Source organism: Salvelinus namaycush, chromosome 12 (assembly GCF_016432855.1).
Source record: "Salvelinus namaycush isolate Seneca chromosome 12, SaNama_1.0, whole genome shotgun sequence".
Classification (NCBI taxonomy): domain Eukaryota; kingdom Metazoa; phylum Chordata; class Actinopteri; order Salmoniformes; family Salmonidae; genus Salvelinus; species Salvelinus namaycush.
In genome coordinates, this window is record NC_052318.1 from 42,133,952 (window position 1) to 42,256,929 (window position 122,978).

Consider the following 122,978-nt stretch of genomic DNA (forward strand, 5'->3'; position numbering starts at 1 on the left):
TTTAGTCCTTATCATTACTTATCATCACTTAGTTACTACACTGATACTCATCTTTAGTCATTATCGTTACTTATCATCACTTAGTTACTACACTGATCCTCTCCTTTAGTCATTATCATTACTTATCATCACTTAGTTACTACATTGATACTCATCTTTAGTCATTATCGTTACTTATCATCACTTAGTTACTACACTGATCCTCTCCTTTAGTCATTATCATTACTTATCATCACTTAGTTACTACACTGATACTCTCCTTTAGTTAGTCATTATCATTACTTATCATCACTTAGTTACTACACCGATACTCTCCTTTAGTTAGTCATTATCATTACTTATCACCACTTAGTTACTACACTGATCCTCTCCTTTAGTTAGTCATTATCATTACTTATCATCACTTAGTTACTACACTGATACTCTCCTTTAGTTAGTCATTATCATTACTTATCATCACATAGTTACGACACTGATCCTCTCCTTTAGTCATTATCATTACTTATCATCACTTAGTTTCTACACTGATCCTCTCCTTTAGTCATTATCATTACTTATCATCACTTAGTTACTACACTGATCCTCTCCTTTAGTCATTATCATTACTTATCATCACTTGGTTAACTACACCAATACTCTCCTTTAGTCCTTATCATTACTTATCATCACTTAGTTACTACACTGATACTCATCTTTAGTCATTATCGTTACTTATCATCACTTAGTTACTACACTGATCCTCTCCTTTAGTTAGTCATTATCATTAATTAACATCACTTAGTTACTACACTGATCCTCTCCTTTAGTCATTATCATTACTTATCATCACTTAGTTACTACATTGATACTCATCTTTAGTCATTATCATTACTTATCATCACTTAGTTTCTACACTGATCCTCTCCTTTAGTCATTATCATTACTTATCATCACTTGGTTAACTACACCAATACTCTCCTTTAGTCATTATCATTACTTATCCTCACTTGGTTAACTACACCAATACTCTCCTTTAGTCCTTATCATTACTTATCATCACTTAGTTACTACACTGATACTCATCTTTAGTCATTATCGTTACTTATCATCACTTAGTTACTACACTGATCCTCTCCTTTAGTCATTATCATTACTTATCATCACTTAGTTACTACATTGATACTCATCTTTAGTCATTATCGTTACTTATCATCACTTAGTTACTACACTGATCCTCTCCTTTAGTCATTATCATTACTTATCATCACTTAGTTACTACACTGATACTCTCCTTTAGTTAGTCATTATCATTACTTATCATCACTTAGTTACTACACCGATACTCTCCTTTAGTTAGTCATTATCATTACTTATCACCACTTAGTTACTACACTGATCCTCTCCTTTAGTTAGTCATTATCATTACTTATCATCACTTAGTTACTACACTGATACTCTCCTTTAGTTAGTCATTATCATTACTTATCATCACATAGTTACGACACTGATCCTCTCCTTTAGTCATTATCATTACTTATCATCACTTAGTTTCTACACTGATCCTCTCCTTTAGTCATTATCATTACTTATCATCACTTAGTTACTACACTGATCCTCTCCTTTAGTCATTATCATTACTTATCATCACTTGGTTAACTACACCAATACTCTCCTTTAGTCCTTATCATTACTTATCATCACTTAGTTACTACACTGATACTCATCTTTAGTCATTATCGTTACTTATCATCACTTAGTTACTACACTGATCCTCTCCTTTAGTTAGTCATTATCATTACTTATCATCACTTAGTTACTACACTGATCCTCTCCTTTAGTCATTATCATTACTTATCATCACTTAGTTACTACATTGATACTCATCTTTAGTCATTATCATTACTTATCATCACTTAGTTTCTACACTGATCCTCTCCTTTAGTCATTATTATTACTTATCATCACTTAGTTACTACACTGATCCTCTCCTTTAGTCATTATCATTACTTATCATCACTTGGTTAACTACACCAATACTCTCCTTTAGTCCTTATCATTACTTATCATCACTTAGTTACTACACTGATACTCATCTTTAGTCATTATCGTTACTTATCATCACTTAGTTACTACACTGATCCTCTCCTTTAGTCATTATCATTACTTATCATCACTTAGTTACTACATTGATACTCATCTTTAGTCATTATCGTTACTTATCATCACTTAGTTACTACACTGATCCTCTCCTTTAGTCATTATCATTACTTATCATCACTTAGTTAGTACACTGATCCTCTCCTTTAGTCATTATCATTACTTATCATCACTTGGTTAACTACACCAATACTCTCCTTTAGTCCTTATCATTACTTATCATCACTTAGTTACTACACTGATACTCATCTTTAGTCATTATCGTTACTTATCATCACTTAGTTACTACACTGATCCTCTCCTTTAGTTAGTCATTATCATTAATTAACATCACTTAGTTACTACACTGATCCTCTCCTTTAGTCATTATCATTACTTATCATCACTTAGTTACTACATTGATACTCATCTTTAGTCATTATCATTACTTATCATCACTTAGTTTCTACACTGATCCTCTCCTTTAGTCATTATCATTACTTATCATCACTTGGTTAACTACACCAATACTCTCCTTTAGTCATTATCATTACTTATCATCACTTGGTTAACTACACCAATACTCTCCTTTAGTCCTTATCATTACTTATCATCACTTAGTTACTACACTGATACTCATCTTTAGTCATTATCGTTACTTATCATCACTTAGTTACTACACTGATCCTCTCCTTTAGTCATTATCATTACTTATCATCACTTAGTTACTACATTGATACTCATCTTTAGTCATTATCGTTACTTATCATCACTTAGTTACTACACTGATCCTCTCCTTTAGTCATTATCATTACTTATCATCACTTAGTTACTACACTGATACTCTCCTTTAGTTAGTCATTATCATTACTTATCATCACTTAGTTACTACACCGATACTCTCCTTTAGTTAGTCATTATCATTACTTATCACCACTTAGTTACTACACTGATCCTCTCCTTTAGTTAGTCATTATCATTACTTATCATCACTTAGTTACTACACTGATACTCTCCTTTAGTTAGTCATTATCATTACTTATCATCACATAGTTACGACACTGATCCTCTCCTTTAGTCATTATCATTACTTATCACCACTTAGTTACTACACTGATACTCTCCTTTAGTTAGTCATTATCATTACTTATCATCACTTAGTTACTACACTGATACTCTCCTTTAGTTAGTCATTATCATTACTTATCATCACTTAGTTACTACACTGATCCTCTCCTTTAGTCATTATCATTACTTATCATCACTTAGTTACTACATTGATACTCATCTTTAGTCATTATCGTTACTTAGCATCACTTAGTTACGACACTGATCCTCTCCTTTAGTCATTATCATTACTTATCACCACTTAGTTACTACACTGATACTCTCCTTTAGTTAGTCATTATCATTACTTATCATCACTTAGTTACTACACTGATACTCTCCTTTAGTTAGTCATTATCATTACTTAACATCACTTAGTTACTACACTGATCCTCTCCTTTAGTCATTATCATTACATATCATCACTTAGTTACTGCATTGATACTCATCTTTAGTCATTATCATTACTTATCATCACTTAGTTAATACACTGATACTCATCTCCAGTTCCACTCCCAATATTATTCCAAATCCAACCAGACAGTAGCTTCTGTGTCTGTTTACTTTATTATCATACCTTACAAAAGCTCTTGCCATTGATTTCAACTAAATCAATGTGCTTGGGTTACAGTCTCTTTCTCGCTCTCCACTCCCTTTAAGAGGCATTAATGGTTTGGTGACACTCTGATGGTTGAACTATGAAGCATGACACACACAAACAGATGTAGCCTGCACATGGAAAAGAGCAAAATTAGCTTGTGTCATCAGGCACAGTTAGCATATTGGCATGTAGTTCCAGGGCAATGTAAAGAGTACATAGGGGAGACAGAGCCATACGTTGATGTTGAGGCTAGAGAGAGCAGCAGGATGGCTTGTCTGATGCCAGGTATCTACCTATGAGGTGGAAGACAGGCAACCGTAACCACTGTCCTTTCAGTCAGTCACCAGGGTAGCTGTTTAGGCCCCTTGCTTTTCTCAATCTTTACTAATGACATGCCACTGGCATTGAGTGTGTCTATGTATGCAGATGACTCAACACTATACACGTCAGCTACTACAGCGACTGAAATGACTGCAGCACTTAACAAAGAGCTGCAGTTAGTTTCGGAATGGGTGGCAGGGAATAAGTTAGTCCTAAATATTTCCAAAACTAAAATAATTGTATTTGGGACAAATCATTCACTAAACCCTAAACCTCAACTACATCTCGTAATGAATAATGTGGAAAGTGAGCAAGTTGAGGTGACTAAACTGCTCTGAGTAACCCTGGTTTGTTAACTGTCGTGGTCTAACATGTTGATAATACAGTAGCTAAGATGGGGAGAAGTCTGTCCATAATAAAGCCCTGCTCTGCCTGCCTTTTTAACAACACTATCAACAAGGCAGGTCCTACAGGCCCTAGTTTTGTCGCATCTAGACTCCTGTTCAGTAGTGTGGTCAGGTGCCACAAAGAGGGACTTGGGAAAATTACAGTTGGCTCAGAACAGGGCAGCACGGCTGGCCCTTAAATGTACACGGAGAGCTCACATTAATGACATGCATGTCAATATCTCATGGCTCAAAGTGGATGAAAGATTGACTTCATCACTACTTGTTTTTGTAAGAATTGTTGACATGCTGAATGCACCCAGCTGTCTGTTTAAACTACTGGCACACAGCTCGGACACTCATGTATACCCCACAAGACGTACCACCAGAGGTCTCTTCACAGTCCCCAAGTCCAGAACAGACTATGGGAGGCTCACAGTACTACATAGAACCATGACTACATAGAACTCTATTCCACATCAGGTAACTGATGCAAGCAGTAGAATCAGATTTAAAAAGCAGGTACAAATACACCTTATGGAACAACGGGGACTGTGAAGAAACACACACAAAGGTACAGACACATGCATACGCACACATTGTGATATTGTTGTATGGCGGTATTGTTGTATGGTGAACCTGTGTTGTGGATATGTGGTGGTGTAGAGATGTTACATGATGTACTGTTTTATCTTTAGCTCATTCAGTACAAACATAGTTCACTGTTTTATATGTAATGTGGGTGCTTTGGTGTGTTTGGACCCCAGGAAGAGTAGCTTCTGCCTTGGATCCCTAATATACACAAATACAATGTCATGCAGAACATTGGTTACAAGAGGACAGACCCTGATGCAGCTGGTGTTGTTTTAGGGACAAAACACAAGTTAAATTATAACCAATCAACATTAGGTCTCATAGGGGTTGTTAGAGTAGAGATTCATAATTAAAGAATTTGGGGTCATACGCAGAGCTTAGCTGGGTAGGTGTGTGTGTGTGTGTGTGCGTGTGGGTGGGTGGGTGTGTGTGTGAGAGAGAGAGAGAGAGAGAGAGAGAGAGAGAGAGAGAGAGAGAGAGTGTAGGCGGTGCAGCCGTTTCAGGAGGACCAGGCTTAATTTCGAAGCACAATAGCGGGGATAGTGAGGAAGTGAGGGAGGCCAGTGTCTCTTCCTCTCTGAGAGGACAGGGTAGGGGTGACAGTTCAGACTGCTAGAAATGCTATTGGTGGACAGTCTCTCGGCCTCAGAGCCAGCTGCACAGATAGGAGAGGAAGAACAGTGTGCAGTTCAGCTTCACATAATAGCAGCAGTGATGAAGTGAGGGTCAGTTCCCCTCTCATTTTTGTCACACACATACACCCCCACACACACGCCTGCACACACAAGTGCACACCCCCACACACACGCACAGAGATAGAAAGTCACAGGCAGAATCACACAGTGCAGTTGTAGAGGGACAGCTGTTCTTCCTGCCACTGTGGCGTTTACGCTCTTTCATAGAGTCAGCAAAGGCACACAAAGAACGACACAGACACATTCACTCCGACCAACTCTTGCACGCATGCCATGCACTCCCATATACCCACACAATAAAGTCCTTTGAGCATGCGAATTACCAATACCATAGTGAAAATGTTCAAATGCTTTATCACAGTGATGATTGATGGACGTACTAATGTAAGATGGCATAGAGCGAGAGAGACAAAGATGTATCATCCCCAAGGGCGTAGGAGCCGGGGGGGGACAGGGGGGACATGTCTCCCCCACCCCCCACTGTTAGAAGCAGGTAAAACACACTAGAGAGTCACCACATTCATTGAGTGATTTTTATTTTTAAATGGCCTCCGCTGCTGGAACGTGAGTTTCCCCGCCCCCACTGACTGCTTCATTCTCACTCTTGGTTGTTACAAGCAGTGTGGCAGTGTGTGAGTGATAGAAATAGCACTGTGCAGCACCACCATCATTATTCACTGCACCGGGTAAAGTAACTTTGAAATCTACTTTGAAACAAAAGTATATACCTCACACACATGGTCATGGGCTTAAGAAACCTGTACCATGTTGTAAGGCCTGGGTGTCGGAGTGTGAAGTCAAAGCGCAGGAAACAGCAGGTGCAAATACAAATGTTCTTTAATGAACACGGACAAACTAGGCCACCCTACTAACACACTGGGTGTACTTCTTAACCAACCCCAGACACGGGGGAAACGAACACAGTCCAGTAAACACGTAGCACAAAACCAACACCACTACTTACAAACAAACAATCCCGTACAAAGAAACGTGCGGGCCGGCTGACTAATAAGCCCAACTAATTAACCCTAATACAAAACAGTTGAACCCAATAAACACATAGGGAGGGGGAGAAAAGGATCAGTGGCAGCTAATAGGCCGGTGACGACGACCGCCGAACGCCACCCGAACGGGAAGGAGAGCCTGCCTCGGTCGAAGTCGTGACACATGTCACCTGTACCATGTCAGATATAGAGTTGAAATGTATTACATTTTGTGTTTGCATCCCAATATTAAACGTTATATACAACAAAATTGTTTGACATAGATACACCAGATTTTCAGTTTTTTAAATTTTTTATGATGAGGCAACTAGGTCATTTTACTGCAGGAAAGGGCTACGATTTGTCTGTATCCTTTTCTCAAAAGTGACTAGAAATTAGCATTTAACTTCTCTAGGGTAGGGTGCAGTATTCGGAACTTTGGATGAAAAGCATGCCCAAATTAAACTGCCTGCTTCTCGGGCCCAGAAGATATGATATGCATATAACTGGTAGATTTGGATAGAAAACACTCTAAAGTTTCCAAAACTGTTAAAATAGGTCTGTGAGTATAACAGAACTGATTTGGCAGGTGAAAACCTGAGAAAAATCCATTCGGGAAGTAGTTTTTTGGGGGGTTTTGTAGTTTTCTATTCAATGCCATTACAGTATCCATTGACTTAGGACTCAAATTGCAGTTCCTATGCCTTCCACTAGATGTCAACAGTCTTTAGAAATTGTTTCAGGCTTGTATTCTGAAAAATTAGGAAGTAAGAGCAGTCTGAATGAGTGGACCCTAAAGTGTCACAGAGCTTTTTCATGCGCGTGACCGAGAGAGTGCCTTTCTTGTTTACCTTTTATATTGACGACGTTATTGTCCGGTTGAAATATGATCGATTATTTAGGCTAAAAACAACCTGAGGATTGAATATAAACATCGTTTGACATGTTTCTATGAACTTTACGGATTCAATTTAGATTTTTTGTCTGCCTGTTTTGACTGCGTTTGAGCCTGTGGATTACTGAAGAAAACGCGTGAACAAAACAGAGGTGTTTGGATATAAAGAGACTTTATCGAACAAAAGGAACATTTATTGAGTAAATTAATGTCTGCTGAGTGCAACCATATGAAGATCATCAAATGTAAGGGATTCATTTTATCTCTATTTCTGACTTGTGTAACTCTTCTACTTGGCTGGTTACTGTTTGTAATGATTTGTCTCCTGGGCTATGTTCTCAAATAATCGTAAGGTATGCTTTCGCCGTAAAGCATTTTTAAAATCTGACACCGTGGTTGGATTCACAAGAAGTTAATCTTTAAACCTATGTAAAATATGTTTTGTTTTCTGAATTTTTATAATGAGTATTTCTGTATTTGAATTTGGCGCCCAGCAGTTTCACTGGCTGTTGAAGAGGTGGGACACTAACGTCTCACGTACCCAAGAGAGGTTAAAACCTTTTTATTTAATTTTTTATTTATATCCTGGAGCCTGCCCCTTTTTAAGCCCATAACCATGTGTGTGAGGTGTGAACTTATGTTTAGCTAAATGTGTCCCCATGTCAGAGTCGCTCCTACGCCCCTGATCATAACTCTTTTAGTTGGTAGTTTCAGTAAAAGAGGAAGTCAGGGTTAGATGCACAGACAATGTTATAGAAAGAGCCATTTCTGAATCAACTTCCTCTTTCTGCCTTTCACTGAAATAGGAGGTAACATCAGATTTAAACATGCTTAGTTCATGACATATTGTACATTTATATGTTTCAATAAGCATGGTAAAACACAGATGCAATATGTTTTATCAATGATCAGAATAACAGTAAAACTGGCAAATACTTTTGTTTCCACACACACACACACACACACACACCACACACACACACACACACACACACACACACACACAAACGCTTCTTTGGTATCAGAGATTTCCAAAGAGGAAGGGACTCATAAGAACTGAGACTGTTTTACAGTATCGAATCCAAAACTTCAGACTTCAACTGTGAGATGACTAAATTGGAGCTTTCTCACACACTTATTTATAGAAGTCACACAGACACACACGATATGGCAGTACACAATTCCATGTACAGTTCTTTGTGATAACAAAGCTAAAGGTATGGCTGATGTTTTGGACGGCCCAGGTCCAAGTCCCATGGTCAGAGAGTGGGCTTGGGGGGCTGCCTCATGAATTATTCAACACCGTCTAACTCTAGCCCCCTCTTTTCCCCCTCATTAATAATTGATAGCACGACAGACATATGTTCCATTTCTGAAGGACAGATTTGCGGGAGGACAGCCTCCTCCCAAAATGAACCTGTTTTTAGTTGTCTTCAGCAGATGCTAACATCAGCACAGCCTAAAGGTGGGCTTGACCTCCACAGACCAACAGCAGAAACAGATGCCCAGTACACTTTGTCACAAGGTCCCCCGCTGGAGGACACACAGGCAGAGAGCAGCCAAACACACTCTGCAAGGTGACATTAAAGGCTTAGCAAAATGACATTGGAAATGAGAGGTGACAATCATTTTTTTTTGTGTGTCCAGTGTGACATATACTTTAAACCCACGAGGGTAGGAAGGTAGAAAGTTGGGAAGTGATAAGAAGCATGTATGGAAGGCAGGGAGGGTCGTGTATTTGCACTCCCACTGACTGCTGTGACTCAGCCTGGAGACATGCCAGAAGCAGTCAGGGAGACTACCTGTTGTCCTCATTACCATCATGCTATCATCTGTCAATTGCCACTCCTCAGATCAACATCTGACCTCTGGGACGCGATCATGTGATCCTGTACAGGGTGGTCCTAAGAACCTTTCCACTTCCCTCCTTCCCCTCTGCCACCATGACAGCTAACCTCTACTCTAAGTCAATCTATTGAGTAGAGGAACGATGGGTTTTTGGAGACCAACAACTCAGACAGACATCTGCTAACTCTATGAAATAAATAAAAACCGAGATAGAATGTGGGACAAAAGGAGTGTGCCAGAACCAATCACTTAGCAGTCTCTGGACCTGGCCCAGACCCTACTCAGCGGGCAGAAGCAGAGGGGAAGGATGAAGGGTGATTGGAGGAAGTGTGAGGGAGTAGCAGCATTGGGATTACTTTATTTCCTGAAACCAATTTTGTGTGCAATAACACACCCACTGGCTGTTTTTAGTCTTTGAAACCCGTTTTGTGTTTCCAATGACATGGTAGTTATGCAGTGTGAATCCAAATGTATCAGGCAGAGCTGGGATCAATAACAGGCCCTGGGATTGGCTGCTGGGCACAGTGAGAACACGGTTAATTAGCTCAATTTTCCTAAATCAATCATCCCTAATAGTCGATTTAGGCACTAACGTATCGTAATCACCAATCACTGTGATTTGGAGGTCAGAGGTTGCGTAGCTGGTGGCAGTACTGTGTTTTGGAGGTCAGAGGTTGCAGAGCTGGTGGCAGTACTGTGATTTGGAGGTCAGAGGTTGCAGAGCTGGTGGCAGTACTGTGTTTTGGAGGTCAGAGGTTGCAGAGCTGGTGGCAGTACTGTGTTTTGGAGGACAGAGGTTGCAGAGCTGGTGGCAGTACTGTGTTTTGGAGGACAGAGGTTGCAGAGCTGGTGGCAGTACTGTGATTTGGAGGACAGAGGTTGCAGAGCTGGTGGCAGTACTGTGTTTTGGAGGACAGAGGTTGCAGAGCTGGTGGCAGTACTGTGTTTTGGAGGACAGAGGTTGCGTAGCTGGTGGCAGTACTGTGTTTTGGAGGACAGAGGTTGCAGAGCTGGTGGCAGTACTGTGTTTTGGAGGACAGAGGTTGCAGAGCTGGTGGCAGTACTGTGTTTTGGAGGACAGAGGTTGCAGAGCTGGTGGCAGTACTGTGTTTTGGAGGACAGAGGTTGCAGAGCTGGTGGCAGTACTGTGATTTGGAGGACAGAGGTTGCAGAGCTGGTGGCAGTACTGTGATTTGGAGGACAGAGGTTGCAGAGCTGGTGGCAGTACTGTGTTTTGGAGGACAGAGGTTGCAGAGCTGGTGGCAGTACTGTGATTTGGAGGACAGAGGTTGCGTAGCTGGTGGTAGTACTGTGATTTGGAGGACAGAGGTTGCAGAGCTGGTGGCAGTACTGTGATTTGGAGGACAGAGGTTGCGTAGCTGGTGGTAGTACTGTGATTTGGAGGACAGAGGTTGCGTAGCAGTCAGTACTGTGATTTGGAGGACAGAGGTTGCAGAGCTGATGGCAGTACTGTGATTTGGAGGACAGAGGTTGCAGAGCTGGTGGCAGTACTGTGATTTGGCGGACAGAGGTTGCAGAGCTGGTGGCAGTACTGTGTTTTGGAGGACAGAGGTTGCAGAGCTGGTGGCAGTACTGTGTTTTGGAGGACAGAGGTTGCAGAGCTGGTGGCAGTACTGTGTTTTGGAGGACAGAGGTTGCAGAGCTGGTGGCAGTACTGTGTTTTGGAGGACAGAGGTTGCAGAGCTGGTGGCAGTACTGTGTTTTGGAGGACAGAGGTTGCGTAGCTGGTGGCAGTACTGTGTTTTGGAGGACAGAGGTTGCGTAGCTGGTGGCAGTACTGTGTTTTGGAGGACAGAGGTTGCAGAGCTGATGGCAGTACTGTGATTCAGCATAGAATACTAGTATGCAATGAGGAAAATTGTATAACACACGATGTTGCTCTGAGGTCTAGTGACACGTATGCTTGGAATCCTTGTTATCGTATCGCACTTCTCTGCAGTTCTAATGAGGGTTTTTGAAATCCTTCCAGAAGTACAGAAATACATACTCTTGATGGCCTTTGGTTTGAGTTATCATAGTAATCTGTCCTGCTCCCAATTTCAAGAGATCATTTTAATCCCACATGTGCGTGGAGAACCATGAGCCAAAAACAGAAACAGATCAGGGGAGCCAGATATTTTCAACGGCAGATTGCGTCGTCAGTAACGGCATATAGCTGTTTAATAACACAGGAACCAGTTTCTATCTTCAACAGAGATAGTAACATACAATAGAATCTATGAGCCCATCAAGGATCTGTAAACCTAGACGCCTACTGAAACCTTCCATAAGGAACCAGTTTCTATCTTCAACAGAGATAGTAACATACAATAGAATCTATGAGCCCATCAAGGATCTGTAAACCTAGACGCCTACTGAAACCTTCCATAAAGAAACAGTTTAGCACCTGATAGGTCTGATATGGCCATGGGGCGGATACCAATCCTGGTCATTGATCACATTGAATGACTGCCTATGGCGAGCTTTTTTCCCCAGAGCTGGGCCTGAAGGAAATACATTTCAAGCATGTACCCTACTGTAGGCTACACCAAATACAATATATAATTTCATTTATTCATAAATGCTTTTGTTGTTGCTGTTTTTCCCCCTCAAAACGATTTGCTGATGAGAAGGAGCTTAAAAACGCATCAGATGTAATCTTCATGTGAGATGTAGGTCAGGAGTTGAACAGAGACTTATGGTTGGTAGGCTGAAGGCTGCCTGGTCTCTCTCTGATACAACAGTCCAGTTAGCCATGATGGGAGGGGGAGATATGATGATGACACCCTTCCTCTGAGGGTTAATAAGGTCAGGATGCATGTGACATCACTTCCTGCTGTACAGGACGCAGTCTCGAAAGGGAGGAGGGGTCAGAGATGGTGCAAAAAGAAAAGTGTCCAGGAAACATGGCGGCCCTATGACTCCCTTTTCATAGTAACATCCGGACAGCACACACCCTGGAGCCTTGTCCTGGGTCTAGCATGTACACCAAACAGGATGGGAACCCCACTGCGCTGAACACTCATGCCTCCGAAGCACTGAGGTCAGAGCAGAGCTTGTGAAAGACACTAGAAAACATGAGCCCAACAGACCTGTGTTCAAATAAATTATTTCAAATACCATTTTAAATACCTGGGTTAAATGAATGGGAGTGTATTTGAGTCTGCTAAAGTACCAAGGGGCTGACCGCACAGTCCTGATAGAATGACTGGTTCAACACAGGTCACACAGAGAGCCAAGATACTCGGGATAGAGGCTGAGATCTGAGATCATTAGCTGCCACTCACAGCTAGCAGTGTTTTATCAGCATGGTTAGACACTGCATCAAACACCAGTGTCCTAGCTTAATGATGTAGTGAGGCAGTGCATGCCTGGTTTGGCTTCCGAGGCACTGAGACTGCTCTGCTCTCTGGTTTCATGAGAGGATGTGTGGACTGTGAAGTGGGCCCGCTGAACTGTCACGATGAACGTTCCCAATCTTCAGAAAGTCCTGGAGAGCCCTTTAATCCCCTGGCTGCATGTTTTGGGTAATCCCTCTTTGCTTAATCTTTTGATAGAAGAGGAAAAATACTATAATTTGTCGGTTATTGTGATTTACTGTAATATGAACTTTATACGTACAATATAGTGAAGTATGCGTATTGATCTCTTAAAGGGACATTTCACAATTTTTCAACTTCAAATTCATCATCTCCAGCACCACCCCAACATCAACATTTGTGAAATGTGCACGTTTCTAGGTTTTGTAATAAAAAATATAGAGGAAGATAAGTGTTGTTGGGGTGGTGCTGGAAATTATGAATATGAAGTAGATTTTTTAATTTTTTTTAAATGTCCCTTTAGGTGTTTCAAATGAAAAACATTAACCAATTTTCTATAAAGTTGCAAAACTTACATCCTGTGCTCTACCTTTTGTTTGAACGAAAGCACAAATGCAGATCTAACAATAATATAGGAAGTGAGAGATGTGACCGCAGAACTATGTTAGTTCACATGGCCTTTAGGGTGGGGGACCATTCTCGCTATAACTAATACAGTCAACAGAGTCACTCGTTACCCTGTTAGACACAGAAACCACCAGACATGTTGGATAGTAGTCTGTGGAGGATGGAGAAGTGAACCTCTGCAGCTATGCACAGAAGTGACATGAGGAGGAAGCTGTGGTCACCGTAGACCCCTATTGCGTAGTTGAACCAGAAGTCTCACTGGGCAGTTAGAGAACAGCACATACAGTACTGGACTAGTTAAAGCTTCCCTTTATCAGTCTGACTCCTTACTTTAGTATACCGTATGTCCCGCCTAGGGCCCCCAAAAGGCTAGGGTAGGCCCTGATCTTTGTCGACCCACAGAACATGGGAGTAGAAGGATTTGACTGCAGGGCAGGTTCCTCTGCAGGCATTTATATGGTTTTGACTAAACCACTGCATTTCCAGCTTTACTGTAAGCTGGCAATCAATTTATAATGCATGAGACTGAAAACAGAGACTGGATTGATCAAATATTTAGCATGTGTTATTGTGTTGTTAAAAGAGATGAATTAAATGAATGGCCACTTGTTGTGGATGCATGCAGCTTTTGATATTGTTGATTGCGTGCTTACAATCAATCTGTCATTGGTTCACTAAAAGCACCAGGGAACTATCGAGTGGCTCCAGGGGGAACGCATGGCTATACAGTGGATGTACAGCCACTCCATACATGCTCAGTGTGTATTCAAAGAACACACAAATGCTGTAGTCCTTTTTCTAATTTCAGACAAAATACAGTATTTCAAAGAATTCTATCCTAAACTATTTTGCATACCCAGCTATCACCTTCAGAGTACACATTGTTTCATCTTGATTCCCACAAGTCCGGACACTATGCTGAGAAATTCAGAGACCTTGGATGGAAAGTAAGTGGCTGGGCTTGGTACCAGCAGAGAGATGGAAGCTGCTGCCTGTCATCGAACACGTCTCTTAACCTGATTTGCTTCAGTAAAAAAAAACTTTCAAAGAACTGAAGAAATTGATATTATCCAGAAAATATATCAGAGTGAGTTGCTGTGGTTAAGGACATCCAGTACATAGCTTGAGAAATGTCAGAAAGCATGTCCAAACATGTTGTCATGTTTACATGCCACCATGGTCTAAAATATTGTATCTTTGCAACCAGGCACAAGGGGATTGTTCCGTTATGGGGACAGAAGGTAAATTGCAATTCTCCAATATTCAGTCAATATCTGGAGTAACTGTTTACATTCAATTGTGCAGAGGCAGAGAGAGCAAGAGAGAGAGAGAGAGAGAGAGAGAGAGAGAGAGAGAGAGAGAGAGAGAGAGAGAGAGAGAGAGAGAGAGAGAGAGAGAGAGAGAGAGAGAGAGAGAGAGAGAGAGAGAGAGAGAGAGAGAGAGAGAGAGAGAGAGAGAGAGAGAGAGAGAGAGAGAGAGAGAGAGAGAGAGAGAGAGAGAGAGAGAGAGAGAGAGAGAGAGAGATTACTCCCTCACTCACCAGTCACCTCAACATCTCTGCAGCATTCTGTGCTAACGCGCACCGGGAAACATGCGTGTGAGCTGCGTCGCTGCACCTGCTCTCGAGGCTGCAAATCATCTCGAGACAGGAGATGCATGAGAAATAGCGAGACAGGAAGCTGCCTTTAGAATGAAGAAGAATCTAATATTTGTATTAAAGACCAACTGGTTTCCGATATCGTATGATTGACGTCAATTTTACCAGAGAGAAGGGAACAAAGAAAGGGGATGCCAGGAACCGAGGCAATTCATTTGAAAACAACCTATTTTCGCCTGTGAGTTAACCTGAAACAAATTGTCTGTAATGAGAAAGAATTAGGATGTTTAGAATAAGTGTAGATAATGAAATGCCACCTATGAATAGTGGCCCTCGTTTAAGCAATAGACTGGCCTGTCACTTATTGACGGAAGTCTTACTCTATCATTTCCTGTAGGGTACCTTGGTTAATTTCGAGACAGAAAAAAATGTAGATATTTACGTACTGGCTATCCTACAATTGTTTTGTTATATTATTCAATAAAAAAGCCTCCCTCTATGGGACTAAATGGCCCCTGAATATTAGTATGTTAAAATCCACTTTATACGTTTAATTTTGGCATTTTTATTTAATTGACTCGTACAAGCTAAAGTCTAGATGTCATATTTTAATTAAATAAATCAAATATCGGAACAAAATGACATTGGACATCTCACTATTAATATCCTCACTAAATTGAGGTTTTGATGTACAGACCCTCTTTTTATTTTTGCCCTTCTGGTCCAAATCATCCTAAAGTATCTCAACATTGATTGTGTAACTCAAAGGAGTTGCTTATAGATGATTTGGACATGATTTTGAAAATGCTAATATAGGTACCATTGACTTGCATTGACTTGCATTGATTGAGAGAGAGAGAGAGAGAGAGAGTTGGTGGGATATGACAATTTATGAGCAAATGTGACCATAAAATAAAATAAACAAGCAAGGCTGTGTTACAGTTGGGATGTCAGATAATGTGTGGGGTTGTATGGATTTACAAGTCCGGTGGCGTTGAATGTTTCTGCTTTCTCTGGGGATTGTATATGATAGGAGAGGATGAACTTTAATGTCTCAGAGGGGAATATTGTCTTAGACACACAGCAGGCTACTGTATTCAAAATAGACACTGTATGAGACAGATAGAGGGAGTCTTATTCTGTTGGCAGGCTGGCTAGCATTGTTATGTTTATTACTATTTTATTCTTAACTTGTTTTAGGACAGGAAGGCCACCTCCCCCTTCCTGCAGTGTTCTATTGTGACTGTCCGTAGAGGGGATGTGCTGGGCCACATACGACTGCTTGGCAGCTATTTTTGCAAAGGGAAAAAAATCATAATGCAAGTATTGAGAGGTAAAACAATACAGAACAAAACAACACACGTCAGAGCTGCTTGTTTGCCTATTTCGATTTCTATGCGTCATTGTTGAAAAGAAATGCATTCGAATTTCAGGATAATGTTTTGACAAAGTGGCTTAAAAAACACTGGTGTATAGTTTGATTTGCAACCACTGAACAAAACCTCAGTGATTGAATGAAATCTGAGGTGTCAGGAAGGATAATAGCAGTATGGGTGGGAGATGGGTGTCTGAGGTTAATGACCGTCGTTTTGTCTCTGTGCACAGGTGACCAGTGCCTCCCTGTCACCCAAAGAGAATGGATGACAGGGGATAAAGAGCTGGGCTCTTCTCATGGTTAACTCTCCTCTCCTCTGTACATTCTACCAGCAGGACCAAACCAAAACTGGACCAAACCAAAACTGGACCAAACCAAAACTGGGACACACCAGAATCGTAGTCATCTGCAGAGCTGGAGAACATCCTAAAATAACTTGGAATGGGTGTACGCTTTCCAGACTTAAAACATATAATTGTATCTGACTGTGGGACATAACTGTCATCTAATAGTCCTCTGCATTTTGTTATTTACTCATCCGGTTTGGGAAAGTGAGGAGAGATAGTTGGAGGATTGGAGTCAGAGTCTGAGGCACCATGCAGTCTGACGACCTCTTCCTCCGCAAGTTCTGCCGGCAAAGGCCGCGACCCCCTCTGGCAACGGTCAACTTTGACTCTAAGCGGGACGGTGGGGTACGGGCGAGGGTGCTGGCAGGGGAGTGGCCCCCGAGGAGGGACGGGGAGGGGGCAGATGGGGAGAGCCTTACTACCCCGAACCGTGTGAGTCTGAACCTGAGGTCAGTGGGCCGAGGACACATCATGCAGAGAAGCAACAGTGACGTGACGCTGGGTGACCTGGACTCTTCTGGTAAGGTGGGAGGGAAGGCCACACGGGTGGTGGGGGAGAAGGCAGGTGCCGGGGCTCAGGGGGACTCAGGGGTGGTACTGCACAGGGAGTATGGCAGCCTCTCCTCACTGGAGAGACAGACAGGTCTGTCAGGAACACAGGAGCTCAGTGCAGACGACCAGGGAGCTCTGAGCCCCAACGCCCTCCGCTTCAAAGACCCCTTCCTGCTGCTGGGTCTGCATGCAACACCCCCAGAACCAGACGGCTTCTTCAGGGCTCTTTCCGCCCCCACAGGAGAAACCCCAAAACCAGCCAAGCCCCCCAAGCCTGAGGGGCTGAGCAAGAAGGCCAAGCCTTCACCCCCACAGATCCCCCAACCAGGTCCTTATGACAACCTGGGAGGCGGAGCCTGGGTCAGGAACTTTGCTCACTATGATGTTCAGAGCATTCTGTTTGACCTCTTGGAAGCAGCCAGCAATCGAGACAGCATCGGCCGCAAAAAGAACATCACCTCAGGGGCGTCGGCCGCCTCAACGATGCGCCCCCTCACCCAGGCCACACCCTCCTCCCCCTCGCAGGGTGGGGGTAGTGGTGGTGGGGCTGTGGAGGACCCTGACCAGTGTCTGCTGGACGAGGGAGATGGGAACGACAACGAGCTGCTGCTCAGCTGCCCCCACTTCCGTAACGAGATGGGGGGTGAGGAGCGGGCGGGCCTGGGGCATACGCAGGGAAGAGGGTGCCTGTGGCTGAGCCTGAGGAACCCCAACGATGCAGTGTCAGTACTGGAGGAACCCAGAGAGAGCCACGTCCAACAGCAGGGCAAGAGCAACTACTTCATAGAACACGCAGACCTGGGAGCCCACTACTACCGCAAATACTTCTACATGAAAGGTGAGTGCTGCATCGGTGTGTGTGAAAGATCATGTTTGCTTTACCTCAATAAATGATTGAGGCTGTTTGTGTTCGTCAACAACGGTGTTACAGGGATATTTCTTTCCACTCCTCAGATCATCAGAACTTCTTTGGTATAGATGACCGACTGGGTCCAGTGGCCATCAGCTTCCGTAGAGAGGAGAAGGAGGGGTCCAGTGGAGCTCAGTATAACTACAGAATCATCTTCAGAACCACTGAGGTCAGTCTACACTACACATTCAAGGTCAATATGAGTATACAGTATTGACAGACTTCTAGATCCTTTTCTGAATACATACCGCCATTCACACATACCCATACTTACTATTATCGCACACATTTGTCCATCTACTCACACCCCTCGGGACTGTCCCTGCCTCCCAGCTGAAGACTCTGCGAGGCTCCATCCTGGAGGAGTCCGTGCCGTCAGCGGCCCGCCACACCACCCCGCGCGGCCTGTCTCCTAAGAGGCTCCTGGAGTTCATCATCCCTGAGCTCAACCTCCACTGCCTGCGTCTGGCCTCCACCTCGCCCAAGGTCCGAGACACCCTGCTCAAGCTGGACGAACAGGGGGTGAGTAGGACCCACCCTGGGTTGACCCCTCTCAGTGTCCTGCGCAGGTCCAATAAGATTTCAGATCCATCAGGATACTCTTTTAGATGGTTCACGTTAACCTCTTATGGAGCAGTCTACAGAGAAATGTGTCTGATCTGTCCATTCTGATACTATCACTTGAACTTGAACAGGCATTCAGAGAGGTACAGTGCATCTATTCTAAAAGTTTTTGGCTGCCATGGTTATTAGCAAAAACACAATAGTTGATGAAAATCTCTCTCTCTCTCTCTCTCCAGCTGAACTTCCAGAGGAAGGTGGGGGTGATGTACTGCCGTGCAGGCCAGAGCTCTGAGGAGGACATGTACAACAACGAGAGCTCCGGGCCGGCTTTCGAGGAGTTCCTGGACCTGCTGGGGGAGCGAGTGAAGCTGAAAGGCTGGGAGAAGTACCGCGCTCAGCTGGACACCAAGAGTGAGCACTGCACATACATACTATCTACACGTTATCTACAGGCAGGATATATACTGAACAAAAATATAAATGCAACATGGAAAGTGTTGGTCCCAATATCCCCCAAATTGTTCATACGCACAAAAAGCGTATTTCTCTCAAATGTTGTGTACAAATTTGTTTACATCCCTGTTAGTGAGCATTTCTCCTTTGCCAAGATAATCCATCCAGCTGACGGTGTGGCATATCAAGAAGCTGATTAAACAGCATGATCATTACCCAGGTGCACCTTGTGTTGGGACAATATAAGGCAACTCTAAAATGTGCAGTTTTGTCACACAACACAATGCCACAGATGTCTCAAGTTTTGAGGGAGTGTGCAATTGGCATGCTGACTGCAGGAATGTCCACCAGAGTTGTTGCCAGAGAATGTCATGTTAATTTCTCTACCATAAGCCGCCTTCAACGTTTTTTTAGAGAATTTGGCAGTATGTCCAACCGGCCTCACAACCGCAGACCACGTGTAACCACACCAGCCCCAGGACTTCCACATCTGTCTTTTTCACCTGCGGGATGGTCTGAGACCAGCCACCTGGACACCCGATGAAACTGTGGGTTTGCACAAGCAAATAATTTCTGCACAAACTACCAGAAACTGTCTCAGGGAAGCTCATCTGCGTGCTTGTCGTTCTCCCCAGGGTCTTGACCTGGCTGCAGTTCGGCTTCTTAACCGACTTCAGTGAGCAAATGCTCACCTTCGATGGCCACTGGCACTCTGGAGAAGTGTGCTATTTACAGATGAATCCTGGTTTCAACTGTTCCGGGCAGATGGCAGACAGCGTAGCGTGTATGGCGTTGTGTGGGCAAACGGTTTGCTGATGTCAACGTTGTGAACAGAGTGCCCCATGGTGGCGGTGGGGTTATGGTATGGGCAGGCATAAGCGACGGACAACGAACACAATTGCATTTCATCGATAGCAATTTGAATGCACAGCGATACCGTGACGAGATCCAGAGGCCCATTGTCGTGTCATTCATCCTCCGTCATCATCTCATGTTTCAGCAGGATAATGCACAACCCCCCCATGTCACAAGGACCTGTACACAATTCCTAGAAGCTGAAAATGTCCCAGTTCTTCCAAATCAAATCAAATGTTATTCCATGACCTGCATACTCACCAGGCATGTCACCCATTGATCGTGTTTGGAATGCTCTGGATCGACGTGTACGACAGCGTGTTCCAGTTCCCGCCAATATCCAGCAATTTCGCTCAGCCATTGAAGAGGAGTGGGACAACATTCCACAGGCCATAATCAACAACCTGATCAACTCTCTGCGAAGGAGATGTGTCACGCAAATGGTGGACACACTAGATACTGACTGGTTTTCTGATTCATGTCCCTACCTTTTTTAAGGTGTCTGTGACCAACAGTTGCATATCTGTATTCCCAGTCGTGAATTCCATAGATTAGGGCCTCAATTATTTATTTCAATTGACTGATTTCCTTATGTGAACTGTAACTCAGTAAAATCGTTGAAATTGTTGCATGTTGCATTACATTCTTTGTTCATTGTATATATTGAGTCACAGGGCATCAGGGGTTAGTAAGCACATAAGATTAACACTATCTAACACTGTGTAATTGTAGCAGTATTGGGAGAAGCTGTATAGTCACTGTGTGTGTCCTCTATCTTAATACTGTCTATCACTGTGTAATCTCAGCACCTAAAGTCAGACTGATAGTGTAAACACAGACTAAAAAAACAATCTGGAGACTGTCTCTCACTCTGTTAGCTACGAGGCTGATAGCGACGTGTGTAAACCTTTCTGTGCGCGTGCGCGCGTGTGTGTGCATACAGCGGACTCCACGGGGATCCAGTCCCTCTACACGCGCTACCAGGACTATGAGGTGATGTTCCATGTGTCCACCATGCTGCCCTACACGGCCAACAACACACAACAGGTAACAAACAACACACAACACATACACACTACACACTGCTTTACAGGACACTAAGGAAACCCAGTCAGACAACTTGAAGCCCTTGTAATGATAATGTGATAACATGGTTGTTTAGAAAGTCCTTTTTCATCGAAAATGATCAGAAACGGAGTTTCTTAGGCATAGTTAGGTATTTTTTGGGCAAATATTGAAGAGAATAAGCAGCATCCCTCGCGAAAATGTATGAAAAATAATCTTCTTGATTCTGTGTTTATGGTAACATTATTCTTTGGTTTTAAAACCTACACATTTCCCCATATTCAAATGAAGGCCTCCCCGCTTGAGGAATGTCGCACAACAAGCACGGCAGGCAAATGACTTGTTCCTCTGCGTCTCTATGTCCAACTCACACTCTAAAAGCATGCTGTGTCTGCCCATACACTATAGATAGTGAGCTACTGCCACTCTGTCTGTTTGGCTGGCAGTCAGGCTGGGGAGACGCTCACATCTGTCAGCTCTTCTGGTGGAGTAGCTAACTGCACATGATCATTAGTGGATCAAATAACCAAATGTATTAACAGCTCTCTTGACTACCTCTAACCCCCCCCCCCCCCCCCCCCCCCCCTCTCTCTCTCTGGTACTGTAGTTGCTGAGGAAGAGGCACATTGGGAATGACATAGTGACCATAGTGTTCCAGGAGCCAGGGGCTTTGCCCTTCACTCCTAAGGCCATTCGCTCCCATTTCCAACATGTCTTCATCATCATCCAGGTGGAAAAGTCCTGCTCTGACCACACCTACTACAGGTGAGATAAGAGCCTTCTCTCCTGCTGTACCGCTGTCCCTGGCTGCTCCACAACTGTCTCTGTTTGTCTCCTGCTGTACCGCTGTCCCTGGCTGCTCCACAACTGTCTCTGTTTGTCTCCTGCTGTACCGCTGTCCCTGGCTGCTCCACAACTGTCTCTGTTTGTCTCGAGCTGTACCGCTGTCCCTGGCTGCTCCACAACTGTCTCTGTTTGTCTCGAGCTGTACCGCTGTCCCTGGCTGCTCCACAACTGTCTCTGTTTGTCTCGAGCTGTACCGCTGTCCCTGGCTGCTCCACAACTGTCTCTGTTTGTCTCCTGCTGCACCGCTGTCCCTGGCTGCTCCACAACTGTCTCTGTTTGTCTCGAGCTGTACCGCTGTCCCTGGCTGCTCCACAACTGTCTCTGTTTGTCTCGAGCTGTACCGCTGTCCCTGGCTGCTCCACAACTGTCTCTGTTTGTCTCGAGCTGTACCGCTGTCCCTGGCTGCTCCACAACTGTCTCTGTTTGTCTCGAGCTGTACCGCTGTCCCTGGCTGCTCCACAACTGTCTCTGTTTGTCTCGAGCTGTACCGCTGTCCCTGGCTGCTCCACAACTGTCTCTGTATGTTTATCTGCTTTCAGCATTATCAATCAGAAATGACAGGTGTAACAACATGTTTACTGTTGTCACATTGTATTTACAAGGGTATCAAAACTAGGACTGTGCTGCACGACTATGATTATGGGGTTGGATGTGTGATTTTTTTACCCTCTCCCTCCCCCAGGGTGGCGGTAACACGCTCCAAAGACATCCCGTTATTCGGGCCTCTGTTCCCTAAGGGTGCTCGATTCCCCCGTTCCCCTGCCTTCAGAGACTTCCTGCTGGCCAAGGCGGTGAACGCTGAGAATGCTGCCGAGAAGGCGGAGAAGTTCCGCTCCATGGCCACGCGTACACGACAGGAGTACCTGAAGGACCTGGCAGAGAACTACGTGACCACCACGCCAATCGACTCCTCCACCAAGTTCCCCCTGCTGTCCCTGGGGGGCAAACGCAAAGACAAACTGAAGGGGGCCAAGGGGGCAGAGCTGCACAGTGCTGGGGCGCTAGTCTGGGCTGTGAGGGCCACCAGTGGGAATGAGGAGGAGATAGGAGGACAAAAGCTGCCCTGTCTACTGGGGGTTTCAGCTGAATCAGTGGTGCTGATCGAGAGATACACACGGAGGGTGGTGTTCAACTGCTGCTGCCGCGACGTGATTGGCTGGAAGGCGTTGACAGACAGCAGGGCCTGCCTGGATATCTTCTATGAGAGGGGGGAGGCAGTGTCAATCAGTGTGATGGACAGCCAGGCAGAGGAGATACGGGAGATGGTGCAGAGACTAGAGGTGAGTGGGAAGGCTTTCAAACACCACTGCTCAATATTGTGTTATCGCATCATGGTTTCTCTTCCGATGTTACATAACTGTATTCAACTCACTGTGTCCTGTTGTTGTCTTCAGCTGGTGACGCGGGGCTGCGAGGCGCGGGAGGTGACCCCGCTGCGTGATGGGGTGGGCCAGCCAGGCTTCCTGATGAGCGAGGAGGGCTTTGTGACGGACCTGCAGCGGTTTGGCTATGCAGAGAGTGGGGGTCTGCAGCTGGGGGCGCGGGTGGTGAGGCTGTGTGGTCACGCCCTGGTGCACCTGGGGCCGGAGGAGAGGGCCAGACTGCTCCGCACTGCCCACAAGATCCACATCACCGTCATCCCTCCAGACGAGAACGGCAAGCCCCGCAGGTCAGAGAGGGGGGTGAGGGGGAGTGAGAGATGGATGGGGATAGAGGACAGTGGGGAGGGGAGGGGAGGGTAACATTTCAAGGATTAGGGGAGAGGCAGATATGGAGAGAGGGATGGGGGTCAGGGTTGTAAAGAGTTTTAGTAGTGTGGTAGGTGAAGAGTAATGTTGATGAGGGGATGAGGGGTTAAAGGAGGAGGAGGAGGGAGGGCTGAGGGGAACAGATTCATTCAGGAGGCCAGGGAGGCACCATGCCAGGGTTACAGCTGTTGTTTATGGCGTGCTGTAGTCAGTATCCCACCAACTGGCTAACCACCAATCAATGGCTCTAATGGCCTCTAATGATAGTGGCCCAGGTAGTGGCCGTTAGCTGAACCCTCTACATCCTTTTAATGTCAGCCAGTGTCAGCCAGTGTTCCAGTGTTACTGCAGCCTGGTGAAGGAGGAACTGCTCAGATAGAGGAAAGGGAACACTTAACAGGATATTAGCTTCACAACTTTGCTTACCACATACCTGTCAAACTGGCTAGTGGAAATATCTAGAGAGATAGTGGATGCTGCTTTGACAGTCCTGTTCAACATCAGCCCCAAAAAGTGTGGCGGCTGTTACAATGTTGTCACATCTTGTGATAGGGAATGACACTTCTTGGATTTCAAAGAGATTCCATGTTTCTTCATAAGTTTTTTTTTTTATCCTCCTCATCCGTCTGGCTCGGAGGTACTGCTCTAGAATACTCCCACTAAGCACGAACCGACGCAGACGTGTTTTTACATTTTTTAAACTTTTTTTGGTGTGGTCCGGACCGGCATTGATTTCAACATCCACAGACTACAGTATAGCACAGTAGAGTATAGTACAGTATAATGTATATAATGTATAGTACAATATAACTTAACTGTACTCTACTGAATTAAACTTTACTCTGCTATACTCTACTGAGTTAAACTCTACTGTCCTGTACCATACCGTGCCGTACTCTACTCTACTGTACTCTACTTTGCTCTACAGCAGTGCTTCCCAAACTGTGGGAAACACTGTCATTCAGCAGACGCTCTTATCCAGAATGACTTACAGTTAGTGCATTCTACTAAGGTATATAAATAACAACATATCACAGTCATAACAAGAAAAAAACATTTCTGTAACCGTTACTGAGAATGATATTTTAGTTGAAGTGGTCTGTTGGTTTATTATATGCAGTAGGTTGGACTACATTAAACATCATCTTTGCCAGATTTAAAGTTTTTGAAAAAGCTAACATAAGTGTATGTGACAGGAAAAAAAAGTATATTCTTGTGATATAACGCTTACTTCCTTTAGAATGTATGTGCAGTTGAAATTTGGCCAATCATATTTTCAACATTTGTAAATTACGCGTTTTCTACGTTCATTCAGAACAGAAAATGAACCTGATTTCAACGTCTGGGAAAAGTTGTATTTTCAACGTCCGGAAAATATGTATTTTCACCTTTCATTCAGCACCTAAAATGAACCTAACTTCAACGTCTGGCAAAGACGTCTTTTCAATGTAATTATGCTTACTGGATTGTATCATTCCTGAACAAACTGAATGCTTAAAAAGGGAAGTATGAATATTTCCTCAGTAATAACATGTTGTCGGTGTATATTCTGTCTCTGATGGCTCCAGGAGTTTCTCAGAGTTGTACCAGAAAGCCATCCAGGATGCAGAGCGTAAGCCTGGGGAGGGCCAGTCTGGAGAGGCCTGGGTACTGGACGAGAGGGAGGAGGAGGAGGAGATGGAGGAAGAGGAGCGTGAACAGGGAGAGGGAAAGGAGGCGGAGACTATGGAGGGACCAGCTGAGGGAGGAGAGGCTGAGGACAGGCCGTCAGAGATGGGACAGGGTGAGGAGGACAAGGGGGACCAGGGCTCCCTTTTCTCCACACCCAGCCTGCCTATTTTACGGGCCACCTCCCTGCATGACCACCCACCCAACCAGACCATGGAGGCGATCAGCCACTCCCAGCTAACACGCAGCTACTCCTTAGAGTACTCCCGGGACATATGTGGCGGGTACGTGACCTCCACCCTCAGTCTCATCATGGTCCTATTTTGGCTAGGTTACTTTGAAACAAGGTAAGACATGCTTCATAAAATGACATAAAACGTCCAGGTTTAAAACAATTACGTTTATGGTTAAATAGTTTCAAAATGCTGACCCCTCCGCTCAGGTTATCTCTGCTTTACTCAGAGGATTTTCTGACATCCGGGGGCTCGACATTAACGCGTGTCCTCTCATAAAAAAAATTGTTGGACTGAGTGTTCAAAACATTAGGAACACCAATCTTCCCATGACACAGACTGACCAGGTGAATCCAGGTGAAAGCAATGATCCCTTATTGATGTCAACTGTTAAATCCACTTCAATCAGTGTAGATGAAGGGGAGGAGACAGGTTGAAGAAAGATTTTTAAGCCTTGAGACAATTGAGACATGGATTGTGTATGTGTGCCATTCAGAGGGTGAATGGGCAAGACAAAAGATTTAAGTGCCTTTGAACGGTGTATGGTAGTAGGTGCCAGGCACACCGGTTTGAGTGTGTCAAGAACTGCAACACTGCAACACAGCCAACTTGACAACTGTGGGAAGCATTGGAGTCAACATGGGCCAGCAGCATCCCTGTGGAACGCTTTTTACACCTTGTAGTCCATTCCCCGACGATTTGAGGCTGTTCTGAGAGCAAAGGGCGTGCAACTAAATATTAGGAAGGTGTTCCTAATGTTTATACACTCAGTGTAGATATAAGTTGTCCGAATGAACTAGTAAAAAAAATACATAAAAATCACAATATCAAACAATTACTTCGATCAGAGAGACCAATAATATTCAAATCTATTTTTCATGTACATAAATAACAAAGCCTACAGGTCAAAGTGTAGGTGATATGCATATTGGCTACAGCCTCATGTCCTAATTCCATAAATATGGGCTAAACACCAGTCATGTTTGACAAATATAATGAAGGATAATTAACATTAACCTTTAAGGGCTTGATTCTGTACTTGAGGCATGGTTTGTTTTCAGATCAAACGGTCCGGAGAGTAAAGGACAGTGCCTGTTGTGCACCGCACATCACCCACCTTGAATCTGAGCGGAGGGGTCAGCATTTTGAAACTATTTAACCATAAACGTAATTGTTTTAAACCTGGACGTTTTATGTCATTTTATGAAGCATGTCTTACCATGTTTCAAAGTAGCCTAGCCAAAATAGGACCATAGAAATTTTGAGGGAATTATTTTATAAACACTTAATATGACATTGAAACCAGCATTTTTGTCATGTTCTATTGGTTTTCAAATCCACATGATTTTATTGTCAGGCAGCCAAAGGCATTATCCTAGTCATATTAGTAACTCATGCTAGTTGATTCATCTTTAGATCGCCCCTCTTACTTTCTAACAGATATTTCATCTCTGTCACATAGAACCACTTGTGCATGTGGTGTGCTGTTGAGAAAGGTGTTTTACATTTTGGAACATTCGCACGTAGCCTACAGCCATGTGTGCATTGTTGAGCTTATAATATGAAGAAATAAAATAGAAACTTTATCGAAATGTTAAGATTAATGGTCTGGTCTGTTGCATCAGCCTCTTTGCTTTTAAAATGTTTTATAAATATTTATACACATTTTTGGGGGCTGTATAAATTCGGGGTCTCTCGCCCCAGAACTGTCCCAGAGTTTTGAACTTTCAACATATTGTTTGTCGTCTCAGGGACAATGGGACGACATAAATTTAGAGCCGTGGAGGGAATTTATTTTATGAAGACATAAAAAGTATTTGGTTGTAAATGTAATGTTTCAATATTTTATAGGCTACCAAGGGTGGTCAACCATCCTCCAGGAGAGTGTTGTATTTTGAAACAGACTTGAATATGCAAAGAGTGTAGCCTTCATTTTTGTCTGATTCTCTATTGTAAAAAAATATAGGAATGCATTTTATTTTGTAAAGGGGTTCCTTGCATCATACAATTATGTAAAAATGATGTTACAGACCTTTTTTTTGGGGGGGGGGGGGGGGGGGGGGACAAATGACTTCAGCTTTTGGACAAGTAAAAAATCTGTTCTACTTGTCACAGGGATAAGTTGCAAAAAAAGTTACTGTCAAGCCCTGCATCCTAGTCATCCTGCGTTAAGACATAATGGTTTTACGAGGTATTATTTTGTGCGTGTGTATTTGTGGTTTCACAGTAAGCAGAAGCAGACTGCTAAACTCAAATCTTAGCCCAAATTTGAGCTATCCTGAAGATGACTAGATGAACTAGTTTGCCCTCCAGATTGGATTGGAAAGTCATTAGTATAAACAGCGGATTTATAATGTATGTCTCAATCTCCCCGTGTCTCTCTGTGACAGGCATGTGTATGACAACGTGGGTGTGAAGATGGAACGTCACATCTATGACAACCCAGAGGAGCTGAGAGATGCCACGCCTGACCTCATCCTGGCTGTTAGATCCAAGGTGCCCCTGGATGAGGAACAGGTACAGAGACACACATGGATAAAAATCTGGTGAGTGATCTGATGAAGGTTCCCTATTCGATAAACCTCTAACCCTCGTCTCTCTGTCTCTCTCTTTCACTCTCTCTCCATCTCTCTCTCTCTCTCTCTCTCTAGTTTGTAGGGGCTGAGTTGGGTGAGGAGAGGACGTTAGCGAGTGACCCCTCCCTATCCTCCACCCGGTTGTCGTGTCTGGACAGAACAGAGAGAAACTCCCGAGCTCTGAGCCTACACAACTCCATCACCAAGAGTGGGTATTCCGTCACACCGCTCACTCTATCCTCCATAACAATCCCATTTCTCTCAAATGTCCTCGCACACCTCTATACCATCAACACATCCTCAAATATCAACTTCTCCTAGATAGACTTCCTCTTTCTAGATGAGGTTGGGGATGTGTTATGAATCCCACTTCCTATGTATTTCTCCTGTATAAAACGGCATGCATGGACGATAGCGAAGAGGGATCTCCTCAATGATCTTGATAAATCAAATCAAATCAAGTTTATTTTATATAGCCCTTCGTACATCAGCTAATATCTCGAAGTGCTGTACAGAAACCCAGCCTAAAACCCCAAACAGCAAGCAATGCAGGTGTAGAAGCACGATAACACTCATAATCGATAACACTCATAATCGATAACAAACAGACCGTTGTTCCTCTGCCACAGCAGCCAACAGCTTGAGAGGGAGAGCAGTCAAACAAAAGAAAGAAGCTGTAAAGAGTGAGAGATGAGTAGCTGTGATAAGAGGAGGAGTGTGAAGGCACGGCTAGGAGGCTGATCGGACGGACAGGCAGCTGTCTGAAACAAAAGTCCTCTGTGCAGACCCTGTACCCTGTACCAGCTGATAAGGCCAGGCGGAATGGTGCTGAAATTGAACAATTACAACTGTTAAAAAATGCTCTCCGCTTTAATTGAGCCTCAAATCCGTTTTTTAGCCTCCAGACCCTTTCTCCCCTAAACCCCTCTCCTCATTATCCTCCTTTAGCCCTGCCTTCCATCCCCTTTGTCCCTCTTCTTTCATCTTGGCTGCCCCCTATCCCCCTAACCCAATATGCCCCCCGCCCCTTTACCACCCCCTACCAGCTCCAGTCTAAAGGAGGGACAGATGGAGGGTGGGAGGGGTGGGCTTTAGGCTGCCTCAAATCAGGGATCCCTTTTGGACCATCTGCTCTCTCTCTCTCTCTCTCTGCCGTGAGGCTATGCAACTCATATTTCTATAAGAGCACACACACTCATCCTCTCAGCAAATACTTTGTTTTTTTCGGAGGAGATTGTCTCTGTTTCCCTCCCCACACTCCAGAAGCCAGTCACACACAGAGATGGAAAGAACCCACTTCTCCCTCTCGCGCTGCAGCTAGTCGGCCAGTGCCACCGAGGCGGCAAAGCATCATGATACCACCCCCTGGTGGTGGCTCTTTGTCATTGTTAAACCAGAGAATTTGCCTGCTCATAAATCCCACAATTCTATTGTGTTGTCATACTGTATTGTCCTACATACACTCATGGTCTGCTGCTCCCCTCAGAGATATGCTTTTGTGAAGAAAGCACATTGAAACTCTTGTTTTCTCTTTCAGTCCTGTCCGAGAACACAGATTCCTCAGAGGAGGAGTGGCAGTCTATAGCTGATCTAGCCACCGCCTGTCGCAGCATCCTAGAGGCCTTGTCGCAGGAAGGTAAGAAAACATCTGCATGGGATTACAACAGATTATTTTTTATTTTTTTACTAAATACATCTACTTCTGTTATATTTTACACATTATCACTGGAAATGGCAAACGTGGCAGTGTTGAAAATAAAACACTGTACATATTCTATTCAGTCTATATGACTGTGTGGTTGAGCTCAGTGACTAACACGGTTGAGTGATGTGTCATGTTTCAGATCGTAAAGCAGGAGATGGGACCCAAGGAGCAGACTCCCTGACAGATGGCAAGCTAAAGGACATGAAGGACAGGTGGGTTTGAGTCTCCAGCTATACACACACACACACACACACACACACACACACACACACACACACACACGCACGCACGCACGCACACACACACACTGAGAGTGGGTCACTGTAGACCTCTGTATATTTCTCTCTGTATGTGAACTCCAAATGGTGTCTGACTCATTGTGTGGTTCTGTGGCTGTGGGAGTTTCTGATTCAGAGATGGACTGTTGAACAGTTCTCATAGTTCAGCCTCTGTTGCTCATCATGATACTGACTCATTGGCATGTTGCCTGTCCTTATCTCTCTCCTCATCGTCTCTCACGCTTTTTTCTCTTTCTTGAAGAACTGACTAACACTCGTTCTCTGTTCTGTCATGTATTTTCTTTCTGATTTAGTCAGTGCATCAGCCTCCCTCCTTGATTCAGTGTGGTGGCATTTCTCTGGCAGCCCATTCCCTCCTTATTGTCTCTCCCATTCTGACTCCATGTCTCTCTTGCTCACATACATACATGTATTTACTCACTGTCTTCTCATACACACACCAAACCAAAAGAAAGGGTCCCTACTGGTAACAGATACAGACACTACCTAAATACAGGTAACTGCCAAAATCAAAATAATGGAAACACCTGAGTAAATGAGGGATACAAAGTGGGGGTGGTTTTAGAGTTAATTAAGCAATAAACATCCCATCATGCTTAGGGTCATGTATACAAATGAACAGTTGCCCATTATTTTGGCTACCATGGCAAGAAGAGATCTCAGTGACTTTAAAAGAGGGGACTCACAGGGGCATGTGGGGTTTAAAGTGTGTGTGTGTGTGTGTGTGTGTCTCAGTCACCAGATCTCAACCACTAATGGGAGATTCTGGAGTAGATCTTGAGACTGCGTTATCCACCGCCATCAACAAAACACCAAATTAGGGGAATTTCTTGTGGAAGAATGGTGTCACATCCCTCCAATAGATTTCCAGACACTTTAGAATCTATTCCAAGGCGCATTGAAGCTCTTCTGGCAGCTCAGGGTAGCCCAACGCCCTATTAAGACACTTTATGTTGGTGTTTCCTGTATTTTGGCAGTTACCTGTCTGTGCATTATGCTGAGTGTGTGTCTCTCTCCCATGTCCCTGTAGTGACTCCCCGGGCCCCCTGGAGGAGAAGGTTTCCCAGCTGGAGGACATGCTGAAGAGGCTGCAGGACGACCTGCAAAAGGTACTCCCCATTCAGATGGCCAACCACAGCCCCTCCCCAGACCTCCCTCACAGCATCCTGCCCACACAGTGACCCCCACCCAGACACACCCCCCCCCCCCCTCCCTGCGCCTCCCCCAACCCCCTGACTCCTACTGCAAACACACAAACACACAGAGGGAATGTAGAGGTAGGGCGGGCAGCAGGCGGGACAAGCAAAAGAAACCTGTCTTGTCATTGGGCAGGGTGAACAGAGGAGATGAGAAGATTGGCTGGAGTGACTTTGGGCAACCATGCTCACTCTCTCAACACTAAGCGACCAAATGGCAGTAGAGGCAAGTAAAGCATGATATTTTTCCTCTGTTGTTGTGTTAAGACAACAGAACAATAACAATTGGAAATAGAACTACTAAAAAACAGGCACCGAGCTCATTAACCCAATAACCCAAATCCACCTCTGGGGTCCTTCATGGATGTGAAAAATTGGAAGTGAAGTTCCTCCTCACAACCCTGAAAGTCTGACAGGCTGTCAGTCATCCCTGTGTGCAGCCTCTGGGTCTCTTAGCACCATTTTCCTCACCCCATTTACCGGCTCTTCTCTGGGAAACACGGGGACTTGGGGATGTCTTTTGAAGTCCTCACAACTGCTGAATGACTAGTTACTCTTGCAATGTAAAAGGAAGAAGCACATTGGAGAAAGGGAGAGAGAGAAAGAGCGAAAGAAGGGGAGAGAGAGAGAGAGAGAGTTTGGAAGCCTACCGAGCGTCCTGAAACACATTCTCAATTGGGTGAAACATGATTCCCGTGTTACAGTAACGAGAGTGTTTAATCTCGAAGGTCAAATGAAACCCTATGGTATGCAATGTGCTATATCCCCTCCAACCAAGTCCTTTTCGACACTCATATATCCAAGAGACGCCACACTGCCAGAGTTTAAAGCTGGCATCCGACTAAGTGAATGACATTCCAAGGATTTTTAGTGCAAATGCTATTCGCTCAACTTGGTTCTTGAAACATGTGAGACATAAAGCACACAAAAGAATCAAACTCAAAAGAATCAAACTCAAAAGAATCAAACTCTGCAGACTTTCTGGTCACAAACCCTGTGGCTATAACACCAACATAACCAAAGTCTTACCCTCTGTTTTTGTCTGTAGCTCCCTCGCTTCCTCGGAAAACTCACCATTAACACAGTATTATCATCAATTTAAACAACACAGAGACATTGACAGTCAGGAACAATGAACCAAGGAGGACGACCTAACAGGGAACTGCCACATCAGATGACCCCTTCCCACTTTTCTCTGTTGTTTACCCTCTGCCCTGGGAGAGTGAGTGAGCATGGTTGGTTCTGGGCTGTCCCAGTCCCATAGTATGGCCAGTAGAAATAGGAGTCACCGAAGACTGTGGGAGGAGCTGGTTGGGTTCCATTCAGAAGTGTGCTGTGTCACCTAGACTACTTTTGGTTAGTCTTTGGTTTCTGTCCATGACTGCCAGGAAGGGGAGGGTTTACAGCTGAGCTAGTACAGTTTGAGCAATCATCTGATGTGGCGATGAGAATGTGTTCCTTTGCTTTCTGTGTGAGTTACATCTCATCAGTTTATTTTCCAATTATAAAGCTGAGTACTGGTTTTTTTTCAGGTTAATTGATTTGCTTTAGGGCACAGTTGCACTATGGCCCACTAGGGAGTTGAACCAGCAAGGCCATACAGTACTGCTGCTACCAAAGAGAATTCCTATTGACCCAGATTGATGATAATAACTAACTGGTTTCAACTATCATTCATTGTTATTGTCAATGTGTTGTGAGTCCCACGACTCACAACACAGCAGACAGACAGACAGAACTGGAGTCAGTCAGGATAGAACCCACTCTCTGTATAGACAATCAAATAAATCAACACCATTACACAAGGCAATGGTGTGTGGAGGCAATATTACATTGCATTCATTCCATTTTTTTTTTTTTTTGAGATTGAGTTTGAATAAATCCAATCACCAAGCTAATTGGCCAAGCTAAGTATAGCTCGCTCGCTCATGGCACGCTGTACTTATCGAAGATTACGTTACAATGAGCTTACATTTCATACCATTGCTCAAACCCCTTATCCACTGCGGCGAATCCCTTACAGAAAAACCACATGATTTCACAAAATCACGTGATTGGAACATTTCACATGTGATCACATTTTCACATGTGTAGTTTCATGTTATCACATGTCGCTTTACATGTTGTCACGTTGTCACATTAACTTCACATAAGAGCACGTGGTCACATGAGAACATGTGATTTTGTAACACTTCACGTGAAATTCATGTGTTTTTCCCGTAAAGGGATCTGGCATATTACTCTGCACTCAGTGTTGCCAACTTTCTGCAATGAAGCAATCTTTCTTTATTGATCAATGACTTTGTTCTGCAAGTGAACAGAAGATGTGGCAATGCACATGACTTTTGGAGGGTTACAAAAAGTCAGTTAAAGGTAGTGTGAAAGGAATACAGTTGGCAAAACTGGTTGTAGTGGTAGTTGCCCCTGTCTGTTTGTCTACCCTGAGTCTCTGGTTTCCTGTCTCTGTTGCTACCGTGTATGACATAGCAAACAGGAAGCATTTACTATGGCAAATCACTGCTCTGAAAGTTGCAATAACTGATTTCAAACTCAGTTCCAAGTAGTAAGGGATTAGGGTGACCCCTGCTGTTTGCTCGATTAGGAATGCAAGTCATTTTGGAGTTTGACTCTTTAGAGAAATTTCACTTGTATAACAATCAGCTACATTAAAAATGTTATGGCAATTCCTCTGCTCTCGTTTAAAGGTCCAATGTAGCTGTTTTTGTTTCAATATCAAATCCTTTCGGGGCAACAATTATGTACCTTACTGTGATTGATTTCAATTAAAAGGGTCAAAAAGGGGCCTCCCGAGTGGCGCAGTGGTCTAAGGCTCTGCAGTGCTAGCTGTGCCACTAGAGATTCTGGTTCGAGTCCAGGCTCTGTCGCAGCCGGCCACGACTGGGAGACCCATGGGGCGGTGCACAATTGGCCCAGAGTTGTCCGGGTTAGAGGAGGGTTTGGCCAGCAGGGATGCTCCTGTCCCATCGCGCCCTAGCAACTCCTGTGGCAGGACAGACGCAATGCACACTGACACGGTCACCAGGTGTACAGTGCTTCCTCTGACACATTGGTGTGGCTGGCTGGCTTCTGGGCTAAGTGGGCATTGTGTCAAGAAGAAGCAGCTGGGATGTGTTTTGGAGGACGCACAGCTCTCAACCTTCGCCTCTCCCAAGTCCGTACGGGAGTTGCAACGATGGGACAGGACTGTAACTACCAATTGGATACCATGAAAAAGGGGTAAAATAATAAAATAAAAAATAATGGTCATAAAGAAATAAAAATTGCTTCTTGGCAAAGAGCAATTCCTCAAGCAAGAATTTTGCTATGACTGTCTCGGGGGCGTGGTCTGGGAGTGGGGAGAACTAAAAACTAGCTGTTATTGGCAGAGAGGTTTGGAACTCTCTTTCTTATTGGTCTATTAACTGTGATGTCACCGGGCAGGCCAAAACTCCATCCCACCAAAACAGGCTGACATTTCAGGCAGTCTTTTCAAACAGCTCTTACACTAAAAGGGCATTATCATACTTTTCACAGTATTATTCCAACCTCATAGTGTGGAAATATATATAAAACACAGGAAAGTCTAGTTGTTGTCTTTAATAAGAGATTGATTTATTCATTGGTGTATGGTCTCAAACAAGTGGTTGCCATAGTAAATCTGTCTGAGCATTTCCTCCATACTCCACCTCTCCCCATGGAGTGCTTTTATGGAAGGTAATTGGTTTGTATTTGCGTGTGTGTGCGTGCAAGCACCTGGTATGTGTGTGTGCTTCTCCAGTACCCAATCTTGCACTGCCTCCACCACTATAAGGCTTGTATGTTTGTGAACCCCTCTGTCTGTGTGTGCCTGCAGTCTTGTCCACTCAATGCAGCCACCCCTCACCCACCTCCACCCATACCCAGCCCCCTCTCACCCCTCCATCCATCCCAGCCATGGTGGTCTGACAGACGGGTGTTGTTGTGTGCCGCTCCCTGGCAGGAGAAGGAGGACAAGGCGGTGCTGCAGGCCGAGGTGCAGAGCCTCAGGCAGAATAACCAGCGGCTGCAGGAGGAATCCCAGAGCACCGTGTCCCGCCTCATCAAAGTCACCGAACTGCTGTGCAATGTCAACAAGCCCTGTTAGCTCCACCACAGTACACACTGTGTACACACACACACAGATCACACACACAGATCCCACACAAACAAACACACACAGATGATCGCACACAAAAAAACACACACACACCCACACACACAGGCGATCACACACAGATCACACACAGATAAACACACGGCGCATTCAATATTGTAAAAAACCACACCAGCATAGTACATCAACCTGCTCTACACCACGTATATAGACACATGCATAATACTCCGCATTCTGTAGGATGACATTTTACCTCTGGGCAAGCCCATGAGGGCAGAACCAACTCAAAAAAACAACATTTCTCACCATCTGATAGTCCTCTCAATAGATTGACTAATGGTTGTGCTTGAGTGTGTTTTGTACCTTGAGTGTGCGCAAGTGAGTGTGTGTGTGTGTGTGCCGTCACTATGGTTCTTTTATCTTGCTTCACATACTTGACAAGTTGGGCAGAATAGCAATTGCTTAAAACAACCCAGTTGATTTAGATGAAGAGGCACGTGTGCAGCTTGGTGCCTGTTCGTTTCAATAGACACAAAGCGTGTGTGTATGTCTCATGATGTACGTATGTAAACAGTAGTCTCCCTCCCCTCTCTGCTCAACCCACGCCATGGTATGCAGCGTCTCGGACCGAGAACAGTTCAGCTGGGCACCCTTAGAGTGGAGGGCCTTGGAGCTACATATTACACAGGAAAAAGGGAAAACGACAATTGCATGCCTGCAGGCAGCCTGCTGGAAAAGATGGAATGATGCATACTGACCCTGCCTCTCTCTGCCAAAATTCTCACGAAATGGTTAATTCATTGTGTAGAGACACCATTCTCTCCTCTCCATACCTACTCAGCTTAATTTCAAGGGTTGTGGACTTGAGTATTCCACGTCTGCTTCCAGTGAATGAGACACAATTTATTTATAAGGGAATTGACTCACCGAATTAATTCTGATTGAGTTGAAACAGATATTCAAGTGGATAATACCTCTGCTGAGGATGAAACAATGGGAGAGATCCTCATTATCCCTGAAAGACTGGCTGTAGAAGCTATGCTGTAGAAAGTGCACCTCCTGCTGGACTGAACCATGCATTGCCATAAGGCAGCTCTCCTTTTAGATTTAATGTGAATGGGATTTAATGTGAACTGCACAGGATTCCTTTAGTGAACACAGCCTTCTGTGTTCCAATATATTTTGTGTTTGATGGCCACAATGACAATTCAGTGTATTTGAAATGAATTCAGAATGGAGTGGTTGCCTGTGGGTGAGGGATTCCCCCATTTCACCCTAATGTTGTTGTCTGTGTACCTACTGTATGTGTGTTTCTGCGTTGTTCTTGCACTTTTAGCATCACCTATATCGGCATGGGACAGGGCACATATTTAACCTCCTGCCCAGGTTCATGCCTTGCTTGAAACATTTAAGTGGATTTGATCTCACCACTTCACCTCACCCCACCTCACCTTCAGGTCCACTGCTGATGACGCCAATAACAATGTGAGATCAGAGGAGAACGGGATTATTCCTCCTCCAAGACTGTTCTGCCAAAAGATGCCAAGGCAGCTCTCCTACACCCAACTCAAACCACTGGACCCAGCAGTGTTGTACAGCTCTGTAAGGGATGCCAAACAATTGTCACTCAAAGCTCTTGTTTGTTGTATATACTATTTTACTTCCTCTTGTAATTTTATTTTAGAGTCACTGTGATTACCCGGTACCAGCAGATAATGATATATTCAAATTAAATTATAAATCTAAACTTTATCTATATGTGAAGACAACATGTACAGCTGAACTGCTCAGTGCTACTTAGTACATTTGGTTGTGTATGCCCTCAATTGTAGGATGGTTTAATATGGAGACTAGTGTAAATGTGCCCAAACAGGCTGTTTGAGCCAGGCTGTTTAAAATGGTGATGCCTTGTTGTTGGAAATGATTAGCAGAGTGGAGAAGTGTAAGAATATCTGCTGTTTTACTGTGTTCTTCTGTATAGTTATGTAGATTGTAGGAGGTTGATGAAGCATGATAATGCACCAGGTAACTTCCTAGCTCCCCTCTCTGTGTGTGTATGTATGTAAAAAAAAATGTAATAACTTATTAATCTTGCAAATGTGGAATTCCCTGTTAGATGTGTTAATACAAGGGGAGGGAGGCAGCAATTAGATGTGCTATAAAGTTAAAATGGTATGATAGGGGTTGGTTTTAAGGAAGAATCTGTTTTTATATATACATTCAAATACAAGAAGGCAAGAGGTCAAATATTTCTGCAATGTTCTAGTATTTCTTGGGGAAATGATAATGGCTATCGTTATCATTCTAGTATTGAGCTATTCATTCAGAGCTCCTACGTTCACGTTCAATAAGGTCTCTAATGCCACTAGGTACGCCTTAAAGAGTGACTCTGGGACTCTCCAGAGAGGACAGGACAGACAACATGGTCAGACTGGTTCATGTGAAGGCTTCTTTCTCAGACATTGTGCCTACCTGAAATTGTAATGTACGGTAACTCAGCTTGGTGTCTTCATTTCAGTTCTTCATGGTCATTGTTTGCAGACAGTGTCAGGTTGTCCGTGTATCCTGCAGGATAGACAGGTGCGTCTGCCACCTCCCAGAGGATCTGTGGCCATTAAATCAAAAAGATGGGTTTAGGGACGCCAGGAAAGTGTCATAAAGGTTATATGAAGACGATATGAAGTTTGTGTTTGCTTTTGTTAGGTTAAAGGAAATGATCCGTATAGAGCTGGTTTAAGAGCAGTATCTCCAACCTTATTGAATCACAATCATTCCATGCATAAAAACATAATTTTCCACAATCATTTGAACCCCCATTTATGTATCACAAAAAGTATCCCTGAGTGACCCCTAACAACACCTTGTATCCCTGAGTGACTCCTAACAACACCTTGTATGCCTGAGTGACCCCTAACAACACCTTGTATCCCTGAGTGACCCCTAACAACACCTTGTATGCCTGAGTGACACCTAACAACACCTTGTATGCCTGAGTGACCCCTAACAACACCTTGTATGCCTGAGTGACCCCTAACAACACATTGCAGATGGTAACAATGCAGTAGTCCTTTCACTCACCTGCTCTAGGCTACATCAGCTGGCAAACGATCTCCACCCAGCCAATAGTAAACCTGTGAGAATGATCCCTGGTAGAGACATTGTGGTTGTTGCCTCCTCCCATCCATGCTGTAGGAGAGGAAACCAATGACCAGTTGTTTTTCTTTTATCCTCTTATTTGTTTGCCTTATATGTCATTGCATCATCCTTACAGGAAACCAATGCTCTCCGTACAGTGTGTGCCCTACTTCCACCTTGTCATCTCTTTGCTGCTGTTGTAGAAGGGGATGTATTCATGTGGCCATACAGTAAGGATGATAGAATACAGTACATTAGTACCAGTGGAACCACACATAACATCACATCCCCAGTGTAGGTTTTATGGGAGGTCTGGCCACACATCGCTCATGTCACACCGGTAGCACGCATTATGCACTCTGCTCAGCCAGTGAAAGAGCTGACGTTACCATAGCCAGGCAGTGGAACACTGAGGGAATGTACTGTAACAAAACATGGTTTCAGTATGATGCCACCTTCAAACCTGTCATTTCATCCATGAGAAAAGTAAAGTGACTAAATGTTGTTCATGTCGTGTGAACTGGAGGGCTCATGGCAATAAAGAATCCTCTGTACCTTTCGAAGTGGTTGGTGTGTCAATGCTATGATTGTCAATGTCTCTTTCTTTGTGAGGCCTGAGAAATGGCAGTGTTGGGAAGCTCATATCCCTTTATCGAATGTCCAACTGAGGATTGTTCTTTTGATGCGATTTAGACTAATAAAAAGCCACCTGTTGATAATAATGTGACAACAACATGATAACTCCTGATTAGTCCTGACACCTTACTGCAGTGTCTAACAGAGGCTGTTAGAATGTCTAACAGAGGCTGTAACCGTCGGGTTACTCAAATACAACACAACCCCGACTGCAGTCATCCAATAACTGGACCGTTCACAGTTGAATAGCCTACATTACATTTGCATGTGATCAGCATCATTCATGCAACTGATCCATTCAGAAGTAGATATAGGACTTGCTATACGTGACTGTACAGACTAGGCATGGAGAGCATTACCATCGGTCTGAGCAGTTTTACTGCATGTGAAACACAAGTCACAAAGTGTGTAATGACAACATGACTAAATAAAGAAAGGGAAGTGTTTATTTAATGGAACTCCTCTGGAATGTACTATATAGTGCATGCACACTCTCCTCGTGCATATGCATACACATACACACGCAGTAAACACTACAGAACACTGAGCCCTGTGTTGGACTATGTTAAATGTCTTCCTGAGTGCATGCAGTATACAGAAAGGCAAATACATGTTTCAAGTCTCGTTCCACATGGTCCATAACAAGTCAAGACAACATAACACAAACACTTCCCTGAACTGTGTCCTCTGGAAAGCTTTCCTAAACACCAGCCGCGGTGAAGCTCTTTATCTTCCCTGGCCTGACACCTGGAGAAGGGCTGATGACAACAATACCGTGGCTTATGTCTTTATTTGGGGTTGGAGCAATCTTCACTAGGGGCCAGAGCAAAACGTGTGCCAGACATACCGTAGCTCAAGGACTTAATGCAGGTTGTACTCGTCGATGTTCTGTAAACATAGACAGCATGCACTGGTGTCTGTCTCTGTATGCTCGCGTGTGTGTTGAGAGGGGGAAGAAACGGCTTCTCTCCTGTTCAGATATAATGTCTGTGAAATTTTTTAACCCGTCCAATTTTACACTTCGCCAACCACATCACTTTTGTTGTTTGACTACAGTAGTACATTAGTAGGCCTATTAGTGTCTATTATAAATCCAGAGGTGATGAAAAATTTCTTCCACTATATTCAGATGTCAAATTGTCACACTTGGTTGCTTGAGGAAATAGACTATCTTTGAAAATCGTCTGAGCACTGTTTTCTATGTTGTTTTGTTGCTCTATGTATTGCATGTCGCCGCCTAGTGGTTCCCACTTTTAACGGAGCGCACAACACGACGACGGACACGACTTCAGAGCCAGTCGTTTGCCACCGCCTCAACTCTTTGGTTTAAACCTGCTTCTGCTGTCACCGACCTTTCAATCTATCTACCGATCTGAATGCTGTAAGTGCTGTCGTTACTTCTACACCCACCCACTCCTCATTTGTAATCTTGTGTGATCTCAAGGCATGGATGTCACGGTGCGCCTTGGCATAATACAATATTGTAATCCGAATTGAGCACAGTCTGCGAGGATTTAGCCCTGGTTTACACAATCAGCTAACTTGACATTCAAGTTGTTGTAGGGGAAAGTGTAGCCTAGTGCAAGCTGCTTGTAGCGAAAGTGGAAACCGACCTGATCGCAAACAGATATGTTTTGACCGGTGAGGGACCGACTCCGGAATGAAGACGGCAGTACAGACTGGGAGACCGCGGCCGTTCCAGCGGTTCTGCTGCTGTGGAGTTGGGTTTCTCGCGGTCATTTGGCTCTCACAGTTCGCGCACGTGATAGGTGAGTTGTTCACAAGGATTAATGATGGGGGCAATTTTGCAGAATGTCAATTTATTAATATTCCTTGTGTGTTTGGGGTGTTTTTAGTATCATATATTTTAAACTAATCGTTTTAGAATTTTAGCACATGTTCATGTCATATATTTAATTATAATAGACTACCTAAGGGGGGAAAGGCATATGTCAATCAGCTCATTCTGTGTCACATTCTTCATTCATTAAATACTCAATTAAATACTGCCCTCACTAAATATGCCTGATTACCTCATTTCCTGGAGGAGATCATTATGTAACCATATTGATAAAAGGCTGTATGGGATGAAAGAGAGAAATTTGTAACCAACAGATTGGAGGATCCCCTCCCCTGTCCCCTCCCCCAATAGTATGCACCTTGAGTGTGACACCTGCTTCACATTGGGAGCGTACTTTCAGCATCACCTCTCTGATTCAGAGGGGTTGGGTTAATTGCGGAAGACAACATTTCAGTTGAATGCATTCAGTTGTACAACTGACTAGGCATCTCCCTTTCCCTGCTCCAACCTGGCATACTCTCAGCCAGTAACCTGCACAGAACCCCAGAGAATCACCCGAGGGAACTCAGAAAATACGTCTCCATCAAGCACTGCATTAAGTAACACTGAAGACAGATGATTGAAATTGCACTGCAGTCAGAAAAGGGATACGCACGTGAACTGTGTGCAAAAGGATGCGTGTATGAACAAAAGAGGACATTGGGATGCAGTTATTCATATCCTTTGTATGAACATCATATGGTCAATATTTACCCTATATGGGGCCTTATTCTCTACAGAGCTGGGTCTACGGTTTCCTCTTGAAAGATGGATTCACATATTCAGCTAGGAAGCAACAGATGATTAGGCTAAAACATTCAATCATGAGGTGTGTGTGCATGCGTGTGTACGTGTGTGAGATTGTGTGGGCCAGTCCCGTGATTTTGAGGTTGAGAGAGTATGAGTTAAAGTAATGATTTTCATAGCTATGTCCCACGCTCCACGCTCTTCTCAATTTACATCGATAACATAGCTCAAGCAGTACGAAGCTCTCTCATCCAGTTATATGCAGATGATACAGTCTTATACTCAGCTGTCCCCTCCCTGGATTTTGTGTTAAAAGCTCTACAACAAAGCTTTCTTAGTGTCCAACAAGCTTTCTCTGCCCTTAACATGATTCTGAACACCTCCTAAACAAAGGTCATGTGGTTTGGTAAGAAGAATGCCCCTCTCCCCACTGGTGTGATTACTACCTCTGAGGGTTTAGAGCTTGAGGTAGTCACCTCATACAAGTACTTGGGACTATGGCTAGACGGTACACTGTCCTTCTCTCAGCACATATCAAAGTTGCAGGCTAAGGTTAAATCTAGACTTGGTTTCCTCTATCGTAATCGCTCCTCTTTCACCCCAGCTGCCAAACTAACCCTGATTCAGATGACCATCCTACCCATGCTAGACTACGGAGACGTAATTTATAGATCGGCAGGTAAGGGTGCTCTCGAGCGGCTAGATGTTCTTTACCATTCGGCCGTCAGATTTGCCACCAATGCTCCTTGTAGGACACATCACTGCACTCTATACTCGTCTGTAAACTGGTCATCTCTGTAAACCCGTCGCAAGACTCACTGGTTGTTGATTATTTATAAAACCCTCTTAGCCCTCACTCCCTCCTATCTGAGATATCTACTGCACACCTCATCCTCCACATAAAACACCTGTTCTGCCAGTCACATTCTGTTAAAGGTCCCCAAAGCACACACATCCCTGGGTCGCTCCTGTTTTCAGTTCGCTGCAGCTTGCGACTGGAACGAGCTGCAAAAAACACTCAAACTGGACCGTTTTATCTCCATCTCTTCATTCAAAGACTCAATCATGGACACTCTTACTGACGATTGTGGCTTCTTTGTGTGATGTATTATTGTTTCTACCTTCTTGCCCTTTGTGCTGTTGTCTGTGTCCAATAATGTTTGTACCATGTTTTGTGTTGCTACCATGTTGTTGTCATGTTGTGTTGCTACCATGTTGTTGTCATGTTGTGTTGCTACCATGCTGTGTTGTCATGTGTTGCTGCCTTGCTATGTTGTTGTCTTAGGTCTCTCTTACTGTAGTGTTGTGGTGTCTCTCTTGTCGTGATGTGTGTTTTGTCCTATATATATATATTTTTTTTTACTCCCAACCTCCGTCCCCGCAGGAGGCCTTTTGCCTTTTGGTAGGCCGTCATTGTAAATAAGAATTTGTTCTTAACTGACTTGCATAGTTAAATAAAAAATGACACCAAGGTTCTGACAACCAGTGTTCTGATACTGTTAATATTCTGCTTTAATAGCTGTCATATCTGTTTAAGTATTCTTCAGTTTTCCCCACTATTTATACCTTCACTATCTTATAACTGCCATCATGTTATTTACCCCATAGCTTCATAAATAAGTCTAATCTGGGGAAATACAATGAGTAATTACTTAATGTATCTTTCTAATGGCAACATATTTGTATTACTCTATAAATGCATTCATATGGCATATTCATCATACAGTATCATTCTAGTGGTAGGGCATTGGAAAATATTCAAATGCCCCAGGGCAGTGATTGGGGATATTGCCCTGTGAAGGGTGCTGTCTTTCGGATAGGACAATAAATGGGTGTCCTGACCCTCTGTGGTCACTGAAGATCCCATGGTACTTATAGTAAGAGTAGGGGTGTTAACCCCGTGTCCTGGACTTCATACCAATCTGGCCCTCATACCACTATGGCCCTCATACCAATCTGGCCCTCATACCACCATGGCCCTCATACCAATCTGGCCCTCATACCACCATGGCCCTCATACCAATCTGGTCCTCATACCACCATGGCCCTCATACCAATCTGGTCCTCATACCACCATGGCCCTCATACCAATCTGGCCCTCATACCACCATGGCCTTCATACCAATCTAGGCCTCATACCACCATGGCCCTCATACCACCATGGCCCTCATACCAATCTGGCCCTCATACCACCATGGCCTTCATACCAATCTAGGCCTCATACCACCATGGCCCTCATACCACCATGGCCCTCATACCAATCTGGCCCTCATACCACCATGGCCCTCATACCACCATGGCCTTCATACCAATCTAGGCCTCATACCACCATGGCCCTCATACCACCATGGCCCTCATACCAATCTGGCCCTCATACCACCATGGCCCTCATACCAATCTAGCCCTCATACCACCATGGCCTTCATACCAATCTGGCCCTCATACCAATCTGGCCCTCATACCACCATGGCCCTCATACCAATCTGGCCCTCATACCACCATGGACCTCATACCAATCTGGCCCTCATACCACCATGGCCCTCATACCAATCTGGCCCTCATACCACCATGGCCTTCATACCAATCTGGCCTTCATACAATCTGGACTTCATACCACCATGGCCCTCATACCAATCTAGCCCTCATACCACCATGGCCTTCATACCAATCTGGCCCTCATACCACCATGGCCTTCATACCAATCTGGCCCTCATACCACCATGGCCTTCATACCAATCTGGCCTTCATACAATCTGGACTTCATACCACCATGGCCCTCATACCAATCTAGCCCTCATACCACCATGGCCTTCATACCAATCTAGGCCTCATACCACCATGGCCCTCACACCAATCTGGTCCTCATACCACCATGGCCCTCATACCAATCTGGCCCTCATACCACCATGGCCTTCATACCAATCTAGGCCTCATACCACCATGGCCCTCATACCACCATGGCCCTCATACCACCATGGCCTTCATACCAATCTGGCCCTCACACCACCATGGCCTTCATACCAATCTGGCCGTCATACCACCATGGCCTTCATACCAATCTGGCCCTCATACCACCATGGCCTTCATACCAATCTGGCCCTCATACCACCATGGCCCTCATACCAATCTGGCCCTCATACCACCATGACCTTCATACCAATCTGGCCCTCATACCACCATGGCCTTCATACCAATCTGGCCCTCATACCACCATGGCCTTCATACCAATCTGGCCCTCATACCACCATGGCCTTCATACCAATCTGGCCTTCATACGATCTGGACTTCATACCTCCATGGCCCTCATACCAATCTAGACCTCATACCACCATGGCCTTCATACCAATCTGGCCCTCATACCAATCTGGCCCTCATACCACCATGGCCCTCACACCAATCTGGCCCTCATACCACCATGGCCCTCACACCAATCTGGCCCTCATACCACCATGGCCCTCATACCAATCTGGCCCTCATACCACCATGGCCTTCATACCAATCTGGCCCTCACACCACCATGGCCTTCATACCAATCTGGCCTTCATACAATCTGGACTTCATACCACCATGGCCCTCATACCAATCTAGCCCTCATACCACCATGGCCTTCATACCAATCTGGCCCTCATACCAATCTGGCCCTCATACCACCATGGCCCTCACACCAATCTGGCCCTCATACCACCATGGCCCTCACACCAATCTGGCCCTCATACCACCATGGCCCTCATACCAATCTGGCCCTCATACCACCATGGGCTTCATACCAATCTGGCCCTCACACCACCATGGCCTTCATACCAATCTGGCCCTCACACCACCATGGCCTTCATACCAATCTGGCCCTCATACCACCATGGCCTTCATACCAATCTGGCCCTCATACCACCATGGCCTTCATACCAATCTGGCCCTCATACCACCATGGCCCTCATACCAATCTGGCCCTCATACCACCATGGCCCTCATACCAATCTAGCCCTCATACCACCATGGCCTTCATACCAATCTGGCCCTCATACCAATCTGGCCCTCATACCACCATGGCCCTCATACCAATCTGGCCCTCATACCACCATGGCCCTCATACCAATCTGGCCCTCATACCACCATGGCCCTCATACCAATCTGGCCCTCATACCACCATGGCCTTCATACCAATCTGGCCTTCATACAATCTGGACTTCATACCACCATGGCCCTCATACCAATCTAGCCCTCATACCACCATGGCCTTCATACCAATCTGGCCCTCATACCACCATGGCCTTCATACCAATCTGGCCCTCATACCACCATGGCCTTCATACCAATCTGGCCTTCATACAATCTGGACTTCATACCACCATGGCCCTCATACCAATCTAGCCCTCATACCACCATGGCCTTCATACCAATCTAGGCCTCATACCACCATGGCCCTCACACCAATCTGGTCCTCATACCACCATGGCCCTCATACCAATCTGGCCCTCATACCACCATGGCCTTCATACCAATCTAGGCCTCATACCACCATGGCCCTCATACCAATCTGGCCCTCATACCACCATGGCCCTCATACCACCATGGCCTTCATACCAATCTGGCCCTCACACCACCATGGCCTTCATACCAATCTGGCCCTCATACCACCATGGCCTTCATACCAATCTGGCCCTCATACCACCATGGCCTTCATACCAATCTGGCCCTCATACCACCATGGCCCTCATACCAATCTGGCCCTCATACCACCATGACCTTCATACCAATCTGGCCCTCATACCACCATGGCCTTCATACCAATCTGGCCCTCATACCACCATGGCCTTCATACCAATCTGGCCCTCATACCACCATGGCCTTCATACCAATCTGGCCTTCATACGATCTGGACTTCATACCTCCATGGCCCTCATACCAATCTAGACCTCATACCACCATGGCCTTCATACCAATCTGGCCCTCATACCAATCTGGCCCTCATACCACCATGGCCCTCACACCAATCTGGCCCTCATACCACCATGGCCCTCACACCAATCTGGCCCTCATACCACCATGGCCCTCATACCAATCTGGCCCTCATACCACCATGGCCTTCATACCAATCTGGCCCTCACACCACCATGGCCTTCATACCAATCTGGCCTTCATACAATCTGGACTTCATACCACCATGGCCCTCATACCAATCTAGCCCTCATACCACCATGGCCTTCATACCAATCTGGCCCTCATACCAATCTGGCCCTCATACCACCATGGCCCTCACACCAATCTGGCCCTCATACCACCATGGCCCTCACACCAATCTGGCCCCCATACCACCATGGCCCTCATACCAATCTGGCCCTCATACCACCATGGGCTTCATACCAATCTGGCCCTCACACCACCATGGCCTTCATACCAATCTGGCCCTCACACCACCATGGCCTTCATACCAATCTGGCCCTCATACCACCATGGCCTTCATACCAATCTGGCCCTCATACCACCATGGCCTTCATACCAATCTGGCCCTCATACCACCATGGCCCTCATACCAATCTGGCCCTCATACCACCATGGCCTTCATACCAATCTGGCCCTCACACCACCATGGCCCTCATACCAATCTGGCCCTCATACCACCATGGCCCTCATACCAATCTGGCCCTCATACCACCATGGCCTTCATACCAATCTGGCCCTCATACCACCATGGCCTTCATACCAATCTGGCCCTCATACCACCATGGCCTTCATACCACCATGGCCCTCATACCACCATGGCCCTCACACCAATCTGGCCCTCACACCACCATGGCCTTCATACCAATCTGGCCCTCATACCAACATGGCCTTCATACCAATCTGGCCCTCATACCACCATGGCCTTCATACCAATCTGGCCCTCATACCACCATGGCCCTCACACCAATCTGGCCCTCATACCACCATGGCCTTCATACCAATCTGGCCCTCATACCACCATGGCCCTCACACCAATCTGGCCCTCATACCAATCTGGCCCTCATACCACCATGGCCCTCACACCAATCTGGCCCTCATACCACCATGGCCTTCATACCAATCTGGCCCTCATACCACCATGGCCTTCATACCAATCTGGCCCTCATACCACCATGGCCCTCACACCAATCTGGCCCTCATACCACCATGGCCTTCATACCAATCTGGCCCTCATACCACCATGGCCTTCATACCAATCTGGCCCTCATACCAATCTGGCCCTCATACCAATCTGGCCCTCATACCACCATGGCCTTCATACCAATCTGGCCCTCATACCACCATGGCCTTCATACCAATCTGGCCCTCATACCAATCTGGCCATCATACCAATCTGGCCCTCATACCACCATGGCCTTCATACCAATCTGGCCCTCATACCAATCTGGCCCTCATACCACCATGGCCTTTATACCAATCTGGCCCTCATACCACCATGACCCTCACACCAATCTGGCCCTCACACCACCATGGCCCTCATACCAATCTGGCCCTCACACCACCATGGCCTTCATACCAATCTGGCCCTCATACCACCATGGCCCTCACACCAATCTGGCCCTCATACCACCATGGCCCTCATACCAATCTGGCCCTCATACCACCATGGCCACAATCATCCCAAGCTTCCAATTGGCTCATTCATTCCCCCTCCTCTCCCCTGTAACTATTACCCAGGTCGTTGCTGTAAATAACAATGTGTTTTCAGTCAACTTACCTGGTAAAATAAGGGTAAAATAAAAAATCATAGTCACTATAGGGTGGCAGGTAGCCTAGCGATTAAGAGCTTTGGGCCAGTAACCGAAAGGTTGCAGGTTCAAATCCCTGAGCTGGCAAGGTGGAAAAATCTGCCCCATCAACAACTGGGTGCTGTGGATGTTGATTAAGGCAGCCCCCTGCACCTCTCTGATTTAGAGGGGTTGGGTTAAATGCAGAAGACACATTTTGGTTGAATGCATTCAGTTGTGGAACTGACTAGGTTTTCCCTTCCCAGTTGTTTTTGAAGGCTGTTTAATTTATTGCTGATTCCAGTCTAGTTCGAGGCGGACCATAGCACCAATGCCTACAATGCAGCAGACAGCTCATCCCAAGGAGTGAGGGAAGGATGTACCCATATCTGAACCCCACATCTTTGATTCTTCCCTCCTCAAAAGGACATGACCTGACGTGACGAAGTGTCTCAAAGAGACTCGACTTAGATCAGAGTGTGGTCTCAGTCTGGGTTAAAGCCCTGTGTTCTGTGATGTGTGATCTCAGTCTGGGTTAAAGCCCTGTGTTCTGTGATGTGTGGTCTCAGTCTGGGTTAAAGCCCTGTGTTTTGTGATGTGTAGTCTCAGTCTGGGTTAAAGCCCTGTGTTCTGTTGTCTCAGTCTGAGTTTGGGTTAAAGCCCTGTGTTCTGTGATATGTAGTCTCAGTCTGGGTTAAAGCCCTGTGTTTTGTGATGTGTAGTCTCAGTCTGGGTTAAAGCCCTGTGTTCTGTTGTCTCAGTCTGAGTTTGGGTTAAAGCCCTGGTTTCTGTGATATGTAGTCTCAGTCTGGGTTAAAGCCCTGTGTTTTGTGATGTGTAGTCTCAGTCTGGGTTAAAGCCCTGTGTTCTGTTGTCTCAGTCTGAGTTTGGGTTAAAGCCCTGTGTTCTGTGATATGTAGTCTCAGTCTGGGTTAAAGCCCTGTGTTCTGTTGTCTCAGTCTGAGTTTGGGTTAAAGCCCTGTGTTCTGTGATATGTAGTCTCAGTCTGGGTTAAAGCCCTGTGTTCTGTGATGTGTAGTCTCAGTCTAGGATTGGGTTAAAGCCCTGTGTTCTGTGATGTGTGGTCTCAGTCTGGGTTAAAGCCCTGTGTTCTGTTGTCTCGGTCTGAGTTTGGGTTAAAGCCCTGTGTTCTGTGATGTGTAGTCTCAGTCTGGGATTGGGTTAAAGCCCTGTGTTCTGTGATGTGTAGTCTCAGTCTGGGATTGGGTTAAAGCCCTGTGTTCTGTGATGTGTGGTCTCAGTTTGGGTTAAAGCCCTGTGTTCTGTGATGTGTAGTCTCAGTCTAGGATTGGGTTAAAGCCCTGTGTTCTGTGATGTGTGGTCTCAGTCTGGGTTAAAGCCCTGTGTTCTGTTGTCTCAGGCTGGGTATGGGTTAAAGCCCTGTGTTTTGTGGTCTCAGTCTGGGTCTGGGTTAAAGCCCTGTGTTCTGTGATATGTGGTCGTGCTGTGAGAGTGTAATAATGATGGCGGTAGCGGCGCCATCTGTGACGGGCCCATTTTAGAATTTCACATTACCCAGGCTCCTCTTGACGCCTCCACATGAAAGCTGCCACACCCCCATGCTCAGGCCTAGAGCAAAGCGCCTGTGAAACACGTTGATTGGACTGTAATGTAAAACAAAGCGGACAGTGATCATGAAACAGACTGGACACAGAGAGAGAACAAGCAGTCTCATAACAACCGAGGGTAATGGCCCCCATTGGCTGGCTCTGCTCTGCTCTGCTCTGGACAGATATTTCTCAGTGGTTGGTAGTGGTTACCTCTATGTGTTTCCATAGGAGACAATCACTTAGATATACACTATATATTTTTTTTAAGTATGTGGACACCCTTTCAAATGAGTGGATTCGGCTATTTCAGCCATAGCCATTGCTGACAGGTGTATAAAATCTAGCACACAGCTCCATAGACAAACATTGGCAGTAGAATGGCCTGTTCCTGAACAGCTCAGTGACTTTCAACGTGGCACCGTTATAAACTCAGCAAAAAAAGAAACGTCCCTTTTTCAGGACCCTGTCTTTCAAAGATAATTCATAAAAATCCAAATAACTTCACAGATCTTCATTGTAAAGAGTTTTAACACTGTTTCCCATGTTTGTTCAATGAACCATAAATAATGAATGAACATGCACCTGTGGAACGGTCGTTAAGACACTAACGGCTTACAGACGGTAGGGAATTAAGGTCACAGTTATGAAAACTTAGGACACTGAAGAGGCCTTTCTACTGACTCTGAAAAACACCAAAAGAAAGATGCCCAGAGTCCCTGCTCATCTGTGTGAACGTGCCTTTGGCATGCTGCAAGGAGGCATGAGGACTGCAGATGTGGCCAGGGAAATAAATTGCAATGTCCGTACTGCGAGACGCCTAAGACAGCGCTTCAGGGAGACAGGACGGACAGCTGATCGTCATCGCAGTGGCAGACCATGTGTAACAACACCTGCACAGGATTGGTACATCCGAACATCACACCTGCGGGACAGGTACAGGATGGCAACAACAACTGCCCGAGTTACACCAGGAACACACAATCCCTCCATCAGTGCTCAGACTGTTCGCAATAAGCTGAGAGAGGCTGGACTGAGGGCTTGTATGCCTGTTGTAAGGCAGGTCCTAACCAGACATCACCGGCAACAACGTCGCCTATGGGCGCAAACCCACCATCGCTTGACCAGACGGACTGGCAAAAAGTGCTCTTCTCTGACGAGTCGTGGTTTTGTCTCACCAGAGGTGATGGTCGGATTCGCGTTTATCGTCGAAGGAATGAGCATTACACCGAGGCCTGTACTCTGGAGCGGGAGCGATTTGGAGGTAGAGGGTCCGTCACGGTCTGGGGCTGTGTGTCACAGCATTATCGGACTGAGCTTGTTGTCATTGCAGGCAATTTCAACGCTGTGCGTTACAGGGAAGACATCCTCCTCCCTCATGTGGTACCCTTCCTGCAGGCTCATCCTGACATGACCCTCCAGCATGACAATGCCACCAGCCATACTGCTCCTACTGTGAGTGATTTCCTGCAAGACAGGAATGTCAGTGTTCTGCCATGGCCAGCGAAGAGCCCGGATCTCAATCCCATTGATTACGTCTGGGACCTGTTGGATCGGAGGGTGAGGGCTAGGGCTATTCCCCCCAGAAATGTTCGGGAACTTGCAGGTGCCTTGGTGGAAGAGTGGGGTAACATCTCACAGCAAGAACTGGCAAATCTGGTGCAGTCCATGAGGAGGAGATGTACTGCAGTACTTAATGCAGCAGATGACCAAACCAGATACTGACTGTTACTTTTGATTTTGAACCCCCCCCTTTGTTCAGGGACACATTATTCCATTTCTGTTAGTCATATGTCTGTGGAACTTGTTGAGTTTATGTCTCAGTTGTTGAATCTTGTTATGTTCATACAAATATTTACACATGTTAAGTTTGCTGAAAATAAACGCAGTTGACAGTGAGAGGACGTTTCTTTTTTTGCTGAGTTTAGGATGCCAACAAGTCAGTTCGTCAAATTTCTGCCCTGCTAGAGCTTCCCCGGTCAACTGTAAGTGGTGTTATTGGTGTTCAACCCCATCGAACACCTTTTGGATGAATTGGAATACCAACTGCGAACTAGGCCTAATCGCCCAACATCAGTGCCCTCTAGCTCTTGTGGCTGAATGGAAGCAAGTCCCCGCAGCAATGTTCCAACATCTAGTGGAAAGCCTTCCAGAAGATTGGAGGCTGTTACAGCAGCAAAGGGGGGACCAACTCCATTTTAATGCCCATGATTTTGGAATGAGATGTTTGACGAGCAGGTGTCCACATAAAGTTAAATAAAGGTTCAATCAAATAGATCATGTAGTGTAGCAGTGGAGGTCCTCACTGTTGATGCTGTCCTTCCTTATATAGTGGTGCAAAGCTGAAGCCCAAATAAAGAGATTGGCTATCAGCAGAGGGATATAGAACAGGGATTTACACCGTGAAGAGATTAGAGATGAATGGTTTATGAGCGTTCGCTCATAAAAGATTACATGATCTCCTCTGCTGACCCGCTCCGGTTTCTTTCTCCAGCCTCCATAATAAGGTGTCCAAATTTCTCTTCATCTTCTGTCGGATCTGCGTTAGAACACAAGCCTTTGAATGTTGTGTCCAATAGTGTCTTTTGACCAGTCTTTTGAGGAGCCTCAGTGCAATACAATACTCAAATTACAAGCCAAATGTCTTATATTTCAACAGAGCCGGAGTCATCCGGGTCTCATTCTGGAGAGGATGGCGTTCCAGTCCGTTCCAGACGCAGGCTGATGCAGGAAGAGTGGACAGAAGACAACCAGACCCTGGACCTTTCTAGACCAGGTGAGTCAGCCTCCCAGTCCCAAATCTTTCTCACTTCCACCTTGCCGCTGATGCTAACTGATCTCCCTGCTAGCCAAAAGTTTATGTTCCCAACCATGTCCTCTGGCACACAGATTTAGCTTTCCTCAGAGAATTACAACTGATGCGGACCACCTTCAAACTCAATAGTCTCTCTGTACTAATTTTACATTACATTTTAGTCATTTAGCAGATGCTCTTATACAGAGCAACTTAATAGTGTTCCACTATGCGTTAAATTATTAATGAGATTCCATAGGAGCCCTACAATTCCTGAAGACACACGTGATGCACAAACTGTCTCTTGACTAAAGATTTATTTTCCAAACTTTGTGGGACACTTGAGGGGGCTCCAAGTGTGTCTTAGCTGTGTAGATGTGACTGAGTGTGTGTTTATGTGGGTTTGGGGTAGGCAGTTGAGTCTGTGTGTGTGCTGGTGAACCCTGGCTCTCCTTCTCCCCTGCGGGTTAACTGAAAAGGTCATGTGGGCCGAGACTGCAGTGCAGTGGTTGTCAGGAATCTCTGCTCTGTAAACTGTGTCTCAAACTTGGCTGCCGGGCCAGAGGAAAGGTTCTGTCTGGAGAGGTTAGAGCAGCATGCCAGACTTGTGCAATGGAAGAATCAAGGCAATAGATAAACAGTTAGTAAACACAGTGGAGGACATGGGGGGGAGAAGACAGCTAGGGAGGAGAGCTCTGCAGCAGGACAACAGGACTGAGCAACACACAGTGCTTTGACTTCAATCTGCAGCATGAGAAATAATGAACTGCATTGGATACCACTATCTCCCTGAGGACACCTGCCAGGCTGCCACAATCATTATATTTTTTACGCTTGGCAGAGGAGAGCCATTAATGCAAGATGTGTACCTACTACACCAGTATATCAAGCACCATATGTGTTGTCTTTCTGTTACAAACAGACCTCGGTATCTTTGACAACGACACATCTCCCATATAGATGGGGTGATAAAGTCAGGGACGCAGCTTTAGTTTTAGAAGTGGGCGGGACATAATTATTATTATTCTACTTTTTTTTGTCAGATAAACACTCCGAACAGCCTACCAAACCGCTCGGAGTCTTCCGCATGGTCCTAAAGCACACCATTGCCTTGTTTGTATCACATTCCAATGATAAAACTGGGGGGGACAAAAATGCAATTTCAGAATGTGGGCGGGGCATGTGGGGGGACATGAAAGTTGCACCCCTGTATAAAGTAAATACAGGTTGTAAAACAGGAGGCTGATGGATCTGCCCTTAAGAAAAAAGATTGCAGTCAGAGTGCAACATAACTGCAGTACACTGCAGTATAACTGCATTTAGAGTGCAGTATAACTGCATTATGCTGCAAATACTGTGTCCAAAATAACTGTTTTTTCCCCTACAGTACTTTCAGTTCAATTGCAGTCACTGTGCAGTATACCACAGTCGACTGTAGTTACTGCACTTTTACAACAGTTTCAAAACTCATTTTTTTGTAAGGGTGTGGGCAAGTATGAGATAAACTGATGGGCTGCACTAGGCTACTCCTTTATAATACAGGCTCAGGGCAGGCTACTCCTCTTTATCTGCAGGTCAGCCCCTGTTTACTGTAACTGGTAATAATTACATAATCCATAGTGGGATCAAACGGCCAGCTCGGAACTCAAGGAATATTATCTTTGGGATAGCGTAAGGGAGGTCTCGCTCTCCATCCCCCTGCTTAACAAGACGGAGACGGCAACGTCTGCCTTCAGTCGTCAACCCTTTGAGGCCAGCGTTGCTAAGCAACTGAATGCTAAATGTTGAAACCCAGAAAATTCTGTCTTTCAAGCATTCAAAGTGACGAGACAGAATTAACAACCACAACGAGCTAAAAATAAACCAGCAGGAGAAGATAAGCTAATGCGTTTTTATAAGTGTCAATAACGATCGCTCATGTGTTTTTTTATGCATACGTTTGTTGGTTTTGGCAAACAACAGAGCCAGACGTTTGAGGATGATTTTTCCACAGATATATTTTAGTGGTTGACTGAAAAAGAGAATCTGGCACGAAGAGAATCTGAGTTTTGTCAGGGGAGTAATTTATTATGGCTGTCAAATAAAGCAAATGGCTATTAATGCAACCATTAAACATGGGAGTAGTTTTCTTTTTGTCTGAAGTCTTTGGGAATTGGGGGAAATATTCTTAGCTTTCCATCACTCCCTCCCGTCTCTCTAGAACCCTTGTCCTCTCTGCGTTCACATTGGTTCCTGATGGTAATTTAAAGATCAGAGGTTTAGGATGGAGGTCAGACTTCACTCACAGACAGCTCTTTGTGTGTTTGAACATAAAACAAGTTTTCAGTATATGGCTCACATATACCGTCTAAATTGATATAGAATGGTGCTGCAATGGATATCTGCTGTTTTATGGGTTCCTGACCAATTCTGCTATTTTGATAGCTTTTTTGAGCTGATCATAATTTGTTTTGTACATAAAGTTTCAGCCATCTCTTCATTTGACCAAAAAAAGCTTCTGTACATCAGAACAGCGGTCACTAACCTCCCTTTAAATGAAGATTTCTACTTCAGCGAGTCGACATACTGCTCACCCCGGGCCAGGCCCTGATCCCCGAGCCACGGAAAAGACGCCGACGGCGAGCACCCTGACAAAACTATGTTCGCAAATAAATAATCCACCTCTGCCCTCTGTTCTGTTGGTCAAACGTGAAAATCACTGGAGAACAAACTGGATGAGCTCCGTTCGAGACTATCCTATCAACGGCACCTGAAGAACTGTAATATCCTATGTCATGGCTGAACAAGGACATGGATAATATACATCTAGCTGTTTTTTCTATGCATCGGCAGGATGAACGGCAGCATCAGAAAACTCAAGGAGGGAGGTGTGTGTCTCTTTGTTAAGAACAGCTGGTGAACGATCTCTAATACTAAGGAAGTCTCGAGGTTCTGCTCGCCTGAGTTAAATTGTCTCATGACTATTGTTGACTATACTATTTACCAAGATAATTGTCATCTATTTTTTGTGGCTGTCTATTTACCACCACAAACCAATGTTGACACTAAGACCGTACAAAACGACCTGTATAGGGCCATAAGCAAATAGGAAATGCTGATCCAGAGGCGGCGCTCCTAGTGGCCGGTGATTTAAATGGAGGGAAACTGAAATGTGTCTTACCTACTTTCTACCAGCATGTCACATGTGCAGCTAGAGGAGCCAAAAATCGAGATCACCTTTACACACAGAAATGCATAGAAAGCTCTCCCTCAACCTCCATTTGGCAAATCTGACCAAAACTATACTCCTGATTCCTGCTTACAAGCAAAAACTCAAACAGGAAGTACCAGTGACACGCTTAATACGGAAGTGGTCCGATGAAGCGGATGCTAAGCGACTGGACTGTTTCGCTAGCACAGACTGGAATATGTTCCAGGATTCATCTGATGACGTTGAGGAGTTTATGGTAGTATGCATTTTGAGAAACACCCATTGTGTATTTATTATTACTTTTATTATAATGTGTTATTACTTTTCAATTATTTCTCTCTTTTCTTTCTGCATTTTTGGGAAAGCCCCGTAAGTAAGCATTTCAATGTTATTTTACACATGTTGTTTACAAAGCATGTGACGAATAACATTATATTTGATTGATTTGATTTCAGATAGGATATTAGTGGTGGCTAATTGTTTTACTTCAGTAGCGTCCTGTGTTTCCCAGCCCACCAACATGACATTGAGTCTGACTCTTTAAGATGATGGATGGTACCATGTGACGTGTCTGAAGAGGTGGAGTAAATCTCCTGTGAGGGAGTGAAGTTTATCGATTGCACTCCCACTGTAGGTCTTCTGAGGATCTCTCAAATGATTACAGTCACTGTTTTGTTGGATGAAGGATGGATATTGAGTGTTGGTGGGATTTGTATGGCTGGGTTGGCTTTGTCTATTCAGAACCGGGCCAGTATTTTTGCGTTCCAGTTAGACATTTATCTGCTCTGTTGCAGTCTACCATTGAAAACCATTGAAGACTAGATGCAGAAAAGGTGCGCTGTTTGTTTTTGAGCAATATGATTGGCCGTTTATTCAAGCACCACCAAGCTACTTTCACACAGCACACGCAAGCTGTCCTGAAGAAAAGGAAGCGCAGAGCTTATTTATTTTAGGGATAGTAGTTAAACAAAAGTAAACGTTCAATAGCGAACATACTAGCAATATGCTGGCTAATGTTAATAGTCTGCAAAAAGAAAGCTACAAAAATACACTTTACAGGGCTTGACAAGCACTTTTATTTCTACTTGTCGCCCACAAAAAAATGGTCTGTAACAATTTTGACATCATTGTAAGGAACCACTTTACAACATAAGATATCTTATTATCTCTTTTACGATAGAGAATCAGACAAAAATGAAGGCTACCCTCTTTGCATATTCAAGTCTGTCTCAAAATACAACACTCTCCTGGAGGATGGTTGACCACCCTTGGTAGCCTATAAAATATTACAACATTACAATAAATGACAACAAACTACTTTGTATATCTTTATACAATAATTCCCTCCAGGGCTCGAAATGAAGGATGTCCCATTCCCTCAACATTTACATGGTCATATTTTGGCTAGGCTACTTTGAAACAAGGCAAGTTAACCCACTGTTCCACGGGCGCCGAAGACGTGGATGTCGGTTATAGCAGCCCCCCGCACCTCTTTGATTCAGGGGAGTTGGGTTAAATGCGGAAGTCACATTTCAGTTGAATGCATTCAGTTGTACAACTGACTAGGTATCCCCCTTTCCCTTTCCTTTCCCTTTCATAAAATGACATTAAACGTCCAGGTTTTAACTATCAGTCCCGAGATCCCAGCAAAAATCGACTTTTCATTAATCTGACTTGATCTGCATGTCCCTTATATTTATCCCCAATAAAACCTTTTAGCATTTTATTTTCAGGATAACCAGGGCTGAAAGTAGAACACAAAACAATTTGACATAAACAGTTACATTCCGCCAACGCAAAAACCTGATAAAAATGAATTTATATGAATCCTGTACATTAATTGTTTGCTCACTGGGAAATGAATATCCAACTAGTCAGTGACAACTGTGTGGAGTTTGTGACACCAACTATGTGAGCTTATTACAGTATTATAGACTCTATGTCCTGGGATTTCAAATGGTATTCTATGTAGACGAGTCCCTTACCTTCTAACAACTCTTGTGTAGCTTGTGAGTGTCATGTTTGTTCGTGAGAGTCTCAGCTTTTCATAGATAGCTTTTAATAGTTTGTAGCTGAAACTATTCTGATGTTTTTGTATAAAAGACCGGGACCCCTTCACAAACACCACTCTAGCTCAGCCCTCACTAATCACACAGACTAATAGACAAATCCAATGGGACAAGAAGTCTATAACTCAAACACATAATGTTTAAAAGGGGTTAGAATTCCAAAACACGCCGGTGATACGGTGGGACTCATTGAGTTAAACAATTAGTTTCAAAATGCGGTGCGCAACAGACACTGTCCTTTACTCTCCGGACTTGTGGCCATTTGTGCTTTGAGTATGTTGACAGAATCAAGCCTTTTGAGGTTAATGTTGATTATCCTACATTATAGGTGACACGCATATGGCTACAGCCTCATGTTCAGACCGATACATAAAATGTAGCCGAACTTTAATGAGACTTTTAATTTCATAAATATGGGCTAAACGCCAGTCATGTTTGGCAAATATAATGTAGGATAATCAAAATTAGCCTCTGAAGGCTTGATTCTTTGTCTTGTAGGCTTTGTAATGTAGATGAAAATACATTTGAATATTATTCCAATGTTGGCCTCTCTTATCCAATTCTGATCAGAGTAATTGTGATTTTTGTGCAATTTTCTGTTTTGTGATTTCTGTGTTTTTACTTGTCCGGGACAAGAGGACAAGCATTAATGTCAAGCCCTGCTTTAGCATTCCTTGGCTAGCCTACAGTAGCCAGGTTGATGTCTCTTTTGAAGCCACTATGTAGCCATTATGGGCAGCGTCCTATTTAGAAACAAAAATTAAAGCTATTAATACAATGCAATTCTAATGAATAGAGTAATGACTTACTTTGCTAATTTATATTAAAAAGCTTTGTAATAAATATCATAATTGTAACGCTCGTCTGAAGAAGAGGACCAAAGCGCAGCGTGGTAAGTTTTCATGATAATTTATTCAAACTGAACACTGAAACAAAATAACAAAGTGAGAACAAAACGAAACAGTTCTGTCTGGTGCAGACACAAAACAGAAAACAACTACCCACAAAACACAGGTGGGAAAAGGCTGCCTAAGTATGATTCCCAATCAGAGACAACAATAGACAGCTGCCTCTGATTGGGAACCACACTCGGCCAAAAACAAGGAAATATAACACATAGAATGCCCACCCTAATCACACCCTGGCCTAACCAAAATAGAGACTTAAACCCTCTCTATGGCCAGGGCGTGACAATAATAACCAAATATAACTTATTAATAGCTGCATATAGAGAGAAATCATACCAACCTATAGTCCCTGCATAACCCCTGTGCATTTAAAAACTACACCATGTCCGGACCAGTAGAAGTTTCGTTCGGGCCAGTCGATTTTTGGCCAACTGAGTCCGGTCAGGCAAGTGAGAAAAAAAGTTCATGTTGGACTCAGAGTTTTACCTGACCAGGTAATGAGATCAGGTAAAACTACAGGCCCCAGAAAAGGCACGTACAAATTTTGCCACACCAGTTTCGAACCTGTCTTGCCACCTTTGGGTTTGCTCTTATCTGCCTTTCTAAGAGATGACTGACTATGTCATAAAATCATAGAATGAAAAATATGTCCATAATGAATTTTCATTACATGGATGAAAGCAAATGTTTGGATTCTTCATAAAAAATGGAAGGTTTTTGCAGTGGTTTATTCTATGTAGTGGTGCTGTTTCTGTTGGTGTGTGAGACTGCTTTCGTTTTCTGTGTTTCACTCAATACCTTAGCTTGACTCCAAGATACCCTGCAGAATCAATAACATATCTTTCTCTCCTTCCCTCTGCCTGCCATTTGGCCACAATTGCAGTCCATTTGAGTCCCCTGCAGCAGAGTGACTCAAATGGATATCTCAACTGTTCACAGCTTTAGTGGTTTCATTTAGTAGGGGTTTCACTTTCAATCAGGACTGATATGGCATTAAACACACACTCAAGCATGCTCATTGGTGTATACACACACACACACACACACACACACACACACACACACACACACACACACACACACACACACACACACACACACACACACACACACACACACACACAGAGAGTGATTACATCAAATGTCCATTTTGACCCCTTCTCCAGATTCTTGATGGGATCAGCGGTGAAAGGAAATTAGATCAAGCCTCAGACAGTGTGAATATAAAAGGAGATCTACTGTATAGAGAGAGATCTATAGGAGACCAGGCGATAGATGTAATTACAGCAGGGAGATGTGCCTGGCTGGCTGGGGCAGCCTGTGAAGCCAGAGGAGCAACACGTGAATGCTGCTGTAGCCTCCCCCGAGGCTAGAGTGGATGGAGTCACTCAGTCCCCAGGCAGGCTGAGGCTGACGTGAACACTCACTGTCACTGCTAAGGGCACACACTGAATCTGTGATCAGAATGCTGTCAACTTCATGAGAGCTGATTATGTCCCGTGTCCTGTCCAGAATTGGAAGCCAACCTCCGATATGTAAATCAGCTTACAGCTGGTCTAGTCAATAAGCAAACCCAAGCTGCATGCAGTGACAAAAGCCTGGTATATGGGAACAGAGGAAGGGCATCCTCACAAAGAAAATTCCCGGCCAACACCCTCTTGTATGCTCTCTCTCGGGCTTTCTCTCAAAGAACCTCTCCTGAGCTTTGGCAAGGAAAGATAAATATTTTTAGAAATTTCGCTCCAGAGCTGCTTGTCATTTCTCTTTTTTCATATTTCATAAGCCAAGACCATGGGAAACACACATTCCCCTCCCCCTTTCTCACCATTCACGCAGCCGTCATTGGCTTCCCACTGCCGCCTGTCAACAAACCGCTGCCCCCAGGGAGAGGGTTTCCGTGGCAACTGCTTTCACCAAAGCAACTTGTCAATACGTTCATCTGAGCCATGTGTTTCAGGACTGCATTTACAGTGCCTTCAGAAAGTATTCATACCCCTTGACTTATTCCACATTTGGTTGTGTTATGGCTTGAATTCAACATGGATTAAGTATATATTTTTTCTCACACACCTACACTCAATACCCCATAATGACAAAGTGAAAACATGTTTTTAGAAATGTTTGCAAATTTATTGAAAATGAAATACAAAAATATCTCTTTTCAAAGTATTCACACCCCTGAGTCAATACATGTTACAATCACCTATGGTAGTGGTTACAACTGCTAGTCTTTCTGGGTAAGTACACCTGGATTGTAGAATATTTGCACGCTATTATTTTTTAAATTCTTCAAACTCTCAAGTTTTTTTGCCGTACATTTTTGTCTCCCATTGTCTGGTGGAAAGCAGACCTGAATCAGGTTTTTGTCTGTGCTTCTCTAAAAAAGAAAAAAAATCTCCCTAGTCCTTGCCGATGACAAGCATACCAGTAACATGATGCAGCCACAAGCATGCTTGAAAATATGAAGAGTGGTACTCAGTGATGTGTTTTGTTGGATTTGTCCCAAACAACACTTTGTATTCAGGACATAAAGTTAATTTCTTTGACACATTTTTTTGCAGTTTTACTTTAGTGCCTTGTTGCAAACAGGGTGCATGTTTTGGAAAAACGACAATGTTGTTCTCCTTTCACAGCCATTAAACTCTGTAACTGTTTTAAAGTCACCATTGGCCTCATGGGGAAATCTCTGGGTGTTTTCCTTCCTCTCCGGCAGCTGAGTTAGGAAGGACGCCTGTATCTTTGTAGTGACTGGGTGTATTGATACACCATCCAAAGTGTAATTAATAACTTCACCATGCTCAAAGAGATATTCAATGTCTGTTTTGTTTTTGTACCCTTCTACCAATAGGTGCCCTTCTTTGTGAGGCATTGGAAAACCTCCCTGGTCTTTGTGGTTGAATCTGTGCTTGAAAGTCACTGCTTGACTGAGGGACCTTACAATGATCTGTATGTGTGTGGTACAGAGATGAGGTAGTCATTCAAAAATTATTTTAAACACTATTATTGCACACAGAGTCCATGCAACTTATTATGTAACTTGTTAAGCACATTTCTACTCCTGAACTTATTTAGGCTTGCCATAACAAAGGGGTTGAATACTTACTGACTTGAGACATTTCAGATTTTCATTTTTTATTAATTTGTAAACATTTCTAAAAACATAATTCCACTTTGACATTATGGGGTATTGTGTGTAGGCCAGTGACATAAAATCTAAATGTAATCCATTTGAAATTCAGGCTGTAACACAACAAAATGTGGAAAAGTCAAGGGATGTGAATATTTTCCGAATGCACTGTACATAGAAACTGGGGCATTTTGTATTGGGGCTAAATGTCTCGGGGACCTGGGGCAGGTTCCGGATCTGGCCTGCTTTCCAAAGCACAGCTATAGGATAACGAAAACAGGAAATAATAGAACTACCACATCTAGAGCACAGATGTCCTGACACTGATAGGATGCAGATGTCTACCCACCTTCTTTAGTGAGATTCTGCCTCACTCTTTCTTATGATAATCTGACGGAAAGTTTACATGCTAAACTGAGATGGTTTAGTGAACAGGTCCTGCAACAGCTGGCCAGAAAATAAAATAAACTCCTTTCTCCACAGTTCTCTGAGAGGCGGGAATATTAAACGACCAGAGACAGAGACAGAGACCCTCACCCTCTAAGTCTCAGATTCAGTATGTTGATTACACAGTATAGAAGGGCATGGCCAAGCATACTGTCAACTTCCAGCCATCTAGAGTAGACCATATGGCCCCCTGTCCTCTCCGGTTCACACTACAGATTCAAGGGTCAAAATCGAATATCCTTGATCACATGGGAGGCGTGCTCTCTTAATCCACAGGGAGACGGTTCAGAATGCTGCCGTAGACTTACAGCGCAGTACATGGCATGTAGTGTGCGTACTGTGTTGTGTAGAAAGTGTCATGAAGCCTGTGTTTGGTAGCGTGTGTCATACACCACGTGATGTGTAACATGTGCATTATAGAAAGCGAATAAATCGTGCAGCATGTGTTGTGCGGCGTCAGACAGTCTGCATTGTGGGACTGACTGTGTAGGCTACCCAGCGCTGCCTCAGAGCAACAGCGCTATTAATAGGGTTGAGCTCCCCAGTCGTTAAAGTTCATTTTCCCCTGCGTCTGAGTACTGATTTAGCAGCGCTGCCTTGTGCTCTCCAGGCTGCAGCCTCCTCTCCTCTTCTCACCACGCCGGGGGAAACGAGGGGAAGCGGGGCTCTCATTAACACTCTCATTCACACCTGAGGAGCAGGAAGCAGCTGTTCCACACACCTCCTCCTCAGTGCTCTGCTCCTCTCTCTCTACCCGGCCCAGGGGGCCAGAATCTGCTAGCCTGTACAGGTGTGTGGCTGCTTGGAGGAAGCAATTCAATAGGAGATCATAGTTATTAAGCTGTGGAGTGTCAGGCGGAGAAGTGAGATTTATGGGAGTCAAATCGGGGGGAAAAATCTGAAAAACCCTCAAGGGGCCTCCTTCAGTTATATATATATATATATAGCATTCTTTCAGAAGGCCTACTCTGCCATGTCTGTGTTTTGCATCTGTCCTTTAATATACGGAGGATGATGAGATGGAGACAGGAAAGGAATGGTATTCCTCCCAGTGTGAGGAATATAGCGTCTGTTTGTTGCCCAGTGAGAGACTGCTTGTGTCCAAACCATTGTGTCAGTTTGATGTTTGTGCTCTACTTTTCTAGTTTTGATCTTGGGCAGCATTAGTGCCAGACTCTGATTTCCTTCCCTCTCTGCTGTTGTTGAATATCCTTTCCCACCTCACTCTCTCTATGATCTGTGTCTAACTGTGATGTTTTACTGTTCTCTCTCCCTCAGCCATCCATGAGTTTCCAGAAGATATATTTACCAAGGAGGAGCTGAAAAGAGGAGCAGTGTTGTTACATGTGCTGTGTGTGAGTGTCCTGTAACACACCCCGCAGAAAACGTTCCTGTTTAACACACCTCACAAAAACAGCCGTGATATACCCCTGATTCCGCCGTTTTGCAGCCACATTCTTCGTGCAATACCATCTGTTCAGATGCGATTAGACTTCATAATAGAATTGATCTGCTAATCACACTCTCGTATTAATGTACGCCTGCCTGAATGACATCTGAATTACTTAAACACCTCCTTATCAAATCCTTTACGGACCGTGTCTCTTTTGTCGTCTCTCACTGTACCTCTTAGGCTATCTACATGTTCTACGCTCTTGCTATTGTCTGTGATGACTACTTTGTTCCTTCCCTGGAGAAAATATCAGAGGTGAGAGAACCAACAGCACCAATTCACTTTAATACAGGAAGACGGTGGCACCATATGCTGCTTTTTAACACTCTATTACTATTTTTAGTTGAGTCATTTCAATATAAACGTTGTTTCCTGTTGCTGTATCACGTATTTCTACAAAGATGTAGTGCTTCTTGATCATGTATTATGATTGTGTGAGAAGGTTCCCTCTTTGCTCTGGCCCTCTCAGAACCTGCAGCTCAGTGAGGATGTGGCAGGGGCAACCTTCATGGCTGCAGGAAGCTCAGCCCCAGAGCTCTTCACCTCTCTCATTGGTCAGTTCTTAATCCCTCTGTATTTCCCTTCTCTTAACAGTAGTGTTAGCAGTGGCCAATAAATTGGGTCAGTGAACGCTATACATATGGCCAACACTGACTGATACATATCTTGCTATGGATCTTGCAATCCATCTCAATGATCATGTTTGCGTATCATGTAATGCCACACATATCCATCAGATGTCAGCAGAGTCAATATGAATAGTCTTTAAGTCTACATCAAATGTATAGGAACGCAATTGGCACAGCCATTGGTTTCATCCTCTAAAATGGAATTGTCACTACAACTCTCTATCTCGTGCAGGTGTGTTTATCACTAAAGGAGACGTGGGGGTCGGCACCATCGTGGGCTCAGCGGTCTTCAACATCCTGGTCATCATTGGTGTGTGTGGCATCTTTGCGGGCCAGGTATAGACCTCTGACACTACACACCTTTATGGCCTTAACAGTGTGGCTATGGCTGAAGACCTCATGAATACATGGAAACCTGTTTTCCTACACACGCACTGGCTGAGTGAACATGAGGAGGCAGCTATGTGTTGGTTGTCTATTAGTAGTGTCTCTCTCTTACTCTCTATCTCTCTCTTTGTCTTTGTCTTTCTCTCTCTCCCCCCTCTCTCTCTCTCTCTGTCTCCCCTCTGCAGACGGTGGTTCTGACGTGGTGGTCTCTGTTCAGGGACTCCACCTACTACATCTTCTCTGTGCTGGCTCTCATCCTGGTGAGGCAGACAAGGGAGAGAGGAGGGGAAATGAAGACCATACAATCAAATGCTTTTAAATACAGTCGCTTACTTGTGCTCTACGATTACAGTGCTGAATAAACTGCAAGCCGCTGTGACTAGTTTAACGCGTTAGCGCTCTCTTTGTAGGTTATCTTTGATGCAAAAGTTGTCTGGTGAGTTTTATCACAATTATTTGAATGAACCTACACATCATTTACTTTTGTGACAACAGTCTCAATGTTACTTATGTCAGAATTGTAAAAGTACAGTAAAATAGCAGTTTAGTGGTTTTAGGTGGTAGTTGACCAGTGTATTTCTGATTGTAGGTGGGAGGCCGTGCTTCTAATGACTATGTATGGAGTTTACATTGTTATCATGAAGTGAGTATTCTGCTTAGCCCCCTCTCACAGGAGTCCTCAATCCACAGAGCATGTACAGCAGTGTCTGTTGTGCTTGTGTTCCTCATGTGAAAGCTGTTTTGTGGTTTCAGGTTCAACTCCCAGCTCTTGGGGTGTGTGACTCGTCGTTTTGGTGGTCCGGGTCAGTGTTGCCTGGGTAGTGAGGTACACCGAGACGAGGAGATGGCAGAGGACGGACCCACCTGCAACACCAACATGGTGCTGCTCAGGAAAGGTCTGTCTGGAGCTCATTACAGCTCTCATTGTCTGTCTGTCTGTCTCCCTCCTGTGGCGGTCTGAGTGTTAGAAGCTGTGACCGTTATAGATTTTTTTTAGCTCATCAAAAGTCTCACAGTTAATTATAACCGCATCATAATGCATTATACCTGCCTGCCGGCTTTAGGTAAAGTGTTACCCCTATTCCTATCACTCTCTCACCCTGCAGGCCAACCCCAGGGTCAGGAGTCTCCTCCGGTGATGATGGTGGACGAGCTCCTCATCCTCAACCCCCACCAGTTGTCCTTCTCCGAGGCTGGCCTGCGCATCATGATTACCCCCCACTTTTCCCCTCGCACCAGGCTCAGAATGGCGGGCCGAGTGCTCATCAGTGAGGTAGTCGACTGAGGCTGGAGGAACATCAGCAACATTAGCCACTATGAGGCACTCATTTCTTTTCTCCCACACAGAGACAGAGGTTGATCAGGAGTCCTCCCAACAGCCAGCTGGACGGAGAGACCAGCGCAGGGGCAGGGGGCACCCCTCTGAAGGGTTCTGGAGGTCTGGAGAATGGGGGCAGTGTGGAGAGACAGACCCCCGAGGGGGCAGGGCTAGGGGACGCAGGGGACAAGCCAGGGGCGGAGGGTTGTCAGGCTGAGGAAGAGGAGGATGATGATGATGGGCCGTTCAGGCCTCTGCACTGGCCAGGTGAGGATGTTTTTTTTGTTGCCATGTGCCTGACTGAGGTCGGGATAAAAAAAAACACACTGTAGAAACATCGCACTGCACTTGACCTTTAAAGGCAATTTTCGCTGAAATTGCATTCGAGGGAAACACTGCATGTCAACTCTGGTATATTCTTGTTATTGTGTGTGTGGCAGATGGTTGCTGTGCACGGGTCAAGTGGCTGATCTCGTGGCCCCTGGGCCTGCTGCTGTACTGCACTGTGCCTAACTGTGTGTTCCCCCGCTGGCACCGCTGGTTCATGGTCACCTTCTTAGCCTCCACCCTGTGGATAGCCATCTTCTCCTACCTCATGGTGTGGATGGTAAGGACTAACAGCAGAGCCTTAAGGCCATATCGGAACTTCAAAGCCAGGCTTTCTGCAACGTTGTAATGTCTGTTGCCTTCCAGGAGTTATAGGACGGCATTTAAAGACGCACTATGCAGAAATCGCTCCGCCATTTCCTGGTGGCTAAAATTCTAATATTTAGCCTAATTTCTGTTTATGTGACAAAATAAGCAAGTGTGGTGTAGAGAATCATTGTACCATCTAAACCGCTGTGAAATGTTTTTTACATAACCAAAAATATTGTATTTTCAGCTGTTTGAAGCTGGTGTACAAAACCGAAAGTAAAAGAGGCTAAAAATGAAACTTAAGAACGGGAAGCATAGAAATAACGCACATAGAACATATCTACCACTTCTTAGACTTGCATTCAATGTGACTGGCAGATCTATAACCCATATTTCTATGTGCATTTGGTCAGTCCCCCAAAAAAGTGACATGTTGCAGCGTTAAGAAGGTGAGTGTGTGTGTGGTGTCTCTGTCTCTGAACTAGCTGTGTGTCCCCACCAGGTCACCATCGTCAGCTACACACTAGACATCCCAGACTACATCATGGGTATCACCTTCCTGGCAGCGGGCACCAGCGTGCCAGACTGCATGGCCAGCCTCATTGTAGCTCGGCAAGGTACCCGTCACCCTCTCTCCTCAGACTCCTGATCAGCCTTTCAACGTCCTGGTGGTGTAGTGTAGACTGTTTCAGTTTGACTTTACTCTCCCTCTCTCCTCAGGTTTGGGGGACATGGCGGTGTCTAACTCCATTGGCAGTAATATCTTTGACATCTTGTTGGGGCTGGGTTTCCCCTGGGCTCTGCGCACTCTGGTGGTGGACAACGGATCATCGGTGGGCACTTATTTATTACAACTATCCCTATGGACATTTAACAACCATCAGCATATTATTAAGGCGACAGGTAGCCTAGCAGGTTAGAGCGTTGGGCCAGTAACTGAAAATCTGTCGATTTATCCTTGAGCAAGGCACTTAACCCAAAATTGCTCTCAGGGTTGCCGTTGATAATGACAGACCCTGGGCGTGACCTTACTCTCCGAGGGTGTCTCGAGGAGAGTTGGGATATGCCAAAAAAAAACATTTCCAATTCACACGTGCCTGTTAATACATAATAGCCATGTGAGATAAAATAAGCCCAGCATCTGACCCCCTCACCCTCTTCTTCCTCACAGGTCTACATTAACAACAAGGGCCTGGTGTATTCTGTTGTCCTGCTGCTGGCCTCCGTCTTCCTCACAGTAAGTGTGTGTGCGTGCCTGCATGCATGTGTCGTGGCACAATGGAGTTCACCATGAGTGACTGTTGCGCTACACATCTGGTTCCGAGCATCATTCAAGCACATAACAGGCCTTGCTGTATACATATTACAATTTTATTGCCGTTTCACTTTTTACAAGTCTTTTGTTACAGACCACAAACACACAGGGCGATTATAGTTTTATTGGTATTGAACTTTTTACAATACATTTGTTATGGACCATAAGCAGGGTGGCAGAAGGCAGGGCAAGTATAGTACAGTCTTTCTGGAGACGGGTGTGGGTCCATCTACTGTTTCGGTTCGAGACACGTTTAATTGTGCGGTTCCACCAACCATCCAGTCATAGCAAAGCTATTCATTTTTACCTCTTGCACCCTCTCGTTCCCTTTCCACTGAACCCCTCTCCATCTGCCCATCCCGTTCTCTCTCCACCTCCCTTTCTGCCCCTTCACCTCCTCTCCCTCCAGGTGATGAGTGTCCATCTGAACCACTGGAAGCTGGACCGCCGGCTAGGCCTGGGGCTGATATTCCTCTATGCCATCTTCCTGCTCTGCTCCATCTTCTTTGGGCAGATGTGAGACTGACACTGGGGGTCAACGGTCAATCCTGATTCGCTTTCCTGTAAGCTGCCACGTCCAGGAGTCCTCTGTCTCCCAGAGATCCTCTCTCCTAAAACCAAACAACAGTCTCAGCTACATTGTGCTAAAAGTTAACGTGAAGTAGCACAGACAGAATATGCTCGGATGACGTTACACACATAATACCCAAACACTCACTGTAGTCTTTTTCAGTGGTACGACCCTTTTTAATCCGGAGTGCAGTGTTTTAATACCCAGCAACACATAATGTTCAGCTGTCACCATGGAGAAATAATACAATAGACTAGTACTCTTGTTTGTTAACCTTAAATTTGGAACACCCGTGTTTGTTTTGAATGTACGCCCTAGCTGATGTTACCTTGTTGTGTTACCTTCAGTATGTACATTTGTGCAAAAGTGTAGCAGTGCTGGGGTACAGTTGAGCATAGAACAGCCAGTAAGGTACTAGGAACATAGCAATAGGACAAATGGACAGCATAGACTTATAATGGAGAAAATATTAATAAGAGATGCAGATTATTGTGACTATAACTGACCGAGTTCCTCCAAAGAGGATTTATGAATGATTATTTTTTTTGCCTCACCGCTTTTAAACAAGTATTGTTACAAACTAAGTAAATAATAGGCTAACGTGAAATCTATGATTTGTAGCGTTTTTAGAAGTGTTATTAGTATCGGCGACATGTTTCTATGAGTGTCACAACCTTTGATTAAATGCGTACGGGTCTGTTGTAATAGTTCACTATGTTAAAGTATGATCATTGTTTGTAAAAAAATCTTTCTGCACATTTTTGTTTTTCAGTATTACTGTATAACAATTATTAAGTCAACAAGACCATACTTTTTACTGTTTCTAAATGTTTACTAAATATTTTACATAGTTTTTCAAAAAAATGAACGTCAGACAGAGACTAGATTTGTGATGTTTTTGATATTTGTAAGAACTAGATAACATTCTTCCTATGATATTTGTGAGAATACCGTATATTGTAACTGAAAGACGATGTATATTTTTTGGTCACTTAGTAAAGTGATGCTAAAGAAGACTGACGCGTCAGATCAGCACACTCCACCTAGATCTGATGAAAGGAGAATAAGGTTATATTGAATGTCACTTTCCATTCCACTATTAGGTTATTTAACCCAGATTAGATCCTTTTTCAGCACCTGACCCCCTTGATTTAGTATCGTTATTTATTATTTCCGAGATTTTGCATATTTCCTTTGTCAAGTGCTTGTGATTACAATAAGCATTGGTTTGCTCCTCAAAATAGTATATTCTCAAAACGTGTTATTTATTTTGAAAATGGTTTCTTTCATTACCACAATGGTAACTTCTATTAAATATAATTTAGATTTCAGATCAGATCAAATGACTCAAACTTTTTGCCAAATGAAAAGACTGCAGAAAATACTCTGTGTGTCATAGAACTAATAGTTCTGCTGTTTGCTCTCAGCCACTCATAAGCATTTTGAGCATTTTAAAAGAGGCTCACACAGAACCAGTCAAGTTCGGACACACCTACTCATCTTTATTTTTGCTATTGTCTACATTGTAGAATAGCAGCGAAGACATCGAAACGATGAAATAACACATATGGAATCGTGTAGTAACCAAAAAAGTGGTAAACAAATCAAAATATATTTATATTTGAGATTCTTCAAAGTCGCCACCCTTTGCCTTGATGACAGCGTTGCACACTCTTGGCATTCACTCAGCCAGCTTCATGAGGTAGTCACCTGGAATGCATTTCAATTAACAGATGTGCCTTCTTAAAAGTTAATTTGTGTAATTTCTTTCCTTCTTAATGCGTTTGAGCCAATCAGTTGTGTTGTGACAAGGTAGGGGTGGTGTACAGAAGATAACCTTATTTGGTAAAAGGCCAAGTCCATATTATGGCAAGAACAGCTCAAATAAGCAAGGAGAAACGACAGTCCATCATTACTTTAAGACATGGTCAGTCAATTCTGAACATTTTAAGACATCTCAACATCAACAGTTCAGAGGCGACTGCGTGAATCAGGCCTTCATGGTCAAATTGCTGCAAAGAATCCACTACTAAAGGACACCAATAAGAAGAAGAGACTTGCTTGGGCCTAGAAACACGAGCAATGGACATTAGACCGGTGAAAATCTGTCCTTTGGTCTGATGAGTCCCTGTCCTTTGGTCTGATTTTTGGTTCCACCTGCCGTGTCTTGTGAGACTCAGTAGGTGAATGGATGATCTCTGCATGTGTAGTTCCCACCGTGAAGCATGGAGGAGGAGGTGTGGTGGTGCTTTGATAGTGACACTGTCTTTGATTTATTTAGAATTCAAGGCACACTTAACCAGCATGGCTACCACAGCATTCTGCAGCAATACGCCATCCCGTCTGGTTTGCGCTTAGAGGGACTATAATTTGTTTTTCAACATGACAATGACCCAACACACCTCCAGGCTGTGTAAGGGCTATTTGACCAAGAAGGAGAGTGATGGAGTGCTGCATCAGATGACCTGGCCTCCACAATCACCCGACCTCAACCCAATTAAGATGGTTTGGGATGAGTTGGACCACAGAGTGAAGGAAAAGCAGCCAACAAGTGCTCAGCATATGTGGAAACTCCTTCAAGACTGTTGCATTCCAGGTGAAGCTGGTTGAGAGAATGCCAAGAGTGTGCAAAGCTGTCATCAAAGCAGAGTGGCTACTTTGAAGAATCTCAAATATAAAATATATTTGGATTTGTTTAACACTTTTTTGGTCACTACATGATTCCATATGTGTTATTTCATCGTTTTGATGTCTTCACTATAATTATACAATGTAGAAAATAGTCAAACTAAAGAAAAACCCTTGAATGAGTAGGTGTGTCCAAACTATTGACTGGTACTGTATGTTGAAGAGGAGTCGGCAGACTGTTGAGTGTTGTACACACTGGTTACTGGAGCTGCTACGTATCCCAGGTGTAGTTACCTGTCGTATTTTCAGTGTAGGCCTTTAATAAGTACCTACTTAGATAGGAAGACCACCAAGGAGTCCCCACTACCAACCAACCACTCATAAATCCTGACTCTGTTAACAGAGCAGGTCAGAGCACCAAATAGAAACCTGATTTAGTTCTGTCATGAAGCAGCTGTGTTTGAAGTGTGTTCTTCCTCAATGTTTTGTTCTGTTAGGTTGGAGCCACCAGCTATTCTAGCACTGAGATTAGTTTCTTTACAGATGACCTCTGATCATTGAGAACTTTTGTATGTTGTTGAATGCAATAAATACAATTTGTGCAATAACAATCCATGTCTCTCTCCTTAAGTCCTTAAAGTAAGTACAGCTGTAAAGATCTGAGAAATGATAGGTGGATGAGGACAGGGGAAACATTCCCAGTGTTTTTTTCCTCATCAAAGGGATTGTAGTCTCACAGTGGAAATGAAAAAACACTCAAAAGGGAAATGAGAGCCAAGTCTGTCTACGAGGCAACAAAAAAATGGCTCTAGGAGAAGCTACACAGACACTCACTGATCTTGTCCAGAATTGCATAGTTGAACCACCGATCGGTTATACCTCTCTCATTCTCTCTCTGTCTGCCCCATGGATCTCTCTGTCTCCTTTGCTGACTCCAGGCCTGTCGTTTACTCATTAACCCGTGAAGAGCTGCAGTAAGCTTTTAAGGCCGCTACATGCTCCACTCCGTTGATCTACATGCGTGCGTGCACATCGGTGGAGTCGTTTTTTGGGGGGGCCAGTGGACTTTTCGTTGCGTTCCACCCGGAGAGGAAGTCCGCCTTCTGTAGTGTATATCCACTAGGGGGCTTGGGATCTGAGCCTCTCAAAGCAAGCACCTCCTTCTGATTAGAGTCCAGAGGGAGCCATGCAGACAACAACCCATCTCTGCTTACCATATGCTACACACTGCAATTGACACACACACACACAGAATTTCCCGTCACAGTCCTAATGATGAGCATAGTGGGGACTAAAACCCCCATTTCTTTATCTTAATTCGGATCCACAGATGAGAGGCCATGGGTAGACAAAGGAAATTGAAAATAAGGAATTAATGAAGTTATCCCTTGTATAATAACAATAGATGTTTAACAACATGTCCAGTGTGATATGGCATCATCCAATATGATACAGTGTTCCTGCCTGCTGCTGTCAGTTTTTTGTGGCAATTTCCTAAATTACTGTGTACATTACAAATACTCGACAGTCGACAGAGATGCATTTAATAGAATCATGCAGGGAAAACCAATTTCAATAAGGGGGAATTCCGACCCGAGTTAAGCGTGTGTAAATGGAACGTAATTCTCTATGTGCCTTTCTCTCTACGCATATTCTGACCTTGAACTGCTGAGGAATATTTTTGGCCACTGATACCGGAACAATAACGGCCTAGTTAAATACAGTATATATATATATATATATATATATATTTTTTTTTATTTTTTTTATATTTTTATTTTTATTTTGATTTATCACCCTCAGCTCCACAACTTCCCTCGGCTATGTAACAGCTAGGTAAATGAGTAAGTCATTTGGATAAGGGGATTGTGTTTTATATGTATATTACCTTATGATCCCTGGAGAAAAATGTGAAATCAGTCACATGGCAGCAAACTGAAGCATATCAACATATCACCTTTTCCCCAGTGAAGCTTATGAAATGCTGGCCTTGCAGATACCCAAACTATAGGCTTCTGTAGCTTCTGTAGCCAAATGACAGTATAGCGCCAAACTTACAGAGTTGATTTATTATTTCTATAATGTTGTAATTATTTGCCTGGACTTTTCACAGTATTTTTTACAATTTGTATGGTGTTAAATATTAGCCACTATCGATAGCCACCGTCAGTTATAGGGTACTAGGTGGTAACTAGCAATGTCTAATCGCTGACATAAAAAAGCAATGTTTGGGGAAAAAATGGTATGTGGATGAAGGTCATGCTTAGGTGAATAAACCATAAAGATAAATAAATGGCTACAGTTTACACTTTTTTAGTTATTTCATGACTCACTGCGCTCTAGCAAATCCTTGTGGAGGCCGGGCGCCTGCAGGCTGACTTCGGTTGTGAGTTGAATGGTGTTTCCTCAGACATGCTGATGCAGCAGCTGGCTTCCGGGTTAAGCGGGCGGGTGTTAAGGAGCGTGGTTTGGTGGGTCATGTTTCGGGGGATGCATGGCTTGACCTTATCCCCTCCCGAGCCCACTGGGGAGTTGCAGTGATGAGACAAGATCGAAATTGGATATCATGAAAAAGGAGGTAAAGTACCTCAAAATGTATTAACATTTAATAACAGTAACTCAACTAATTAGTCACTCATCCAACATATTACACCTTTACTACAAAGCTATCTAAATGTTTCTCTCTAAACAAGTTGATTATTTATCTTAAGGCGTTCCTACTTGTATATTTAAAAAACAATTATAGATCTAACTTCATTGGAATATATCTACAAATTTTTCATTTAAAAAAAAATCAACTTAACACAAAATTGTTTTGTTTAAATATCTCCAAAAGTTGTGATGACACAGATAAAAAAATTTGTTGAGCAAGAGCAGTGGCAGCCAGGGAAGTGTTGGGAAAATAATTTGGTGAAATCTTGGGGTCTTAATGTGAATTACAGGGGGGGACAGTTACCATCTAGTACCCTACTAACATACATTAATAACTGTCACTTTAGTGTATCATATTTGACTAACATTTTGCAAAATGTGCAATAATTTTGAACATGTAACCTATCTGAACCATTATGGACGACAGACCATTTGCAGCAGTTTAAACCCGGACCCATAAAGCATCTTAAGTCTTCCCCTTAAGGAATCATTTCCCCTTACCTAAAGGAATTGTTTTAAGGGTCTTTTCACTTTTTCTCAACTTGTTTATATTACTATCTATTACGTCAAGCTAGTTTACAGTGTAGCTATAGCTAACTAGCCAGCTATGGATTGTGCACCTTCCATTGTTTAGTTAAGTAGCTACAGTTGAAGTCAGAAGTTCACATACACTTAGGTTGGAGTCATTAAAACTCGTTTTTCAACCACTCCACAAATGTCTTGTTAACAAACTATAGTTTTGGCAAGTCGGTTAGGACATCTACTTTGTGCATGACACAATTTTTCCAACCATTGTTTACAGACAGATTATTTCACTTATAATTCACTGTATCACAATTCCAGTGGGTCAGAAGTTTACATACACTAAGTTGACAGTGCCGTGAAACAGCTTGGAAAATTCCAGAAAATGATGTCATGGCTTTAGAAGCTTCTGATAGGCTAATTGACATAATTTGAGTCAATTGGAGGTGTACGTGTGGATGTATTTCAAGGCCTACCTTCAAACTCAGTGCCTCTTTGCTTGACATCATGGTAAAATCCAAAGAAATCAACGAAGACCTCAGAAAAAAAATTGTAGACCTCCACAAGTCTGGTTCATCCTTGGGAGCCATTTCCAAATGCCTGAAGGTTCCACGTTCATTTGTTCAAACAATAGTACGCAAGTATAAACACCATGGGACCACGCAGATGTTATACTGCTCAGGAAGGAGACACGTTCTGTCTCCTAGAGATTAACGTACTTTGGTGAGAAAAGTGCAAATCAATCCCAAAACAACAGCAAAGGACCTTGTGAAGACGCTGGACGAAACAGGTACAAAAGTGTCTATATCCATAGTAAAACGAGTCATATATCAACATAACCTGAAAGGCCGCTCAGCAAGGAAGAAGCCACAGCTCCAAAACCGCCATAAAAAAAGCCAGACTACGGTTTGCAACTGCACATGGGGACAAAGATCGTACTTTTTGGAGAAATGTCCTCTGGTCGGATGAAACAAAAATAGAACTGTTTGGCCATAATGACCATCGTTATGTTTGGAGGAAAAAGGGGGAGGCTTGCAAGCCGAAGAACCCTATCCCAAACGTGAAGCACGGGGGTGGCAAAATCATGTTGTGGGGGTGCTTTGCTGCAGGAGGGACTGGTGCACTTCACTTCATAGATGGCATCATGAGGAATGAAAATTATGTGGATATATTGAAGCAACATCTCAAGACATCAGTCAGGAAGTTAAAGCTTGGTCACAAATGGGTCTTCCAAATGACCCCAAGCATAATTCCAAAGTTGTGGCAAAATGGCTTAAGGACAACAAAGTAAAAGTATTGGAGTGGCCATCACAAAGCCTTGACCTCAATCCTATATAAAATTATTTGTGGGCAGAAGTGAAAAAGCGTGTGTGAGCAAGGAGGCCTACAAACCTGACTCAGTTACACCAGCTCTGTCAGGAGGAGTGGGCCAAAATTTACCCAACTTATTGTGTGAAGCTTGGGGAAGGCTATCTGAAATGTTTGACCCAAGTTAAACAATTTAAAGGCAATGCTACCAAATACTATTTGAGTGTAGGTATACTTCTGACCCACTGGGAATGTGATGAAAGAAATAAAAGCTGAAATAAATCATTCTCTCTACTATTATTCTGACATTTCACATTCTTAAAGTAAAGTGGTGATCATAACTGACCTAAGACAGGGAATTTGTACTAGGATTAAATGTCAGGAATTGTGAAAAACTGAGTTTAATGTATTTGCAAAAAATGTGGCAAAGGAATTTACTTTTTGTCCTACATAGTGGTGGCTGCATCATGTTATGGGTATGCTTGTAATCGATAAGGACTGGGGAGTTTTTAAGGATAAAAAATAAATGCAATAGAGCTAAGCACAGGCAAAATCCTAGAGAAAAACCTGGCTCTATTCACCAGACACTGTGAGATGAATTTACCTTCAGCAGGACAATAACCTAAAACACAAGGCCAAATCTACGCTGGAGTTGCTTACCAAGAAGACAGTGAACGCTCCTCAGTGGTCGAGTTACAGTTATGACTTAAAAATAAATCTACTTGAAAATCTATGACAAGACCTGAAAATGGATGTCTAGTAATGATCATCAACCGAATTGACAGAGCTTGAAGAATTCTGAAAAGAATAACGGACAAATGTTGCACACTCCAGGTGTGGAAAGCACTTAGAGACTTACTCAGAAAGACTAACAGATTTAATCGCTGCCAAAGGTGATTCTACAAAGTATTTACTCAGGGGTGTGAATACTTATGTAAATGTTTCTATTTCTGTATTTCATTTTCAATACATTTGCAAACATTTCTAAAAACATGTTTTCACTTTGTCATTATAGGGTATTGTCTGTGGATGGGAGATCTATCTTGAATTCAGGCTGTAGCACAACAAAATGTGGACAAAGTCAAGGGGCATGAATACCTTCTAAAGGCACTGTACTTTCCTAACCCTAAATAATATACAAGATCAGAGTATTTTTAATTCCACCAATTGGTGATGAAAAGGAGAAGAATATATGTGTATTTACATGGCTTCTTTCACTGATCCCTAAAAACGTAATTTTTTATATATTTTAGTCTGTGGAGAAAATTCTAATTAAAGGTACACCAAATTAAAAGGAATGGCTTTAGATAAATGTACTGAAAACACTATTGAATGAAAACTCCACGAGAAATGGTTGGCCAGCAAATGGGAGGGTTTTCAGTGGTTGAATTCAATTTATTCAGAGCATGCAAGGGAACCACGCCTGCAAAGCCCGTAACGCACTAGCATAAGGTACACTACATGACCAAAAGTATGTTGACACCTACTCATGGGCATTAATGTGGAGTTGGTCCTGCCTTTGCTGCTATAACAGCCTCCACTCTTCTGGGAAGGCTTTCCTCTAGATACTGGAACATTTCTGCGGGGACTTGCTTCCATTCAGCCTAGCCCAAACCATGAAAAACAGCCCCAGACCATTATTCCTCCTCCACCAAACTTTACAGTTGGCACTATGCATTGGGACCAAAACCAGATTTGTCCATCGGACTGCCAGATGGTGATGGGTGATTCATCACTCCAGACAACGCATTTCAACTGCTCCAGAGTCCAATGGCGGCGAGATTTACACCACCCCAGCCGACGATTGGCACGTTGATCTTAGGATTTTGTGCAGCTGCTCGGCCATGGAAACTAATTTCATGAAGCTTCAGACGAACAGTAATTGTGCTGATGTTGCTTCCAGAGGCAGTTTGGAACTCGGTAGTGAGTGTTGCAATCAAGGACAGAAGCTGTCCCATTCTGTGAACTTGTGTGGCCTACCACTTCGCAGCTGAGCCGTTGTTGCTCCTAGACGTTTCCACTTCACAATAGCATGTTGTTCCTAGATGTTTCCACTTCACAATAACAGCAGTTACAGTTGACCGGGGCAGCTCTAGCAGGGCAGACATTTGATGAAGTGACTTGTTGGAAAGGTGGCATTCTGTGACAGTGCCACATTGAAAGTCACTGGGCTCTTCAGTAAGGCCATTCTACCGCCAGTCTTTGTCTATGGAGATTGCATGGCTGTGTGCTAGATTTTATACACCTATCAGCAATGGGCGTGGCTGAAATAGCCGAATCCACTAATTTGAAGGGGTGTCCACATACTTTTGTATATATTGTGTAAGTCTGAATAGGAAAAGCTTAGATTTCCTAAGTCTGAAGAGAAATGTGAGAATATATTGTGTAAATCTATTGTAGGACAGGCCTACTGTACAACAATACAACTCACTGTTCAATGTTATCAAAGTACAAGACTAAACAATCCCGTGCAGGTACGAAACAGTAGCTTAAAGTGTTGTAAAAGTCATTCCATCTCTGTCATAAGGGCCAGTCCCTGCTGTGGCTCAGTTATATAACATTCAATCCGTGCCCACTGTGCCAGCACTCACAGCTCTCAACAAAATACTGTATAACAACTGTAAGAATATGGTGTTGCAAACCACACTGCAAAAGACAAGGAGAAATAGGTGGTTTGGCAGGTGAACAGGCAGAGAGTGGGTGTGCTTGTGTGTGAGGGAGAACATAACTATGTAGACCTACAGTTTAACCCAAATATACGAAATATTCTAAATATAATGCTCTGTTCTCATGTTGTGTGTCAGTGTGCAAACCCAATCAAGATGTCCTGGGTGATTACTTTGCCCTTCAGCTTTATTAACGCCTTATTACCATCTGTAAACATTGAGAAATGTTTATCTAAATGTGTTCAATTACTGGAGTATAGGACAGGAAATAAGTTGAAGGAAATGATTGGGGAGGTGGTAGCCGAATGTCAGCTGCTTGAGTTTGTACAGTAGTCTGCCTGACACATTATTTACACCAGTTATGGCAAGAGCCCTGGTTTCATTTGTTTCTGTCCTCCTATTGCGTTTTTCTCTTCGAAGAACACACCATGTCGCACCTTATGACCAAGCCATATGAGGAGCAATAATTAATGTGCATAATAAATTAAACTACACGCACGAACAGCGGACACTATAGCACGTTTGAACAAAAGAGACACCAGCGGCGAAGTTTCTCTCATTGGCTGGACCATGAGGAGTAACTCTTTTTCTTACTGTAACTTTCCTTCAGCTACATGGATGGACCATCGCATGAACTTTTCATTGCCACAAGAATGTACCGTTAAGGATGGAGAAACCTGTTGTTTTATTGTGGGCATATGGACAGCATCCAAGACAGGTTGGTAAGTGTTGAAGCATGTACTATAAACAGTTGTTTCAAGCAGTGTCGTAAATGTTGTTACTTATCGTGGCAGCAATCGTGACCATAAAAAGTTTATTTACAAGGTGTGCTGTTGCATAAAGGGGTATATTATTAGAGTGTGCAATTGAGCAGCAGCCTACGAAGTACTAGACGTCAGGCGACATCTTTTGGACCTTTTTTTTTTTGCGGACCGGCCTTGATTTCAACTTCCACAGGCGTTGATTTTTGGTGCGGACCGGACCCAGTCTGTTAACGTCTATGATTGGTTCAGATATCAGGTCCGGACCAGCCGATATTTGGCCCAAACATAGGCCGGACCGGACCAAATCTGAACCAATCATAGACATCTATGTTTCACAAGTTTGGACAGCACAGTAGAGTACAGTACACAGTGCAGTAAAGTAGTGTACTGTATTGTACTCTACTTTACTCTAATGTACTATACCCTACGGAACTAAACTGTACTGTACTCTGACTCAAACTATACTGTACTTTACTGTATGTAGTCTAATGTACTCTAATTAATTACATTTTACTGTACCATACTCTACTCTACTGACTGTACTCTACTGAATTAAACTATACTGTGCTGTAGTGTACTCTACTGCACTGTACTCTACTGAATTAAACTATACTGTACTTTACTGAATTAAACTATACTGTTCTGTTCACTGCTATAATTAAAGGGTACTGTACCATACTGTAGTGTACTCTACTGACTGTACTCCACTGAATTAAACTCTACTGTACTGTATCGTACTGTACTGAATAACTCTACTGTATTGTACCACAACTTACCGTATTGTACTGTACTCCTCTGTGTTCTACTGTTATCCAGAGTGACTTAGTCACTGCATTCAATGTAGGTAGATAAACAACAACATATCACTGTCATAGCAAGAAAAAATATCTGTAACAGTTACCTCAGAATGTTATTGTAGTTGTGGTCTATTGGTTTACTCTGTATGTTGGACTACTTAAAAAACCCTCACTGCCAGTGTTAAAGCTTTTGAAAAAGCTAACATAAGTCCATGTGATATATGGGAGCAATAATACATATTTTGTTGTAATCTAAAATCAAAATGGTATTGGTTGTGTACACATATTTTGCAGATGTTATCGCAGGTGCAGTGAAATGCTTATGTTTCTAGCTCCAACAGTGCAGTAATACCTAACACTACAAAATAAACACACAAATCCCTGAAATAAAAAGAAACGAATTAAGAGCAAATAATGTAAGAAATTAAACACGAAAACAAATACTGCAGTATGCTAGGAACAGGGCGACCATGTCTGTTGGCGCCATCTTGTAATCTTCAGTTGGCTCCTCTTTCCTATTAAGAGGCGTGACAAATTATTATTGTGATATAATGCTTTCTTAATTGAGAAGGTATAGCAGTTGAAATTTCACCATATAATCAATGACTGAACTATACAGTTCCAGTCAAAAGTTGACACACCTACTCATTCCAGGGTTTTTCTTTATCTGTACTATTTTCTACATGATAGAATAATACTGTAGACATCAAAAGTAAGAAATAACACATATGGAATCATGTAGTAACCAAAAAAGTGTAAAACAAATCAAAATATATTTTAGATTCTTCAAAGTAGCCACCCTTTGCCTTGACAGCTTTGCACCCACTTTCCATTCTCTCAAACAGCTTCATGAGGTAGTCACCTGGAATGCATTTCAATTAACAGGTGTGCCTTGTTAAAAGTTAATGTGCGCAATTCCTTTCCTTCTTAATACGTTTGAGCCAATCAGGTGTATTGTGACAAGGTAGGGATGGTATACAGAAGATAGCCCTATTTGATAAAATACCAAGTCCATGTTATTGCAAGAACAGCTCAAATAAGCAAAGAGAAATGAGTCTATCATTACTTTAAAACGTTGAAAGTTTTTTCAAATGCAGTCGCAAAAACCATCAAGCGCTATGGCGAAACTGGCTCTCATGAGGACTGCCACAGGAAAGGAAGACCCAGAGTTACCTCTGCTGCAGAGGATAAGTTCATTAGAGGTACCAGCCTCAGAAATTGCAGCCCAAATAAATGCTTCAGAGTTCAAGTAACACACACACACCTCAACGGTTCAGAGGAGACTGCGTGAATCAGGCCTTCATGATCGAATTGCTGCAAAGAAACCACTACAAAAGGACAACAATAATAAGAAGAGACTTGCTGTGGGCAAGAACCTCGAGCAATGGACCTTAGACCAGTGGAAATCTGTCCTTTGGTCTGATGAGTCCAAATGTGCGGCTTTTGGGTCCAACCGCCGTGTCTTTGTGAGACGCAGTGTAGGTGCGGATGATCTCTGCATGTGGTTCCCACCGTGATGCATGGAGGAGGAGGTGGAATGGTGTGGGGGTGCTTTGCTGGGGACACTGACTGTGATCTATTTAGAATTCAATGCACACTTAACCAGCATGGCTACCACAGCATTCTGGTTTGCGCTTAGTTGGACTATAATTTGTTTTTCAACAGGACAATGACCCAACAGACCTCCAGGCTGTGTAAGGGCTGTTTGACCAAGAACGAGAGTGATGCAGTGCTGCATCAGATGACCTGGCCTCCACAATCACCCGACCTAAACCGAATCGAGATGGTTTGGGATGAGTTGGACCACAGAGTGAAGGAAAAGCAGCCAACAACTGCTCAGCATATGTGGGAACTCCTTCAAGACTGCTGGAAAAGCATTCCAGGTGAAGCTGGTTGAGAGAATGCCAAGAGTGTACAAAAGCTATCATCAAGGCAAAGTGTGGCTAATTTGAAGAATCTCAAATATAAAATATATTTTGATAGGTTTAACACTTTTTTGGTTACTACACGATTCCATGTGTGTTAATTCATAGTTTTGATGTCTTCACTATTATTCTACAATGCAATAGTAAAAATAATGAGAAACCCTTGAAAGAGTAGGTGTGTCCAAACTTTCGACTGGTACTGTATGTTCAACATCTGGAAAATACGTATTTTCGACGTCCGTATAAGATGTATTTTTCACATCCGGAAAAGACGTCTTCTAACTTTTCATTCAGCACCTGAAATGCACATGATGTTGTCTGGAAAAGACGTCTAAAGTCTTTTCAACATCATTTTGCTTACTGGGAGATTTCACACTATCGATTTTACTACGAGAGTTGCAGTAGCCCTACCTACAATCAATGCAACTCAAAGTAGTCAAAACTATGACAACTGCCACCATACCTGCACTATTTCCAAAAATTATGTAAACTGATTTTCAATTTCAACACATTTCTCTCCCTTTGAATCTACAATGAACAAAAATATAAACACAACATGTAAAGTGTTGGTCCCATGTTTCATGACCTGAAATAAAACATCCCAGAAATGTTTTATATCAACAAAAAGCTTATTTCTCTCAAATATTGTGCACAAATTTGTTTACATCCCTGTTAGTGAGCATTTCTCCTTTTCCAAGATAATCCATCCACCTGACAGGTGTGGCATATCAAAAAGCTGATTAAACAGCATGGTCATTACACAGGTGCACCCTGTGCTGGGGACAATAAAAGGCCACTCTAAAATGTGCAGTTTTGTCACACAACACAATGGCTACAGATGTCTCAAGTTGAGGGAGCATGCAATTGGCATGCTGACTACAGGAATGACCAACAGAGCTGGTACCAGAGAATTGAAGGTTAATTTCTCTACCATAAGCCACCTCGAACGTTGTTTTTGAGAATTTGGCAGTATGTCTAACCGGCCTCACAACTGCAGACCATGTGAATTTGGTCGTGTGCGTGAGCGGTTTGCGGATGTCAAAGTTGTGACCAGAGTGCCCCATGGTGGCGGTAAGGTAATGGTATGGGCAGGCATAAGCTACGGACAACGAACACAATTGTATTTAATCGATGGCCTATTTTGAATGCACAGAGATACCGTAACCAGATCCTGAGGCCCATTGTCGTGTCATTCATCTGCAGTCATCACCTCATGTTTCAGCATGCTAATGCAGAGCCCCATGTCACAAGGATCTGTACACAATTCCTGGAAGCTGAAAATGTCCCAGTTCCACCATGGCCTGCATACTCACCAGGCATGTCACCCATTGATCATGTTTGGGACACTCTAGATTGAAGTGTACGACAGAGCATTCCAGTTCCCACCAATATCCAGCAACTTCTCACAGCCATTGAAGAGGAGTGGGACAACATTCCACAGGCCACAATCAACAGCCTGGTCAACTCTATGCAAATGAGATGTGTCACACTGCATGAGGGAAATGGTGGTCACACTAGATACTGACTGGTTTTCTCTACCTTTTTGTTTTTAAAGGTATCTGTGACCAACAGATACATATCTGTATTCCCAGTCATGTGAAATCCATAGATTAGAGCCTAAATTATTTATTTAAATTGACTGATTTCCTAATATAAACTGTAACTTAGTAAAATCTTTGAAATTGTTGCATTTATATTTTTGTTCTGTATATCCTCTTGTTTGCATTCAGCAGTAAACTCATTAAGCACTAAAAGTTATGAAAAATGTATCATAGTTACAGCATGTCACCTAGTCTGTGAGTCAACAGAAAGGCAGGATATCAAACATGGTGGGTAAACTGAACATGGTGGCTAAACTTAATGAGTTTCTCAGAACTGCCTGTACTGGAGATATGACAATGTAATTTACCGGGATGACGTTTTTCTAATTATATCAATGGACCAGTTAAACAAATTCTCTAAATTATTGACAAAATATGTGTATAAAGGTCATGGTTGTTAGCAATGTGCTCCATCTCATGACTGTTCTCTTGTCCTGCAGTTGGCCCTGAGACGGTAACTCCATGCCAGATGTCAACATCAGCGATTCCCTGTTGTGAAGAAGAATGACTTTTGCTCCACCGCTTAACTCTGCGTCGCTCTGTGGAAGATGAACCACTCCTGTGTCTCCCAGACCAGTGACACCACCAATGTGACAGCAGATCCACTGGGGGGCCATGAGATATGGGAGGTGGTGGTGATCGTACTCATCACAGGGCCTCTCTCGCTGGTCACTATCATAGGTAACCTGCTGGTGGTGATCTCCTTCCGGGTTAACAGGCAGCTGCGCACCTTCAGCAATTACTTTCTGCTGAGCCTGGCGGTGGCGGACCTGATCCTGGGGGCAGTCTCCATGAACCTCTATGCTGTTTATATTATCATGGGACGCTGGACTCTGGGCAGCCTGGCCTGTGACGTCTGGCTGGCTGTGGATTATGTGGCCAGCAATGCCTCCGTCATGAACCTGCTGGTCATCAGCTTCGACCGCTTCTACTCCATCACCAGACCTCTCACCTACCGGGCCAAGCGCACCACACGCCGGGCAGCCGCAGCCATCGGCCTGGCCTGGGCCGTGTCCTTCATCCTGTGGGGGCCAGCCATCCTGTTCTGGCCCCATGTAGTGGGCAGGGCCTCACAGGGCGCGGGTGAATGCTCTATCCCGTTCCTGACCGAGCCTGCTCTCACATTCGGCACGGCCATCGCTGCCTTCTACCTTCCTGTCACCATCATGGGAATCCTGTACTGGAAGATCTACTGGGAGATCGAGAAGCGAGCCCAGGGTCTGGAGGGGCTAATGGGGTCTGGGAGCAGTGGAGGGGCCTCCCAGGTGTCTGGGCGAAGGGATGTCTACTCCAGCAGCACCAAGAGCAGTGTGAGCAGCTCCAGAGAGGTGCCTGTGGGCAGGGAGCAGAGCAGTGAGGTGTCCCAGGGCTGCTTCCCTGTGAGAGAGGAGCCTAAACAGAGCAGTGGGAGGAGAATAGCAACACTGTCATTGTCTCCCACCAAGGGGGCCTACAGGGAGGGCTGCAGAGACAGCACCTGTAACGTAGATGAGGAAGAGCCTACCGTCTCCCTTTCCTCCTCAGAGGAAGAACCAGAGCAGACGCAGCAGGGGGTGAGCGCTAAGACAAGCCCTAAAGCCATGATCCCACTCAGAGACGCCCAGGGCAGAGACACCGTAGGGGCCACCAAACCCCTGACATCCAGGGCAGAGGACAGTACAGCAGGTCCACAGGGCAGGCAGCCCCCCCTAAGGGGCTCCACATCAGACTCCAGACGCCACAAGCAGCCCAAAGCCAAGAGGAGGAGGAACACAATTGTCAGGGAGAAGAAGGCAGCCAGGACCCTGTGTGCCATCCTGCTGGCTTTCATCCTGACCTGGACGCCGTACAACATCATGGTGCTGGTGTCCGTCTCCTACTGCGTGCCCGAGAAGCTGTGGCAGCTGGGCTACTGGCTCTGCTACATCAACAGCACCGTCAACCCAGTCTGCTACGCCCTCTGCAACGAGCACTTCAGAGTCACCTTTAAGACGCTGCTGCTCTGCAGGCCGGGACAGAGGAACTGGGGAATGGCTTATAATGCCAACCATGCCTCCTTCAGGACACACAAGACCAGCAGTACTGTCTGAACTTTTTCAAAGCTAGACACTACCCTCTAGCTTAAGAAGAGTCAGACCTGCCCTAGTAAAAGACAATCCATGTAAGGGGATGATTTTTGAAGAAGGCAGAGGAATTGCTTTTTGACTGTTAGATAAAAACAAAGAAACAGACAGGCTAAGTATGATGGGCATTGACATCCATAACAGTCAATAGCAGAAAACCTACCCAGGGTATTGCCTCAAAGTACAGTCTTTCTTAAGAACATTACATTGCATACATCTATGATAATCATGCAGTCTGTTTTTGCCCATGACTGTCTTCAAACTTTCCTTCCTCACCCTCCCCTTCCGTTCCTCTCCACGGAGCAGTTGGTCTGCCCGTTTTGACTTCGGTCCAGAGCCATGAGGAAATGGCTTCTGTTTATGACATGTTTATTGAAACAGGGTTATGATTTGGTCCATATGCCTTCATGTTAAATCATCACCAGGAACTTGCAATACAAAAGGTACAAATATAAGAGACACAAAGATTCCATCACTGATACAATAATGCTTCAGTGATCTTGAACGCACACTGCTGCAAGAGAGAAAAGAGGACACGGCACCAAATACAGCCAGTGACAAATATTTTATTTTCCTGAAAAAAAAAGACAAAACCGTCTACCATAAAGGCAATATTCATTCACAACTCAAATAAAGTCCCAAAACTGTTCTACATCAACTGAATCAATATCATTGCTGAATATGACGGCAAAACGAAAACCGTAATGTTCCAACTGGAACCTGCCTCTAAACAAACACCCCAAAAATGTCATGAGAAATACTTGTTTAATGCTTTAGTATTTGTTAGTTGGCTATTGATATAACATGATAGTATAGCTAAATTATATTACACAACTTCCTTACACTTTGATCAATTCAAATCTGAGCATACCATTAGCACACATTATCATGCACTTGCTTGACTGTTTTGCCTTTTTACCATGTCTGTCAATGTATCCTGTGTTTTTTACTGTCACTAGTTAAGGTAAAGACATTTTAGCTAATTGTAATTTGTGCAATTTGTGTGCCAGACCTGTGGAGAGCATTGTGCCCAGCTTTGGGGGAGAAGCGCATACAGAAAATACAAGGGGAAAAAAACAGGTCTTCCCTTTCCATGAGACAAAGAACTCAGACATGCAATTGATTCAGAAATGTGCCTTTAAGGTTCACCTTAGAATCCCTTTGTGCCCATGTGCGAATTATATAAATGTAGACCTATATATGACAATGTCAATACATTTATCCTCTAAGGAAAATGCTACAGTATAGCAAATGCAGGTGCACACACCAGTCTGCAGTTTGTGTTAACACACCACTGTCTGACAAGATCCTCTGATGGCTCCCCATCATTCCAATAACATTATCCCCCTGACAGTCCCAGTAGCACTTGTATTGCTCATTACTGCCCTCCTGTGGCTATAACTGAAGGGGAGTGTAAATCATGACAGTCACGTGAGGCCCCAGTGGAGCAGGTTAGAGCAGGGTGGGATGAGACTTCCGAGCCGGTATGGGAAGGGAAACAAAGTCCTGTGCTCGGTAGCTATTTCCCAACACATAACAAGGGGTCGAGTTCAGGACTACTGCAGCTCTCTAGGACCTGTGTTGCCTACCAATGGAATATGTAACTATTGTTGGTAAAATGCTGGCTGTAGGTATACAGTCGTGGCCAAAAGTTTTGAGAATGACACAAATATTAATTTTCACAAAGTCTGCTGCCTCAGTTTGTATGATGGCAATTTGCATATACTCCAGAATGTTATGAAGAGTGATCAGATGAATTGCAATTAATTGCAAAGTCCCTCTTTGCCATGCAAATGAACTGAATCCCCAAAAAACATTTCCACTGCATTTCAGCCCTGCCACAAAAGGACCAGCTGACATCATGTCAGTGATTCTCTCGTTAACACAGGTGTGAGTGTTGTCGAGGACAAGGCTGGAGATCACTCTGTCATGCTGATTGAGTTTGAATAACAGACTGGAAGCTTCAAAAGGAGGGTGGTGCTTGGAATCATTGTTCTTCCTCTGTCAACCATGGTTACCTGCAAGGAAACATGTGCCGTCATTATTGCTTTGCAGAAAAAGGGCTTCACAGCCAAGGATATTGCTGCCAGTAAGATTGCACATAAATCAACCAATTATCAGATCATCAAGAACTTCAAAGAGAGCTCTTCAATTGTTGTGAAGAAGGCTTCAGGGCGCCCAAGAAAGTCCAGCAAGCGCCAGGACCATCTCCTAAAGTTGATTCAGCTGCGGGATCGGGGCACCACCAGTACAGAGCTTGCTCAGGAATGGCGGCAGGCAGGTGTGAGTGCATCTGCACGCACAGTGAGGCAACGACTCTTGGAGGATGGCCTGGTGTCAAGAAGGGCAGCAAAGAAGCCACTTCTCTCCAGGAAAAACATCAGGGACAGACTGATATTCTGCAAGAGGTACAGGGTTAGAACTGGGGTAAAGTCATTTTCTCTGATGAATCCCCTTTCCGATTGTTTGGGGCATCCGGAAAAAAGCTTGTCCGGAGAAGGTGAGTGCTACCATCAGTCCTGTGTCATGCCAACAGTAAAGCATCCTGAGATCATTCATGTGTGGGGTTGCTTCTCAGCCAAGGGAGCTCACTCACTCACAATGTTGCCTAAGAACACCATGAATGAATAAAGAATGGTGAATAAATAAAGAACGGTACCAACACATCCTCCGAGAGCAACTTCTCCCAACCATCCAGGAACAGTTTGGTGACGAACAATGCCTTTTCCAGCATGATGGAGCACCTTGCCATGAGGCAAAAGTGATAGCTAAGTGGCTCGGGGAACAAAACATCGAGATTTTGGGTCCATGGCCAGGAAACTCCCCAGACCTTAATCCCACCGAGAACTTGTGGTCAATCCTCAAAAGGCGAGTGGACAAACAAAAACCTACAAATTCTGACAAACTCCAAGCATTGATTATGCAAGAATGGGCTGCCATCAGTCAGGATGTGGCCCAGAAGTTAATTGACAGCATGCCATGGCGGATTGCAGAGGTCTTGAAAAAAAAAAGGGTCAACACTGCAAATATTGACTCTGCATCAACTTCATGTAATTGTCAATAAAAGCCTTTGACACATATGAAATGCTTGTACTTATACTTCAGTATTCTATAGTAACATTTGACAGAAATATCTAAAGACACTGAAGCAGCAAACTTTGTGGAAATTAATATTTGTGTCATTCTCAAAACTTTTGGCCACGACTAGAACACACTCAAATTAACTTCAACCAACCAGCAACCACTGACTCACTTTTCTTCAATGCAGCAATATCAATTCCTTAAAATAGTTACGCCAAGGTCCTGTTCCTCTCTGAGGTATAGAGATGGATGGGTACTAAGTAATGGTAAGGCCCTCTCTATGCTTTCCCAACTCGGTGTTGCCTCCGCATCAGGAGCTGGAAGATTATTCATTAATATTGAAGATGGGCACTACACAAAGACTACAGAACCAACCTATTATTGCAGCTTTTAAATCATTTCACACCTTTAATATGCTATACAAATATATAAATATACAAAACCTTAAACATTTTCTTATTATGAACAAGCATTGGCATGCTAATTGATTTCAACTATTTCTCTCGTCTACACGCAAAACAGATATTTTGCAGAATAAAAGTAGGATCATTCGGAGCAGTCGTGTGCATGTGCAGTGCCTTCGGATTCTTCAGACAATTTCACTTTTTCCACATTTTGTTACGTTACAGCTTTATTCTAAAATGTATTGTCCCCCCCACCAATCGACAACCAAATACCCCATAATGACTAAGCAAAAACAGGTTATTAGAAATGTTTGCAAATGTATTAAAAATAAAAAACTGAAATATCACATTTACATAAGTATTCAGACCCTTTACTGAGTACTTTGTTGGCAGCGATTACAGCCTCGAGTCTTCTTGGGTATGACGCTACAAGCTTGGCTCACCTGTATTTGGGTAGTTTCTCCCATTCTTCTCTGCAGATCCTCTCAGCCCTATCAGGTTGGATAGGGAGCGTCGCTACACAGCTATTTACAGGTCTATCCAGATATGTTAGATCGGGTTCAAGTCCAGGCTCTGGCTGAGCCATTCAAGGACATTCAGAGACTTGTCCTGTTGCAAGGTGAACCTTCGCCCCAATCTGAGTTCCTGAGTGCGCTGGAACAGTTTTTCATCAAGGATCTTTGCTCTGTTCATCTTTCCCTCGATTCTAACTAGTCTCAGAGTCCCTGCCGCTGAAAAACTTCCCCACAGCATGATGCTCCTACCACCATGCTTCACCATTGGGACGTTATTGGCCAGGTGATGAGCGTTGCCTGGTTTCTTCCAGACGTGATGCTTGGCATTCAGGCCAAAGAGTTCAATCTTGGTTTCATCAGACCAGAAAATCTTGTTTCTCATGGTCTGAGTCCTTTTAGGTGCCTTTTGGCAAACTCCAAGCAGGCTGTCATGTGCCTTTTACTGAGGAGTGGCTTCCGTCTGGCCACTCTACCATAAAGACCTTGTTGGTGGAGTGCTGCAGAGATGGTTGTCCTTCTGGAAGCTTCTCCCATCTCCACAGAGGCGCTCTGTCGGAGTGACCATCGGGTTCCTGGTCACCTCCCTGACCAATACCCTTCTCCCCCAATTTCTCAGTATTGCCGAGCGGCCAGCTCTAAGAAGAGTCTTGGTGGTTCCAAATTTCTTCCATTTAAGAATTATGAAGGCCACTGTGTTCTTGGCGACCTTCAATGCTGGAGAAATGTTTTGGTACCCTTCCCCAGATCTGTGCCTCGACACAATCTTGTCTCGAAGCTCTATGGACAATTCCTTCGACCTCATGGCTTGGTTTTTGCTCTGACATGCACTATCAACTGTGGGACCTCATATAGACAGGTCTGTGCCTTTCCAAATCATGTCCAATCAATTGAATTTACCACAGGTGGACTCCAATCAAGTTGTAGAAACAGCTCAAGGATGATAAATGGAAACAGGATGCACCTGAGCTCAATTTCAAGTCTCATAGCAAAGGGTCTGAATACTTATGTAAATACGGTATTTCAGTTGTTTTTTTTACAAAATTTGCAAAAACGTCTAAAAACCTTTTGCATTGTCATTATGGGGTATTGTGTGTAGATTGATGAGGAAATTGTATTTTTATAATCTATTTTAGAATAAGGCTGTAACGTAACAAAATGTGGAAAAAGTGAAGGGGTCTGAATACTTTCCGAATGCACTGTATGTGTGTCTGTATGTGAGATTGTGTGTACTTTGGCTGGTAAAAGCTATTTGTGGTTTAAGCCACTTTTAAGGAAACATACTTGATGTATTGTCAAGTTCAGGATATTACACGTTGAGTTTGATATATTGACAAATAGTTGAAAACAAAAGCCTACATGGGTCACTTGAGCTTGGAACTGTGTAACAGTCATAGAACAACCAAACCTAAGCATGTTTCAGCGGGGGGGGGGGGGGGGGGGGGGGGGCTGGTAAGGTACACTTCCCTTTTCACAAGTCATCTGTCCCACCCCCTCCACTCTACTGACCAGAGAGAGAACCTCACTGTGGAAGGAGGGTATGTGGGTATGTGAGGATGGGGGTCCATCACGACGGAGGGACATTACGGGTCTGGTATATTGACGCCTTGTCTTTCAATAGGTCCAGACACAGATGGCAGCTCCAGCTCCCTGTTAGAGGACACAAGGAAACAGAGGTGAATGACTCACAGACTTTTAGTCCTATAAATATCCTCTTTCTTCCATGGACCCACCTCATGTCACTAGCCCAGTTGAAGTCAGTGGGTCTCAAGGTAGAGGCTATGATCTAACACTTTGCACTGATGAAGCATTTCAACGCTAGCTAAGAGCTGAAAGAGGTGATTCATCAGTAAAACACCTGGCCATGCTATCGTTGTCTGGCTACGCTGCCTGAGAGCTCTACTTGGACACTCGGCTCCGCCAAATTTACTGAGATAAATCTGTCTCCCTACGGAGAGGAAACCCACAACACTCGTTACCAAAAAAGCCGTTGACTCAAATCTCCCTTATTAGACAGGCAAATGGGGCAGTGGCTGTGAAAAAGCCCATTTCAGCCAACATTGTGGAACAGACATGTTGTTCACATCCTGCTCTTACCTTCTGGAGGTTCAGCCATAGGGGGGCTGAGACAGTACATGTGATAGCCTCTATCACAGTCATCACAGAACAGAAGCTGGTCCTGGACAAAAGACCACAGGCTCATTATACAATGCACTTTTCAGTGCACCACTTCATTTTAAATATACAGTGCACTTCCTTTATTCAACAGTAATAAGCATGACGCCTGCAGGTGAACTCACGTCGTTCTCTGAGGTGCCACAGATGTTGCAGCACTTGCACTCGATGCACTGCCAGCGGTAGGTCTTCACTGCAGCCATCATCACGGGGGTGAACTGCAGGCAGGATGGGTGGCCTGGGTTGGACACAGAGAATGGGTCTCACAGGACAAACCCTGTCTGCCACTGTCATTACTGCTGGTCTTTGTAACTATGCCATCATGCGTCTGACTCTGAACACACTCAATACGGATCCTAAAGTAAAGTCTATCACTCACACGCGCCCATACAAAATCGTCTCAAATACCGAGGTTATCCTGGTCTCTCAGTGTAAAGGCCAGGGGTGGAGCAGTTACCTGAACGTCCACAGTCTGAGCAGGACTGCAGCTCCTCTGACTGGCCCGTCTTCTGGTTGAGGGCAGAGTCTCCCAGGCAGAAGTCACAGTAGTTATTGGGTATCGCCAAACCATCTGGACCTTTCTTGGGTGCTGTGAGGGAGACACAGAATAAAACTACGTATAAGAATGCATTCAAAGGTTATTGATTAACAAGGATCCAGTGTCATTGGCCGTGGCCGAATAACCTATACTTGCGTTCTAAATAGAAGGCATTTTCGGTACGCGAAAAAATAAAATTTGATAGTATGTGAAATTTGGAAAATATTGTATGCTTTAAATGCCAGGATGTCATTCATACTAACTTCGGCTTTTCATCTAGTAAAATTCGCTGCACACTTTTGAGGAAGAGGATCGTCTTTCCAGACTCGCGTGTGTTTGACTACAGCTGATAATGAGATACTGTACCCAAATGAACGAATGGCGGGAATCAACACAATTGCGTATTAGATGATGTATTCTCAGGATTGGAAAGCCTAGGATGTTGATATTTGTTGCTTACTGCATTATGTTGTACTAAACAGTATGTAGTACGATTATACACAGTATTTATTTTTAGTAAGTAGTAGGCAAGACAGATTTCGGACACGGCCAACCAATGACCTATAAATGACCCCACTGGTCACCAATGACTGGTCACTTACTCTTAGGCTCCTCAGGCTGGGGCGGAGTGGGGGTGTGGACCTCAGGCACCTCCTTGTCCTCTCCCTCCTCCTCAGCCAGGTGGGAGTGGGTGTAGTGGTAACTCAGGCCCGGACGATTCTTGTAACGCTTCCCACAGACTGCCAGAGAAACCCCCAAACACAACACGTGTGAAAACAAAAACATACGTAAACAATTAAGTAGCCTTCATACGAGGTCAGAGTACATTGTTTCCTAATCGCTCGGATCTGACCTTGCCGTGACATTTGCTGATGCTGAAAAATCATATCCATGCACCCCTGTCCTCTGCAATGGCCTGCTGTTTTGCCTATCCTCCCACTTAGTCAAACAGTTTCAGCACGTCCATAACTCTGCTACCCTCCAGTCTGCACTGGCTCATCTTGGAAGAGTGATATTACGTTTCAATTTGCACTCAATAGCTGGAGGCGAGAGACCATCTGTGGCCCTGAATGACAATTGTGCAATTCAATTTCAACTGGAGCAGAGAAGGCGAGATACGTTCGTGGGAATGAATCTTTTCAGCAGACAAAACCATTGGAGAGATCTCAATCTAGCTTCTAGAATTTAGCCTGATGGAGTCTGTTTTAATGAATGGACCAAACATCTTAGATTAGTACTAATAACTTGAATGAAGATTACTCTTCCTGTGCCAGACTAGAACTCTGGTGCTTTGGGAATGGCATGAGGAGTCTAGACTAGACTAATACCCAGGGTTATAAATAGACGGATTTGTGGTGGGATTGTCTGAGTCGTGGAAACAAAGATGTCAGTGTTTTGCCCCAGCCTCAGGTCTAGCATAAGATGTACCAGCAGACCAAACATTTCCTCCCTCCCTTCCTCTCGCTCTCCCTCCCACACTCTCTTAATCCCTCCACTCACTCAATCACCCTCTCATTTCTTCAGCTGATTTCTAGAGGGGCAAGATTACTGACTAGGTCAGCTCCCAGCCCCAGCTCCCTGTCCCTTTCCCAGCCTGCCAGTCAAAGGCCATGGTGCAGAACCCAGGTTAGTATTCTTCTGGATGGACAAGGCTCTAAACATTCCTCCCCCCACAGGCATTGCATAGGCACTCTCACACCAGGACCCACACAGCCCCAAGCTGGTGGTTCAAAACAAACGCAGAGGCACCATTTCACTCTAAAGAAACGGGTGAGGAGGACGAAACAGGACAGAACGTAGATGAGTTAAGAAAAAAGAAATGGAATTAAGAAATGCAAATGAGTGTGCGGCCCTCCTTTATTTTTTAAAGAAATGCAAATGAGACATACTAAATTAAGAGACACAAAGCCAGATTATGACAAACATATAGCCAACAGTTGATTGGCTGTAGTGTGTGTAATAATAAGTGTGCCATACAGAGCCAAGACAGTCCTGAAGACAAACTACTGTTGGAGTAGCCTAAATGTCATTTAGGATAAAATAACACAAATTTACACTGCTACTTAAACTGTGGTGGAAACCAAGCACAGAAAAGGCATCTCCACACTACACATTTACAATCCACTCTCAAGCATATCAAGTTAACTTTGACTTCAAGTCAATTTAACCTTAAATGAGACATTTAGTGGATGAGGGGAGGCAGCGACATTTAGCCTAGTCCACAGGTAAAACTAATCTCTAAGTGTTCTACATTTAGCCTAGTCCACGGGTAAAACTAATCTCTAAGTGTTCTACATTTAGCCTAGTCTATGGGTAAAACTAATCTCAAAGTGTTCTACATTTAGCCTAGTCCATGGGTAAAACTAATCTCAAAGTGTTCTACATTTAGCCTAGTCCATGGGTAAAACTAATCTCAAAGTGTTCTACATTTAGCCTAGTCTATGGGTAAAACTAACCTCAAAGTGTTCTACATTTAGCCTAGTCTATGGGTAAAACTAATCTCAAAGTGTTCTACATTTAGCCTAGTCCATGGGTAAAACTAATCTCAAAGTGTTCTACATTTAGCCTAGTCCATGGGTAAAACTAATCTCAAAGTGTTCTACATTTAGCCTAGTCCATGGGTAAAACTAACCTCAAAGTGTTCTACATTTAGCCTAGTCCATGGGTAAAACTAACTTCAAAGTGTTCTACATTTAGCCTAGTCTATGGGTAAAACTAACCTCAAAGTGTTCTACATTTAGCCTAGTCTATGGGTAAAACTAACCTCAAAGTGTTCTACATTTAGCCTAGTCCATGGGTAAAACTAATCTCAAAGTGTTCTACATTTAGCCTAGTCCATGGGTAAAACTAACCTCAGTGTTCTACATTTAGCCTAGTCTATGGGCTCAACTAATCTCAGTGTTCTACATTTAGCCAACACACACAGAGAGAGAAAAAACAAACAGGCATTAAGCAGACTGGACTGGAGGCAGAGGAAAAAGGAATGCGAGAGAAATATACCTCTTTCAGAAGGTTTTGAAATATGCTTTTGTTTGAAAGTGTCTGAAAGAGAGAAGAGAGAGAGCATAGACAGAAAGACTCAGAAGTACGGTCACAGACAGAGAGATTCAGAAAGGCATCAACAATGCGCCCGAGTGTCTGAGATTCAGCTGCAAGAGATGACAATTTCAGGAGCTAAAAGCAACAGACTTTGACTGCTTCCCAGCAACAGAGTTCCTACAGAGTAGCCCACCTCTGCAAAAGCCCATCTGTACTCCCACTGTTTCCCTCCCAGGCTCTGCTGCACCCCCCTGGGACTCACTGTCACAGGAGTAGGGCTTGTCCTTGTCCTCCAGCGCAGCCGCCGCAGCGTCCAGCTTCTTCTTGGCACTGCTTACTCCACGACCCTGCGGACAAACACGCTGTCATAACACACCATCCCCAAAATCATAGTTACAGTCATGTTGCCACACTGGACACCATTTCAGATGACATGCCCTTAACATCACTAACAATTATTGGTTTAAAAGAGCTTCGCACACCTTTCCCTTTCCTTTGCCTCTTCTTTTTGGGGTGTCCTCCTCATAGTCCTCATCCTCCAAGTCATCCAGGAAGTCATCTGGCTCCAGGACTCTCTGTGTTGACAGAGGAAAGCATGCAGCTGTAGTAGCTAGTGTCACTGGAGAAGTAGTAAACGAGCTAGGTATCACACACGGTCCATCCAACCACAGCAGGCTACGGTACCTTTCTGACACGTGCTGCAGGGGTGACCGCCCCACCAGTGTAGTCTGTCAGACTGGACTCCTCCTCAGGCCCTCGGAGCTCCGGAGGAACCCGTTTGTCCAGGGGTTCTCCCTTCAGCAGGGCCTCCAGACTGCTGCCATCAGAGGACAGGGAATCCTTCTTTAACCCCAAGTCCAGCTCTACAGACAGGGAGAACCACAAACAACCTTTACAAATGAGTAAAGAACAAACAGGAAAATGATGCACAGAGGGGCACACAAACGTGTCAACACAGCTTTAGTATTATTAAGCAGAGCAGCATGCCATGATAAGGACGTACCTGACTTTAGAGGAGGGAAGACGAGCTGGGGATCCTCTGGGGGGTGGGTTCGTCGTTTCTTCCTCCACCTGCGGGATGGGTAGGTGTACAACTGTCCTGGAGCCACGCCTGAGAGAGGACAGATAGTTGCATGTTAGTGACCACCCTATGTCCCCACAGTGACAGCACATACATACAGTGCCTTCTGAAAGTATTCAGAACCCTTGATTTTCCCCCACATTTTGTTAAGTTACAGCCGTGTTCTAAAATGTATTAAATAAAAAAAATCTTTGTCAATCTACAGACAATACACCAAATGACAGAGCTTGAGAGGCTCTGCAGAGAAGAATGGGAGAAACTCCCCAAATACAGGCGTGCCAAGCTTGTAGTGGCATACCCAAGAAGACTCAAGGCTGTAATCGCTGCCAAAGGTGCTTCAACAAAGTACTGAGTAAAGGGTCTAAATACTTATATAAATGTGATTTCTGTTTTAATTTTTAATACATTTGCAAACATTTCTAAAAACCTGTTTTTAAAAAATGGGGTATTGTGTGTAGATTGATGAGGTGGAAAACTATTTAATCCATTTTAGAATGAGGCTGTAACGTAATAAAAAGTGGTAAAAGTCAAGGGGTATGAAAACTTTCCGAATGCACTGTATATAGCCATGTTATCGTTACTCATTGTGTATTTACTACTTGTGTTATTATTGTTCTAGATTTTTCTTTCTGCATTGTTGGGAAGGGCCGTAAGTAAGCATTTCACTCTTACATGCTGACCACACCGTTCGCGTCGCAAAATAAATTTAAACATGCATGTTATTGAATTATTGTACCCACACTGCTCGCGCGCACCAACAAGAGTCTGCGTTGCCAAGCGCTAAAATACAGTGCCTTGCAAAAGTATTCATCCCCCTTGGCATTTTTCCTATTTTGTTGCATTACAACCTGTAATTTAAATGGATTTTTATTTGGATTTCATGTAATGGACATACACAAAATAGTCCAATTTGGTGAAGTAAAAAAAATGACGGAAAAGTGGTGCATGCATATGTATTCACCCCCTTTGCTATGAAGCCCCTAAATAAGATCTGGTGCAACCAATTACCTTCAGAAGTCACATAATTAGTTAAATAAAGTCCACCTGTGTACAATCTAAGTGTCACATGATCTGTTAGATGATCTCTGTGTATACACACACACACCTGTTCTGAAAGGCCCCAGAATCTGTCACACCACTAAGCAAGGGGCACCACCAAGCAAGCGGCATCATGAAGACCAAGGAGCTCTCCAAACAGGCCAGGGACAAAGTTGTGGAGAAGTACAGATCAGGGTTGGGTTATAAAAAAAATATCAGAAACTTTGAACATCCCACAGAGCACCATTAAATCCATTATTAAAAAATGGAAAGAATATGGCACCGCAACAAGCCTGCCAAAAGAGGGCCGCCCATCAAAACTCACGGACCAGGCAAGGAGGGCATTAATCAGACAGGCAACAAAAGAGACCAAAGATAACCCTGAAGGAGCTGCAAAGCTCCACAGCGGAGATTGGAGTATCTGTCCATAGGACCACTTTAAGCCGTACACTCCACAGAGCTGGGCTTTACGGAAGAGTGGCCAGAAAAATGCCATTGCTTAAAGAAAGAAATAAGCAAACACGTTTGGTTTCACCAAAAGGTATGTGGGAGACTCCCCAAACATATGGAAGAAGGTACTCTGGTCAGATGAGACTAAAATTGAGCTTTTTGGCCATCAAGGAAAACGCTATGTCTAGCGCAAACCCAGCACCTCTCATCATCCCGAGAACACCATCCCCACAGTGAAGCATGGTGGTGGCAGCATCATGCTGTGGGGATGTTTTTCCATCGGCAGGGACTGAGAAACCGGTCAGAATTGAAAGAATGATGGATGGCGCTAAATACAGGGAAATTCTTGAGGGAAACCTGTTTCAGTCTTCCAGAGATTTGAGACTGGGATGGAGGTTCACCTTCCAGCAGGACAATGACCCTAGGCATACTGCTAAAGCAACACTCGAGTGGTTTAAGGGGAAACATTTTAATGTCTTGGAATGGCCTAGTCAAAACCCAGACCTCAATCCAATTGAGAATCTGTGGTATGACTTAGAGTGCTGTACACCAGCGGAACCCATCCAACTTGAAGGGGCTGGAGCAGTATTGCCTTGAAGAATGGACAAAAATCCCAGTGGCTAGATGTGCCAAGCTTATAGAGACATACCCCAAGAAACTTGCAGCTGTAACTGCTTCAAAAGGTAGCACTACAAAGTATTGACTTCGGGGGGGGTGAATAGTTATGCACGCTCAAGTACTGTTTTTTTTGTCTTATTTGTTGTTTGTTTCACACAAAAAGATATTTAGCATCTTCAAAGTGGTAGGCATGTTGTGTAAATCAAATGATACAAACCCCCAAACAATACATTTTAATTCCAGGTTGTAAGGCAACAAAATAGGAAAAATGCCAAGGGGGTGAATACTTCCGCAAGCCACTGTAGAAGTCAGTTCTATTTGTGACGCTGAACGCCGTGCAAGTCCTGCCACTCCCATCGCCTCATTGGTACCCACATGCCATCTCCTCATTGGTTATACCCACATGGGTGAATAAAAGATTAACTGAGGTCGGTCGTGGTTATGGTAATACTATTAGATGCCAATCGCCATATAAAGTCCAAAGAAGAAAAGGCCTGGAAGGAGGAGATGACTAGAAACGATTCAGTTGACCGTTTTGTTTTTGGATTAATTGTCGGGAGTAGAGGACCTTGTGCAATTCAGGTAAAATAACTCAACGTTTATATCCCAGGACAAATTAGCTAGCAACTGCAAGCTAGCTAGCTAAATTGCCAGAAATGTTTCATGCTTTTTGACCTGTCCCCAAATACATTTTATTGGTTCAGAGTTTGTTTTGATATTTTAACCTGCGTGTCATGATCGCGTTTGGTGTGGGGGGGACAAAATCAATTTGCGCGGACGGTTTGGGTATGGTGTTAGTCTACAACTGTTGTTTACGAAGCATGTGAAAATAAAACATTTGAAGTGTACCTACAACTAAATACATTCTAGACTTTTATGTGGACCTATCAAAAGGCATTAACTGTGACATATCTAAAAGACTTGTTTTAATGTTTCAGCTTACATAGCTCTCCAGAAGTTCTCCAGAGGGCTTGAACTACAGTGCTCTCTCTTGTTCTCATCTCCAGATCATGAGAAGGTGGTGAATGACATAGCCTACTACTCGAATCTGTGAACTCAGTAGTTCTGAAAGAAAACTCCTATGCGACTTCAGTTAGTGTGTATGCGTACTGTATTTCTAACCTGGTCCCCTGTGTCTCTTCTCCATCCAAATGTAACAGTTGCTCTGCGCCACTCCAGTCTGAGAGTCCAGGAAGGGCATTCGAACACTCCTCTCGGCACATAGCCGGGCGTTGTAGTTATGGCACTGCTCCATGGCATCTCTGTAGTACTGCTCTCCCAGCCTGCACCCACACACAGAGAGGAGCAGCCAGGAACAAGTTAGCACTAGGAAACAGACTGCCTGTGTATACTGTGATAAGAAGTATACATTCATGCATCAGTTCAACAACTGACAGTACCTGGTGCGCTTCTCTACCATAGAGGTAGGTGTGGTATGTGGTCCTACCACCTCTTTAAGCCAAATAATGCTGTCTGAATTCTAGGCTACCTCTCTACTATGCCGTAAAATAGGCTTAAAATAATTAAAACTTCAAAGCCTTTATCACAGCCTCAGCTAAAAACCTTTTTGTTCCTTTTATGCTGGCACCTCGGAGCAGCAGGCAAGCAAACTATGTAATTGTGTCCCTGGACTTAGTAACTGGTGAGAATGTGTCAGCAGGTGCTCTTTTGTTGGCTTGGCAACGGCGTCTGCCTGGTAGGAAGCACAGCCTCTGCTGGTTCAGATTTTCAACACGATCAGCATGAGTGAACAGCATTTTTTTTTTTTTTTACTTACCTAAATGCTCTGTGGGGTGTCCTGAAAGCTTCGTAGTACTATCATTTTAAATCTATTTATGCAAAGTGATACGAAATCTTTAGGGAAATATGCATAATAACTGTTCTCGTGTTTTAAACTACATTTGTTTCATGGAAATTTTCTGAAATTGGTTGTATTGTCTTGATGAAACCCACATCTGATTCATATCACCAAACTCCTTCGGCAAAAGTTATTTTTAACACTGCCCCAAAGACATTACTTTTATAGTGACTAATGCATTGTGGTGACACATGGATTTCCTGTTGGAAAGCGCAACAAAACATGCATTCCGTATAAAAGCATGCCAGGACAACATCTGCAGACAGTGTCAGCTGATAAATTCAGAACACATATTGTACAAGACCTGGACTCATTTCTAACTAGTAGGCCTAACCTTACATACTACAACAACAGCCTCTATGCACTCTAACTAAGAAGCTAAACGTAACAACCAAATTGCTAACGGGATATCCTCAACTCCCTATCCGTAATCCGACTAATTCCAAGGGGAGTTTGAAAACACCCACCGTGAGAGTAAACCGGGACAGTGACGTGCTAGCTATCTAGTTTACAATCAGTTTAGCTAGCAACATTAGATCGCTACCACAATGACTGCAATTTTTCATGTACATTTGCTAACTTGTGCCCGACGTTTGGTTACATAATGAGATTTGGTTCCTTTCAATGTGTTCATTAACCACAACTATTGACAAAACGTTAGCTAGTTGACCTGCTGAGTGTTGACTCTGTGCTGACACAGATGGTTGGCTAGCTGGGGTTTATTCATTACGGATAACGTTCGCCGTTTAAGAACGAAACGGGGAGGGACCTACCTATATTTTTCCAATATAAACTCTCGTTTGCGTTTTCCGTTTGGAGTAAACGGTTTCTGTTGCAACAGACAAAACATTTTGCAAGATAATCAGCGTATTACACCACAGGCTAGCCATTTCCTACAGTCCGCAAAGCACAACTACTTAGTTTGATAACTGAGTTACTCGATTCCTTTAACGAACATGTTCGGCAATTTACCATAACATATACATGTTTCTGCTACCACCGACCTTTATTATATTTAAACGTAAAACACATTCGCGTACTTTAACTAGGTGGAAAGAAACAGTACTTACAGTTTAACAACATTCTCAACAACAGCCGCCATCTTGGTTTGCTTTGTCGTGGATAGTTTGCGCCTGCGCGGGGGGGGGGGGTTTACAATAGCCAGCTATGGGTTTTAGGCACTATGCAATTTCAGGCAACATGATTAAATCATGTCTTGTGTAATGTAATGTAGACTTCAGTGTTACTATTATAACTGATTCATGTACTACTCCGCCAGGTCAGCGGAGTCAATCACCACCTTCCGGAGACACCTGAAACCCCACCTCTTCAAGGAATACCTAGGATAGGATAAAGTAATCCTTCTAACCCCCCCCCCCCCCCCCCCTTAAAGAGTTAGATGCACTATTGTAAAGTGGTTGTTCCACTGGATATCATAAGGTGAATGCACCAATTTGTAAGTCGCTCTGGATAAGAGCGTCTGCTAAATGACTTAAATGTAAATGTAAATGTACTTCTAGTGATATACTAAAATGTCCAGCAGATGGAGATGTAACCAAGTGGAAGGAAAGGATCATTCTGGCCAAAGATTTCAGGTAGCTCTTCTGACATGTAAACTGTCAAACTCACTGAATGCTAACCAATTTCAGACCTGTCGGTGCACCTATATTGCATCTTTCATGTTAAAACCTTTCCTCTATTCATGACAACCTCATCCCGCTATACCACCCCAGCGGAGGTCCAAACTCAGGCCAGGGAGAAAGAGGCTGACATGGGCACTCAGCAGGCCTTTCCATCTCGGGAGCCCAATATCTTTCCATCTCTGAAGTTCCTTGAAGATTCAAGCACAAAGGGGCAGAGAAAAATATCAAGATGAAAACAAATTTACAACAAGCTTTTTGAAGACACAGTTGAAACAGTGTTGTTTTTAACTTGTTTGCTGCAACTATTTGCTCTGATCAGAAATACACCATGAGAGAAAAGGTTACAAATAAATATCTTTGGTCTCTCCCTCTCCTCATCTGCCCCGGCGGTTTCACCCCCGTCTCCTCGGGGGAGCCTCCCCCTGCAGGGCCCATCTCAGTGGTGTTCCCAGAGCTATTAAAGAACTGGATGGGCCATGGCAAACAACAGAAAAGACAAAACATGGACGTCGTTTTTCTTCTAACCATAATATTGCATTTATTCATTTACAGCTTGTAATCAATTTTGTGACGCCAGTAAATAATTTGTCCCAGCACGTAAAATACACCAATTGATAGCAGCATAAGTCATCATCAAACACATCATTATTGTGCAAAAATGGAAGATCAGCTAAGGTTATGATGTAAGACATCTACAAAACTTTGATAAGTTTGGTGCCTATAGTTCCCTGTGTGTAGCCTCATATCTGGTGATTCCGATATGTGTTTGGTTCTGTATGCTGCAATCCCTTTCTAAAACAACCAACAGCTACTTGGAGGTCAGGACAAGTAGATAGATACAATGTGAAACATGCCAAAATAACTTGAGTTCAATTATCGTAGGAGGCATAGCATATTTCACAGCTTTAAAAAAAGGAAGACCAAAGTATGTTCACATAGTCGTATACTGTACATAACGACTTTAACTAGATTGTAAAAGCCAGTGAAGGTTATTAGTGTCAACATTAGTCCATCAACAGTCTTTCACGATGCAGGAGAGGCTGGTGTACTGTACTGAGGAGTTGGCTGCATGTCTGTCAGCAGAGCTCCAGGGTAAACAGACACAGTCTTACGTAACACCATCCTGGCCTGGCCACGGTCAGCAGGACAGCTCCAGTATCTGGACCAGGCTCGGGCTACGGACAGACTGTGCTGCAGTACAACTTATCACATCCTCTCTCTCTCTCTGAGTTGAAGCATATGTCTACTAATACAGTCCTCTTCCCAAAATGTCAGCTATGGAGTCCAAGTGCTTTTCCAGCTGATTTAGAAATCACATAAACGATGCACAGGGTGGATTTTATGGAATGAGAACATTATATGTTGATAGATATGGCCTGATGAGTTGATATCCAAAAGTAAACATAGAAATTAGAGCAGTTTAAAAGCTATAATTCATGGAACAATGCTGGAACTATGCTGTTACAATGCTTGCCAACAGGTTTATTGTAAATGTTAACATTTTATTGTGCAGGAAAGGGTTTATAGTGCTTTAGTGAGTTTGTCAAAGTATCAAGAAATGTAATCTGAGACTATAATGATATTGTTAAGCGTTATGCACAAATGTAGTCTGTTTTCCTACAATATGGTATAATGTGTTAACGGGGAATCAAACGTTTTGTGCCATTGGTCCATCCTCAAGGTAAACCTAACCATCATTGGTCCACCGTTATCAAAGAACCAATGTATGTTCTATATTATATATCATCCAAAATATTTTCTACAATGTTAAAGTGAATCCGTGCACCTCTGGGTGCAAATAATCATGCATTTATTGTTGGGTTTATGAAGAATCAATAACCTGTTATCATTTTCTAGTTGATTGCTACATTCTAATTAATATAATATTGAAAACAAATATACAGTACCAATCAAAAGTTGACACACCTACTCATTCAAGGGTTTTCCTTTATTTTTACTATTTTCTACATTGTAGAATAATAGTGAAGAATTCAAAAATATGAAATAACACATGGAATCATGTATTAACCAAACAAAGTGTTAAAACAAATCAAAATATATTTTATATTTGAGATTCTTCAAACAGCCACCCTTTGCCTTGACGACAGCTTTGCACACTCTTGGCATTCTCTCAACCAGCTTCACCTGGAATGCTTTTCCAACAGTCTTGAAGGAGTTCCCACATTTGCTGAGCACTTGTTGGCTGCTTTTTCTTCACTCTGCGGTCCAACTCATCCCAAACCATCTCAATTGGGTTGAGGTTGGGTGATTGTGGAAGCCAGGTCATCTGATGCAGCACTCCACCACTCTCCTTCTTGGTCAAATAGCCCTTACACAGCCTGGAAGTGTGTTGTTGTCATTGTCCTGTTGAAAAACAAATGATAGTCTCACTAAACGCAAACCAGATGGGATGGCGTATTGCTGCAGAATGCTGTGGTAGCCATGCCGGTTAAGTGTGCCTAAATAAATCACAGACACTGTCACCAGCAAAGCACCCCCACACCTCCTCCATGCTTTACGGTGGGAACCACACATGCGGAGATCATCCGTTCACCTACTCTGCGTCTCACAAAGACACGACGGTTGGAACCAAAAATCTCACATTTAGACTCATCAGACCAAAAGACCAGTTCCACCGGTCTAATGTCCATTGCTCGTGCTTCTTGACCCAAGCAAGTCTCTTCTTATTGGTGTCCTTTAGTAGTGGTTTCTTTGCAGCAATTCGACCATGAACGCCTGATTCATACAGTCTCCTCTGAACAGTTGATGTTGAGATGTGTCTGTTACTTGAAGTCTCTGAAGCATTTATTTGGGCTGCAATCTGTGGCGGTCCTCATGAGATCCAGTTTCATCATGGCGCATGGTGGTTTTTGCGACTGCACTTGAAGAAACTTTCTAAATTCTTTTAATCTTCCAGATTGACTGACCTTCATGTCTTAAAGTAAAGTAATGATGGACTGTCATTTCTCTTTGCTCATTTGAGCTGTTCTTGCCATAATATGGACTTGGTCTTTTACCAAATAGGGCTATCTTCTGTATACCACCCCTACCGTGTCACAACACAACTGATTGGCTCAAACTCATTAAGGAAAGAAATTCCACAAATGAACTTAACAAGGCACACCTGTTAATTGAAATGCATTCCAGGTGACTACCTCATGAAGCTGGTTGAGAGAATGCCAAGAGTGTGCAAAGCTGTCAACAAGGCAAAGGGTGGGCTACTTTGAAGAATCTCAAATATATTTTTGTTACACTACATGATTCCATGTGTTATTTCATAGTTTTGATGTCTTCACTATTATTCCACAATGTATAAAATAGTCAAAATAAAGAAAAACCCTTGAATGAGTAGGTGTGTCCAAACTTTTGATTGGTACTGTATACCCCATGAAGCAAACTGTGATCTGGCAACTCTACCCTGTACTGTATTCATTTGTAATTTACACAAATATCAGACTTAAAATGTATCAACCCCTACAAGAATGTCCATGAATTATGATCCACATAATAATGCACATTTCCTGTTGCTGCAGTATTATTTTCCTGCTGTAGCAAACTGGCTCAAATTAAAACCCTCTCTCTGTATCTTGTAACAAGAATTCCAAATAACATTGGTAAAAGTCTGATTCAGAACTTCTCTGTGTTGGTACAGAGATAGTTTGAGCAACACAAAGACTTGGAGGGCTACAGCGGTGAGATAATCTCCAAATGTGTCCAACATCTCAATTACCAGAGCATGAGGGCCAGTTTGAGCAGCTCTCTGTAGATCTGCTGAAATGTCAAAAGATATGGAACTGAGCTCTCCAAAACTCATTGTCTCTCCTGATACAAAAGTTACAGCTTTCACATTCTTGCATTAAAAATAACAAAAGCTGGAAAATGACACATCTGACTCAGGGATGTGACCTCCTCCACCACTCTGGATCTTTGTCCTTGCAGACATTTAAAACAAATATATGTAACCTTTATTTAACTAGGCAAGTCTGTTAAGAATAAATTCTTATTTACAATGACGGCCTACCCCGGCCAAACCCAGACGACACTGGGCCAATTGTGTGCCGCCCTATGGTACTCCCAATCACGGCCGGTTGTGATACAGCCTGAAATCGAACCAGGGTCTGTAGTGATGCCTCTTGCACTGAGATGCAGTGCCTCAGACCGCTGCGCCACTCGGCAGACACCCTCCCTGTAGTACAGTTCCTCTTTCCATAAGCGTGTCTTTGATAATGTATATCCAACCATGAATAGAATGTCAGTTCCAGAACAGCTTTGTAAGCTGGATAAATCTGTGTGACACAGACACCAAACTGTGATCTCAGGAGCACGGACAGTAGTCTACAGCTCAGGTGCAGTAAAAAAATTCAAACTGTGACCTTCAGGTTTTACAATACCATTTCACTCCCACTGACAAATATGATCCCAGTCAGATACATGCTGACCTCAGTTCCTGACCAGCAGTATATTCTTTCACCGGTTTCATCATATCCTCTTTGGAGGACGGGGAGAAGAGATTTAACAGTGTCAGCTTTTGGCAAATGGTCGCTTCATTTCGTACTTACTATATTAAGTAATTTGCATGGAAAAGTGTAGAAAGATATTCAATATCAATTAAAACACTAACAGCAACTGAAGTTAAGTTCCAGGGGGAAAAAGCACTTCATATGAGCGTACTACTGTACAAATCCAGCCTTGTAATCCAGCAAGGCTTGGTTGAGGTCAGAACCTCCTCTTATACACTAAGGAGGTCAGTCAGAGGACAGAGGGCTTCTCATGGTCAGGTGTAGAGCTCCTGCCGCCCTCCCTGCAGACAGGTTCCGTTGAGGCCACTGAGGCGCTGGCTATCCATAATCTGCAGCACGTCGTCCAGGATGGAGGGGCCCAGGTCCAGGTGCAGGGAGAGCAGGGAGCCTGCGTGGGACAGGTAGGGGCGCTCCTGGCCCCCATCACCCAGATAAGGGTCCTGGATACACACATCCTCGCCTGATGACAACCTGGGGGAGGGCGGGCTGAACTGGGACGTCTTGCTGGGAGCCTGTGCTGAGGGAGAAGACGAGTCCAGGCCTGGGTGATGGGGCGTCAGGATCTCGTCATCCAGGTGCAGTCGGGGAGGCTTGGGTGGAGGGGGCGCGTTCTGAGGCGGATGGGGGCGGGCGGAGGAGGGTGCAGAGGTGACTGGTAGGGTGATGGCCTGCACCCCTTCGATGACGGGCAGCGAGAGGGCATTCTTCAGCAGGGGGGAGCTCTCTGAGGAGGGTGTGTGTCCGCTGTCGCTGGCAGTACGGCTGAACTGGAAGGGCTCTGCGTACATGGAGGAGCGCTGAGACAGGTTGTGGCCCTGCTGCCCAGGGAGAAGGTGGAACTTCCCCTGCAGGAAGGACAGGTCTCCGAACAGGTCGTCATCCCCCCCGCCGCTCCCGATATGGATGGTGTGGCGGAAGTCCCCCAGCGGAGGACTGATCATGTCAGAGGAAAGGATGTCCCGCAGCTTCTCCTTCTTCCCCTTCCTGCTCCGCCGCTTCAGATAGATGGGCGCCTTGGTGGACATGTCGGGAGCCCTCCCTGGGCAGCAGAGACTCAGCTCCTGCAACAATGTGAGGGGAGGTGGTGGGGAGAGGAGGACGGGCAGGGCTCCTCTCTGAATCAGACACTGGGAGAAGGAATCAAGCTGGCTGGCTGAGCTAAACTATTAATGGTCAAATCAGGTCTGGTGATTAGGGAGGACTGCTACTTCTGCAGTCAGCTTTAAAATGATGAATAGTACCAAACAAAGTCCAGATCACTCTCTTGGAATAGAGCTTCAGTGAGCAGGATGTAGGGTTGACACTTTGGCTGCGGAGGAGGTTTCTTGGTGAGGTAAAAGGATTATGTCCACAGTTTTAATCAACTGCAGAAAGAAGCAGAAGAAACCATTAGAATAGAAAACTATTACAAAACCCGTGTTATAAAATGCATGATTTATAAACATGCAGGAATAATCCTCCGCCATGAGAGAACTTCATTTCATATGTTCTGAAACATAATCTATAGGGAAAATAAACACTCAAGCGTTGATACAGGAGGGGGAAACCTCTAGCATGAAACAACCGTCACATGTAAAAACCCAGGGACCCCTTAAGCCTAATTTGATTAGCATCTTGGAAAAGGTTATTTACACTGACCAAACACACGGAGTTGAATAAGTTGAGATAAAAATAAACCCATAGTTCCGTCATATCATTTGAGGACAGGACATAAAATAATGACTCGGTCTATTGTTGTTGGCAACGCAGCGCGGGAATAAAGGCTTTTCTAGTTTTGATGAATCCTGGAATGAATTAATCCTGATCCACTGCGGAGGAGTGGTAGGGAGATGTGTGAGGGTGTGAATAAGGGAGGACACTTTTAGTAGCATGTCTAGAGGACGAGAGAGAGGTTAACCTGGTTTAAACCTATTTAGGGAGCTTTAGTGAAGCAGGTGTGTGTGTCAGGCTGGTGTCTGATGGAGGCAGATTAAAGTGCTGCTGCTCAGTGAGGGCCTTGGCCCTGAGGACACAGGAGATAGACAGGGCCAAGGCCAAGCAGAGCAGGAGAATGAGAGAGAGGGCATGACTTGCATGACGCTGACATTAACTCAAGCTTCTTAGGTTTTAGTTATGAGCAGCTATACAGTAGCACCACTGCGTGCACAGGAGGAGCCTGAGCATCAGTCACTCACAGAGGATTTCCTTTAAAGTTTGCTGTCAGCTACTGTGCATAGATCACTCTGCAACAAAAACAAAACAACGCCTCCCCTCTGCCAGCGTACGGAACACAATAACTGACCTCAACGTGCATACAAAGTATACAATGGTAGAGTAATACTGAATTGAAGCCACAAAAGGCACCAGCGGGACAATATAATGTCACATGACGTCAGGGTTGCAGAGCGAGAGGAGCTGGTCCAACCAACTTGATCGGGGCTCTGCTGGGCATGAACAGAGTGCATTCTGGGTGGTGACAGATGCCTCTCACAATAGCACAGACACACATTGTTAACTAACACAGAGAGAGAGAGAGAGAGACAGAGAAGAGGAAAGGAAGGAGAGAGGAGGGGAGAGAGAAAGAAAGAGGGGAAAGCAGTGCCAACTGAATGACTGGTGTGTGGAAATAATGACTGACAGAGAGAAAGAGAGGGAGAGAGCAGCGCCTCATCTCCTAGCTGCGCTCTGCTCTATTTGGCCATAGTGAGGAAGCCTCTCTCAGGGGCACCATTGTGGACCCAGACTGTGTACGTGAATACTATACAACGGTCTAAAGCACACGATCAATCTAGTTAATTAAAATGAGAAGGGTAAACGAAGCATCAGGACGATTAGAATTTAATAATGTAGTAGGATACTATCTAATCACTTAAAAGGTTTGGACAAAACATTGTAATGAGATTCTAGCCTTGTCTTAGATCCTCTGTTGTGTTTGTATGGAACAGCTATACATATGCCTACCAGACTAATGAAATGCCTTTGGCTCCATAAAATCCATTTGTCAGAGTTAACAGATCACCATTATCGGAGGTCAATAGTATTTAACCCTGGCCACAGCAGGTTATAATGACTTACACATACTGCATTTAAACTTAATGTACATTTAACATGCTCAAAAACACATTCGCTCTTCCCCTTTCATATAGGCCTATTCACTCAAACACACAGCACATTCACAGAGAGAGAGAGAGCTCTTGCACATTGTAAGCAGTTTCCAAGGCCTGTCCTTCCCCAAACTGGAGTGTTAAACATATTTTAAAGAATGCTTTGCCTACATAACAAAGGGACAAGATCTTGGTAGAGCCCTGGGTTTAAAGATACTGGTCACATGATATTAATTAGGTCATTTTGCTCCGGTTCTGCTGAACTGCAACCGTCTGGGGGGCAGGCTGACCATTATAAAGCCCAACCACAGATACAGCAACTGGCACAGCTAAGGTCAAAGTTAAGGGACAGCTTCCCTGAGCCATTACTTCACACACAATGGCCATCTGAGTTGTGAGAGACGCCACTTATCAAGTTGATAGGAGCCAAGGTTGTGGAGACAATCTTGTGACATGTCTTGGATATCTCCAAAAAAAGCAGCCAGAGTTGCTTTTTGGGGGGGGGGGGTCAGTGTAAAAAGTATGTGTCAGAAGCTGGGTCATTGTACAACATGGGTGTCAAACTCATTCTACAGAGGGCCTAGTGACTGCCTGTTTCTCTTTTCAAGTAAGACCTAGACAACCAGGTGAGGGGAGTTCCTTACTAATTACTGACCTTAATTCAATCAAGTACAAGGGAGGAGCGAGAACCCGCAGACACTCGGCGCTCCGTGGAATGAGTTTGACACGTGTTATACAATATGTTGACACATACATCTTTGTTTCCTGACATTTTGTCATGCATTGTATTTTCCTCAAGTTCAGTTCCAGTTGAGAAACGTAATAATCACTTTCAAGCAGGTTCAACTATACACAGGAAAAATAAACACAGGAATCTGAAGGGTCTGTTTTGACACGCCCCTTTCATATTGTCCAAAAGTGGAGCTTCTTGAGTCTCAACTTGTTTCCTCAACACACAAGATGTGAGCTTAATCCATAAAATTACCAGGCTTTATCAGACAGTTTTAACTGCCACAGCTGAGATTGCACAACACTTGGTGAAGCGCTTGAAAAGCTTGTTCATTTGTTAGATAATGCATGAAACATACTGTCACAACGTTTTTGGCCCAGGCTGCCATTGCGAGTTCACACAAAGAGCACTGTCATAGGTCTAAGAAGGACATTGTTCACCCAGCACATACTGTTAACTGCAACCAAGCGCTTTTTGGAACAATGCTCACAGTGTCACCATTCAAACTGTTCTGTCACAGGAGGCCAGTGAAAGACAACAGGCCTCAACAGCTGAAGGGATAACTTCATTCTGCGTTTAAAATAATTTTACTGCTGCAGGGCGGGAGAATTGTGGTATGCTTGAAAGGAGTCAGGTGTTATGTCTTGATCACACCGAAAGCGTCATCTGGATACATGCGCAACAAAAGTTAAACATTCACCTTCTGCTACCATTTCTGTCAAGCCGTCTACACCTACAATTTGATGCAGACGCTCGATGTATGCACCACACAGAACGCACCGCAACGCAATGCTGCAGGGCAAACGCAGCGTTCTATTGGAAATTAATTTACTTCTGGTGTACAAAAACGTAGCCACTGCCGGTGTGATGGAGACGTTAGTGAAAAACATCTGCTTTCACGAGCCTTTCAAGGAAAGTGGAGCTGAAGGATTTTTGGATGGTAACATTTTTAGATTCCTTTCTCATGACACAAACAGAACCCTGCCGACAATTACTTTAAAAATCCTCACCTATTAAGGAGAAATGAGGGAATACTCCTCTAGCGCTCGAAAGTAGTGTGAAAGTGTGAGGTTTGGTAAACAATAGAGAAGCAGAATTTGCATAAACATATACAACTAATTGATTTGAGGATCGTAGCACATTACCCAAAATCCACCTCTGTCCCAGGAAGAGAGAGCAAAGGGAACAGGATCGATATTCTCAATGTTTCATCACCCCAACACATTAATCATTTCCTATATTGTTAGAAATGTCCACTAATCTAGATAGAATAGAGATATGCTGCAGTATGACAAAACACACTCCCAAAAGGGTTGACTAATGGGCTAACAGAAATGTGGAATCCTCATAATAAGATACACGAGTCCCATTTGGTCAGATTCAACATTGTCACTAAAACTGAAAGTAGGCCACTTAGTTTCTTAGAAAGTAGGCCACTTAGAAATTTAAATGCGCGTTTGAGTCAGGAAAGTTTCCTCTCATGACCTCAACAAACTAATGTTGCATAAAATTACATTTTAAAGGGTACTTTACCGGTTGTCCATGCAGTTGGTCCTCTTGGCGGTAGGAATATGAGACAATATATCCACAGGGAAGTATAATTACATACAATTTTAAAAGCACTCTTAGTGCATTTAGATTTCTATCACCTGAGGCAGAACCAAGTAAACATGTACACGAGCATGTATTTTTATCTTGTGCGCATGGTGTAGGTGATACAAATCGGAATGTACTACCAGTGCTTTGAAAAGTTGATGTAGCCTAGTTATACTTACCTGTTGATATATTGTATCACATTCCTACCGCCAAAAAGGGAACACCGCATTGACAACCGGTAAAATATGTTGAAATATAATTGTATTCAACATTATGGCATGTAGAGGAAACTTATCTGATTCAAACGCTAATTTTTGCCCGACATAGAATCTATGCAGTTCAACGTCTGGTTTCCAGGCAAGATGACATAACCGTCGCCCGACAGTCTTTCCGCAGTACACCTCCTATTCACCTTCTTCTATGATAATTTAGGCTACCTTTTATATAATTTATACTGGATACATGTCGGTTTATCATAGGCGCTCTGCGCAACATTCAAGAAGGTAGAATAGATCCAAAGACCCGCTTACCTCCCAGCTTCCCGATATCCTTTATGACAGCCCTGACTTTCACCAAAAATATCATCTGCCCAGAGCAGGGGTCGGCTATTCAAGGTTGCGTAAATAGCCTAAAAAAATCCCACTGCTTGGCGATGCGTAGGTGCCTGCATCACAAAACGTAACCACTTCACTTGATCGCGTGTTCCATAGGCTGCTATAGCGATGATGTGCAGCAGATATGGTAGAATCCGAGAGATGCGCTACACCCCTTGTCGTTCTCGTCCTCATACCGGAAACTCCGGCACTGGATTTCGCGTATTACAATTTTGAGGTATAGCTAGCCCAAAGGCGGGCAGATGGCGATATTGATCTGATATTGATGGTTTCATCTTACCGTCCAAACACATTGTATGCAGCAAGCAATACACTCCTAACCCCCGTGGACCGGTTCGTACATAAACAACTGTCCATTCAGGCTGCAAGGCCTCGATTTCCTCAATAACTAAATTTAACAGCGAGAATGCGGAAAAAAACTGAAAATGTGTACTTCCTGTATGAAACACAATTTCCCACCACCAATAACAGCTTATTCTACTAACTGGTGTTGTGCCCTGCATGCAGCCAGGGGTAAACAAGACTGCTGCAACCTGATTGGCTGAAGGCTATACCCAACATCTGGGGCTAGAATTCCTAGGTATTAGCTACTTTAGCATGGTGGTTTAAAATGGTGTTTCGTTAAAAAAGTATGCATATTTTCCCTGTTTTTTTCTGCCTTCTAACCATTAAATCCAGGTAAGGATTAAATTGATACCTATGCAGCCTGAATGGAGAATGTTTTAGGTATGAACTGGTCCACGGGTTAACGAGTGTATTGCCAGCTGCATACAATGCGTTGGGACGGTAAAATGGAAACGACTGAATATCGCTATCTGCTGGCCTTTGGGTTAAGGGATGGCGCAGGGCCCACCATGCGCATATCACCTTACCAAACGGCCGATGATTAGAAAAGCGAAAACTCTCAGAGAACAATCCCCGAAAGAGCTGTACTCCAGACAGGGTTTATACTTCTCTGTTGGATTATATGGCTACTTTGTTGCTGCAAATTCAAACACATCATATGTGCTTCCGTCACCGTTCACATGTACAAGCACAGCAGCGTGCACACTGACTAGCGGTTACACCCTGTTATTATCTATGGAACATCCCACCCCTTTCTGGCAGAGGGGACTTGGCTTTGGAGAGCTATTAATTAACACATATTTGTCCCCAGGGCCGTTTCTAGCTTTTTCTGGGACCGGTCCCTAAGAGAGATTTGGTTGGGGGGCCCCCTCACCTCGTGGGCAAAACATTTTAGTGGCACCCCTCTTGGCTGTGGAGAGAAAAATGTGCAGCTTAAAGTTAGTGATGCTAGAGGTTTTGTATAATTTCAGTCATTAGTTCTGAAAGTAGTGTTCAAGAGCCAAACAGGTCCCTGAAAATTGTGCACAATTGTGTTGGCCTACTACGTCATCCATTTCGTCATCCATTTCGTATGATATGTTGCGAATTCCAATTTGTACAATATTTTATGAATTCGTAAGTGCTTAAGATCACGGACTGCATCTTTAATGTCCTGCAATTCTACACACTTGCCATGGGCCATACAGAAAATGTTGAGTTTTAAAGCAATTTTTCTGGAATTCTACCAATTTTTCCATGGGCCAGAGATATTTTTGCAGTTTTAAACCTAATTTCCTGCAATTGTACACATTTTGCCATAACTTATGCCATGTTAATATGATATCTGAGTGGGAGTGAATAACACAATCAACCGGCACTCTCTAGAGATCAGGGCCCCTGGGCACGTGCCTTGTGTGCCCGGTTAGTAATGCGGCCATGAATACTACAAGGTTTACATTGCTAGGTAAGTTAGTCTAGCCAGCTATCTATAAAATGTTAACTGACATGGGCTAATCGAGTGACTGTCAGTGACTGACATAACAAGAAGATAACTGCTGATGGACTACCACATTTCAAAATTGTGTATTCTACTACCCTAACAGTAACAGTAAGTTGAGACCCCGACTGACTTACATTTTTGGGGCGTTGGGGGCCCCCTAGCAGCCGCAGGGCCCTAAGCAGCTGCTTATGTCGCTTATGCCTAGAAACGGCACTGCCTGTGCCAATCACACATGAAACCATAAAAGACTGCCATGCAACCCCCACAAAAGGCATCAGTCTATACTATGTCATTCTAAAATCTGATGTGGTCAGCAGCTAAGATGTTCCTAGAAAAGCCCGGCCTCGAGCCATCCCGTTCTGAGCCAATGACCAATCATTTTGACATTCTAACAGTCTAATAGCCAACATTTCATAATAATTTGGTTGTGTTTATGAAGGTCATGGGTAACATTAGAATACACTTTTTTTTGTATTATCTTACTAGTCGTAGTAGACAGGGGTATATAGTGCTGTGTGCTCATCACTTGTGGGGGCACATGGAACAGCAGTTATTCTTGTAGAAAGTTATATTTTGAAATCATCTCTTGAATTTTGAGAGTTAGGTCTGTTTGGCAAAATGGAAGTGTTTTGGAAACCTCAGAATCTGCTGATACTACATAAAAATCTAAACGTCTTACCTGCATGTGACTGTAGGAAGATTTGAAAAAGTCACTTTTTGGTGATCTGTTTCCCCTTCCTCTGTGTCAATTCCAAGCTGCCCTGGCCCATCTCTTCATACAGTTGAAGTCGGACGTTTACATACACCTTAGCCAAATACATTTAAACTCAGTTTTTCACAATTCCTGACATTTAATCCTAGTAAAAATTCCCTGTCTTATGTCAGTTAGGATCACCACTTTATTTTAAGAATGTGAAATGTCAGAATAATAGTAGAGAGAATTATTTATTTATTTCATCACATTCCCAGTGGGTCAGAAGTTTACATACACTCAATTAGTATTTGGTAGCATTGCCTTTAAATTGTTTAACTTGGGTCAAACATTTCGGGTTGCCTTCCACAAGCTTCAGACAATAAGTTGGGTGAATTTTGGCCCATTCCTTCTGACAGAGCTGGTGTAACTGAGTCAGGTTTGTAATGGCCTCCTTGCTCGCACACGCTTTTTCAGTTCTGCCCACACATTTTCTATAGGATTGAGGTCAGGGCTTTGTGATGGCCACTTCAATACCTTGACTTTGTTGTCCTTAAGCCATTTTGCCACAACTTTGGAAGTATGCTTGGGGTCATTGTCCATTTGACCTCCCGGGTGGCGCAGTGGTCTAGGGCACTGCATCGCAGTGCTAGCTGCGCCACCAGAGTCTCTGGGTTCGCGCCCGGGCTGGGTTCGCGCCCAGGCTCTGTCGCAGCCGGCCGCAACCGGGAGGTCCGTGGGGCGACGCACAATTGGCATAGCGTCGTCTGGGTTAGGGAGGGTTTGGCCGGTAGGGATATCCTTGTCTCAGTATGTAAAAATGTAATAAAATGTATGCACTCTACTGTAAGTCGCTCTGGATAAGAGCGTCTGCTAAATGACTAAAATGTAATGTACATGTCAATTTGGAAGACCCATTTTTAGACCAAGCTTTAACTTCCTGACTGATGTCTTGAGATGTTGCTTCAATATATCCACATAATTTTCATTCCTCATAATGCCATCTATTTTGTGAAGTACACCAGTCCCTCCTGCAGCAAAGCACTCCCACAACATGATGCTGCCACCCCGTGCTTCACAGTTGGGATGGTGTTCTTCAGCTTGCAAGCCTCCCCCTTTTTCCTCCGAACATAATGATGGTCATTGTGGCCAAACAGTTTTATTTTTGTTTCATCTGACCAGAGGACATTTCTCCAAAAACTGACTTGCCAAAACTATAGTTTGTTCACAAGAAATTTGTGGAGTAGTAAACAAGTTTTAATGACTCCAACCTAAGTGTATGTAAACTTCCGACTTCAACTGTATATGATTTCACAATTAATATTGTCACCCAGCAGACAATTGTCAATTTAATCTAGTCTGTAGACTAACTCTATAATTATATGTGTGAAATTTGTTTCAATAGAGTTTAGCGTGCAGTTGCGATTTGATGGGCCATCATCAGCTGTACAGTGAATGAGGGGCAGAGGGTGGAATGACATGTCCTTTTCAAACTGCTTATAATTCAAATTCTGTTTATGATATTGAAATTCTAACAACATATCCCACTGGGCACAGATGAAATGACATGGAAACAATGTTTGTGCCCAGCAAGATGTGTGTTAAATAGACTTATTTAGGGAAAGTAAAGGACAGAGGGGGGGGAGGGGGGGGGGGGGGGAGGGGGGGGGGGGCATGACTTTAATAATTGGCAGAGATAATGCAATTCCAATACAGTCAAAATGTCTGCATTGGTGCTTCTATTATTAACACAAGGTAGGGGGGGGGAGGGGGGGGGGGGGAGGGGGGGGGGGGGCATGACTTTAATAATTGGCAGAGATAATGCAATTCCAATACAGTCAAAATGTCTGCATTGGTGCTTCTATTATTAACACAAGGTAATATTTAGTCCCACAGGCCTACAATAATCACATTTCTTTGATTATAAAGCAGCTGATTATGCCAACATCTAGGCTCCCACCGGAGTAAATTAACTACCTGCTCCCTTTGAATCTCGACCCGATGTAGGCCTACAGTATGCAACCCAACGATTGGTTATGGTCATGTGAATACATCGATACAGCCAATTATAAACTTCTTTAAAACGTCTCACCCGGGGGTAGGTGCTATCAGCATGTGACGGGTAAACAAAACATTGTCCGTGATATGAGAAAAGAAAAGTGATCAATACTCTGTACTCTTCTAGAAGGGACAGCAAACGTGGTGAACATAAGAGGCGCATAGTGCAATTACACTCATTCATTTTATTTTTTATTTTTTATTATTTAACCTTTATTTAACTAGGCAAGTCGGTTAAGAACAAATTCTTGTTTACAATGACGGCCTACCCCGGCCGACACTGGGCCAATTGTGCGCCGCCCAATGGGACTCCCAGTCCAACCGGATGTGATACATCCTGGATTCGAAACAGGGACTGTAGTGACTCCTCTTGCGCTGAGATGCAGTAACTTAGACCGCTGCGCCACTCGGGAGCCCTGAATGACATCTGAACTTCTACCAAAGCATGTGCAGGCCATTTTTGAAAGATTTCATAATGTGTAAAAACAAAGCTGTCCATACAATATGAGGGTAGCCTACACATGGTTTAGTTAAAGAGTCTGAGAAGAGGCCTACTAACAAGGCTGTAGAGAGGGAACAGCTCTTTTCCGGATAAGGGCAGACTACCTATTGTATTTTCCCCTTCCTCCTTTCCATACAGCTCTAAATACAGCCCAGATGTTAGGAATGTTCACCAATCTGTGTTCAAGAGGTAGCCTGAGCTTCAGTCCTCTCAGGATCTATCTTTTCAGTCCCTTTCCCACCATGTCCTTCAGTTTGTTAAGCCGAAAAAAGACAAGTGCACTTTCAGCTCCCCTGTCTTCAGACTGTGCTCAGGCCCCCAACCCAGTCCTTGCCTTTCTGTCATGCATAATGCACGAGGGCTTAAGAAAAAGAGTCTTGCAACACATGCCCACAGCTTTTTGCTTCCTAGAGATAAAGTATAAGTGATTAAGGACCCAATTCAACCCAAGTTATTCACTAGGTTTCTGATAAATCAAATAACATTTTATATCACTGCAAGAATGCATAAATCTATTTATACTCAAGAAAACAATGTTTTCAGTGTGAGATGATAATAAAAAATGTAAAAACGAACTGCTTAAATCACATATGCTTTGTCAAAGCACTCAAGGAACATTATGTATGATTCACTTAATGAACTTGGCTACCAGTTTGATTGGAATAGGATCCTGAGTTCAAAACCAGGCCAGAGTGGACGCATTCCCATCGTCAACATTTCACGAAGGTATGAAAAACAAGAGTTAGACAACTTACTCAACTTATTCATTTTTTTAGCTCCGTTAGACAAAATGTCTCATGTTTTCTTTTGTAATCAGGTTCAAGTTTTTAAATGTTGATATTAGGCTGATCAGTACGCTAACATGCCAAAGACAATTTTCTTGGGAGCGCTGAATGCTTCGAAAGCACTGTGACCTCCTTGTCTTTTCTCTAGGAGCTTTAACGGTCGCTGGGTAACAGGCTATTGATAGGTTAATAAAGTGGGGAGCTAAATGAAGGGGGGCTGTGCTCTTTTAAATGTCCCTCAATATATTGTAGCTAGTTTCCAAGGCACTTGATTATTTGAGGTCGTTATGGCCATTGACACGTCTTTAACAGAAAGAATGAAGATGGAAAAGCGACCGTTACTATTTAGATTAGTTTAGTTTATCATGCCCGTAAGCTCTTACAACACACCATGTACACGCCGTTAAGCCTCCTCTTTGCATTAGAGTTATGAAGCAGAGAATGAGGAGGTCTTCATTTGCTTACTCAAAATAGAAATCGTCCAATTAATGAACACTGGTCTATTGGTAGAGTTAAAGAAGATATCAACTGAGCAAGCTGACATCTTATACAGACCCCTACTACTACTGTAACTATGATCAACCAAACTCAGCTCCTGCTCTTCCCCACAAACACCTGCAGTAGGACGTTTCTATTGGAGGTTTTTGTGGAGAAGACCGCGAAGAGCAACAGTTCAGCTGATAAAGACCTCTAACCTGGGACTCTGACGTGCATTGAAAATGATCTGAGTGCTCCACTACAAGAGTACACGGAGCAGGGTATGTGCAGCCAAGTTAAAGAAAATCAAGAGTAATAAGTACTTTTTTTTTTTTACATTGCTGTTTGTTCCAGTCCAGCCAACGTAAAACAGGATATATCCCAAATCCCTTTCCTCCCTCTGCTGTCTGCGTCATACGCTTAAAGGATATGACTATTTTTCCAGGTCTGCACCTTAAAAGCACACGGACAACTTGGGTTTTACCAAAGTCCAATCAGAAGAAATACATGGTGAGCTAAAAAAGTATTGGGACAGTGACCCATTTTATTTGTATTTTTTTTTATACAGTAGATTTGGCTTTCTACTCCAGTACTTTGGATTTGAAATGATACAATGACCAGAAGGTTAAAGTGTAGAATGTCAGATTTAATTTGAGGTGAACTGTTTACAAATTACCACACTTTTTGTACATAGACCCCCTCATTTTAGGGGACCAAAAGTATTGGAACAAATTCAGTTATATGTGTATTAAAGTACTAAAAAGTTAAGAATTTGGTCCCATATTCAAAGCAAACAATGACTACATCAAGCTTGTGACTTGATGCATTTGCTGTTTGTTTTGGTTGTGTTTCAGATAATTCTGTGGCCAAAAGAAATTAAAGGTAAATAATGTAGTGTCATTTTGTAGCGACTTCTATTGTAAATAAGAATATCATGTTTCTAAACACTTCTACATTAATGTGGATGCTGCCATGAATATGGATAATCCTGAACGAAATCGTGAATAATGATGAGTGATAAAGTTAGATGCACAAATATCATACCCCCACCAAAAATGCTAACCTCCCGTTATGTATTGAGAGGTTAGCATGTCTTGTGGGTATGATATTTGTGCTGAAGTACAGAGCCACAACAACAACAAAAATAGGTCACTGTCCCAATACTTTGAGCTTGTATATAGCACAGAATGCACACCCAATCAAAAATAACTGCTATTTCGGTTACAGAAGTTGTCAGCCTCACCTGGGCACTATGCATCTCCACACAGACCCTGTCACACGTCTGTGTGGACACCCCTTTCCACACAGGCTGGTCACGGAAGAGCTCAGGGACTAGAACTCCACGAACACAATTGTATAGAATACATTCGCTTTTTACACGTGGATAACTTTAGAGAAATCTACTACCATCAAAACACAGTGATGATCACCGACAACAAAATGACAGAAATAAGAAATAACACCACAGCTGTACTTCGTTGTTTTCTTTTAAACCATGTTTTATTATTCCTAATATGAAGATACAAGTCAACAAACATTATTTTCAATCTGTAATGAAAATGCTCCACTGCACACTGACATCTTGTGGAAGGGTCTGGTATTACAGACACATACCTGAAAAATGGACAGCAGTTCTAGTTAAAGTAATAAGTAACAGGAGTAACAGTAGTAGTAATAACAGTAGCAATAATAATAAATCATAGCAGTGGTATTAACTCGGAATTAGTTAAGTCACAGAAGAAGGAACTTAGATTCTTCAAAGAAATTCGAAATGAGAGTGGGTGAACAGGCTTATCAAACGCTGCAGAACAGATCAGACCACTGGATGAGAAAGTACAAGAACCCCGCGAGACAGCACATCTGCTGTCTAACTCTAGAAAAAGGAAGCTCAAATTTGCCATCAGTCCTCTGGTTAATTTATACTGCATTTCTTTTCCTCTTCAAATAAGAGACCACGATAACTTTTTAGTTGTTCCACTTTAACTTTTAAAACCCCCCAAAACCCTCTCTCAACACCCTCAATAATACAATCCTTTTCTGGTCAAAGCTCACCAGTAACACACGGCGACTGAACAACAACCCAAGTCTGGAACCAAATCACAACCAGCTCCACATATTTCTGCTTGGCTGGAAGGCCAGAGTCATTCTACCTTTGTATATCAGAGTGTGTGTGTGTGTGTGTGAGAGCGAGACAGAGGAGAGAAAGGTAGTGTGTATGTTTGTAAAGTATGTGAAATAGTGGCTCCAAGTAACATGTCCTTTTGCATCACATGACCAATTTGGCCAACTCACCTTCTGAGCCATAAACATTCATAAGAAGTTATACTAGAACATACAGCGCTAGACTCATCTTCAGAGACCTCAAATGGGCCTGGGGAACCTGCTCGTGTCTTCAACTGGGTCACTGTGGGAGCAGTGCGCCCAAGAGGGCTACACAAGCTACTTGTTGAAGTGCTGTGGCCGATCCAGCACTGGCTGCCCTGGTAGTAGTTTGTCACAGTGAATATTGACAGAGCAAGGCTCACTCCGTTCTACTCTGAGCGTTGCTGACCTTTTTAATTTGTTGCCTCATTGAACAGGTCAGAGGGCTTTGAACTGTGATTAAGGAGCCAGAGGTTCAGCTCAGTACATTCGGCTGAGACCAATAGCTCAGGCTCACAGCTGGGATACAAATCAAGGCAGACAAAGCAGTCAACTGCATATTCTACAGCCTCAGGTATTATGGGTCAACTCTTGCTTATTTACCCCAAATCACACCAACTGTATTGGACTGAAAGGCCAATAGTTCAATAGTCTTGCCTGTTGGAAAGCTGCACATTTCTGACACTTAGCCAGCCACTTGTTCTTTCCATCTCTGATTTAGAGTGAGCCATCGGTCATACAATAACCTAACAGGGCTTTGATACGCCACACCCTCACCCCAGATAAGCCTATCATTGAGTAACAGACCATTGCCCGCAAGAATTGAGGCTCCAGGATTCTGCCATGTTTAGAGCAGTCTTATACAGGAAAAACTTCCACTCGTCTCAGACAAGGAAATAAAATCACTCACTGTGCCAGGACTCCCTATCTACGTATCAAAGTCATCTTTACTGTCATTTAATATCATTTAACCATTTTCTTTTTGCCCATTTGTGAATTCTTTCCAAACTGCTAATGATACACCTGTGCATTCCTGTGTAATACTCCACCCTCCACAGCATGGGCTTCATGGTATCATGCCATACAACGCTTACGGGGAAATCTCATGTACCTAGAAAATCTAACTAGGTGAGAATTGGAGACAACAATGAGACACATACAGGTACAATCCTACATGAGGCCATGCCACACACGGAGGAGCTCAAAGCTCTCCGGCAAAACACCTTAAGTCTATTCTCTCTATCGTTTACCATCAAGTGAGGAAAGCGATCCATGGTTACGCCTCTTCCAATCCAACCGAGCTTTGCCTGCATTTCACTTCCTTCAATCGCTGTTGCGGCTGGGCCTGTCTCCATGTGCCCTACGGTACCTGGGTACAGAATCCATAGACGTACGCCGCGTCAACGCCAAGGGGCACATTCGGAGATTTGTTACGTGAGCGA

At 43.8% G+C, this 122,978-nt stretch overlaps 5 protein-coding genes across 6 annotated transcripts; 3 read left to right on the forward strand and 2 right to left on the reverse strand.

Annotated features, from left to right (window-relative positions):
* The first annotated feature begins 17,060 nt into the window (after positions 1–17,060).
* LOC120057558 (signal-induced proliferation-associated protein 1-like) lies at positions 17,061–39,307 on the forward strand. Its single transcript, XM_039006144.1, has 15 exons — positions 17,061–18,201; positions 18,318–18,442; positions 18,607–18,795; positions 19,074–19,248; positions 21,089–21,192; positions 21,818–21,975; positions 22,739–23,336; positions 23,451–23,725; positions 25,373–25,756; positions 28,096–28,222; positions 28,357–28,489; positions 29,819–29,917; positions 30,126–30,198; positions 31,316–31,394; positions 35,461–39,307. The coding sequence occupies exons 1-15, from the start codon at positions 17,061–17,063 to the stop codon at positions 35,602–35,604; spliced, it is 3,804 nt and encodes a 1,267-aa protein (XP_038862072.1). The 3' UTR covers positions 35,605–39,307.
* A 1,354-nt stretch (positions 39,308–40,661) lies between these two features.
* LOC120057559 (sodium/potassium/calcium exchanger 3-like) lies at positions 40,662–70,644 on the forward strand. Its single transcript, XM_039006145.1, has 15 exons — positions 40,662–41,153; positions 52,927–53,043; positions 64,081–64,157; positions 64,436–64,510; positions 64,725–64,809; positions 65,117–65,220; positions 65,457–65,629; positions 66,025–66,167; positions 66,378–66,544; positions 66,619–66,856; positions 67,030–67,196; positions 67,728–67,842; positions 67,946–68,058; positions 68,397–68,462; positions 68,950–70,644. The coding sequence occupies exons 1-15, from the start codon at positions 41,045–41,047 to the stop codon at positions 69,058–69,060; spliced, it is 1,860 nt and encodes a 619-aa protein (XP_038862073.1). The 5' UTR covers positions 40,662–41,044; the 3' UTR covers positions 69,061–70,644.
* Positions 70,645–84,522: 13,878 nt separating this feature from the next.
* On the forward strand, positions 84,523–86,043 carry LOC120057560 (muscarinic acetylcholine receptor M1-like). The gene has a single exon (XM_039006146.1). The coding sequence runs from the start codon at positions 84,523–84,525 to the stop codon at positions 86,041–86,043; it is 1,521 nt and encodes a 506-aa protein (XP_038862074.1).
* Positions 86,044–91,055: 5,012 nt separating this feature from the next.
* LOC120056601 (zinc finger protein ubi-d4-like) lies at positions 91,056–101,983 on the reverse strand. Of its 2 annotated transcripts, none has more exons than XM_039004799.1 (11): positions 101,941–101,983; positions 100,135–100,295; positions 96,829–96,936; positions 96,510–96,688; positions 96,308–96,400; positions 96,088–96,172; positions 93,389–93,526; positions 92,706–92,837; positions 92,374–92,486; positions 92,171–92,252; positions 91,056–91,723 (listed from the first exon to the last, which is right to left on the reverse strand). In XM_039004799.1, exons 1-11 carry the CDS (start codon positions 101,970–101,972, stop codon positions 91,641–91,643), a joined length of 1,206 nt encoding a protein of 401 aa, XP_038860727.1. In that variant the 5' UTR covers positions 101,973–101,983; the 3' UTR covers positions 91,056–91,640. The 2 variants fall into 2 exon arrangements, with proteins under 2 accessions (XP_038860727.1, XP_038860726.1); XM_039004798.1 differs by having other exon boundaries at positions 96,088–96,187.
* A 4,625-nt stretch (positions 101,984–106,608) lies between these two features.
* On the reverse strand, positions 106,609–113,388 carry LOC120056602 (cdc42 effector protein 2-like). Its single transcript, XM_039004800.1, has 2 exons — positions 112,973–113,388; positions 106,609–108,397 (listed from the first exon to the last, which is right to left on the reverse strand). The coding sequence occupies exon 2, from the start codon at positions 108,056–108,058 to the stop codon at positions 107,288–107,290; it is 771 nt and encodes a 256-aa protein (XP_038860728.1). The 5' UTR covers positions 108,059–108,397; positions 112,973–113,388; the 3' UTR covers positions 106,609–107,287.
* Between the last annotated feature and the right edge of the window lie 9,590 nt (positions 113,389–122,978).

What these genes read in the sequence shown, in the direction of transcription:
- LOC120056601 (XM_039004798.1), bottom strand. Translation starts at nt 101,972, where the DNA reads ATGGCGGCTGTTGTTGAGAATGTTGTTAAACT. An exon ending in CCAGCCTGAGGAGCCTAAGA is followed by an intron (nt 92,838 to 93,388) that starts GTAAGTGACCAG and finishes TCTCCCTCACAG; the next exon opens with CACCCAAGAAAGGTCCAGAT. An exon ending in CTCAGACTGTGGACGTTCAG is followed by an intron (nt 92,487 to 92,705) that starts GTAACTGCTCCA and finishes TGTCCAACCCAG; the next exon opens with GCCACCCATCCTGCCTGCAG.
- LOC120056602 (XM_039004800.1), bottom strand. Translation starts at nt 108,058, where the DNA reads ATGTCCACCAAGGCGCCCATCTATCTGAAGCGGCGGAGCAGGAAGGGG.
- LOC120057558 (XM_039006144.1), top strand. Translation starts at nt 17,061, where the DNA reads ATGCAGTCTGACGACCTCTTCCTCCGCAAGTTCTGCCGGCAAAGGCCG. An exon ending in TCAAGCTGGACGAACAGGGG is followed by an intron (nt 18,796 to 19,073) that starts GTGAGTAGGACC and finishes CTCTCTCTCCAG; the next exon opens with CTGAACTTCCAGAGGAAGGT. An exon ending in GAGAACGGCAAGCCCCGCAG is followed by an intron (nt 23,726 to 25,372) that starts GTCAGAGAGGGG and finishes TGATGGCTCCAG; the next exon opens with GAGTTTCTCAGAGTTGTACC.
- LOC120057560 (XM_039006146.1), top strand. Translation starts at nt 84,523, where the DNA reads ATGAACCACTCCTGTGTCTCCCAGACCAGTGACACCACCAATGTGACA.
- LOC120057559 (XM_039006145.1), top strand. Translation starts at nt 41,045, where the DNA reads ATGAAGACGGCAGTACAGACTGGGAGACCGCGGCCGTTCCAGCGGTTC. An exon ending in TGTTGTTACATGTGCTGTGT is followed by an intron (nt 64,158 to 64,435) that starts GTGAGTGTCCTG and finishes TGTACCTCTTAG; the next exon opens with GCTATCTACATGTTCTACGC. An exon ending in TGGCCTCCGTCTTCCTCACA is followed by an intron (nt 68,463 to 68,949) that starts GTAAGTGTGTGT and finishes CTCTCCCTCCAG; the next exon opens with GTGATGAGTGTCCATCTGAA.